Source organism: Heterocephalus glaber, unplaced genomic scaffold, assembly GCF_053883595.1.
Source record: "Heterocephalus glaber isolate CG9 unplaced genomic scaffold, H.glaber_assembly_v1.0 deba00001729, whole genome shotgun sequence".
NCBI classification, from domain to species: Eukaryota; Metazoa; Chordata; class Mammalia; order Rodentia; family Bathyergidae; genus Heterocephalus; species Heterocephalus glaber.
In genome coordinates this window covers 555,778-699,956 of record NW_028258440.1, presented here as the reverse complement: position 1 = coordinate 699,956, position 144,179 = coordinate 555,778, and the positions used below count along the sequence as shown (strand labels likewise).

Genomic DNA, 144,179 nt, shown 5'->3' with positions numbered 1-144,179 from the left:
TGTGGTACATAATTCTTTATATATATTGCTGAATTCTATTTTCTAATATTTAGTAGAGGATTTTTATGTCAGGTCTTGTGAGATATTGGTCTATAATTGGTCTACAGCTTTATTTTGTTTTCTTTTCTTATTGTTTTTATACTGATTTTGCCTATTTTTTGGTATCCGAATAATACTGGCTTCATAAAATAAGTTGGGAAACATTTTTTATACTTCAGTCTTCTGGGGAAAAGTTTATAAAATTGATGTCTTTAAATGTTTGGTAGAAGTCTGTCTGGGACTTGAAATTTATTTTATTAGAGTTTTAAAAATAACAAATTTGTGTTCTTTAATAGCTACAGAATTATTAACTTTACGTTTTTCACTCTGGATGAGATTTAGTATTTTGCAGATTTTGAGCAATTTGTCTATTTTTCTATATGGTTGAATTTCTGTGTATATTCATAGTAATTATCATTCTGTTAATATCTGCAGTATCTGTATGAATGGTTCCTCTTTCACTTTTTTTTTTCTTTTAGTACTGAGGATTGAACTCGGGACCTTTTGCTTGCAAGACAAGCATCAGAACCACTGAGCTAAATACTCAGCCCTCCTCTTTCACTTTTTCTTTTTTTTTTTTTGGTACTGGGGATCGAACGTGGGTCCTTGCGCTTGCTCAGCAGGCAGAGGCACCACTGAGCTAAATCCCCGGCCCTCCTTTTTCACTTTTGATATTAGTAATTTGTATCGTTTCTCTTTTCTTCAGCCTGTCAAAAGGTTTGTCAATTTTATTGGTCAAGCCAGAGAACTAGCTTTTTGAATCATTGATTTTTCTCTAAGGTTTATCTCTGTTCAATTTCATTGATTTCTGCTCTTATTTTTACTATTTCCTTCCTTCTGCATGTCTTGGGTTCATTTTTATTTTTTCTAGGTTCTTGAAGTAAAAGCATGGATTAAGAGTTCTCTTCTAAGTATTTATTGATATAAATTTCCTTCTCAGATCTGCCTTCAAGGCCTCTCACAAAGGTTAATATATTGCATTTTCATCATCATTCAGTTCATCACAGTTTTGATGTTCTCTAAGACTTCCTCTTTTGGCCATTAGATTATTTAGAAGTGTGCTATTTAATTGCCAAGTGCTTGGACATTTTCTCTTTGGGTCTCTGTTGGTGATTTCTCATATGAAACCATAGGTTAGAGAATGATATACAGGCACTCTTTGTTTAATGACCCATTCCGTCCCTGTGACTGGATCATTAAATGAATTGGTCGCTAAGTGAGGAGTTGTATATGGTATGTATATTACAATTTTCAGAACAAAGAAATGTCAAAGGAAGCTCCAAAGTGACCACTTTGTTTCTATTTGCATAACTCTTACATGCAGTACTGTAATGTAGAACAAAACATAAAACTACAGTACCATACTGTACAGTACATCAGCAAAAATTACATTATTGTTTAAACAATGTGTACTATATTAAAAAAGACAATGAGGCTGTATAAACAAGTTGTACAGAACTGTACAAAAAAAATAATCATGGGTCCTAAGTTGGAGCAGCAAGCTCTAAGTCCGAACGAAACAGTCATTAAACAGGTAGGTACCGAGCATTAGTTTCAGTAGGTTAGTGGTTTTACTAATTCTCTATGGCTGCTATCACAATAGATTTAATGGATTAAAATAATACAAATTTATCATCCTACATTCTGTCATTCAAAAGACTGAAATGAGTCTCATTAGGATAAAAAGAGCAAGGCTTAATTCCTCTCTGGAGGCTCTTCAGGAAAATCCATTACCTTCCTCTTTTGATCTTCCAGCAGCCACTCATGTCCCTTGGCACATGGTCCTCTCTTTCCATCTTTGAAGCCTGCTGTGGGTTGAGTTCTCATCATTCCACATCACTCTGATCTCTTCTGTTACCTCCCTTGTCCACAATTGAGGACCACTATGATTACAGCTTCGAGAATCAAGAATCACCTCCCTATTTTGAGGCCTAGTAAAAGCAACCTTAATTCCATTGGTTATCTTATTCCCCTTTGCCATTTAATATATTCACAGGTCTTGGAGATTGAAACATGAATATCTTTGGTAATGTATTATTCTGTTTACCATGGTGGTGATTTGAGGGGGTTCTTCTGTGTACATGCTGATTTTCTATCAAGTAGTTCTATCAATTACTGGAACTGAGATTGTTAAAGTCCCCAACTATAACTGTGGATTCGTCTATTTGTCCTTATAGTTCTGTCAGTTTTTGCTTTCTACATTCTGAAGCTCTATTCTTTGGTATAAAACTTTAAGATCACAGTGTCTTTTCAGTGTATTGAACTTTTTGTCATTATGCAATATCCTTCTTTATCCCTGGTGATATTTGCTCTGCAGTCTACTTTATCTGATTTTAATATATCCACTCTTGTTTTGTTTGATTAATGGTCGTATGATATATCTTTTCCTTTCAACTTCCCTGTAGTATATTTGAAGTGAGTTTTTGTAGAATGCATACACTTGATCCATGTTAATTTATTCACTCTGCCAATCTCTGTCTAATGTATTTGCATTTAATAAAATAGGCTTAAGTCTCTTATTTTGTTATGTATTTTATTTTGAATCATTCTTTTTATTGAGGAAAAATTCATACCATTTAAGATTAACCATTTTAAAGTTAATAATGGTGTAGCATTTGTACATTCACAGTATTGTACAAGCACACCTTAATGTAGTTCCAAAATATTTTCATCAACGAAGAACAAAACCTTTTATCTATTAACCAATCATTCTCCATACTCTCCTCTCACCTTAATCCCATTCTATCCCCTTGTAAACACTAATGTATTTTATGTCTTTATGAATTTGCCTATTGTAGGTATATCACCTAAATGAAATCCCAAAATGTGACCTTTTATGTTTGGATTCTTTCATTTAGCATAACTTTTTAAGGTTCATCCACATTCCACCCTGTGCCATCACCTTTTCAAATTTAAATTTTTAATTTTTTAAAGATTGCAAGAAACATTTATGTAAACTGATACATCTACAGACCAAATAATTCTGAAATTATATATTTCAGGTTTCACCAACTTTGTAAAAATGCTTTGAGGGCAACTACACCCACAGGTATTAACTACATTACTTCTTGACCCATTCTTTTTTCTTTTCTTTTCCAAATAACGTGTTTAGGATATTATTCAAGATAGAATGTATTTTCTTCATATTCTGCCCACTGCTGTATAGGCAAGATCTGCTATCTCACAATCAGTTCCAGTGCTCTCTTAATGTGAACCATCCTATCATCATAAACATTCACAGTGATTCCTATAGCTTCATTTACATCTTTCTCCTCATATATTGTATCACCTCATATTAACCTGGTGTATTGAACCCTGCAACATTATAACACCACTTTGAATACCATCCAGCCACTGGCCTAGTGCAGCAACAGCAAACTTGCTGACTATTTTGACCCAAGAGCCTATATTTTAATTTTTATTTGGCAAACATTTGTATATGTCTATGGAGTACAATGTGGGGTTTTGATACATGTATACATTATAGAATGTTTATATCAAGGTAATTAATATATATTGATATACATCACCTCATATATGTCATGTTTGTAGTGAAAACATGTAAAATCTATTCTTTTAGAAATTATTTCCTTTTTTACTCTTTTAATGGCTGTGTTATACACATTTTGTATCAAAGCAATCATATTTTACACAGCCTCTTAGAAACAGACATTTAGGTTATTTCCAGTCATTTGCTACTTATTATAAATGTTGTTATAAGGAATAGCCTTTTATGTAGCTCATTTCCTTTTATTTTAGGTATGAGAAAAATGAAACTGAAAGACATTAAGTTGTCCACATATTTTGGACAACCCTACACATTTGACACTTTCATGACAGGGCCGTAATTCATGTGTTGTGCTGCTGGCTGCCCTGAACTACCAGCGGTACATACATGACTGCCCCCTCAGGTGGCTTTTAATCAATCTTATTAGTAGAAAGACTGATAAAAGTGATTAGATCCGTTTGTGCCACCTGTGGCATAAGCTACCACTGGGACAGTCAGGCTTTACCATGGTGGTTCAAGCCGGCAAGAACGTGTTGATGTTTTCCAAATAAGATACACATTTTCTTTTTTCTTTTTTTGTGGGGGTTACCGGGGATCAAACTTGGGACCTTGCGCTTGCGAGGTAGGCGCCAGAACCACTGATCTAAATCCCCAGCCCAGATTCACATTTTCTATACTGATTTTCTATACTGACAGAATGACAGGATTTGATTATTTTTATGGCTAAATACTATTTCATCATGTGCATATCTCACATTTTCTTTATCCATTCATCTGTTGATAGATACTCAGTTGATTCTATTCTTTGGCTATTGTGAATAATACTGCAATAAATAGGGCAGTGCAGACATCTCTTCAACATATGGATTTCAGGTTTTTTTGATATATGCCCAGAAGTGGGACTACTGGATTATATGGTATTTCTGCTTTTAGTTTAATGAGAAATTTCCACACCATTCTCCATAAGGGCCATACTAATTTATATGCCCACACATCCTTGCCAATACTTAATCTTCCTACACAAGCTTGTCAGTAACATTCAGGTTTGTTTGGGTTTTTTTTCCCCGGTACTGGGGCTTAAACTCGGGACCTTGTGCTGCGAGGCAGGTGGCTCAACTACTGAGCTAAATCCCCGGCCCCATTCAGTTTTGATTACTATAGTTGTATAATTTATTTTTGAAGTCAGGTAATATGATACCTCTAACTGTTCTTCTTACCCAAGATTGCTTTGGCTATTTCCAAATAGTCTTTTGTGGTTCCATACAAATTTTAGAATTTTTTTCTATTTCTGTGAAAAAATGTCATTTGGATTTGGGTAGAGGTTGCATTGAATCAGTAGATCACGTTGGGTAAAACAGACTTTTTAACAAAATTAATTCTACTCCATAATCACAAGATATCTTTCCACTCATTTGTATTGTCTTCAATTTCTTTCATAAATATTTTATAACTTTCAGCATCCAGGTCTTTCAACTCCTTGGTAAAATTTATTCCTAAGTATTTTTGTAGCTATTGTAAATGAAATTTAAAATTTTTATTTTTCAAATATTTCCTTGTTAGTATATAGAAATGTTACCGGCTTTTGTAGGTTGCTTTTGTGTCTGGAATCTTTACTGACTGCATGAAATAGACCCAATAGTTCTATTTTGTGATGTATGTATGATTTTCTATATATAATACTATGTCATCTTCAAACAGGGAGAATTTGACATCTTCCTTTGTAATCTGCATTCTCTCTTTTCTTTTTCTGGCCTAATTGCTCTAGCTAGGACTTCAAGTAGTACAGGAAATACAGTGGTTGATGTGGAAATTGTGGTCATTTTCCTGATCTTAGAGGAGAAGCTTTCAACATTTTCCCATTCAACATGAAATTAGCTGTTGTCATGTCATAAATGGTGTTTATTGTGTTAAAAAGCATTAGTTCTATGCCTAATTTGTTGAGAATTTTTATCTTGAAAACATGCTGAGTTTTTTCAGATGCTTTTTCTGCCTCCGTTGAGATGATCATATAGTCTATGTCCTTCATTCTGGTAATGTGGTGTATAGCATTTCTTGATTTTCACATATCAAACTATTTTGTATCTGAGGGATAAATCCCATGTGATCATCGTATGTGATCCTGTAAAGTGCTGTTGAATTCATTAGTATTTTATTGGGGACTTTTGTATTAATGTTCATCAAAGATATTGGCCAATAATTTATATAGTTATATATAAATTATATGTATATATCTATAAATTGAATTACATATAAATTCTTATCTATAACACATATTATATGTAGAGAATCTTATTTTGTATCAGAATCAAGTTTTTTTTAACTTGGTGGGAAAATATCATATATTAAGTGTCAATCACCTATAATCATTATTCAAATTTTTACCTAGCACTTAAGTATAACTTCATTTTGCATATTGGAAAACATGAAGCTCAGAGAATTGTTGCTTGATAAAGCCACAGAGTAGTAGGTGTCAATTCCAGGTACATGGCAATCATCAAAGTTGTCTATTTCTAATGTCTCTGTTTATTCTTCCAAGCTCCTTTAACTACTTCCTGTTTTGTAGGACACATGTTTTCTCTAATCAGAGAAAAAAAGCAGCACAGTGAGAAAAAGAATTGTTCCTGGGGCTGACGCAGGGCAGCAGCCACTATGTCACCCGACTACAATCATTCACCATGGCCATCCATCATCTCCAACCCGGCTCTATGTTTTGCTTTCCCTTGGTATGAGGCAGCAGAGCTAAGAACTAACTGACCAACTGGATTGTGGATAAAGCCAATGCCCGGAGAGAGAATATAAGCTGAAAGAAACAGAAGACTGAGGGAGAAAGTATGGACATGACCAGCAGATTCAGGGATTCCAGTATTATCCTCCCACAGTGATTGGGTGAGAGACAACCATGGGAGACAGCTATGGAGAGGGTGCTGTGCTGGCACGACAGAAACCCTCTTAGGAATTTAAGCTCAGGCCAGGAAGAACATGGGCACTGTCCTCAGTGAGAAACCAAGCCTGGCAAGTTTTGATATTAAGTCCAGCAGTCTGTTTAACCACCCGTCCTGTGGCCTACACCCAATAGAGATCAGAAGGCTGATCGCTTTTTCCATCTACCAATGTGAGCAAGGACGAACTTTGGTTTGGAAGTTTATCAAACTCAGGGGTGAATGTACAAGGGGCCCTTTGGTACAGGGATGGCACCACACAACCCACAGGCCCTAAACCTTGGGAGAAAAAAATCATGACTTGCTGGATTCCAAGACTGCAGATCCTGGAAAGAAACCACTCATTAAAAAACTCAGAGGAATTTTTTTAGACTCAATCTTTTTGTGAAGGTTTAATTCTTTCTCTTTTTTCATCAGTAGTTTGGGGGTTTGGAGTTTTTTCTTCCCTTTTTTCTCTTTTATTCTTTCTTTTCTCTTTTTGACTCTTTTCTTCCTTCTTATTTTTATGTTTTTGTGTGTGTTTTGCTCACTGTTTTTCTTTTTTTGTTCATTCTTTTCTGTGGCATTTTTAATACTATGAATTTCCTTTCACTCCTCAATTACTCCCCGTATCTCATTTCTCTCTCCTCCTTATATTTCATTAGTAAAATCTCCAAAGTTTACTTTTTTATTTTTTGGTTCTCCACCCCCTTTACCTTTACTAGTGTAACTATAAAGATTTATATAGTTTTAGATAGCTAGTTGATTCTATGCTATTATTGTTAAATGGTATTCTATTGTTAGCAGAAGTAAAGTAGTTTGATTTAGTAGATATTTACTGTAGGTCAATATTTGGTTTGTCAATATCCAATTTGTCTTTGATGTCATTATTATTTCTGATTTTATTACTATAGCCAAGATGACAGAATTGTTGCTGCTAAACAAAATTATAGTGAAAAACCTCAATACTACACTGTCATAAATAGATGGATAAACTAGATAAAAAAAATAAAAAAAGAAGTATCAGAGTTGAATAAAACCTTCAAACAAATGTACTTAATAGATATCTACAGAGTGTTTCACTCAAGAACAATAGAATATACATACTTATCAGCAGCACATGGAACTTTCTCCAAAGTAGACCACACACGAGTAGCCAATAAAGCATTCTTAAGTAAATGCAAAAGAATTGAAACTATACCATGCATATTATGAGATCATAGCACAATGAAACTAAAAATGGCAAAAGAAACCACAGAAATTATGCAAATGAATAGAAATTAAACAATACTCACTTGAACAATAAAAGGGTTATAGAAGAAATCAAGGAAGAAATCAGGCAGTCCCTAGAATTAAGTGATAGTGCCAGTACAACATAACAGAACTTATGGGAGACAATGAAAGCAGTTCTATAAGGGATTTCATATTTGTGAATGCCCATATCAAAAATCATGAGCCCAAATAAATAACCTAATGATACCTTTCAAGGTCCTAGAAAAACAAGAACAATGCAAGTTCAAAGTAAATACAAGGAGACAAATTATAAAGATCAGAAAAGAAATCAATGGAATTACAATGAAAAAACAATACAAACAATAAATGAATTGAAGAGCTAATTATTTGAAAGAATAAACAAAAAGACAAATCTTTAGCCAATCTTACCCAAAAAGGGGGGTGGGGGTGGAGAAAAGACCAAGATAAAAAAAAAAACCAAACCTCAGAATAATCCAATAACAGGCAATGAAATTTAAGCAGTAATAAAAATCCTACTAACTAAGAAAACCCCAAGTCCAGATGGATTTATTTCAAGGAACAGCTAATACCATCACTCCTCATACTCTTTAATGAAATAGAAAGGGAACAAGTACTCCCAAAATCATTCCTGGAAGCTAGCATACCCTGATTCCTACACCAGACAAATATTCAACCAAAAAATACAACTATATACCAATCCCTTTAGTGAACATAGATGCAAAAAACCTGACAAGATACTAGCAAACAGAATGCAGTGAATCATCAAAAACATCTTACATCATGATCAAGTAAGCTTGATTCCAGGCATGCAAGGATGGTTCAACATACAGAAATCAATGAATATAATATGTCACATAAACAGAAATATGGACAAAAATCAAATGATCATCTAAATAGATGCAGAAAAAGCCTTTGACAAAATTAAACATTCAATCATAATAAAAACCCTGAAAAAAGCTGAGCGCGGTGGTGCACACCTATAATCCCACCACTCCGGAGGCTGAGCCAAGAGGTTTGCTGTGATTTCGAGGCCAGCCCAAGCTACAAAGTGAGTTCAAGGCCAGGATAAATTACACATCAAAGCCATGTCTCTCAAAAACAAAAAAAAAACAGCCTGGGATTTAGCTCAGTGGTTTCACCGCCTGCTGCCCAAGCGCAAGGACCCGAGTTCAATCCCCGGAACCAAAAAAAAAAAAAAAAGAGTAAAAAAAACAAAACAAAAAACCCCCTGAAAATAAAATAGATATAGAAGAACCTTATTTCAATCTGATGAAAGCCATTTATGACAATCCTACTACTAACACTATATTAAATGGGGAAAAAACTGATCAAGGATGTCCACTATCACCATTCATATTCAACATAATACTAAAATATTAGCCAAAGCCCTCAGGTAAGAAAAGAAATAAAAGGGATATGCATAGGGAAAGAAGAAGTCAAAATATCAATAACTGCAGATGACATGATCCTCTACCTAGAAGACCCAAAAACTCCACCAAAGGACTCCTAGAATTAATAACGAAATTTAGCAATGTAGTGGTTTACAAAGTCAACACACAAAAATGAAGTGTTCCTGTACACTAATAATAAAGTCAATGAGAAAAAAATTGGGGAAAAATACCATTCACGATAGCACCAAAAAATTAAATGCTTAAGATTTAACCTAACCAAGGAAGAAAATGACCTCTATAATGAGAACTACACTACTCTGGAAAAGGAAATTTTAAAAGACATTAGAAAATTGAAAGATATCTTCTGGCCCTGAACAGGCAGAACCAATATAGTCAAAATAGCCACGCTTTCAACACTGATAACACAGATTTCATGAAATCCCAATAAAAATACCAAAAGCATTCCTCATAGAACTAAAGAAAACAATCCTAAAACTCAAATGGAACCAGAAGAAACTCAGAATAGCAAAATCAATCCTGGGTAAAAAAAAAAAAAAAAAAAAGCAAAGTAGAAGGCATCACAGTACCTGACCTCAACTTATACTACAAGAGTACAGTGATAAAAACTGCATGGTAAAAAATAAAAAATTTAAAAAAACTGCATGGTAATAGCACAAAAACAGACACGTGGGTCAATGGAACAGAATAGAGGATGTAAAGACAACCCCAGGCACATTCAGCTAATTGATCTTTGACAAAAGGGAGAAAAACCTGCATTGGAGGAAAGATAGCCTCTTTAGTAAATGGTGCTGTAAAAAAGCGGCTATCTACATGCACAAGATTGAATCTAGACCCATATCTTTCATCATGTAATATTAAAGTAGAATCAAAATGGATCAGAAAACAGAAACACTTATTTGCTAGAAGATGAAATAGGTAAAACTCTTGAAGTCATAAGTATAGAAAAGGACTTTCTGAACAAAACCCCAGTTGCAGAAGAAATAATACCAAGAATCAACAAATAGGAGCAGGGCTGGGGATTTAGCTCAGTGGTTCCGCCGCCTGCCTCACAAGTGCAAGGACCCGATTTTGATCCCTGGTACCAACATAAATAGATAAATAAATAAATAAATAAATAAACAAATAGCATATTGAATGAAAAAGCTGCTACATAGCAAAGGAAATAATCAGCAGAGTGAAGAGAAAACCTACAAAATGGGAAAGAAATTTGCCAGCTATTCCTTAGAGGACTAATAGCTGGAATATATAAAGAACCCAAAAGTAGATAACCCCAAAATAAAATAACCAATAAAAAATGAGCAAGTGAAATGAATAGACCCTTCTCAGAAAAAGAAATAATGGCCAATGAATATGTGAAAAAAATGTTCATCATCTCTGGCCATTAGAGAAATGAAAATTAAAACCACACTAAGATTCTATCTTATTCCAGAAAGAATGGCCATCATCAAGAAATCAAATAATAACAAATGCTGGCAAGCCTGCAGGGGAAATCAGAATCCTCATTCATTCTTGGTATGAACGTAAACTGATACAACCACTATGGCAATCAGTATGGAGAGTCCTCACAAACTAAAACTAGAAACTCCATTTGACCCAGCTTCCTCCTCCTATGTATCTTCCTGAAAGACTTAAAGGTACAATGTTACAGTGATACATCCATATCTTTGCTTTTAGCAATACAATTCATAATAGCTAAATCTTGGAAGCAGCCTAATGTGCATTAACAGATGAATGGATAAAGAAAATGTGGTACTTATACACAGTGGAGTATTACTCTGCCTCAAAGAAGGAAAAGTTGAGGTATTTGTAGGAAAATGGATGCATGTTGAGACCATAATATGTGAAATAATCAGACACATAAGCTTAAATATTGCATGGTTTTTCTTATATGAGAAACCCAAAATACAATTAAAGAGCAACATAAAGGATAGAAAAGAAGTAGGGAGATGGATCTTTCTCATATGGGAAGATTAAGAGATGAAGTGGGGAGAGGGGAAGCGGAAGGGGATAAAGGAAGGATTAAGATGTGTTATGTACATGTACCAACTCTCCACAAGGAATAGAATCTTCATGCATTACAAACATATACTAATACAAAATACAAACTGAAGAAAGCCCATCAAATTGCATCACCACCTCTAAACACTACATATATATCCCTCTTTTTTTTTTTTTTTTTGGTACCGGAGATGGAACTCGGGTCCTTGCGCTTGCACAGCAGGCGGTGAAACCACTGAGCTAAATCCCCAGCCCTTATATCCCTCTTAATCGTCTTCCTCCAGATGGTCTAAATAAATTCTCTAAGTGTCTTTTGGTTTTCAGCATTTATTGCAAGTCTCAGATCATTTAGAGCTCCATCTTGTCACTATTCATAATTAGGCATGTCACCCTCTATGTATTTGCCATTGCTTATCTGTTGCTGCTGTCTTGCTTTCAATCACTCATTCACTCAGTCAGCAAATCCTGAGTACCATAAGGGTTAGGAACAGGTATGGTGGCATCCATTATGAACACAGTTCCTGTACTCAAGGAGTTTGTAGTCCCTGAGAAAGACAGTTTAGGAAGATGTTTATATTGCAGCTTGAAAGTGCAGTGAAAAAATCAAACGCTGAGTTCTGTGAAAGCTCAGAAGAGGAAAACCACGAAGGGTTCATGGTGGAACACGCAGAGGAAGAAAAAGCTGTGCCATGGAAATCTTCCTGGGAATGGCAGATGGGCTGAATGTTATTTATTTATTTATTTATTCATTCATTCATTCATTCATTTATTTTGGAACCAGGGATTGAACTCGGGACCTTGCGCTTGTGAGGCAGGCGCCGGAACCACTGAGCTAAATCCCTGGCCCATATGGGCTGAATTTTATTTTATTTTATTTTCGGTACCGGGGATTGAACTCAGGATCTTGTGCTTTCAAGGCAGGCACAGTGCTACTGAGCTAAATCCCCGGCCCATATGGGCTGAATTTTAAAGGATTCAGGACAGATAGGCCTGGAGAAAGGAGCAGGGAAAGGATGCACAGCAGAGGAACCGGCATTTTTAAGGCCAGGAAGGAAAAGAGCTGGATGGCTTCGGGGAACATGAATAATGTGCCATGGATGGGCTAAAGATGAAAGCAGATGAGTGCCCTTGTTAGAGGTGGAAAAAGTAACCTGGATTATAGTCATGTAGGACCTTGCCAACTATGTTAAGCTGATCATATGTTTGAAGGTAATAGCAAGTGTTTGGTTGCTTTTAAGCAGGAGACTAGCATGTTGAGATAAATGTTTTACTCTTTAATCAATGTGGAAGCAGACTAGAGAATAAGTTGGTTGAGAATGTGAAGAATTAAAGTGTGAACAGCTCTGAAGAGGGTGCTATGTGCTATGGGATGCTAAAAACAGAAAAGAAAAACTCTGAAAATATAAGCAGAGTTTTCTAGAATCTCCTGGTGCCAAGGAGTGATACCAGCATTAAGGACTCCTCTGTAGGAGGTAAATGTTGCCAGGCCTAGAGGGCTCTGCTTTGAAAACAAGGGAGAACCAAACCACCCCAAGGGTTACCCATTGAAACCCCACCTAAGCAGATCATTCTCTGGGTTAACATGGTTGTTCTGATTGATCACCCATTCTATCTGCCTAGCAGAGGAAAAAGGCCTCTATAATTTTTATGTAAATGACTAGTGTTTAATTAAAAATTATTGAGCTTTCCATAAGGAGAAAACAAGCTGTATAAACAGACCCACAGGCAACCACGGAATTTAAGTTGACAGACCTCCATTACTCATCTGTGCCAGGTTGGCCAGGGATCTTGGCAAGCCTGTCCACACAATCTACCTGGAAGAGCTGTGTCACACCCCGCAATGACACCACTTCCATGCCTCCTTCCATTGGCCTGACTCAATTTTCTCCACGGTTCCTTCACTCTCTGCTCTTTGTATTCATACGTGGATGCCTCTGATGTCTCCAAATAGCATGTTTTCCTAGAATTTTGTTTTTTAATGCCATTATTAGTCTACTTTCCCTTTCATTGAGTTACAACATGGTTTCACTTTGGTATATAAGAAGTGGTGGGGCTGCTTTTTAGATTCTCTTTGATTTCATCTAAAGCTGTCTGTTCTCAGGGCAGGGAAGAATTTTCGCATAGACCTAAAACAGAGTTGGAAGTCGCCTTCTCTCTTGCTTTCCCTTCCCTCTTCTCTGCATTTTAAGGTTGGGATAGGAAGGAAGAAATGGAAAGTAGGTTATCATTTTCTCTATTTGTGGAAGATTTCTCTCCTCTGTTTATGGGTCATGATCACACCACAGTGTATAGTAAGGATCCTCAAAATGAGATGTATATACCCAAGCAAGATGCAAATACTCCATTTAATGGTGTAAGAAAATATTAGAATTTCTACCCACAACATTATTTTAATGCAAAGAAAAATTTAAAAGCCAAGCATGGTGTTGCACACCTGTAATCCCAGTGCTCTGGAGGCTGAGGCAGGAGGATTGCTGTTAGTTTGAACCCAACCTGGGCTACATAGTGAGTTCAAGGCCATCCTGAGCTATATATGAGATGCTGTCTAAACAAACAAAAAAAGGGACAAATTTGAGTCGGCTTCACTAATCTTTAGTGTACAAATTGATAACAGAACAATCATTGTATCAGATGGTCACACACAGGGCATGAGGATTCTTATATCATTATGTATATCTAAAATGTAGCAATAAAATTAACCTGAAAAAAAAGAATTTGTTTCCAGCTAATCACTGGGTATCTTAGGCTTCTTTAGGTGGACCAGTTGTTCATCAATCAGGTCCTTAGGGCTGATAAATTCATAGCCATATGTAGAAGGTCCATCCCTTTTGTAAACTTTATCTTTTATTAGTACATATTTGTCATACATAGTGATCACATTCATCATAGAGAATTTGTACCTGTATATAACATATCTTAATTTTCTTTTCCCATTCCCCTCCCCTCCCTTCAACCCCTCTTACCCACCCCATTTACAAAAGCTTTGTTTCCTTTTTTTTTTTTTTTTTTTGCCGTACCGGGGATTGAAACTCAGGACCTTGCACTTACAAGTCAGGCACGGTGCCACTGAGCTAAATCCCTGGCCCTTTGTTTCCTTTTTTTCTTCCCTTCTCTTTTTTTTCCTTTTCCCTTTCCTCTCTCCTCCCTCTCCCTTGTTCCCTTCCCATTTGAACATGTTTTTCCTACTTCCCAATATCTATCCTCCATTTTGCTTCTTATTTATGCTTCTGGTTTCTCACACAAGAGAAACAATAAGATATTTAAACATATGTGTCTGATTTCCTTATCTTTCATAAAGGGGCCAAGCATCTTCACTGTCCATCATTATTAAAGACTACAAAGCACATTAGTTGTCATCATAAGTTAACTCTCTCTTTCTTGGAAAAAAATAGTTTTAAAGTACAAAACTAGGCTCAGAATGTAGCTCAGTGGTATGGCACTTGCCCAGCACACACAAGGCTTTGGATTCAATACCTAGTACTGAAAAAAAAATGGTACAGAACAAACTTGAAATTGTGAAATCAAAACTGAATTTCAATTAAATTTGAGTTTTAGTAAAGAAATTGAGAACATCTTGTTTAACTTGACTGCCATTTTATGGTGACATTTTATTGTGAGACCTAAAGTTGTCTGATTTTCAAATTTTACCTTCTCACTCTCTGCTGAATATGCAAATAAATGAGCAAAGTTTAGTTGGTATTTAGGCAAGATATCAACAATTGTGTTTGTGTTATATTTTCTGCAGTCTCATTATGATCTTCAGAGAAATCCAGATGATTTAAAACTTACTTTTCAATTCAAAGTACCTAGTGGGTAGGTGAAATAGCAATGTGACACATCACTTTTTTTCCCATTAAGATTATTGGTACATTTTAGGTATACAATACAGTTACATTCATCATTGGGATCTTGTACTTGACACATCACTTTGTATACTGTAGAAAGTATGTTTGTTGGTAAGAGCTGACAGAATCAGTTCTGCACTCTAAGAGGCCAACATATCTCAAACCAAAATTTCCTCCTTTGTTCATTCACAGGACATTGTAGTTGCAAATTCTGAATCATGAAATGTAACTTTATTTAGCTTCAAAGAGCAATTAAGGGGCTGATAAAATAATGCATATATATATTCGTGTGATATGCCTAGGATAAATTAGTGGCCACCATTTTCAGTTGAACGTTAGTAGTCTTTCTTTCTTTCTTTCTTTCTTTCTTTCTTTCTTTCTTTCTTTCTTTCTTTCTTTCTTTTCTCTCTCTCTCCCTCCCTCCCTCCCTCCCATCCTTCTTCCTTCCTTTTTTTTTCCATACCTGGGATCGAATTTGGGACCTTGCGCTTGCAAGGCAGGCACAGTGCCACTGAGCTAAATCCTCAACTCTCTTCCTTTCTTTTTTTGAAAGACCAAACAGTTTTGATTGATTTATAAGTATTTTTTAGGATCATGTTGGAATTGTGAAATTCAATTTCTACCTGTGATTTTACATTCCCCTTTCTGCAATGCCAAGCCCTTATTTTTTCCATTTATTGTCTAGTAGGCTGTATTTTGGTTGTGTACTTCCCTAAACCAGTTGCGTGCATCCTTCCATCTGTCATTAATATAACATGGTCATTGAACTTTCTCTTTTTTGTGATTTTTGGGTCAGTCTGGGTTTAGTATGGTAATCATTCTCTATTTCTTTATCTGAACACTTAGAATCCATGGTCATAATATTCATAATGTTAAAAAATTAAGTAGTGATAGCTCTAAACAAATCACAACAATTAATCTACAGGCAAAAACAAAGATTGTTGCAGCTCATCATTGCCAGACACTTAAGTTTACTCTCAAGTTGCATGGCTCAACATAATGCAACAATGGATGAGCCATTATTGTGCACAGCAAATTCTGGTTAACAATACAAGTGAGTGGTCAGGATTTAAAACAGTGACAATGGCTATGTATAATCTGTACTATATCCACTTGACCCTCTTGCTTTTAGCTTCTAGTTTGGGATACATGGTGTGGGATTGGTAACTTTCTTCTAAAACTTGAGGACCCATTGCTGAAAAATGAGACCTTTTGCATCCTGGGGAACAGGTTCCAGGGAAATAGGACTTTCAGCACTAACAGTGGGGTAGTATCAAGGAAATCAGGATGATTGGTCATCCTATTATGTCTTTGGTTGCTTTCCAGAGCACTAAAAGGCTTATTTTTGACAGTTTTGTTCAGCATAAAGCTGCTTTTGGAAATTTGTTAGTATTTCTAATTCATCATGCCAGAAGCAAATTATTTATAGTGTATCTCTCTGTCTCACTAAAATGAAAACCCCATAACAATAACAGGTCTTGGCCTGTTTTATTCACCACTGTATCCTCTATGCCTAACACACTAGTATGCATTCAATAAATATTTTTGATTAATAAGTAAATTAATGACACTTACAGGAATGTGGAGAATAGACTGGATGTGGAAAAACAGAATTGGGATAGGACAGTCAGTGAGTGGAGTGGTCCAAATGAGAGAGAGTAGAAATGCTGAAAATAATGAAAAGTGGAGATAATCAAGAGATAGTCAGGAAGCAAAATTGCCATGATTCATGATGGAGATTAGTGGTGGGAGTTGAATAGAGATTCATTTTGAGGAAGATTCCCTGGTCTTTAACATGGTGAGCTGGGTGGGTGGAGGTGTCATTCAGTAAGCACAGTGGGACAGTGCCAGGTTTATAGGGACTAGGTCATGAGTTCTCATTAAGACATATTGAGTTTGAGATACTTTTGAGATGGCTAAGCAATTTCAAATAAGCAGATAAAAAAGAGGCAATTTGATACACAAGATGTGATCTAAAAATTCAGTGTATGATTAAATAAAAAAAATTAGAGTAAAAGGCACATTGCCGTTAATGCTGCCAAATATTCTCACTTCAAAAATATTTCACCAGGGCCAGGAATGTAGTTCAGCGGTGCCACACCTGCCTGGCAAGCACAAGGTTCTGAGTTCAATTCCCGGTAACACCCCCCCAATTAACCTATCATTCTTTCCACTTCATGAAGCGGTTCTAGAAGTCTTCTTTCATGAGTGCCTTTAGTTACACTATTGTGCCTGCCTCCATGTCCTGAACTGATTGAAAACATTTACGTTTTATGATCTTTTTGACTTTGGAAAAGAACCAGAAGTCGTACAGTGTCTGATGAATAAGGTGAATGAGGACACACTGCCTTTTTGTTGGATGGCACTCACCATCACCATTCACTATGTTTTTATCACATCATGTAAAGACACAAAAGAGGACTTCCAGAACCACTCTTATGATCCTAGAATTCAGAGAGATGTGCACTAGAGAGATGTGGGCTGGAGAGATGAATGTGTCATCAGTTCCAGTAGGTGGTAAATAAAGTTATGGATATGGTTGATTACCAAGGATGAGGGGGGAGAAGGGCTTAAGATGATGCTGCAATTGTTATTCTGCATGCATTTAATCACTCACATTAATGAAATCTCTGATCATAAACTGGAGCCTAGCTGGGATTTTAAATTACAAATATTTTAAACACTTTGAAACCAGATAATTAGAAGAGATTCCAGGTTTCTCTGCAGTTTTCCTATAGGGTCCATTTTTAGAGATGAGGCATTTTAGAGACAGCAGATTTGGGTGCCATTGGTTATTTAGTATTGTTTTGATTTTGGTTAAAGTTGACTATGGAGGGTGGTGATTATGACTTTTTAGATATTTATCTAATCCACCCATGTACTCAGCACTGTGCTAGGGGCTGTGAAGAGTATGAGATCTAGATCATGACTTTTGAGGAATTTTCAAATTATTTAATGGAAGAATAGGCCGGGGATTTAGCTCAGTGGTTATGGCACCTGCCTTGCAAGCGCAAGGTCCCGAGTTCGATCCCCGGTACCAAAAAAAAAAAAGAAGTGTCTGTGGAAGAATTTTCAATTAAAATGGAAAGACACCTTAAAGATCACATAACCTGATTCTTTTGTGTTTTATAGGATATAAAAATATTTCCCAGAAACTTGAAGTTAATTTCCAAGTTAAAAAAGAATAACAGATACCTGATTAGAAGCCAGGTCTCCTGATGTCTAGTCTAGGCAAGTGCACTCTTTTTCACTAAATCATTCATTCATTTAACAAATACTTCTTGAGTACCTACTATGTGAAGATATTGTTCTAGGGGCTTGTGATCAATCATGTTGATTTTTAATTGAAATTCATCTCTGGTGATGCCCTGGGTATTCAGAAAGCAGAGCTGACTGACAGGTGTGGCTTACACCTGGATCATTCACTTTCGTTTTTTTAAATTCACTTTCTTTTTTTAAAATTCACTTTCAATTTATAATCATTTCTTCTTTTAGTGCCTGAGGGAAGAAAAAATAAATGACAAATTAACATATGAACCAATTAGAGAATAATATAATAACAACAACATAAAATGAAGTGCTAAACTGCATTTCATAAGCATAAGGGTAACAAGGAGGTATAGGATCTAAGGCCCAGAGTATAAGACAGCAATCTTAGGAAAACTTTCCAAAAGTAGTAACCATCACAGGTGCAAAACATCACAGGTGTTTGAGAAAGTTCAGCAAACCTTCATTGGGCACGCACTGTGTTAGGTGCTAGGGATATAAAAAAGAATAAGACATGGGCCCTTCTTCCAAAGGGTTCAATGTCTAGTAGGAAAGAGAGAATGAAGTACGTTTAATTTCAAGATAATATGTTGAACGATGAGATACAGGTGTGGCCAAGATGCTATGGAAACAAAGATGAAAGAAGCTTTACCCGATTAAAGGATAAAGGAAGGCTTTTGTGACACCCAGTGTTGATAAACCAAATCTTGAAAGTTGCAAGGTCTTAACTCATCCAAGAAAGTTGTAAAACAAAGTTTTAGGAAGCAAAAGGAGACAAAGAAACAAAGGCCTGTTGTCTTTCTATTCCACTTATCAAAAAACTGGAGACAATTAGCTACTCTTAAGTGGAATAAGATAAAAACTACTTCATATCACTGAGTATAAAGCTAGCTCTTGTAGCTATTATTTGTTGAACTTTATGGGCCAGGAAGTGTGTTAAGTGCTTTATGTGGATTATCTCACATGATCCTCATAAAAACCCTATCATCCTTGGGTTACAGGTGAAAAAATTAAGGCACTGAAAAGTTAACCTGAAACCAGGATTTGTGTACAGGTCATTTGGGTCTTTGTCTTTCAGTCTAGATTATATCTCATTGGGAATACTAACTTCCCACAAATCTTATCCATATGTAACTGCCTTAGCTTTTAGTTGTATAATACTTGACAGTAGTGTAGATCTATCTGATATGTTATTTAACCAACAGCCAAAATAGGGCCAAAACTCAAACCAAACCAATCCAAACCAAACCAAAAACCAAAGATGCTCAAGATGACTGGGAACCCAATGGCAAAACTAGGTATTAATGTGTGTCCTTGCCAAAGTATGTTTAGGAATCATATTACTCTGAATGAAGTCTCTTTGGCTTTTTAAATTACATATATATATATATATATATGTATAATATCTTAATGGCTGCAGGTCAGTGGTTCTCAATTTTTTTGTGTACTGTATATCACCATCTTACCTGGGGAGTCTGTTAAATATATAGTTGCTGGATCCCATTTTACATGTTTACTAAAATCTCTGGGGTAGGGCTTGGGCTAATATATTAACAGATGTGTGAGATGATTTGATTCCATTCCAGTCCCTCCTCTCTTTATTCTTCATTAAATTCTTGTTCACATTCTTTATAATTATTGAGTACTTACTATGGGCCAGACTGAGTTTTAGGGGCTGAGGATAGAGCAGTGAACATGACAATATAAAATCTCTGTGCTGGTGATGCTTCATTCTAGTCAGGAGACAGATAATAAACATATAAACAAATAAATAAGAAGCAGTACAACATTGTGATTAAGAGCTTGGGCCCTGCAGAAGAAAGAAATTTTGCAGACTTGAAACACTGTTCTTAACTATGTAACATTGGGCAAGTTACTTAATTGCTCAACAGTCTCTTGCTCTGTAAAATGGGACTAGCAACATTCCCTCACAACACCCCTCCGGGCTGTTGTAAGGCTCTAACAAGATAACAGAGAAAGTAGGATCTAACAAGATAACGTGCAGAAAATATTCAGCATCTGATATGATGTCTGCAGTCAGAGTTAACTCTTACAAGATTTCAGGCTCAATACTGTGAAGTTTAATTACAATCCCAATATCTATATCTATATATCTATATATATCTATATATCTCTATCTCTATCTATCTATATCTATATCTATATCTATATCTATATCTATATATTTGTACCAGGGATTGAACTCAGGACCTTGTGCTTGAGAGGCAGGCAGCAGCACCACTAAGCTAAATCCCCAGCCCCATGCCATCAATATATTAAGTTCAGTTTCTGTGTTTATTCAACATTCAATAAACAATGTTTTAGGGATTCCCATGAGTCTCAAGATCATCCCCCCTGCCACAGTTTCTTGTTACCTGGGCAGTGTCTGCACAGTACCGTGCACAGCCTCAAATTGTCAAACAAAGAACAGATACCAATAACAAGGTCCACCAGGACACCCAGCTCTTGAGTTAGATACCAGAGGGGCTCCCTAGGTTGGAGAGACTTACAAATGTTGTAACGCCTCACCAATACACTCAGTGGGCATTTAGAAATAAATAACTGAGTGAAATAAATTGGACATCCAAGCTTGAATACTATATGTTATCTTTCATTTGAGTGAGGCAAAATACAAAGAAAATGATATAGGATGGATAGAAAGGGAAGATATGTCATGTACAGGAACCTAATAACCACAATTAATGTAAACACTATATGCCATAACATGAGCTAAGATGAATAGTATCAACAAATATGAAAAAAGGGATAGGGGAACCTGTAGGGAAGAGGAGAGGGAAGAGAATTTTTAAAAAATGAAACAAGCTGTAAAATGTACATGTAACCACTCCCAACATGATTTTAAACTGCATGAATTGCAAACATATACTAATACAAGATAAATTTAAAAATTTAAAAAGAACAACAAGAACTAAGAACAGAATAGGAGCTAAATGCTAGGAGCCAGCACTAGTGAGGAGATCAACTAGGTGATATGAAAGTCAAGGGATACATTAAAAAAACTGTCTTTCATATTTGTTGGTGCAAAACCATTCATATCATTATTATCTGTCTTTATGCTCAATAGCATCCTTGCAAGTAATATTATTCTGATTTGACTGATGTGAAAGTTAAGGCTCAGCATACTAAAATGAACATGTTATTCTGTTATTTAGTGTTAGGCCAGTGATTCAGACTCAGGCCTTCTTTCTCTTAGGTTGCATTTCATACAAATAAATAGCATTTTTTTCCAAAAAAGAATTTAAAATGTTTAATCCACCCACTTTAACAATAAAGAATAAGTGGCTCCCAGCCCAGAGGAAGGGGCTTCCAGGCTGCCCTTCCACTGCTCCCAGCCTAGGGGAAGGGGATTCTGGGCCACCGTTCCACTGCTCCCAGCACAGAGGAGGTGAGCCCCACAGGAGCCAAAAGCAACCCCCACCCCCTGTTGAAATGAGAAGACACATAAACAAGTCTCAAAACCAGACTTCCAGATCACCTACAGCAACCCGAAAGGGAAACGAGATGGAACAATCTGATACTCAACAACCTGGACTCCCTGAACTGGCAACAAAAGAGGATCTGGAAAAAAATGAAATCAGAAATAATTTCTCAGATAACAGCAGAGATTGTGCCCATAGTGCAAGACATGATTAATAAATCTAGAGAGGACACAGATAAAAAAAATAGAGGAGCTGAGGAACATGATGGAATCCCAACATAGGAAACAAACAGAATCCATAAAACAGATACAAACAGATTTCCAGGAGATTAAAAACTCCATTGAAAATCTACACAGCAGAATGAGCCAATGTGAGGACAGAATTTCAGATACAGAAGATAAGATTGCAATTAGTGACCAGGAAAAGAAAAATTCCTTCCAAATTGTATGGGACCATGACAAATCAATCCAACAGCTGCTAGATGATGCAAAGAGAAATAACATAAGACTGATTGGAGTCAAAGAAGAAACAGGAGAGAGTGCAGATGACATAAAAAAAACTGTTCACAGAAGTAATGGCAGAAAACTTCCCAAGCAGGGGAAAAGAACTTGACATACAGATAAGTGAGGCATATAGGACTCCAAATAGCCTTGATCAAAAAAAAATCTACACATAGACATATAATTACTAAGATTCCAGAAACTCAACAGAAGAACAAAGTTCTACAAGCAGTTAGAGAAAAGAAACAAATCACATACAAAGGAAAGTGCATCAGAATCACAGCAGACTTCTCAACACAAACCATCAAGGCAAGAAGAGCTTGGAGACAAATTTCAAGCCCTAAAGGAAAGCAGCCTCCAACCCAGATTGATGTACCCTGCAAAACTATCTTTCAAAATGGATGGAGAAATAAAATACTTTCATGACAAAGAGTACCTTAAGAACTTCATGAATACCAAACCAGCACTCCAAAAAATTTTAGATAATATCCTAGGAACAGACAATGAGCATCACAACCCCAGGAAGCATAGCAGAATGAATCCATCGGGCGCAACAAGAAATTCAATGTAAAGGGGGAAAATCCAATTAAAAGAAAAAGTAATGACAATGATAAAGCAATATGTATCAGTTAAAAGCATCAATGTAAATGGTCTCAATTCACCAATCAAAAGAAATAGACTGGCAGAATGGGTCAAGAAGCAAAATCCAACAATATGCTGCATAGAAGATATAAACTTAATTCCAAAAGAAACTCATAGATTGAAAGTTAAAGGGTGGAAAACAATACTCCATGCAAGAGGGACCTGAAAAAAAGCAGGAGTAGCTATCCTCTTTGCAGATCAAGTGGATTTCAAACCAACACTGATTAAGAGAGACAAAGAAGGACACTCCATCCTTGTAAAGGGAATGATCCATGAGGAAGAGATGACAATCATAAATATCTATGCACCAAACACTAGTGCACCCATCTATATAAAACAAGTACTAATGGACATGAAAAGTCATATATGCACTAATAAAATAGTCGTGGGGGACCACAATACCCCTCTGTCACAAATAGATAGATCAACTAGACAAAAAATAAGTAATGAAATACTAGAAATCAATCAAACTCTTGAACAAATGAACTTAACAGATGTTTACAGAGTCTTCCACCCCACAAAATCAGAATACACATTCTTTTCAGCTGGACATGGGTCATTCTCCAAAATAGACCACATACTCGCTCATAGAACATGTTAAAGTAAGTGCAAAGGAATTAAAGTTATCCCTGTATATTATCACACAATAGTGTGATGAAATTGGAGATCAACAGCAAAAGAAACTGCAAACATTTCAAAAACACATGGAAATTGAACAACACACTCCTGAATAACCAATGGGTCACAGAGGAAATTAAAGAAGAAATCAGATAGTTCCTTCAATTAAATGACAATGACAATACAACCTATCGGAATCTATGGGACACAATGAAAGCAGTTTTATAAGGGAAATTCATAGCAGTGACTACGCATATTAGGAAAACAGAGAGAGCCCAATTAAACAACCTGATGCTGAACCTCAAGCTTCGAGAAAAAGAACAGCAGGACAAACCCAAAGCTCATACAAGGGAGGAAATTATAAAGATCAGGGCAGAAATCAATGCAATGGAGCCTAAGAGAACGATACAAAAAATTAATGAAGCCAAGAGTTGGTTCTTCAAAAGAATCAACAAAATTGACAAACCCTTAGCCAACCTTATCAGAAAAAGGAAAGAAAAAGCCCAAATCCATGCAATTAGGAATGAAAAGGGTGAAATTACAACAGACCCAGCAGAAATCCAGAGGACCATCAATACCTACTTCAAGAAACTATATGCCAATAAGATGGAAAACACAAAAGAAATGGACAGATTCCTAGATACGTATGAATTACCAAAGTTGAATGAAGAAGACCTAAAAATTCTGAACAACCCAATATCAACCAATGAAATTGAAAATGTAATTAAAAACTTATCAACTAAAAAAGCCCAGGTCCTTCACTGCTGAATTCTACAAGACATTTAGAGAGGAACTGCTGCCACTACTGTTTAAACTCTTCAATGAAATTGAAAGGGAAGCAATACTCCCAAATTCATTCCTGGAAGCAAGCATCACCTTAATCCCCAAAGCAGAGAAAGACCCAACAGAAAAAGAGAACTATAGGCCAATCTCACTAACGAACATAGATGCAAAAATCCTTAATAAGATACTGGCAAATAGAATGCAGAAGATCATCAAGAAGATCATACACCCTGACAAAGTGGGATTCATCCCATGGATGTAGGGATGATTTAACATATGCAAATCAATAAATGATATATCAATAGACACTATATCAATAGAGCCAAGGATAAAAAACACATGATCATCTCCATAGTTGCAGAAAAAGCATTTGACAAAATCCAACATGCATTTATGATAAAAACCCTACCAAAAATTGGAATAGATGGTCTTTACCTCAATCTGATAAAGCCATCTATGAAAAACCAACAGCCAATATCATATTAAATGGTCAGAAACTGAAATCCTTCACACTAAAATCAGGAACAAGACAAGGATGTCCACTATCACCACTCTTGTTCAATATAGTTTTGGAAACATTAGCCACGGCAATTGACAAGAGAAAGAAAGAAAAGGAATAAAGATAGGAAATGAAGAAGTCAAATTGTCATTATTTGCAGAGGACATGATTCTCTATATAGAAGACCCCAAGAACTCCACCAAAAGTCTTCTAGACTTAATATCCAAGTTCAGGAGAGTAGCTGGATACAAGGTCAACACCCAAAAATCAATAGCTTTCCTCTACACGAATGACAGACTCACTGAGAGAAATAGGGCAAACAATTCCTTTCACAATAGCATCCAAAAAACGGAAATACCTAGGAATCAACCTAACAAAAGAAATCAAAGACCTCTTCTCTGAAAACTATAGCACTCTGAAAAGAGAGATTGAAGAGGATATCAGAAAATGGAAAGACATCCCTTCCTCCTGGGTAGGAAGGATCAATATAGTGAAAATGGCCACACTTCCAAAACTGCTATATAAATTCAATGCAATCCCAATTGGAATCCCAGCAGCATACTTCATGGACCTTGAGAAACAATCAAAAAATTCATTTGGAACAAGAAGAGACCTAGAATAGCAAAGGCAATTCTAGGTAACAGAGACATGGCAGGAATATCACATTCCCAAATTGAAACTATGGTAAAAAGCTACTGTGATAAAAACAGCATGGTACTGGCAAAGAAACAGACCTGAGGACCAGTGGGACAGATTAGAAGACGCAGAAACAACTACAGGCACACCCAGCCACCTCATCTTTGACAAAGGAGCCAAACACCCTCACTGGAGGAAAGATAGCCTCTTTAATAAATGGTACTAGAAAAGTTGGGTTTGAACTTGCCAAAGATTAAAACTAAACCTATATCTCTCACCATGCACTAAACTAAAATCGAAATGGATTAAGGATCTAAATATTAAAATAGAAACGCTAAATCACCTGGAACAGAGTTTAGGTAGAACTCTTGAAGACATTGATGTAGGAAAAGATTTTATGAACAAAACCTCAGTTCCCCGTAAACTAGCACAATCAACAAGTGGATCTCTTCTTATAAAAAGCTTCAGAAACCACAAGCAGTGTGAAGAGACAACCTACAATGTGGGAAAAAATCTTCACCTGCTGTTTCTCAGACAAAGGTCTACTGTCTCAAATTTATAAAGAACTTAAAAAGATCAGACTCCCAAATTTAAAGACCCAATCTAAAAATGGAGTCTGAAATGAACAGACATTTCTCAGACAAAGAATGGGAAATAGCAAATAAACCTATGAGAAAGTGTTCAATATCACTGGTCATTCGAGAGATGCAAATGAAAACAATGCTGAGATTCCACCTCACTCCAGAAAGAATGGCTGCTATCATGAAATCAACCAATAACCAATGCTGGCGGGGCTGTGGGGAAAGAGGAACCTTGTTCCACTGCTGATGGGAGTGTAGACTGGTGCCACCACTGTGGAAATCAGCATGGAGATACCTCATAGTATTAGGAGTGGAAGTCCCACTTGACCCAGCTATTCCCCTGCTGTGTATCTTCCCCAAAGAATTAAAAGAATCATACCACATTGATATACGAGCACCCATGTATATAGCAGCACAATTTGTAATAGCTAAAACTTGGAAGCAGCCCAAATGCCCATCAACTGGAGACTGGATAAAGAAAATGTGGTTTTTTTATAAAATGGAGTACTACTCAGCCATAAAAAATGAGAAATTAGAGACATTCCTGGCTAAATGGATGCACATTGAGGCGATATTCTTAAGTGAAATAAATAGGACCCACATGTGTAAATACCAAATAGTTTCTCTGGTGTGAGAAACTGAAAGTGTAAATAAGGACTAAAAGTTATAATAGATAATGTGAAATAGGAAGAAAAGGGGCAAAGGGGAAGTGGGAGGGGTAGGGGAAAGGAAAGAAGGGAGTGGAATTAATATGAGAAAATGAAAAAATGGAAACAACGTCTTTGTAAATAGGGAGGGATGGAGGCGTTGAAGGGAGGGCAGGGGAAGGAGGAAAAATAAGAACCAAGAGAGATTATGTAAAGGTGCAAATTTCCAATGATGAATGTCATTATATTGTATAACTAAAATGTACCAATATAATAAAAATTTTTAAAAACCATAAAGAATAAGATACATAAAATGCATTTAATATACAAATGCAAGTAGGTTTGTTATATTTAAAATTTCTATTTTATTTGAAGTTCTATTGAAATTAAATCTAATGAAAAAGAAGTGACACTTGTTTTTTGCTCCTATCATGGTTGCAATTTTACATTTATTTATGTGATTACCTAATTCTTTCTTGCCAACTACATCAAAATGTACCACATCCACTCTTTACCTGACATATACTAGGTTATCAATATGTACTTGATGAATCAATGAGTGATGCACTGGTGTTGATTGTAACCAGAAAGTCATAAGCACGCAGATTAATGTAGCCTTTGATTTAGGCCGGAGTAGCAATGCTGGTGGTATCTTACACAAAGAGACTGAAGATGGAAAAAGGAGTTACGCCTCACTTGCTGGAAAGGATGAATTTGCTTGTACTAGACTTGGTGATTTAAGTCAAGGCCAGGTCTGATCCAAAAAAGAGAAGATGCCTACATAGCTTAGTAGTAGAGCTCCCACGGGTTAGATCCCAGTACCCTCCCACACACAAATATGCACACTACATAATAAATGTAAACAGAAGTTTATAATCACAATACTGTGATAAATTTCTATAGGTAAACACCTAATTCTAGAAAATTCAAATGCTAGAAAGTAAAGGAATTCACACTGTTTTGTGCTCTGTCACCAGAATAAAACTTCAAACATACTCACTACAGAACAGTTTATATCACCTCTTTCCCTTTAGTCCACTTTGATTTTATCTGTAATTGGTAGTTTTAGGGACATAGAGTCTTTTTCCTTCGTTTGATTTGTGGTAATACTCAAGCTACTGCCTTGCTGAAACATTCTTTACATATATCTAATATAAATTATTTAAAGGCAAATAAAGCATGTTTAAAAGCAGAAAAGCAAAACAAGTAGAGCAATGCATTAACTAAGTGGTTGTTTGCAAGGTACTGAAAGTCCAGAGATTTTGTCAATTCTCCAGAAGAGAATGTATGGCAGTTTCTTAACTGTAAATTTCTTTTCTCTGGACCTCAACAGATCTGTAGCAGAACAGCTGGGTAGTTTAAGCAGGCATGTTCTTGGACCCAGACCTTTAGCATCCCCAAGAGGTGATAACAAAAGATCTGAATTTTAATAAGCTCCCCAGGTAATTGTCACACAGAAGGTTTAAGAACTGCTGGTCCTGGAAGAGCAACAGATCAACAGAGGGCATAAGACTGTGTCTGGGGAAAAGTCAGCATTATATTATAAAAGTGAGAAGGGAAATGTACAAGAGACCAAAATAGCAACTGGAATCAGGGCACTGCTTTTATGAGCTGAGGAAAATCAAAATTTAAGACCAAGTAGATGGTCAAAAGTGTGAAATGTAACAGAAATATCATGAATAAAGATGGACAAAAGTCACTGAATATGGGACAAAGGTCGGGTGTGGCCTTTGAGCATATTTCTAGTAAAGTGATGACAGAATGCAGGTTTTTCTGGACCTTGACCTGTCCTTCAAGATCCAACTCAAAACAGTGCCTCCCAGCGCTGCAGTTCCTGACTCTGCTGGACAGGGTCCATGAATCAGAGTACATAATTGTATTACACCAATTCATCTATTGCACTGAAGTTCGTTTACCTGGTCTTCTTCATTTAGACTGAACTCAGGAGCTGTGTCTTTTTCTCTATTTTTGTGTCTTTTGTCAGCTTTATTGAGATGTAATTGGCAAATTAAAACTCTATGTATTTATGGTAAACAACTTGGTGTTTTCATAAGTAGCTGTGTCCTGTTCCCTTTCAAATCTCTAGTGTCTCGCTCACTACCTGGAACACAGAAGATATCTGTCAATGTCTGCCAAATGAATGACTGGAGGCAAAGGCCACAGTCCTGAAGTGGAAGTAGATGAATTTTATATGTTTGAAAGCAAATGAGATCAGAACAACTGATGCTGCTTGGAACAAGGAGTAAGGAGGGAAGCAGTTCTTACAAAGCATAGAAGAGATGTGATTAAAAGCACAGCTTTCTCTTCAGAAAGCAGGAAACACAGCCGGGCGTGGTGGTGCATGCCTGTAATCCCAGCACTCTGGGTGACTGAGGCAGGAGGATCACCGAAAATTCGAGGCCAGCATGGGCTACATAGTGAGTTCAGGGCCAGCCTGAACTACAAAGGGAGACCCTACCTCAACAAAAAAAAGAAAAGAAAAGGAAAAACAAAGCAGGAAACACAGTTCTCCTAGTCTTGAAGGAAGCCTAATAGGGTTGGTGTACAAGATAAAGTAGATAGATGGCCCTTTTCTAAATAAGCCGCAAAGTTAAGGCTTTTGGTGAGAATGAGGTACAAAAAGTAGGATCTGTAGCCTGAAGAAAAAAGAGTACAAGAGTATTGGTAGGAGTATACCAGTGAATCATTAAGAGAGTAATAGATTCCATGCTATATTCTCAGGCATTAACAGCAAGCATCTCACTCCTTTCTGTAGTCTTTGAAATAACAGACTGCATCTGTCAGTCATGCTAATTGGAACTGGATACCAGACATGGGGTCTGAAAATACCGAAGTCACTGATCTCTTCCTCTCCTGAACTCTCTCCACATTCCCTTTTCAGTGTTTAAGGCACTCACTGCAATGCATCTCCTATCATAGCTATTTGTCTTTTTCTTGCTAGACTCTATAAAGAGTTGAAGACAAGAGTTATATCTTATTCATTGTGCTGTACCTTAGCGTAGTACTTTGTACATAATAGTTAGATGTCTGTATTAGGCACATACCTCAAATATAGCATTTATCACATCATATTGTATTTGTTTGCTTGTCTGTCTCCCCTTTTAGACCATGAGTTCAAGGCAGGGACTGAGTCATATTGATCTATGTCTCCCTTTGGGACTTGGTAGTTTTGCAAATGTTTATTGAATCCAATTTTGTTGAATGTGTGGATGAAAGAATGACGAAAACAGAAAAATATGAGGATTTGGGGGTGACATAAAAAGACAACACACTGCACAGGCACTGCATTTTGTCACTTACATAACCATCTGTCTCAGCCTGACATCAGTAAGCCTGTAAAGCTGGCAGAAAATGACGCTGGGGTACCTGTTTCACATACACTATAATGTTCGAACTATACATTCTGGATCTTCTTATGCAAATCTCTAGCCACCTGTTTACAGCACAGAGCTTCGGTAAAAGGACTAAGAGTTCCTCAAAGCTACATGATGGATTTCTCTTCCCTTGTTGGGTACCTATTTGAATAGGATCAATGTTATACCACTATAGTAACTGTTTCCTTGTATATTATAATTTAAAGATGACATTGTAGTGAAAAATAATAGGTTGATGCAACATTGTAGAAACAGCATAGTATAAGTCCACCCCATTGCAAGAAAAAAGCTACTTGAAGGCAATCTTTAAATGTTCACCCGTTTGTTAGGGTTTTTTCCCCATCTTCTTTTTAAAAGATTGACGTACATTCTATTAGTCCAGTAGAAAATAACAAAAGCCAACCCTTACAGAGGGCATACTATGTGACGGGCATTATTCTATGTAAGTTACACACGTTAATCTCATTCTCAGAATCACCTTTTGAGATGGGTACCACTGTGATCTCCATTTTGGACGAGATGAATCTGAGGGACAGAGAGGTAATTTAATGTGATCAAGGTCACAGAGCTAGAAGTAGAGGAGGTGATTCAAACCCAAGCAGTCTGGCTTCTATACAGCTAAAAAGAAAGCGCTCGTTTCAGTGTTTAGTTTACCTGTGCGTGTTTTAAAGAAAATTCCTTATCTATTCTTAATATGATAATCCCAGCATTTGTAGAGAGCCTGTTTTATGTCAGGTGGGATAATACACGTTTTAGCTGCATTCACTCATTCTTCACAATAAACCCCGCAAAGTACTACTTTTATCCCCACTTTAAGGCAAAAAAAAAAAAAGACTTTAAGAATCAAAGGTTAAGATGATTCCCCCTCGGACTGAAATGCAGACAGGTTCACTCCACTGCAAGCTTCTGAGTCTTTCCCAGTAGTGAAAGGAGAGGAACGGAGGACCTCAAAGCCACAGGAATACAATGAAATAATGGATGTGAAAAGGCCTCGGTGAACAAGTGCAAGGAATAGGGCCTTCCCACTCGAATCACTGTCGAAAACTGGCTACCCAGGGTCCCTGCCCAACGGTTTCTCGTCCCAACCCTGCCCCTTCTGCTCCCAACCCACGGCGATATCTTTGAATCTCTTTCTCCATCTCCTTCGATCCTGGCCCCAAACACTTAGCGAAGCGGCAAAGCGGAGAACAGAAGGTACGCGCGCGCGAGCAGAAGGCGGGGCCTGCCGCCCTGATCCGTACAGGGGTGGCCTATACACATGCGCCGTGGCCCTGTGGCTTCAACTGCCCCGTCTCTGTGGCCAATCAGGGTCCGCGGCGCGCTAGGGACGTATCAACGCGGTGTGGGTCGTGTGCGTGCAAGGGGGGGCGACGTAAGGGTGCTTCGCGAGCCCGTCTCTCCTCGAATGAAAGGAAACAACCTCCGGCGACAGAGACCCGCTCTTAGGCGCTGCCGGAGAACCCAGACCGACTTCTTTCTCTTTCCCCTCATTGGCGCTTCTCTCTGCCCTCCGACTCTAGGTCCGGCTGGTGAGTACCCGCGGAACCCCGGGGCCCCCCATTCTCTACCCCGCGGGAGAAGACAAGGAGGATGGCGGTAGCCAGGCCGCCGCCCCTACCCGTTGTTGAGGGGGGACTCTTGGTGGTCTCTCTTTATTGTCAGGGACCCCAGAAGCGCCGCGCATTGTAGGCACTTGGCAGAGAGGCTGCTGAGAAAGTGCTTTGGAGGTGCAGAGAGAGAGAGGTTACGCTTAAGCCTATACTTCGGGGGGGGGGGCGCAACATTTGAGGAGGGAAAAACTGGGAAATTTTAGTCTTTGCTATTGCTTAGGACATATTTGGGAAAGAGGGAGGCTTCTAGTTTGGGAAGAGGAAGAGGAAGAATTTTTAGGACGGCAAGAAGGTTAGCCCTAGGGAATGAGGAAAAACTCTGGGGTGAGGGGATTAGGGGCGAAACTGATATAAAAGGTGAAGACTATTAGATATTAGAGGGCGATCTCTTTGGGGAGGCGGCATAAAGAAAGTGGTAGGATGAGTTTTTCCTGGATTCAGGGGGATCGGAAAAGGACAATTAGGAGATCCTTACTTTACGACGGAAAGGAACCTGCTGAAGTGTTTTAGAGAAAGATAGTTTTTCGAGTTTATCTAGCGCTTGATTAGAGGGCGATCTTGGCGTCTAGTGAGCGTCAGGAAATAAATAACGGAGAAGATCGGTGTGTTTTATTTACCATCCTTTATTATGTGGACGAACAGTGCGGTATTTTGGAATTTCCATTTGTTTCAGTATTCTGCGTGGAAGTTGAAAATCTTTTGTTTTTTGAAAAACCTTTTATTTGCATCTGCTTACAGCGTAATATCGGGTCTTACCCATACAGTTCAAATTCTTTCTCTTCCCCTTGGGTTTGAAACAACTGGAAAATTCCTTTAGTTTCCTTTTGAATAACCGCAAAAAGCAGTGCGAAGCATTTAACAATATCGTGCGGCCAAATTCAGGTGCCCTTCCGGTACATCTCTTACTCGTTTATTTCTCTCCACTGTAACTTTCCTGACAGAAATACCGTCTTTTGAGGATCGCGTTTATATATTTTTGATCTGTATATTTCAGCTTGCTTGCGCGTGGAATGTTTTAATGTTACGGAACTGCAGTTTTTGTTTTGTTTTGTTTGTTTTTCTATGAAAATGCTCTCAGATACCAGGCATTGAATGAGCTCTCGAGTTGGTTCTTGACTGCTCTCCTTGATGTTTCAGATTATTTCTACCTTGGTGCCTCACAGCATCTTGGAAAATTGGAAGCGCATTGATTGCTTCAGCCTAATCTGGCTTTTATATTTTTTCAGATATTTAAATTATGTTTTTCACGCTATTATTGTTGCCTCTTTTATTTCTGCTTAAGGAAAAGGCTCATTGTTGGGTGAAAGTATCAAACTTTGATCTCTGCCTGCCCAGAAAAACCTTTTAGACTAAAATTAAAATGCCATGTAGCCGTGGATCATTATGAACCCCTTAGTATTGATCCTCGGAATGCCCTCGTTCTACGTAACTAGAGACCACAAATGTGACAGCGTTAGATAAAAATCTGTATTTTTATGATAAAGACATTCTTGCTAGGAGTCATTGTTTCCATTATGTTCTCCACTTCATGTTTTATAAGGAGGCTGTGAAAAAATAGCAAGATACGCACAGTTGCATTATTTGAATTTTAGTGGAAAAATCCATTTAGTCATTGCACATTGGGGAAAGTTTTTAATTGGTTTGTTGCACTTTTTGTATGGCTCTGTTCACTTTACACATTAAATTAAGACTAAATATAGAAAAAATACGTTAGAATATTTTTGCATGTAAAAATAAAGTGTACCTTTTTTCTCTTTTAGATCTTGGAGTCTTTGATATCTAGAGAAGCAGGTTCTCAACTAAGATAAGAAATGTACCTTTTTATAATTTGAAAGAGGCAGAATTCAATATGAATAGAATTTGGGGGATACCATTTGACAATTAATTTTGAAAATAAAAAATGATTTTCCACTCTAGGAACTTTCTTTTAAGCCAGTTTTATAACCAATGCCAGGATTGTACAGAAATTACACATTAAAGATGTCTGTACAGATTAGATTTATAATGTGCCACCCTTTTAACTTGCCTGCATGACCGAGAGAAATGCTGAATACATTACAGTGTCTTCAGAGTGCCTCTTATTCATTGCATGGTAGTAAAGAAAAAAAACTAATTTAGAACTCAAACAGCAGATTTTGCTGCTATTTATGAATCTTGAAATTTTGCACAGTTAATTCTAAAAATTTGGGTAGCTATATTCTTGATAAAGCAACTGAACACATATTTGCCTGAGCAAAGGCAGACACACTTCCTCTTTTGTTTCTTTTGTTTCTCTGTTATGTCTTTTTTTCTTTAATCTTAAAAGTATTTACTGCCTGCTTTCAATCAGTTTCATGGTTTATAGCCAGTGCTTTGAATTCAGTATTGTAAAGTATCTGATGGCACTTGGAAGACTGAGATACAGTATTTTAAATTATAGATAACATTAAGAGTTTGTTAAACCCATCAAAGCAGAGACTATAAGGGCCTTACAAGATTTGTTAAAAAGAAAAGCCTAGATATAAATTAATTGGAAGATAATGTTTTCTTTGTGCCTTCATGTGAATTTTGATTACATATCTGAATTTTTATACTGCTTAGCAATGAATGTTTTATAGATACAGTGTTACCTTGCTGATACTGTATTTGTTGGTGAACAAATGCTTCTCAGAAAATTACAGTGTATTGTTTGTGAGTCAATTTTGTCAACAGTGTTATGAAAATGTACAAATATATGGAAAATGGAAAGAATTTAATAAATTAATTTTAAGACAAAAGTTTGAGATTTTATTGTGATGTGTATTGTGGCAACTTGAGTCTTGAACTGCTTAGTTCTGTTGACTTCATAAAACTTCACAAATCAAATAACCTATTTTAAATTTGTCCAGTTTTGTTCTGAAGAATCTATGTTGAGAATGATGATCTCAATTTGAAACCTGTATTAGAGCTTTGCTTCCCTTTTTCTGTTTGACTATACCATCTATAGTTACGATTTGATCAAATTTAAGGCTCATTCAGAAAAATTTTCCTTTCATTATACAGTATTACTAATTTACATATGGAAGTTGACTGTATTTAGATCATTCTCTGTTAATTAATAAGCAGATTTGGAGTACATTCAAGTCCTGTAATATAGTTTTATAAATATTGTGTCCTAAAGACTGCATTTTTAGATAGACTGTTATAAGCTTAATTTTCTCTTTACTTGAAAAAGGAATAGAATAGCAAAAATCCTTTAAATTTAATGTGCATGATTTTTTTAAACTTGGAAGTAATTTAGATTTAAAAAATAAGCATTCCAAAGTCATGATTAAGTGAATTTATTTACTTTTATTGTTTTATCAATATAAGAACTTTAAAAGATTGTGCAGTTATACTACTCTATTCCTTCTGACTATTTTGTAGTTTTCTTAGTAGTATTTGCTCTATTCTTAGGTATATAATTCTGTCTCTTTGAAGCAGCACCTAGCTATATTTGAAAATTGTTAATTTTTCCAGCAGATGATGATTTAATATTTGTGTTTTTTATTCACACAGAAATACTTTTACGTGTTTCACACATCCCCTAATTTGGGAACAGTTTGATTTTTCTCATTTTATTTAGTCCTTTCTCTTTCTCTCTCTTTTCCTCCCTCCCTCCCCCCATATATGTATAAAAAATGGAGGCAATTTGGGCTTTAATGTTAATTTATCTATAATAACCATTTTAAGTGCATATGTTAAAACCTAGGTCAAACATTAAACTACTTACATGAATATGTATAAACTAATTTTAAAATGAAATTAACTATTTTGTTGCCATTCTTATTCTCTGTAGCATTTCTTGAGACTTAAAGTGGCATTCTAAAGGCAATTTAAAAATCATGTCAAGCTCAGTTGAACAGAAAAAGGGGCCTACAAGACAGCGCAAATGTGGCTTTTGTAAGTCAAATAGAGACAAGGAATGTGGACAGTTACTAATATCAGAAAACCAGAAGGTGGCAGCACACCATAAGTGCATGGTAAGTATGCTGGCCACGGCCAAGAGACCTTGAAACCGTTTATGAGAGAGAATCTTAATAACACATGAATATTCCTGAATACTAAAAAAAAAACCACACTCAGTTAAATTTTTAAGAAATGGTTTGACACTAATGTATGACATTTTACTACAGAATTTCTTTTTAAATTTAACATCTTATTCATTGTTTTACTGTAATTTACATATGAACCTTAATTTTTTCAAATGTAATTTATAGCTCTTTTCATCTGCTTTGGTATCATCACATTCTGATAATGAGAGTCTTGGTGGATTTTCTATTGAAGATGTCCAAAAGGAAATTAAAAGAGGCACGAAGCTGGTAAGTTGGTATTTCTGCCTCGAGTATAAAAATTATTTTAAACTCATTAAGGAAATTGCTTATTTTAGAATGTATTGCGGTATTAACTGAGTATAATTTTAAATTGCAGACTTTTTTCTGAGCTAGCAAAATCCAAGGCTGGATTTAATTTATTTACCACTCAACGGAAGGAGTGAATCAGTATCTATATTACTCAAATATTTTTCTTTTCAAAAAAATTAAAATCTTCTTAAATACTATGTTTACCTAGGAAATGAACAGTTTGCTTGATTTGTATGTATTGTATGTTAAAGTGTTCATTCAAGTATATTTTTCATAATTCTGGTATGTTTTCCTCCTCAATCATAAAATTATTGTGGTTATTACAAATGAAGGTGATAGTACCCCTCAAAAGGAAAATGTTAGCACTTGCAGAATGAAGTATTTTAATGTGGTTCAGCTGTATGGCACAGTTTTCATGACTTTGACAACCTCTGGTGAATTTTTTAAAGACCTTCACTGAGTGGTAATAGTTCTTCATTTTTAGTTTTTTCTTTTTTTGCGACAGGGTCTCCATATGTAGTTCAGGCTGGCCTTGAACTCACTGTGTAGCCTAAGCTGGCCTCGAACTCACGGTGATCCTCCTGCCCCAGCCTCTCAAGTGCTGGGATTACAGGCCTGCGCTACCACGCCTGGCTGTCAACTTTTGGTGAATTTGAGTTTTTCTAAAGCTGTGCTAGAATAAAAGTCCTATAGTTGGCTTCACTACCTATAGCTAGGCTGCAAGATACTCTGTTATTCTGTTGGAAAAGTAGTGTCATTTCAATTGCTACTTATGACACATGGTTTACTTTGAATCATTTAATTAATGGAAAGACTTATTTTCATTTGCTTATTGCTCTTGTTTGAGCTTTTTATTGAAATTACATCCATAAATGTACATTCGGTAGCTTCACTATCGAGAATTTCATTATTTTAAAGTAGATTTGGCAGAACATTTATCTGTGTTCTTAGGCCCTGAATAACCTTTTATTTCACAAAAAAATTCTGAGGTGGTAATATTGGATGAAATGGTTGGATAATTAGGAGCAGTATATTTTGAAAAGTAGTCTTATTGGAAAAAAACAATATGAAGAAATGTAAGTTCAAAGATAACATTCAAAATTTGCTTTGAGATATGTAGCCTCAAATTCTAGTGTCAGCATTGGTACAAATGAAAATGCAGAGGTCAGACTATTTTTGTTGTAGTGAGACCTTAAGTCTGAAAGTGGTTATCTTCCCTACACATAAAATTGCATATAGTAATAGAAAGCTCCTTTTTTTAAAATGTGATTTTTATTTGATGGTTTTAGATTTCTTTGTTTGACTATGGCATTCCAATTTTTAAGAACCAGAGCACAATGGTTTGATTTCCTGGTCTTTAAAACAAATTCAGATAGGAGTGGGGATTTAGCTCAGTGGTTCCGCCTCCTGCCTCACAAGCGCAAGGTCCCGAGTTTGATCCCTGGTACTAAAAAAAACCAAACAAATTCAGATGTAAAGAAAGAGTACTATTCACTCATAAGTACATAGTGCTATAAGCCTTTTACCCCATTACTTATTCCTTGGCATTGTGAATATATCTTGAAAATGCTTCTTCATCCTGACTTGTTAGCATTTTTGTCACTTGATGTGGCTCCTATAGTCAGAACAGGAACAGTTTTGGTCCCTAATGTTGAAATATTAGCAAATGTAGCCTAGTGTTGCACGTTACATGAAGCATCAGCATACATCGGTCAGTATTACTAAATTCAATGGAGATTTAATTTATTTGGACCTGTTTGTAAAGAAAACATCTGAACTTTGTACCAATTTCACTATTATAAGTTATTTTGATTAATTTTAAAGTTAAAGTATAGGCTGTTAATACCCCCTCCCCCCGAGTTAGTGTGTAACTAAGCTTGTTCCTTCATCTGGTCTAGAAAGTGGAAGAATATTGGGGCTTAAGAGTAGAGGTACAGTAACAGACTTGAGTTTGAATCCCAGCCCTGTCACTTATTAGCTGGGTCACCCTCAGGAGGATATTTACTTCTCTAGCCATGTTTTTTCTTACCACAAAAAGGGAGTAATGACAGTACCTACCTCACAGAAGTATTGCCAGGATTAAAAGAGTATATATAGGCCTGTGCATAGTTCTGGGCATGTAGCTAGGAGTTGATAAATGGTAGCCATCACTGTTGTTATTGCTTATAAATAAAAATAAGGTCCTGTTGTTATCATTGTAGGCTAATGAAAAGCTTACTGAGCTGACAAATCAAGGACCTAATTTTCTTGGTGCTGAAGACTGAACCCAAGGACTGATGAATGCTAAGAATGTATTTTTTTTTTTTGCTAAGCATGTATTTTACTGCTGAGCTATACCTCCAGCTCCAGCCCCAGGGCCTATTTTTTTAATAATTGCCACAGACACATTATGTAACCTTAAACAAATCATTAATTTGTCTTTTCACCAACTGTAAACAGATAATGCTGTATCACTGCTTATTAAACAGTAATGTTGCACGACTAAAAAGGACTATAAAAAAGATTCACCTTAGAAAAAGTGTTTTGGAAGCAGTTTGACACTGTGGGCCTCTAGCATTAAGGAATACCCCCAGAAGGGGGCCATTTCTGAGCCTGGGCATATAATTTAGCTCCCTTTCCTCTCCTCAAAATGTCAGAATTTAAATGGCTTGTGTAGGGGATAGGAGGGCTACATTTATATGTTCCACTTTGAAATCATTAAAGACGCCTCTTCACCTTCAGTTTTGCTCTTTCCATTACATTGTTTTTTTTAAGCGCTACCAAGTAACCAAGATTTAAGTCTTCTTCATTTTTCTCTGTGTAGATTTGTCTAAGTAACAAAAGGCCATAAATCAAATAGGGAGAAAAATGAAGAGCTTTCTGTAACTAGACAATCTACATGTAAACTACATAATCAACTTCCATAATTGACTTTTGAAGGCATTTTGTCGTGCAAGCCTGTTTGCCCTGGGTCCTGTTCATCTACATTTCTAGGTGCACAGTAGGTCATGAATACCCATTGAAAATAATAGAAAAGAGGAACACTAGCTCATGAGTGCTTTCAAGACAAATTCCAGTCTGTACCTGTTGTTGGTTCCAAAGGTGGTCACTTACCTCAAAGAGAACGACATAGAGGAGAGGCTGGGGCTTGAACTGGAGGGGTACAGGCAGTCAGATAGGTCAGAGTCTTACACTCAGTAGGGCAGGAGGTACAGGCATGTAGTTCCTGTGTTCTTGTAGCCATGGGCAGTTATCCAAGTTTTCACACAGGGAGCAGAGGAGGGAAGAAACATCCTTCATGAATGTTTTCATCTCTTTTCTATCATCTTTAAATACGTAGCACCAAGATGAACCAGGGAAAATTTGCCAGAGTACTAAGGCTTGTCATTTGAGGCCCTGATTTTGTATTTTTGACAGATTGTGTGTGTGTGTGTACATACATAATTTTTCCAGAATGATTTCTAGTTCCTACTGAAGCATATGATGACACCATACCTGTACCATCTATTCTTACTCTTTAGCCATCAAACCAAGAATTACAAATATCCAAGTAAAATTATGAGTTTCCGTTGCATTTTAGAATTTGTCTGAGAAGACAGTTGAGCAGTATATTTGAAGAACGTACTCTTTTTGGGTGAAGCTAGTTGGTGAGGTCATCAAGAAGACATACATCAGGTAGCTACTCTTACTAATTGCTCCCTATGTCAGGTATATCAAAGATCGAAAAAACAGAGACAGTTAAGGAGGCGCTTTAGTTCACCTTTCTTACCCTTAGGCAGTATTACTGACAAATCATCCAAGATAATATTTTTGCCTGCCTTGTTCTTTTTTTTTTTTTTGGTACCGGGGATCAAACTCAGGACCCTGTGCTTGCGAGGCAGGCGGCAGCACCGCTGAGCTAAATCCCCAGCCCTGCCTTGTTCTTAAATATGTCAGGAAATTGTGATTCTACTTCTGTAATCTAAAACAGAACCAAAAATATATAATATTCCTCAGAATTGAGAAATTCATTCCTCTGTATAACTCAAGTATCTCTCAATTTAAAGCCATGTACTGTAGGTTTCATTTCTTCCATTAAACAACAGTATATGGGTTTTTTTTCTCTTTATTTTAAAAAATCCTTCATATACTTGATGATCATCTTTAGGTCACTCCTAAACTATCCATTTTGCAAACTACATTTTACTCACATGTCTTATGAAGTTTTCTGGACCAGTGATGGTGAACCTTTTAGAGCTTTCACTCGTAACAAACAGCCCCACTGTGGCACATGTGCCATAGGTTCACCACTACTGCATCTGGACATTTTTCCTGTTTTTCATAGAAGTAGCTAACATTTCTTGAAGACTTAATATATGTAAGGGACTAGGCTAAGTATTTTTAAAAAATCATCCTGTTTAATCTTCACAGTCCTACTGTGAGATGGGAAAGTATTGATTCACACATTATACATAGGGAAACTGAGGCTCAGAGAAGTTAAGTAACCTAACTGGTCATATAGCTAGTAAATGGCTGAGCTGGGATTTGAATCCAGTGCTAATTGACTCCAAAGCCAGAACTCCTAATCAGGTTATACTAGACTGTCTTTTAAGCTACCTAACCAAAAATCACATTTTTTAAATGCAATGATTAGAGCTTAGTACAGTAGTTTTCTAATAAAATGGAAATAGTGCTAAATTTAGGTCATACTCTGACTCCTGTTAATTAATATGTTGCATTAATAGCATTATTTTGTTTATTTTTAGGACAAAAACCCTATATTCATCCTGTATATGACTATTCTGGGTTTTTTTTTGGTGCTGGAGATCGAACTTAGGACCTTGCGTTTGCTAGGCAGCCGCAGCACCACTGAGCTACATCCCCGGCCCCATAACTGTTCTGTTTTTATCCTCAAGGTATTTCTATAGCCTCTGAAAATGAAAAGACTAATTCTACATAGTTTTGTTTACTCAGTACCAATGGAGTGTATAGCACTCCAGAGAAGTAAGATGTTTCAGAGTTTATGATCTAGACATTGGGCATGCCGTGATTCTGCATGTAAGAAGGCTCATAGTACACCTTTTTATTCTGCTTAGGAGGAATCTTACCTGTTTAAGAAATTAAGACTGCTTCCTAGAGATAGTACAGTTTTAAAAAATGACGTAAATGTGGGAAATAGGTGAGCCAAACCAGAACAGGTCATTGAGATCAGTAATAATAGATTAGAGTTGAGTAAGGTGAAGTGATTGCAGGGTCTTTAAACATCAGACAGGAATTTCAACTCAGATAGGAGGGGGTGGGGTGGGGGACAGAATTTTTCATGAGACAAGTGATGTACAGTAGGCACTGTGGAAAATGAAATACATAGATGTCCTGCGGGCATCTTAAACTCAACCTGTCTAAACCAGTATTCATAACCTCCACGCCCTGTAACCTGATCCTCCTTCTGAATCCTTTACCTTTAACTCTTCTTTCATCCACGTAAGTCATGTGGATTTGATTTCTGGGATGCCTGTACCTTCTTTTCTTAATCTTATATCCAATCTTTCTCTTCCCACCCTTCCAACAAACATACTGCTGGGAGTTACTTGATCTCTGCTTTTAGACATTAATATCACTCTTAACTCAAAGCCTTTTATGGTTCTTTACTACAAACAAAATAATACACAGATGCTTCAGCGTGCCATTGAGAAGTCCTCTCTTAATGTACCTTTTCCATCCTTACCGCAGTGTCTGCCCTCTTGGTTTCTCAAACATCCTCTGTGCTTGGCCCCACCCACCACTGTTTATGATTCTCTTTTTCTCTTAGCTCCCTCTCAAGAGTTCTGTTTTTGAGTTCAGAGTTCAGACTTGCCTCTCTTCTATAGAATGCACAACACAACATGCATTGCATTTGGTGGATGTGTACGAGCCTTTTTTCCATGCTGTGTTATCGCCTCTGGGAGAGTAACTGTGTTCTCTTTCCCTAGTGTAGGATTATGTGATTGCTGATAATGCATGGGAAGCACTTAGTGTGGTGCTTGATGTCTCTTTGTGCTAGTAGGTAGTGTTCTAATAAGTAAATAAGTAGGCACTCGTGTTTGGCTGAATTTCAAGAAGAAAAGAGCTTAAATTGGATAATAGTGTAAAACCTTTTTAATGAGGTAGGCGTAAATAGATCAGGGAAGTCATGGCGCAGAATAGAATACCTCTCTTCTGGTTAATCAGTGTTTTAGGGTTGCAGCTTTAACAGTTTCAGAAGGGAGAAATCTAATGAAAAAATCAGGTTGGTTATTGCTTCAGGATAGTGGAGAGCTGTGTATGCATCAAACATGAGAGTTTTCATGTTTTCTTTAACCTTCACTTCTCCCATATGATGTTATTTTTGTTGTTCCCTTAAGCATTGTATTTGTCAAGGTTTCCATATGTTAAGAGTTTAGAATTCATGTATCTGTCTATCAAATATTTGTGTGCCTACTCGTACCAAGCACAGTGCTAGATATTTTGGATATAAACATGAATACAGTTTAGCCTTAGAAATAAAGAATGCCACAAGAGAGATGGAAAAGAGGACCACAACTAATTCCACCTGAGAAGTTAGAAGGCTCCATAAAAGTGACATTTGGAATGTGTTCCACCGGGAAAGTGATGCTGTGGAGGTCAAAGGGGAAGAGTTTCAAGGAGAAGGAATTAGTCCGAATTTTTTTGTTGTTGTTTGAGACAGGGTCTCACTACGTAGTCCAGGCTGGCCTCGAACTTATAATCCTCCTGTTTCAGCCTCCCAAGTGCTGAGATTACAACTGTGTGCCACCACACCTAGCCCGAAATATGAATAAGTACTAAATGCCAGTGCTCTTTAAAGTGTAAAGTGATAGCTCATTTAGCTTTCAGTAAGGGCAAAATGGAGCACCCACAGCATATAGAATGCTGCCACCTGCTTTCTGCATAAAAAGGAGATGCCAGGTACTGATGCTGCTTTTACTAAATCCTTAGACTACCTAACTAGCTCTACCAAATCAGAAAGGAAACAGGAGGGGTTTGTTGCAGACAGATTCTTTTGAAAAAGGTTCCTAAGTGACTTTTGATTAACACCTTTGTTTATAGACCATTGCCATATAACATAGGTTGGCAAACTTTCTGTAAAGGACCAGGTGATAGATATTTTTTATTCTTTGTTCATGTGTAGCAATTTTCTTGAAACAGTGTCTTCAGAGTAGTTAACTACAGTAGTGGCTATGATAATTTGTATCTATACTCTTGGAGTCAGTTACTGATATGCATAATACATATATGACAGTCAAGCTGGATAAAACTAAGTTGTAAAGAGCTCATCCTTCCTGAGTTTCCAATGGGTGTAGCCATCAGATCCCAGCTTCTCCCCCAAAGCCTTCTCTTTCTGCCTATCCTGGAAGTTGCCAACATTATTTGGCTTTATTTTTCCCATAGCTACTGGGAAAGTAATACTTTTTCTTTTGTTCTTTAACCACTTAACGGTTTACCCTGAGCACCACTCAGGCAGCACATTTGTTAGTGTCATTTCAACCAGTCGATTCTTGAATAAATTTAATAAAATTGTCATTTTTATATTTCCTGTTACATTATCTTATAAAAATTAATGAAAAAATATGCAGTTTTTGGTCATCTTATAAATAATTGGACTGGTAAGTGGTTAAGACTTTTTGAAAACTGAATTTCAGACTTGGCCAAACTTTGGTTGACTGAGGAGCAGATATCCCCCAGTCTCTGGTTCCTACTGTGCTTAAGCTAAGCGTTAATCTGTTGCGTTCATATATCTCTCCTCATGTGTGACTTAGTTCCTCTCTTATCTGTGCATCAGCAACTTGAGACTATGTATCTCAACTTAACTTTTAGATTAGTATCAATACTGACAGTACTCTAGAGATGCTATGAAAATATCTGTAATAAAACAGGGCCTTGTTTTCCAGTCTCCCTAGTTTGGAGGTGGTATTAAATTACTGAGGTTTACTAGGTAGCAAAGAGAAATGAGGAGTAAAAGTAAAAAAAAAAAAAAAAAAACAATTATCAATGAAGTTTTTGCCTCTTTACAACAAGAACATGAATATGTTCATATGAGGAAGATAAGCTAATAATAAACACTTATACCTGTGCTGCAGGAAGGAAATTAGCTGTCAACAGAATAGTTGATAGGTGGATGAGACCTTTTGAGCAGGGGGGAAGATCTAACATGTTCCTGTCAGGTTAACTTTTTATTTTCTCATATTTGGGGTAGCCATGGTGCAGCTGACAGTCGTTTTGCTGAGGTACTAGTTGAGACTGAGCAAATATTTTATGCAGAGAGTGATTCTGGATACCATTACATGGGTACAACAACTTCCTGTGGTGGTGGTGGTGTTGCTGGGTGGGGGTCCTGTTTTGCCATTTTTCAAGAGAAATCTTTGTTTGATTTATCATAACATTTTGAAAACTGTACTAGTTAAACCTGTCTGGTTTCCCAGCTTCTTTAATTTTTCTTTTAGTCTCTTATGTAGTTCTTATGCTTGTTTCTAGCAGAGCTAATCTTTTTTCCCCCAGATGTAAACACCACTCACTTTGCATCCCTTCAACTGGATTGTTCTCCCCAAATTCACCTTTCCAATCCTAAATCAGATGGTTTATAAATGACATTTTTGGAAGTGCTCAAATATAATTATATAAAATTGACAATTAAAACCATAGATGAGAAAAATATGAGATAAGATATTAAATTCAATACCATAATCAACAGGTTTATAGAGCACTACTTTGTAAGGTACAGTGTTAGAGCCTTCAAAATAATTGGGTCTAGAATGAACTGGTGGATAAATTTTGTATATTTATAAAAATAATTAGTCACATAGGGAGTAAAATGATTAAGAGATAACAGTTGCTTCTTAATTTCTAGGTAAGCAAGTAAATTTTAGTTTTTGCTATCTTGTTAGTACCCTGCCAGAAACATGACTGCTTGTATATGAATGCTGTATAAAGTAGATGCTATGAATTCTAATTCAGAAAAATTTCTACCCTTAAAGAAGAATTTTACATTCTGAAATTATTTTTATCAGTATGTCTTCCTCTTTCTTCCTTTAATGAAAATGACAATAAAAATAAAGTCAGCTTTTATTCACTTTTTAAAACATTCTCTCTGCCCTACATTGCTGTAGTTAACTGGTTATTTACGAAATGGGTTTATTTTGCCAAAGCAGCTTAAACCAGTTAACTTTGGGGAGATCTTAATTTATAACCAGCCAAAAAAACCATTTTTATAATGAGCTTTCAATTCCCAAACCAAAAGATAGATATTGAGTCCATCTGCTAAAAATATTCCTAATGTTTTTTTTAAAAAAATTTGCATAACGAAGTACTTTTACCTGTTGTAGGAAAATCAGAAAATGGAGGAGCTGTTAAGAAAACCAGCCACCCAGAGATCGGCACTCAGCTATATTTACTTCTACCTATTTTCTTTCTTTCTAAAATCAGTATATGTTCATAATATGTAATATTACTTTCATTTGGGGGAATTGGTACGTGTATGTAGCATATCTTGATCATTGTAGTCTCTTTGCCCCTACACTTTCCACTCCCTGCCTCCACCTGTTTGCAAACAGTGTGTTACAAACAGAATTGGAATAATTCGCATATTTATGTATCATATCCTCAGTTTTCACTTAATATTATATATAGCCTTTCCCTGTACATTAAAATGTCTTTGAAGAGTAACTATAAAATATTCCTTCAGATGGATATACTATAATTTATTTAAACATTTTTCATTTGTTGTTTCCATAGGTTATTTTACATTTGTAGATATTCTAAATCTGCAGTTGATGTGCATGTATACAGATTGTTTGAGACTGATTATTTTAGACTAGATTTATACAAGTAAAATGAATGGATTGGAGGAGGTAAACTGTTACAAAAGCTCCCTGATAAATAAGACAAATTGCTTTCGAGGGTGTGGGCCAATTTCTGTCAGTATACAGGAATGCCCATCTCACTACATCTTTGACAGTAATTTTGACAGCATCTCTCTTCAGTTGCACTTGCTAACTCAATAGCAAGAATTCGGGCCGGGGACTTAGCTCAGTGGTTCCGGCACCTGCCTCACAAGCGCAAGGTCCCGAGTTCAATCCCCGGTAGAGAAAAAAAAAATAGCAATAATTCAACAGTTTTTTCAAAATGTATGTATCAAAACCCATTTTAGATGTAGTTTCAAGATAAAGTACTTGTAGTAGACTGCTTAATAAAATGAGATAAAGTTTTAAGTTTTAAAAATTAGGTTGCAAAATAGTATCCAGAATTATGTAGAAAAATACTTTCATGTAAGCATTGTAACACAGTCAGTTGTCTCCACTTATATGGAATATGAGTGATTTTTAAATTTTTGTGCTCATTTGTGTTTTCCAAAATTTTTGTTTTCTGATCAGAAATGTAATTTACTGAAATAACAAAACTTCATAATTAAGCTACAGAACAAATGTTCTACCTTTTTAACTTTATAAGTCATGGTATTTATTTATTTAAGAAAGTTGGGTATTTCTCAGGTATTAATAATGGGTACTGGGCTGGGCATGTAGCTTAGTGGTGGAGTGTTTGCCTAACAGCAAGAGGCCATGAGTTCCAGCCCCAGCACCACACACAGACACAAAAGAAGGTTACCAGCCCTCATGTTTTCTGGGAAGTATCTGTCTCTACCTGAGAGTGTCTTTTTATTTTTGACTTACATGAGTATTTACTTATTTATTTGTACTTCGGTTTGAATGCAAGGCATTTGCACTGAGATTCATCCCAAGCCCTTTTTTATTTCTCCCTAAGTCACGGAATTGTTCAGGCTAGACTTCTACTTTCAGTCTTTCTGCCTCAGCCTCCCAGAGTGCAGGGATTACATTCATGCACTACCATGCCTGGCCACAGGAGAATTTTTTAAATGAAAGCTTGAATGAGTTTGAGTGTTTGACTTGCTTAGAGAAATATAAGAAATTTTATCGGAATAGTTATTAGAATCTTGGTACACCAGAATTGCTTAGGGGCCACCTAATTCAAACATTAGGATGGTAAGTGTTCCTTATGTTCGAATTAGTAAAGAGAAATGAGAACAGTTTGGAACAGGGTATCTAACAACTAAGAAGCAAAGCATCTTTTAGAAGTACTGTGAATTTATTTTGGTATGGCATTTATAGCTTAAGAGATAGCCTCATTAAAAGTGTAAGAGGTATATATAGTACACTGTGATATGTAAAACAGAACTTGACACTCATCATGTGCTTTTTAAAAAGTTTTTTCACATACAGAGCATGAGCTAGTTAATCAGTATGGATTTTCCAATGAATTCAGAAGGTAAAATGTATTAAAATATGATGAAAGAACGTGTTCACCCGAATTCCTAACACAGAGATAACAATAATAATTTTAAAAAGGTTAGAAACAGCAAAAAAAAAAAAAAAGGTAAGTGGCATAGATTAAATTGAAGTATATGAACGTATTTCTACAATATAATCAATTTGACATTGGAAAATAGTCTTAGAGTTCATGGTATTTAAAAGCTAACTCTTTTGTCCTCTTTCCTTTCCTCACTTTATGTGGTAATTTTATTTTTCATTTATTTTATTTGTTTATTTGTTTTGTGTACTATGCATCAGAGCCAGAGCCATGTGCATACTAAGCCAGGGCCATTTATTCTACTAAGTGGCACTTTTAAGAAAATAATTTTTTTCTTATATAAGATCTTTTTCCTGCTTACTCATGTCCAAGATTTGAATTATAGAACAGGTGTACCTCTTTTACAACGTTATATATAGCTAACATCCCTGATTTTTCAGTGTTTCAATTTTTTCTTGACCACAGTGAAATAATAGACATTTATAACATTCCATTAATTTTGTCAGTTTATCATAGGAAAAATACCTCCAGAAAAAATTTATTCAAATTATTTCTAAGAGAGAAAACAAGAAAAGCACCATTATTAATTACAAAAGTTTTTACTAACAAGTTTGTTTTTCTTGGTGTAAATTGATATGCCTCTAGGCTAATGTCATGGTCTTAGCAAAATCACTAATAATACATTTTGTTGTTTTGCTGTAGATGTGTTCTTTGTGCCACTGTCCTGGAGCAACAATTGGTTGTGATGTGAAAACATGTCACAGGACATACCACTACCACTGTGCATTGCATGATAAAGCTCAAATACGAGAGAAACCTTCACAAGGAATTTACATGTAATTATTTAACTTCTCCTTAAGTTGTTTAAAGTCATAATTTGGGGGCTTTTGTAAAAATATTTCCCATTTCAAAGCATTTCATCATTGTCATAGAGTGTTTGTATAAGAAATTCAGTGCTTAGACAATGGTACAAAAAGTTTCATAAGATTTTTTTGAATCCAGTTTAGGGTGACATGTGCTACTCATTTTCTTAATTGGAAATAGGAATTTAATTTAGTTTTTGTACTTTACAATTTTTAATTTCTTTATTATTTTGTAGGGTTTATTGTCGAAAACACAAGAAAACTGCACATAATTCGGAAGGTATGTCATTTACCCACTTTTTAGTTTCAAGAAGGAATTTAAGTAAAATATGAGTAATTGTCCTATCTTAATTTCTCAAGATGATCTCAATATTAAATATTTGTAGAATTGAGAAAAATCATGTTAAACTAACATACAGAGTGAAAAAATCTGAATTTTTAAGAGAACTTTTACCCCACAGTTTAATAAAGTATATGTTGAAAATTTATTTTACTTTAAGAAGAAATAGTGACATTTCTGTAAAGGTGATAAAGGAGAATGTGATCTTGGGAATAACCATATTTTTTATGGTTTTTGTTCATCTCTTACAGTACCTAATTTATAAATTAAACTTTATTTATGTATGTATAGGAAAAAATAGTGTACTAGGCTTTGGTACTATGCATGGTTTCAGGCCTCCACTGGGAGTCTTAGGACGTATCTCCTACAGATAAGGGGCGATTACTGTACTTTACAAAAAATATAGACATGTATAAGTAATCAAAGTTTTAACAAAATTATTTTATAGTTTTTACTTAAATTCAGGTTAGTCATGTTTATATGAAGCATGACCAAAATAGACAGTGAAAGGCACATCGCAATTGCTCTCCCTCATTTTGAACACACTTATTTCATTGTTCTTGCACCTTTCTGAAGCTATTGTGGAAGTTCTGTTTCATGAGTGTCTTAGGAGGTGTGATCAAAAGTACGGTGAACGCTGCTGCTGCGTGTCATCCAGTGGAAAGGCAGCCTTATAAAAACACGGTGTGTCCTTATCTGCCCCATTCACCACATCTGTGACTTCTGGCTCTTCCCCAAAGTCAAAATGACCATTAAAGGTAGATAAAATTGATGTAAGACATCAAGGCAGCCACGACAGTGCAACTAAGTCACTCATGAAAGCCAGAGCTGCTTTAGAACGTGGCAAGAATGATGGGATAAGTGTGTTCAAAGTGTGTGTGTGGGGGGGGAATTACTTTGAGGGGGATTACTGACAATGTGTCTTTTGCTGTAATAAATTGTTTTTTCAATTTAAATACAATATTTTTAGATCATACCTTGTATATGTAGTTGGTCTTTAAAATGAGTAAGTTCTTAGATTGAATTCTGACTTCAGACTTTTTCAAACACATGATTTTGATACTTTTACTAGCAATATAAAATGGCTTGGATTTAATCTGAGGTTCTGTTCCTTCATTTAGATTAGAGATATTTAAAATTTTTGTTAGCTTGTAAGAACATGCTGCTTAGAACTTGTATGGATTGAGCACAGTTGTTTTAGAAAACAACTAACCTTTTTTTTCCCCATTAAGTGTATTGGTACATTTTAGGAATAAAATACAGTTACATTCATCATTGGGATCTTGTACCATTACATGAGTATCTTGGTTCTTATTTTTTCCCCCCTTCCCCTGCCCTCCCTTCACTCCCTCCACTCTTCCCTATTTGCAAAGATTTTGTTTCCATTTTTTTCTTTTACTCATATATTTTTCCCCTTCTTTCCTTTCCCCTACCTTTCCCACTTCCCCTGCTCCTTTAGACCTTTACTTCCTATTACACAATATCAATTATACATTTTTAAAATTAACAATATCAAGACCTAGGAGACATTACCACAGATTTTACAGAATTTAAAAGGATATAGAAAGCATATCAACTTTTTTTTATAAGGATTTTCCTGTATTATCGTTGTTAACATATTAAAATTGGTGGTCTTTATTGATCTCTTAGATCACGGCTTTAATAATACAAAATAGTATTGTTTTCACTTTTTTTTTTTTTTTTTTTTGCAATACTGGGGATGGAGTCCGGGGCCTTGTGCACGCCAGGCAAGTGTTCTGCCACTGAAACACTTCCTTAGCCCTGTTCATTTCTGGACTCCAGATTAATCCAAATATTTTAAAGTACAGGTTAAAATATAATTGTCGACTGGGGATGTAGCTCAGTGGTAGAGCACTTTCTTAGCATGTGCAAGCCTTGGGTTTGTTCCCTAACACTGCCAAAAGAAAAAACTTACATAGTCAGGTTTTATACCGTGTAATGAAATATCACAGTGTTATAAATATGTGCAATTATGGTGTACTAATCAAAATTATAAAAAGAAATATTTAAGGAGGTGGAAGTGCTAGTAACCCTGATTTGATCATTACATATGTATCAATTTATTATATTACCTCTTAGATATGTACAATTAAAAATACAGAAATTTGGGCCGGGCATTTAGCTCAGTGGTTTCGCCACCTGCTGCGCAATTGCAAGGTCCCGAGTTTGATTCCCGGTACCAAAAAAAAACCCCAGAAATTTAAAATTAAAAAATACAGTGTTCTGCAAAAACTAGCCTTAAGGTAAACAAACTAGATAAATAATAGGAACAAAATGCTTCATGTTTAACTACCGCATTGTTACTCTGATGTGAGAAACTGAAAGTGGAAATAAGGACTAAAATGTATAATCGATATTGGGAAATGGGAAGAAAATTGAACATTTTCTTCCCATTATTCTTCCCAAGGGAGGAGGGAGGGAGAAAGGAAGGAAAGGATAAGAAAAAAAGTGAAAATAAAAGGAAAAAATGGAAACAACGTGTTTGTTCATAGGGAGGGTGGGGGGGTTAATGGGATCAAATAATATAAAAAAATTTTAAAAGATCAAACAAAAAAATCCCACAAAAGAACAAATTGCTTTTGAGGTGATAAAGTATAACTCAAAAGCCTTTATAGATTTTTCCATTTTTTTCGTCACCTGATTCTAGAATTGAATTCAAAAATCTTTTGTGAAAGTTTGTAAGTTTTCCAACCTTTCATTACTTCAGATTTTAACTGTATTTATTCAGTATACTTTTAAGATTGTAGTGGCCATGTATGTTAACAGCTGAGGATTGAGACTTGTGATCTGATTAATACGAGGATATGGGCATACTGGGACTGGAGATGTTTAGGATTGGTGATCTTTAGGAGGGATGATCAATACATACTGATTAATGGAGCTGCCCCCCTCCCCATTTTATTCCTTAGAATTCTGAGGCTGATAGCACCATCTAGTGGTGGAGAAAGTTACTGCAGACTTTATGAAGGACAGAATTTTTTTGTGTGTGTGTGCTGGGGATCAAACTCCCGTCCTTAAGCTTGCGCAACAGGTGGCGAAACCACTGAGCTAAATCCCCGGCCCACACAGAATAATTCTGACCATGTTTTTTGCTCTGTGAAACTTACTAGTAAGAGAGATGTAGTTTCATGCTTTCCAGAACAAATTTTCCATTAATGTAACTAGCAGGGTTACTACAACTTCAAATCTGGTGATATATTTAAATTGAATTTTGGGTTCATTGTATAGTTCTGTAGAATATCAGAGCCTCATGTATCTTTGGTATATAAAACGTGTTTATACTCATAGAACTTGAAGCACAATTTTACATTTTAAAAGTATTATAGAGTTTATACTTATTATTGAATTTTGGCTTTTATCACATTCATCTAGCGTGAATTTTACATTGTGTGCTTTGTCAGAAGTAGAACTTTCAATAGTTCTGATGGGAAACATATGCTCTACTTTATGATTATGATTTATGGTGGAGGAGTTACAGGATTGGATTTCAGGGATTGTGTTTGAGAATTGTATTGCACTAGTCTCTAGAGCAAAGAGAAACTAGTACCTGTGGCAGTTTCTTGATCATTTGCCATCTGTGGCTCAATACTTCTGATACTTAATATATGGTAAATGTTGTATAATATAGTCTTCCATGTTAGCTGTATATAATTTGTATTATTTTGAAATAATCGAGAATTTAATTTTCTCATCTTAAGTAAAATATTGTGTTTTACTAGGTATTGATATATAGATGTATTGTACTAGATATATAAGACCGATGTCATCACTCTTGCTTCAGAAAAAAATGGACTGAGTTTGCAGAAGCAATTTTTTCTTTAATCTGTAATCCAAAGTATTTACTTGTTTAGATGAAGTTTTGATCTGTCACCAGATGGTTAGAATGCCAGTCCTAGAAAGTATATATATTTACCTCTTAGTGGTGATGGCTTTAGGAAGACTGCCTGAAAAATGACCTGAAATGTGCAAGAAAGCATTTCTGGTTTAAAATGTTTCCCCTGTCAATGGTGATAGCAAAACAAGGGCAAGTCCCACATATTGGTCAATTTATTTCACCCACAGTGTGCCAGGTTTCTTAATGACTAAGCACATAGGTATAAGTTAGATGAGTCTCTGCTCCTAAAAGCTTAAAGCCTAATTTGAGAGGTGTATGTTAAATAAATAATTGCACAGTTAATTGGTTATAATTGTATCAAATAACATGAGTGAGAAATAAAAGGCACCATGAACATGTGTGGTTGGATGGCTACAAAGAAGTTTCATTTAAGTTAAGACATAAAAGACTAAAAAGAGGGATGGAGGAGCATTCAATGCAGAGGGATCAAAAGTAAAGAATAGAGTGTACATAGTGAGGTTGGAAGAGGAATGCATGGGCCAGACTGATTGGTCAGGATTTGGATACTATTTTAAGGATGACAGAAGGTGATTGAGAGTTTTACACAGGAAGAATGGCCTATTGTAGAAGTCCTGGTGTATAGTAATAGAAGGCTTGGACTCTAGTTGTAACTGTGGGGATGAACAGAAATAGACAGATTTGGGAGAGATTTTAAAGATAAAATTGAAAGGACTTCAAGGGTGAATCTGACAGAAGGATGAGCGAGAGGAGACATTGGAGGTAAATCCAAGGATACTGACGTAAGTACATGGATAACCAGCGGTGTCCTTTATTTAGGTAACAGTTGAAGTATGCTTACGGGGCAAATTGTTGAGTTAAGCTTTGAGAAGTTAAGTTTGAAATACTTATGAGCTATCTAAGTGGGAATATCATGTAAATAGATGACATGGTTCTTGTTCTCAGAATAGAGACCTTGTCTAATGATGAAACATTGCTAAGTATGAGTATAGGTAATATTTCTGTGCATGTAGGAAATATACTCTTAAGAAGAGAGTCCAAAAGTGGGTAGGGCCTAGGATAATCCTTGAGGAACATTAACAATTAAAAGGTGCACATAGAAGGATGGGCCTGTGAAGATAGAGAAGGGAAATAGCTGGAGAGGTAGGAGGAAAGTGAGGTTAAGGTTAAGTCCTAGGATCCAAGGGAAGGAGGACAATAGTTCTGGAAGGAACCAAATGGTCCACTTGGTATGCTGTTAGAAGCATCTGTTCAATTCAATGGAGCCATTGATGACCTGAGAGGATACTTTGGGTGGATTGGTAGGAGTAGAAGTCATATTGATATGCACCTCAGAGAAAATGGGAGGTAAGGACTTGGAGACAAGGGACGTAGGCAAGTCTTCTAATATGTTTGCCTATAAAAGGGTATGGGAATAGTTTTGAAGGAAGTTGAATGATGGCTTTTTCTTAATTAATAGGCTTTGTGAGGGGTGCTAGGAATGAAGCCCAGGGCCTTGATGCATGCCAGGGAAATACTGTACCACTGCTGCATCTCCAGCACTTGACACTTTGTGGAGAAATAAGTTCATAGAAAAACTGAGCAGAAAGTACAGAATTCCCATATACCACCTGTCTGCCTCCACTGACACACAGAGCCTCCCTCCTAGTCAGCGTCCTATGCCAGAGTGGTACTTTTCTTACTGTTGATGAACCACATTGGCATATCATTATTTCTTAAAGTTCATAGTTTACATTAGGGTTCGCTCTTGGTGTGGTACATTCTTGGTGTGGTACAGTCTGTGTGTATACTGATATGTATCCACCATTGTAGTATCATGTCAAATTGTTTCACTGACCTAAAAATCCCCTGTATTCCACCTTCTCATCCCTTCCTTACTCCAAACCTTCAGCACTGATATTTTTACTATCTCCATAGCAGTGTCTTTTCCTGAATGTCATATAGTTGGAATCATACAGTAAGATTCCTCCTTTAGTGACTGAGTTGTGTTCCTGTGACTAAGTCATTAATTGACTTGGTCACTAAGTGAGGAATTGTATGTAGTATGTACATTACAATATTCAGAACAAAAAAATGGTCAAAGGGAATTCCAAGTTGATGACTTTGCTTTTATTTGCATAACTCTTACATGCAGTACTGTAATGTAGAACAAAATGAAACTACAGTAATATACTGTACAGTACAGTCAGATACAGTGCTGCATAAACAAGGTGTATTGTACAGAACAGATACTGACACTCTATAAACAAGATGGACAGAACTGTACCCAAGAAAGAGGCAGGTCATACGTCTGAGGGGTGGGTCATAAGTCCGAGCAGCATGCCTCAGTCATAAGTCTGAGTAATCGTTAAATACATAGGTTGTTAAATGAGTAATAGCTTTTTCAGATTGGCTTCCTTTTTTTTTTTTTTTTTTTTTTTGGTGGTACTGGGGATTGAACTCAGGACCTTGCCACTTGCAAGACAGGCGTGGCACCACTGAGCTAAATCCCCGGCCCCAGATTAGCTTCTTTTACTTAGTTGGCTCTTATTTTTGTTTGAGGACAGAATTTGTTAATACATGAATGCTTATGAAGAGATTGAAGGTACAGGAAATAGAATTCATCACATAAAGAAAAATAATTGGCTTGTGGTAGGAAGACATTTCCATTGTAATAGGAAGGAAGAAGAAGGTAGATGACCCCTGTCTGATCTGTTTGCAACTTTGAAGACTAAGAGAGGAAATACCGTGTAAAGTTTCCAGATTGAGTGCCCAGTTGAGGTTGGTATTCACGAATTTATATACTGGCAGTCAACAGACAGGTCATGTGACTTTTCCTCCAGTAAATCAGGGTCCTGGATAGAGCACAGAGAAAGTAGTAAGTTGGTTAATTTAGAATTGGGATGTTGTCAGGTGAGTTCAACAAAGAAGTAAAGGAATGAGGAAGCTTAGGATATTTACCAATGTAAGAGAAATATGAGCTAGATAGGGAGGAAGTGAAGGCAGAAGCCTAAGAAACAGGAAAGAATCAATGGAGTGGAGCCCCTGTTGAGGTTGAAGAACAATGAGACTGAAAAGAGTTGAGAAAGCAAGTGTGTGACATAGTGATTACCAAGGTAGAACCATTGTAGGTGATTATAAGGTGTCTGAGTGTGACTGGTGGAACTGAGTGGTTCATGGAGGAACTGAGTGGCTAGGTGTTGCTAAGATTGTCCATGGTGGACAGATGAAATCACCCAGGATGAAGGCAGGAGCTGAGATAAACAAAAGGGCCGTGAACTGTGTACCAAATAAAGCCTGCTACATGAGGTAAAATGAGAGTTAGTAATTGTTAACAAGGAGGAGAAGGAACCACTACTATTCAGGGCGTAGCGAATGGACCAGCAGAATTGGCATCATCTGGGAGCTTGTTAGAAATGCCTAATCTCAAATTTTACCTCAGCTCATTAAATAGTAACCTTCATTTTAACAAGACTCCAATGGTTTTGTATCCACTTTAAATTTTGAGAAGCAGTGGTTCAGCTAAGTGGTATAGACCTCAAAGATGCGCAGCTCTTTACAGGGGGATAGAAAACTAATGACTCAGAAACACTGCGTAGTAGAACTTTCCTTAATGATAGAAATGTTTTTTATTTGTACCATCCAGTATGGTAGCCACCAGCCACATCTAGTCATTGACTGCTGTACTACTTAAAATGGTGTCATGCCTTTCTATTCTTGAGAGGAAATTTCTACTTTAAAATAGTTAGGAATAGCCAGTATTAAGTCCTGCCTCTTGAGCTAGAGATGTACCTCAATGGTAGAGTGCTTGCCTAGCATGCATGAGACTCTGGGTTCAGCCCCTACCACTGCCAAAAGAAAATCCTATTTCTTCTGTATTTTTCCCTGTATGTTTCTACATATAGTATTTACTCTTTTTAAGACGGTGTTTTTTAAATGTCAAAAATTGGTAATATCAAATCACTCAATCTTATCACTGATACTCTTGTTTTATAGAAGTGCTGTAATAAGATAGCTTATCATCACTAAAATTTAAGTGCCTGCAAACAACCATGATTGAGTATGAAAATTGTTCATTTAAAATCATTTTCATTAAAAGGTTAAAGACTTTTGCACTTATTTATATTGAGCAAAAGAATATGTGATGAAATAAAAAAAAGAATTTAGAGTAGGTCCTGGGTCTGTAATCTTGATTTTATTCAGGTGTCTAGTAGATTCCCTAATGGACAGTTCTGAAGTTTAATATTAAATTTCAGTATAATCATGTAAGTCCATGTATATTTCAGAAAGTGGGTCACCATAGTTATACAAATGGGACCTTGGTTCACAAACTTGATTCTTTCCATGATTCTTGTCGCAAAGAGAATTGGACGAGAACCGAATCAAATTCAGTGGTTAGGTTCAATGTTAACCTTACTGGGAAATTTGATTTGGTTCTTGTCCAGTTCAGTTTGTGACCAGAGTCATGGAGAGAATTGGGTTTGTGAACCAAGACACCACTGTATTAGAAATATGCTGGGCCAGGGATTTAGCTCAATGGACCGCACCTGCTTCATAAGCACAAGGCCCTGAGTTTGATCCCCAGTACCACACACACAAAAAAAACCCCTAGAAATATGCTGTTATAATTTATATAGATTTGAAGTCTTTGTCTGTTGTAATGTTTACTTAGTGTTTTCTTTCCCTTGTTCTTTTTCTGTAGAATGTAAAGTCTCTATAGAATGGAAATTTAGAAGTGTGAGAGATTCTCATGTGATATTGAATTCTTTTAAAAGAAAACCTGTAATAGCATTGAATAGGTTTCTGAAATACTGGGAAGTAGTAGCAGCAGATCTGTTTTGAATCTTAGCTCTGCCACTTCCTAATCTCATGATCTTTTTTTTTTTTTCTTCTAATATCATGATCTTGGGCAAGATATTTGACATTTCTCAGAATTTCAGATACATATGTAAACGAGACTAAATAAAAAACAGGGCTTGGGCTGAGGCTTAGTGATAGGTTGCTTACCTAGTATGCCTGAGGCTCTGGGCTTGATCCCCAACACCACACACACACACACAAACTACATAGGATTGTAGTAAGGATTAAATAAAATAATGCATGTGAATCTTTTAACAACAAGGCACATAGTAAGTGTTCAGTAAATATTGTGTTCTATATCATCATTCCTTTAAAACTCTACCTACTTTTATCACCATTTATCTTTTCATGTACTCTTCCTTGGAAAATAATGGAATTTAAATTGTATTTCTCATTTAACTTGGAAAACCTTAGGAACATACTCATGTGATCTTTGCTCTGTGCAGAACTAACTCCATAATCTTTTGTTATGATTCACCAGATTTATTGACCACCCCTGTACAAATTACAGTATATACTCATTTGGATTTGGCACATTCTGCAAACTTTCACTATAGGAAATTTCAGACATACACACAAGTAGAGAGAACAGCATGATGAATCCCTGTGTACTCTTCACCTGGCTTCAGCAGTTTTCAGCTCATGGCCAATCTTGTTTCATTTTCCCCAATCTGGATTATTTTGTAGTAAATCCCAGACATCACATGACATTTCAGCATACTTAATTAAAAATAATATATTTTGGTTGTGTGCTTCATATGTGTAAATGCATATGTAGGTACACAATATTCATAAAATACATCATTTCTCTGATACCTTTCCTGAAAAAACCAGAAAGCTGACTCCATTAGCTACCTAGAACATGCATAGCAAATGCAGGTCGTGGTTGCACTAGAGAAAGCAGAGCAAGTGAGCTCCAGTTTGCCTTTTGCAACAGCCATAAAGATGCAAAGTGGAGGTGGTATGTTTGCCCCAACCTTGATGACTGTCTTTGTTCTTTTTTTTTTAATTCAACTTTCATTTATTTGGTAGCCACTAGGCTGCAAGCACTCCATTGTAATTTAGATACTCTCAGTTTTCACATGTGAATGTTTCTAGATTACTCTGAGGAAAAAAAAAAGGTTGAATCACAGTCAAGAATGCAAGCATGAAATCCAGCCTCCTCCACCTATTTGCTCCAGGAGCTTGGCCTGGTGAACTGTTCTTTCCAGTTCTCACTTTCATCTCTCATCTGGAGTTAGATTCCAGGTTCTTCTCATCTCAAACAAAGAATTGAATGAAACAAGCAAAAAGCAGTGGCAACGTTTATTTGAAAAAGTGAGAGTGAAGACTGAGAGAGAAACTGGCTCTGCAGAGCAAGCTTGGGCCAAATAGTAGAGGAAAAAGCAAGATAAAAGAACACCCTGGAGAAAGTAGGGCAGACTATCATGAGGAAAGCCACCATGGCCTCTTTTTTTCTAATTCTAACAAACATCTTTTGAGTGCCTGCTTGGTATTGGTGCCTTGGGAAGTTTAGAAAAGAATCTCCTTGTGAACAAAGAGCTTATAGTCTATAATTCAGTGATGATGGACCTTTTAGAGCTTTGAATGATATAAACAGCCTGCTGCAACACACATGCCATAGGTTCTCCACCACTGGTCTACATGTTAAATGATAAGAGTAGTGTTATGGCTTGTGTCTAGATGTCTCCCCAAAGCTTCATGCAGTCATAAGTGGGGCTTTTTCAGCGGGGGTTGCATCTCGAGTGTGTGACCCTGAGATTGATTCATGGTGCAATGCTAGCATCAAGGGCAGTAGGATCAAGGGTGTGAGTGCTATCCACCCTAAGTAGCCTGGATAAGATATAAGGGACAGAAAAAGCAGTGATTGTCTCTAACTTGCTTTGCTGCCTTCTGCCTGTCGTGAACTGTTTCTTCTCTGTGATGCTCCTCTGGCATGCCACTCTGCCTTGGAGCCAGCTGACTATGGACTGAAACCTCCCTCTACAGACTATGAGCCGAATAAACCTTTCTTTCTGTAACGTTGGGCATTGGGTATTTTGTCTCAGCAGGAGAAAAATAACTAAGACAAGTAGTAATTAACAAATAATAGAACTTTGTAGTTTACAAAACATTTTTCACCAGTACTTTCTTAAAGCAGCCTTGAAAGGAAGGTATTAGCGTTAGTCCCATTTATACAAGAGGAGACTTTGCCTTGTGAATGGTGAGGAAGTTAACTAAGTTAAGACCTACTAAATGTCAGACTTTGTGTCCAAGGGTCCTTTCTGCTTCACACTGTTAACTGATGTGAGAACTTCGGGGGAGGGCTGAAGTGGAGCACAAGTCAGGAATATGTAAGATGAAGAAAGCATTGGTTAAGAAAGAGAAGAGAATCAGTAGAGGGACAGATGGGGCTTTCTAACACTGGGAGAAGGAAAGTTAGTATCTCAGTAAGTTGATTGCTCTTCTGCCCTACAAGGGCCATAAAACCAGAGACAAACAAAAGAATTAACAGAGAGGGTTCTGGTCATTTTAAAACAACATAATTATCTGAGGGCTGTATTCATAGAAGGCATTGGGTGGCTCAAGGAGGAGGACAAGTCCACATTTTCTCACCTACCTTACCTGGATTTTTAGAAATTACAGCTGTATTATCATTGGTTTGAATAGGCATATAAAGATCACACAAAGATCAACAGTACAAAAGACTGCCTACTTGAAGAAGGCTTTCTTCTACCCTGGCCCTTGTATCTCAGTTTCTAAATTCTGTTGCTAAAAACAGGGCTGTCAGTTTCTTGTGTGACTTGCCAGAGCATTTCTGTGCATGACCATTTATACCTATCCTTTTCCTATTCTTCTAGGAGAATGTGGAAATGTGTAGTTCTGTGCCAGTGAATCAAAGCATACTTGTAGTTACTCACTGACATTTGTCCCACTCTCTGTCTTCATGTCCTTGACCAAATTTATTTAATTTTTCTGAATTTTATTGTCTGCTGTAAAATGAGGAGTTGGGAAGATGACTGATACATTTTTATTAGGCTGTTGTGAGGCTCAGATGACCCTCCTATCATGCATCCAAACTACATAGCACATGTAGCACAGTAAAAACTCAGAAGTTTCAATGTTAGCTCTGATTGTATTCCATATATACATGTATGAATGTATATTTGCAAATGAGAGCTGTTAAGATATTCTACAGGTAAGAATGATAAATGGAGAAAGACATTCATTACAACATAGCAAAAACAATAAAAATAATTTACCAATTATGATTGGGCTGTTTAAGCAGAATGGATTACTGCCAGCTCTTGAAGGAGTTCGTTTGTTTATGCTGACATGGAAGGGTGTTCGGCCGTATTAAATAGAAAAGGCAAGATGCAGAATAGTATGCTTAGAACTCCATCTGTTGTGTGTATCTTTAAAAAGCATTTGTACACTCAGCGAAAATAATAGCTGACATTAAGAGTGTCTTATGTGCCAAGCACTGTTCTAAGTTTTTATATGAACTCAGGTAATTTATTCACGACCTTCTGAGGTCGGTCTTCCATCCAAGGACACACAGTGTGTGACCGATCCAAGATTCAAACTAGGGCACTCAAATTTTTGAGACTGAAGAAGAAAGCAGTTAACAGTACCTCTCAAGGAGTGAAGGAGAGAGGAGGGGAAGCTGGCTGGGGAGCCAGCTGGAAGTGCAGAGCAGGTGGAAGTAGAAGGTAGGAGAATTTTTATTTCTTTTATGCAGGCACTTCTTTAAAATTAGAAAAGAAAGAATATATATTTTAAATGTTAAAACACTTTGCAATTTTGAATTGGTGAGGAAAATGCTGTAGGTTGTAATCATGAAAAATTTAAACAGAAGTGCTATGTCTAACTTTGTCTTCACATCCTCATGTGCATTTTCAATTTTTAAGATAAATTCCTGTAACTAAAATAAATGGGTCAAAGGGTACAGAATGTACCCTTTTTAAACAAAAAGTTTAACTTTTTTAACCTTTTGACCCTGATACATGTTGCCGTATTACTTTCTAAAAATACTGTGCTAGGTTATATTCTCATCAGTGATGAATGGACATCCAACCCCCCTCACCACACTGGATACTGTACATTCTTATAAAAGTAGCATAATACTCATTGTTTTAAAAAATTAGACTGGGTATATAGCTCAGAGGTAGAACACTTGGCTGGGATGCATGAGGCTCTGGGTTCCATCCAGCACTACAAAAAAATTAAATAGTACAAAAGTACTGTTCAAATCAGTTCAAAGAGCTCTTTCCTCACATCAAATCACATCTCTAGGAGTGTCTTAGTCACTTTCCTCAGCACTGAGACATAATACCTGACACCACCTAACAGCAAATCCATTATGAGCCCCCATAATCCAGTCACCTTCTGAAAGCCCCGCCTATGAGTGCATGATTCTCTTGGGGGACATCTAGATAGAAACCATCCCAAGGAATAATCAGAATAATAACTTGGTGTACACATATCTTTCCAGAGCCATTTTGACATACAGATTTACACATATATGCAGTCATACACTTTTTAATGTAGTCACATCATACCATATATACAGCAACTTGCTCTTTTCATTCTGTGATATATTACAGACCTTCCTTGACAGCATAGAGATGTACCTCATTTTGAAGTTATATTCCATAGAATATATAAAATTATGCTTTCAGGATTTATTAATAAAAATAGGCTATGTCTATTTTTCCATGGTTACAAATAATACTGCAATGATCTTCCCTGTGAAAATATATGTATGAAAAAAGAAAGAAAATACATGTATGTACTTAATACATATGACTATAGGTTAAAGTCCTAGAAATGAGGCTGCCAGGTCAAAGGTTCTGTGCTTTAAACATTATGAATAAGTACTGTTACATTGCTTCAGAAACCATTTACTCAGTTTATGCTACCACCAGCAGTGTCAGTCTTAAATGTTTAATATTTTCAGTCTTTAATTTTTGCCAATCCGATGATGTCATTTAATTTTCATTTCTTTCACCACTAGTAAGGTTGGGCTTTTGTTCATATTTTTGTCATTATTTATTTCTCTTATGAATTACCGATTTCTGTCCTTTTTGTATTTTTTCTCTTGGAGGTTTATCTTTGAAAAGTTGAATTATAGGCAGTCTCTGAGATTGCTAAGTTGTCTTTTTGTTGTTGCTGTTTGTGTTGCTGAGTATTCTCAGTTCAGTTTGTCTTTTAACTTAGCTTGTGGTGCCTTTTGCTGTGCAAAAGCTACTTATTGTTAGTTACAACTCTCTTTTCTTTTATGGCTACTTATGTGTCCCAACCCCAAAAGTATTAAAAAAAAAATGTCTGTTTTCTTCGATTACATTTATCATTTAATGTTTAGGTTTTTAAGTCCATCTCTAATTTTTCTCATAGAGTATGAGGAAAAAAATAGCCAGTAGTGCCATCTTGTCTTTTCCCCACTCATCTGAAATGCTGCCATTATCTTATTCTCAATTCGCAAATACTTTTTGGTCTGGTTTCAAACTTAACCCTTCTCATCCACTTGATCTGTTTTCAAGCTTATTGTTCTCATGCCAGTACTTTAACTGCTGTTGCTGTATAGTATACTTGATATTTTTTCAAAAAATATTTTTTTGTATCCTTGTTCATTTACTTTTCCAGAAAACTATAGAATCATCTTAAAGTTCCATTTTATATTAAATTAGATTAGCAAGAACTTGTTTTCTAATGTTGATCCTGTTTATGTAGAAGCATGGTCTGCCCTCCATTTAGAGAAGACTTCTTTTATATTTTTACTTCTAATACAATTTTGTGGAGTTTGTTGTAGTTTCTGTTAACTATTTAAAGTCTGTTGTTTTGATAGGTGTAAATAATATATCATTTAATTTGCACTTTGATTCTAGGGAAATTAAATTGCTTTCTGGTACTGAAGATTGAACCCAGGGCCTCTCAAATGCTAGGCAGGCACTCTACTACTGAGCTACATCCCCAGCTCTTAATTTTTTCAATTTTGAGACAGGGTCTTGCTAAGTTGCCTTGACTGATCTCAACATTTTGATCCTCCTGCCTCAGCCTCCCAAAGTAGGTGGGACAGGTGTGTGCTGCCATACCTGGCAGAAATCTAATATTTTAGAAATATGTTTATTAACTATATATATTTGGTGAATTTTCTCATCACCTCCTTGATCCATTTTCCACTGGGGTCTTAATTGTATATGAATTTATATAAGAATAATAATCTATCACAATATAGGAAATACTACTCTAATTTATTGTTTGCCCTTTGATTCACCATTATTCTTTTTACTTTCCAGAAATTTGAAAATCGCAGTTAAATCTTACTTTTGCTATTGCTGTTAAAGTCCCCCAAATTTTTGGGTTACTTGATTCCATATTTAGGAGAAATCTGTCATGTGGAAAACTAGTCTTGTGTGCTGCTAATAGAATCGGTTTTTATGTAATTTCTTTTAGATGTTTAATAATGTAGTGTTATGGTATTAGTAATTTTTTTTATTATAGATAATGAAATGTTACATGTGTAGTGGTACCTCAGTTCATGAACTTAATTTGTTCTACGATTTTGGAAAAGGTGGCCACATTTGTGTTTGTATGGGAAAGTTGGCCACGGTTGTGTTTGTCACCCAGTGCAGAGTTTGCAAACAAAATTGTGCTAAACACTTCTGTTTGTGAACCAAATTGTTTGCAAGCAAAACTGTTCGTGAACTGAGTTACCATTGTATATGCTCACAACTGAAATGTTTTATATAGATACAAATATATCTCAAAAATTTAAACATTTGGCTGTGATTTTTCATTTTAAGACTTTTTTTTTACTTTTTGGCAAGTGTATGTAATTCTAATAGCTTTAATGACATTCCATGTCTTAAACAATGTCACTTTGAATATTGAAAGTGTATAGTATGCTTTGATATGCAATTTGCTGTAGTGTTATGGTCAGGGAATATGTTTAGTTTTCTGTCTGAATAGGAATTGCTTCTCAGCCTTTTGGCTAAGATTAAGTGTAGTGTCTGTCTGAATAGGAAGAGTTATTCACATTAATTTATCTTGTTCCCTATAAATCATTGTCCAATAACTTACACCTCCTCCCCTTAAATCCCTCCAACCCCATCATAGTTATGTGATGTTCCATTCATATAACTGAACTGTTTTGCAAACAGTCTAATACTTCCAATTCCCCTGAGTTTTTACATATATTCAAGTATACTAATTGAATTGCCTTTTTCTTACCATAATCTAAGTGCTTTTATTTCTAAAAGAAAATCATTTCAAGTAATATCAGCACTCTGGGAGACTGAGGCAGGAGGCTTTTGTGTTTGAGTCCAGCGTGGACAGCTTAGTGACTTCATGAGACTCTGTCTCAAAATAATTTATTTTAAAAGGGCTGGGGCTGTAGCTCAGAATGAAGACCATGGGTTCAATACCCAGTACTGCCAATAAATAGACAGACAGACAGGCAGGCAGGCAGACATTAGCATTTGAGAGGAGTTGATGTGCTGTTTTGTTGAGAAATTAGTCTCTAGAATTACAATCAATAATATGATAAAGGAAAAACAAAGGAAGGCACTTAGATGGCTATCCCTAAAACTTTTATGATTTCACCCTAAGATTAGTAAGAATTCAGTTTTTATACCTTTTTGAAAACTTAAATACATTGTCTATGTACAGTAGACCCTTAATAAATATTTGTAGTTACTAATTGAATGAAATAGCTTCCAGTAGTGCTAGAAATTATTTTCAAATTGCTGGGCAATATAATTCTGAAGTTTACACATAAATTTTTTTCAATCCATTAAAGTATACACAACTAACTTGGAACATTTCTTTTCTGCCCCTTGTGTTAGAAACTCCTTTTATACTTAATATTTGTTTAACTACTTGATCAGTTCAACTACAGATGACATCCTTTTTGAATTTGTTCATTCAATTTTCATGATGATTAAAGAGCTGTCCAGATCAGTGCTTTTCTGCAGTGATGGAAGCAGTCCATATCTGTGCAGCTCAGTACTGTTGTACCTAGTCACATGTGGCTGATAAGCTCCTGAAATGTGGTCAGTGTGACTGAGAGACTGGTTTTCCTTTTATTATAAATTACTTTAAAATATTTGAAAGCAAGTCAGTGGGGTGGCACACACCTGTAATCTCAGCGCTCAGGAGTCTGAGACAGGACAATCTCAAGTTTGAGGCCAGTCTGTGCTACTTAGGGAGACCCTGTCTCTGAAAAATAAAAAATAAAGTAAAATTATACAATCAAGATCACAAAATTCACTTTTACAAAATTGCAAGTCAAAGGAAATAATTAAGGTTACTGTGATTGTAATACTATATTTTTATATTTTATTTTTGTTACATTTGTCTGAAACATTAGGTTGCAGTGTTGATTATAACACAGACCATTTTGCCTCATTTCTAGTGATTTAATTATAAGGAAAACCTGTGTCCTATGGACTGCTAAACTAATGCCCCTTTTAAGATTGGTCCATATAAAGCTTTTGTTCATTTTTAAGCAGCTGATTTAGAAGAAAGTTTTAATGAACGTGAACTGGAGCCCTCATCCCCAAAAAGTAAAAAGAAAAGTCGCAAAGGAAGACCGAGAAAAACTAATTTTAAAGGACTATCGGAAGATACCAGGTCCACATCCTCCCATGGAACAGATGAAATAGAAAGTAGTTCCTATGTAAGTAGGAAACTATTGGATGCTTAGTTTTTGTTACATCATGAATATTTCATTTAAACTGTGTTTATAGGTAGGGTTTATCATTTGAAATGTTAAATAAGCTTGAAATACTAATAGCATTTTTAAAGTGCTTTTTTTTTCCTTTTCCATTTGCAGAGAGATAGGTCTCCACACAGAAGCAGCCCCAGTGACACCAGGCCTAAATGTGGATTTTGTCATGTAGGGGAGGAAGAAAATGAAGCAAGAGGAAAACTGCATATATTTAATGCCAAGAAGGCAGCTGCACATTATAAGTGTATGGTAAGTATGGTTCTTCTTATGTGCTTTTAAGCCAAGAGTTTTTGAAAATTTAACTAGTAACCAAATAGTAATTTTCCCCTAGAAATAGTGTTTCACTTATGAATAGTAATATCCTATAAACTTCAGACTTTGAAAAAATAGCCTTTATATTTTAGTAGGATTTGAAGTAATGCTAATCATTGTTATCATATTCAATGTAATCCATCAGGCTGGCTGTGATTATTAATAATTATTTCACAGCTGTAAGAATTTCATCTCTATAAATATGTCATGAAAGGTATTTCAGGCCTCTGCTATAATAAATACCATTATTATTGTGCTTAGTGTACTGTGTTGCAATTATCTACTGTTGAACTAACCTTCCATAATAGACCCTTAAGCTGAGGATTTAGCTCAGTGGTTCTGGCACCTGCCTCGCAAACGCAAGGTCCCAAGTTCGATCCCCGGTACCAAAAAAAAAAAAAAAAAAGCAGCATAATAGACCCTTAAATTCCTTGAAGATAAGAATAAGATGAAGTTGTTTTTATCTTTGCATCCTTAAATCCATGCCTGACTTAGAGTACAAAAATTTTTTTGAGTTATATTGTATTAAATTATTCATCCCATTTATGAGTAGGTTTTTAAAAGTGTTTACATCAAAAGTTTTGACTAAGGTGCATGTAAGATTTACCTGGGAAGTTTCTTCCAAAATATTTGTGTCTAGGACCCCCACGGAGTACATTCCAGACATGTCTGTTGTGAAAAGAAACAAAAAACACAGGAGATCCTCGTCTACATCTCTGGTTGAAATTTGCTATTCAAACTATTTTTTGAAACTTTATGGAAATGTAAAACAGTTGACAACAGGGTGATATTATTGAAATCTTCATTATTTGAAGCAGAGTATTTAATCTTGGCTGTACACTGGCAATCTTGGGTTTTTCCCCCAGTGTTCTTATTTCGGGTTATATTTTAATCAGATATGAATATACTAAAATATTTGGTACCTATTATTGAAGAGTATGTTTTGCTCTGGAAATTAAAGCAGTATAACATGTTTGTTATGATCCTTTTTACTCTTTTTCTCATAAGGACTCTGAGCGGTAATATTTCTGCATTTTTCCTCTCTAGTTGTTTTCTTCTGGCACAGTCCAGCTCACGACAACATCAAGAGCAGAGTTTGGAGATTTTGATATTAAAACTGTACTTCAGGAGATTAAGCGAGGAAAAAGAATGGTCTGTGATTTTTATATTTGTGTTATGCCACATTACTCTTGATTCTCTACTTACAGCGTATCTCAAATACATCCAATCATCAGGGAATTAAGTATAAAGTAGTTCATATGTTAAAACAAGGTATATATTTGACTTACATGTAATATAATAAAGGATGCTCATCTTACTGAAACGTATTCCTCTTTCTATGCACCTTCATTTCTTAAGAAAATTATACAAAAAGGTTTATATTTCAAGGTATTTGCAAGTACTCAATAAAATAAGTGAAGATATGGATGTGACAAAGCTCATAAAGTTTAAAATGTTACATTGTATAAACTTACAGAAAAATTCCATAAGCCTAATGCAGCATTGAGAACCACCCAATATTGTTAATTCTTTTTGTTTTAATAAAAAGAAAAGTTTTTAGGGTCTTTTGTTTAAATTACATATAAACAGTTATGTCTCTTAAAATGTTAATTATAACTGTAAAGTTTCCTTTAATAAAATGTATTTTTAGTCTCATGTTTTTAAACATACCGAATTACTAATAAGCTTCAAAAAATACTGGTGTCTTCTATTAATTATTCCTTTATGAATGTAGAATGTCAGTGGAATGCAAAGTCTTTTCTTTGAGACAGCAGTCATCTCTAGAAATGAATGACTTTTAATTTTTCAATATTTTGTTCAGGAAATTTTGAAACATCAAATAAAGAAAGACTAGTAACACATCTACCCATCACCCCGATCCAGCAGTTACCAAGTAATTGCCTCACTTATTTCATCTATGCCTTTAATTCTTATTGTTTGAAGTATTTTATTTATTTATTTTTTTGGTATCGGGGATCGAACTCGGGTCCTTGCACTTGCAAGGCAGGCAGTGGAACCACTGAGCTAAATCCCTGGCCCTGAAGTATTTTAAAGCAGAGCCCATACTTCATACCTTTCACCTCTACATACTTCAGTATACATCTCCTAATTGGACATTTTTTTACCTAACAACAACATAACACACCTTATAAGTTAATAGTTACCAATTCATATTTGTATTTCCTCAACTGTCTCAAAACTGTAAGGTTGATTTATTTGAGTTGGATCCCAAAGGAAGACTATACATTTGGTTCTCATATAGTATATCCCTTATTTAATACAGCACAGGCCTTTCACCCTCTCTTGGTCGCATTTTTTATGCTACTGACTTGTTGAAGAAAATGAGTTAATTGTCCTGTAGAATGTCCTAGTATTGTTTCCTTTCTCATAATACTATTTAACTTGTCTCTCTATCCCCATATTTCCATTTAAAGTGAGAATTACATGTACAGGCTTACTTAGATTCAGTTTCAACTGTATTGTAGCATAGCAGATAGATAATAATGGCTGATCTTTGGATGCAGGTGGGATCTGACCCCTTGATTGTGAAGTTCTCCTTCAGTCTCATGTCATGTTTTCAGACATTTATCATCTTTGACTCCAGGAGAAATGACCCTTTCTTCTAAGAACTTCCTATTTTAAAGTGTGAACATTCTTTTCCATTTTGATCTAGTTCAGTATATCCATACTTTGATTACTCTTTTTAAAATGAAACTTTAAAAAACAACCTGTAGTACTGAAAAAGGGGGAAAATCATTTATTCTATGATGCAGAAATGTATCATACAACTAACATTCAATTAGGTGAGTAGGACAACAATTCAGCTCTTTTTTGTTGTTTTTGTTTTTTGAGACAGGGTCTCGATATGTAGTTCAGCCTGGCCTTGAACTCACTATGTAGCCCAGGCTGGCCTTGAACTCTCAGCAGTCCTCCTGCCTCAGGCTCCCAGGTGCTGGGATTACAGGTGTGCGCCACCATGCCCAGCCCAGCAGTTCAGCCAACCCTCTTGATCAGTTTATTGTTCATCTCTGCACTTCTAGCATTTCTCAGATGTGTGCTCCAAAGGAAATTAATCTATCAGGATACTCCCACAATGCTCCAAAAATAAAAGAGCATTTAGAATTCAGTAAATTTGAAAACTGTTTACTGTATACTTCTTCCTGGAGAAAAGGCTATCAGAAGTTGTACAATAAAGCAATCTGTCTATAACCTGATATTTTTCTAACAGATTGATTCTGAAATCCTTTTTTTCACTAGGTACCTTTTCATCTCAGATCATTCTTTAGGTGAGGCTGATGTAGGCCAAACTGGGAAGTCTCAAAAGATTTCACATCCTTTAGTCTCCCACTGTCCTTTGCCTCCTTGGTAATGACCTTTCTCTAAGGGGATTGCTTTTTTGTTTTCTCATTCTTTCCCCTAGTCAGAATAAGAGAGGATCTGATTTGGAGAAGAAAAGAAGTCAAACCACTGAAATATGCAGTATTATTCTTTTTGGTTTTGACATTATCAAGGAGTGTCTTCTCTCTACAGTACTTAGATGTCAGATCTCTCCTGGCTAGAATGTTTTTTCTAACACCCTGGCAGTTTATAAATGTTAAGTAATAGAAACATCGGGGGATGACTTCAGAAGGTTCACCAAAGTATGGTTTAAGTTACAGCGTTAACATTATTATTATTATTTGTTTTTTTGAGACAGGGTCTTGCTTTATAGTGCAGGCTAGCCTTGGACTCACTGTGTAGCCCAGGCTGCCCTCAAACTCTCAGTGATCCTCCTGCCTGAGCCTCCTGAGTGCTGAGATTATAAGCGTGTGCCACCATGCCCAGCTTATTTTGTTTTGAGATGGGGTTTTCTGGGCTCAAGTGATCCTCCTGCCTCAGCATTCTGAATAGGTGGGACTACGGATACACACAACTGTGGCTAGCTATAGCATTATTTTAATTATGTGCCGTGTAATGAGTTCTGTGTATTCCTTTTTAAAAATAGAAAGTGGCTGCTATTTGCTTTGTAAACTTAAATGTTTGGCTGAAATATGAATAAAATAGATAATATTACCTGGCTGGGCTTGTAATCCCAGCACTTGAGAGGCTGAGGCGGGAGAATCACTGTGAGTTTGAGGCCAACCTGGGCTACATAGTGAGTTCAAAGCCAGCCTGAACTACATAGGGAGACCCTGTCTCAAACAACAGCAACAATAAAAAAGATTGCCTAAACTCTGAAAAGTGGCTTATGATCATTATTTTTCTTTCTTTAAACAGAAATGTACACTTTGCAGTCAGCCTGGTGCTACTATTGGATGTGAAATAAAAGCCTGTGTGAAGACCTACCATTACCACTGTGGAGTACAAGACAAAGCTAAATACATTGAAAATATGTCACGGGGAATTTACAAGTAAGAAAACAATTGTCCATTTTCCTAAAATTGTCCATAAGTAACTCCCCTTAATAGATGACACTAGTTTACTTGATAGCTATTCTTAGGTGGTGTTTAGTCAAGTGTAGAGTACTGAGGCTATCATACAAGGTGTGAGAACTGTGATCAACATTTGCTTCTTCCTACATGGCCCTGGATTAGCATTTGTTCATCCAGTATTATGTTTACCTGTGCCAGGCATTGTGCTAGGGCCTGAGCGTACGGAACCGACAGACTGTGTCCTCATGAAGCATGCAGTCTTTCAGGAGAGACCATTAATTAAATGGTCAGGCAAGTAAATACATGATTACAAACTACATAAGCACTCTAAAGATGTTACAAAGCGCTGTGAGGCACTAAAAACAGGAAGAGCTAACCTAGTCTGTAGTGGAATGTTTAAGAATTTTCTGAAGGCAATAGTGCTAGAGCTGAAATAGGAAGGGCAGAGGTGAACTCAGAGGAGGTGTTCTAGGCAGAGAAGAGCACGCAGCATGCACAAGATCTTTAGGAAAGAAACAAAGGGGACATAAAGAGATGAGTTAGGAGACATTTGTGAAGGTAGAAACCAAGAGAGATCGTCCCAGAGGGATGGTGAAAGTGTAGGATTTGAAGATGCTGGAGGTATAGCTCAGTGGTAGATCACTTCTCTAGCATGTATAAGGCTCTGAGTTTGACCCCCAGCATCACAAAAAAGAGTGGCGTTTTAGGATTGCATGTCACTGACCTTTTCATGGTTCTTCCACTTACTGTGCTTCCTTGGGCTAGTGTTAAAATAAATATAATAGTTCCATTTGATTAATCAAGTGGAGTATAATATGGTAAGGCTCTCTTAATTTTAATTGGCCTTCAAAAGTGGTAAAGCATTTCCATATTCTCACATGCCTAGTATACAGTAAACCAGTAACTTCGGGGTCTAGTCTGTGTGAAAAGCAGTTTACCCAAACAGTCGTCAAATCATTTGGGTACCTGCATAAGGTACTAGTGCTGTTATAAAATTTACCAAATTATGTTTAATTTTAAAGGCACAAATATTTTTCAAGAGAGTTCTATCAAGTTTTTAAGGAACAGATAATTCCAATATAAAGTACCTGAAGAGGTCTAGCACGTAGAACGAGATGGAAATCTTGGCTTATTCTATAAAGCATGCATATTTGTGATACCAAACTTGACAAAGATAAAAGAACAAACTCTAGGCTAGTCTCACTTTTATAAATAAATGTACAAAAATCTAAATAAAATACTGGCAAATCAAATCCAGCTCTGTAATCCAAGAATTTAAAGATCTTCAAAATTAGGAAATATGTTAATGTTGTCTTTTGAAGTTAATAAAGAAAAAAAATTTCTACACTTTTTCTTTATTTAGAAACAGTCTCACTAAATTGCTCAGGCAAGACTTGAACTTGTGATCTTGCTTCAGCCTCTGGAGTATTTAGGATTACAGGCATGTGCCAGCATCATGCCTGGCAAGCTAGGAAACATAGTGGGTGTTTAAGAGAAAACAGAAATAGTTTATTTAATATTGAACTAAAGCAGCATTGGTTCTTAACCAAGAGTGAGCCCCAGAATCCCCTGGGGTAGTTGGCTCTGAAAATGTCCATGCTTAGGCCTCACCCATAGAGATTTAAATTCAGTAGGTCTCGGGCCGGGGATTTAGCTCAGTGGTTTCGCCGCCTGCTTTGTAAGTGCAAGGACTCGAGTTTGATCTCGGGTACCAAAAATAAATAAATAAATTAATTAATTAATTAATTCAGTAGGTCTGGGTTGAGCCACCAGTAATTCTCATGTTCATCTGTCACTAAGCCATTAGACTAAATACATTTTCATTCAGATGAAGAACACCCAGCTACTAACATGATTTCCAGTGTTCTTTTGGAAGGTTAAGCTGATGAAACAAGAAAAAAAAGGGCAGGCTGGGGGTGCAGCTCAGTGGCAGAGAACTTGTCTAACACTCAGGAGGCCCTGGGGTCCATTCCCATCAATAAAAAAAGAAAAGTATATAATAAATAAAATGATGAACATTGTTAGTGGTGTCATTACCAAGAAAATGCAAAGGAATCAACTCTGAACTTACTAAAATTAATGAGCACTGGGTTATGCAGTGGAATATGACTTTTAAAAATAACTGGTTGAGCCAGGGATTTAGCTCAGTGGTTCCGCGCCTGCCTCGCAAGCACAAGGACCCGAGTTCGATCTCTGGTACCAAAGTAAATAAATAAATAAATAACTGGTTGGGCCAGGGATTTAGCTCAGTGGTGCCGCTGCCTGCCTTGCAAGCGCAAGGTCCTGAGTTCGATCCCTGGTACAAAAAAAAAAGAAAAACTGGTTAGTAGCCAGGTGTGGTGGCGCATGCCTGTAGTCCCAACACTTGGGAGGCTGAGGCAGGAGGGTCACCATGAGTTCAAGGCCAGCCTGAGCTACAATAGTGAGTTCAAGGCCAGCCTGAACTACATAGGGAGACCCTGTCTCAAAAAACCCAAATAAATAAATAATGAAAATAAAGATAACTGGTTAGAATATGTAAAGGGAAAATGGTCACCCCCTCTCCCTGCCTGCATATGTACACATGCTCACACACACACACACACACACACACACACACACACACACAATGAACCTTTAACTTCTTTTAAAAAATGTATTTTACAAGACACAGAAGAATGGTGAAATATATTATGTTCCTTAATAGAATGATTCAGCACTAAAGGATGCCTATTCTCACCAAATTAATCTATAAATTTAATATAATTTTAATCAAATCCAAAATTTTTGACAATTTTATCTAGAAGAGCAAACATGGTGTAATTTTCTACTTGTAATGATTATGTGTTCCTTGTATATTGGGGAAAATAGCTTACACAAGATAGAGTTGTTCCTTACATAAAGGCACGCAGAGGAAAAGAGTCGAGATGTGGGACACAGTTTGTCAGTGTCATCAGGGACCCAGGTGACCCACCATCGCTCTACTCTTTCTTGGGATGCCCTTCCACATATGTGTGTGTGGCTGTGTCTGTAGGAAGAGCTCTAGAAACAAACTCAGTGTTATTACCAGCTGTCAGTTGTGTAAGGATGCAAGAGAAGAGGCAGTTTTCATACTCCCCATTAGACATTTCAGTGGTGTGTGGATATTTTCATAAACAGTGCATTATTAGCCATTATTTGAAAATAAGTCCATTTTAAACATGTACAGTCTGATTATGTGAAAAATTATTGCATTAAATTTTACCTTTATTTATTTATTTATTTTTACCTTTATTTAGATATTATAGTTATCTTTTTTTTCATTTTGGAAAATCTGGAAAATTAGAAAAGATTCAAAGGTTAGCCAGGCGGGGCCGAGGATGTAGCTCAGCAGCACTGCGTCTGCCTGGCAAGTGCAAGGTCCTGAGTTCAATCCCTGGTACTCAAAACAAAACGAAACAAACCAAACAAAGAAACTTCTATCCATGAACTTGTGATGAAAGAAAAAAATTAGCCTGGCATGCTGGTGCATGCCTGTAATCTCAGCACTTTCGAGGCTGAGGCAGGAAGATCAAGAGTTCAGGGGCAGCCTAGGCTGCATAGTGATACCCTGTCTCAAAACAAACCAACAAAAGTGTCAACTTTAATTCCACCACCTGAGATTCCAATTTTAAATCTTTTGGAATATTTCTTCTAGACATTTGTATAAATTTATAAAAATAGAAATTTAAAAAAGATTTTTTTTTGAGACAGGATCTTGCTGTGTAGCCCAGGCTGGCCTTGAACTTGTGATTCTCCTGCCTCAGCTTCCTGAATGGTGGGATTACAGGCATGCTCCACCATGCCTGGCAGGATTTTCTTATATATACTGTTGCATAATCTGTTTTTTCTTATTTTAGACCTTTGGGTTGATTTTACTTTTTTTTTTTGGTACCGGGGATCGAACTTGCGTCCTTGCGGTTTCGCAGCAGGCTGCGAAACCACTAAGCTAAATCCCCAGCCCTGATTTTACTTTTTAAGTGTTAAAAAAAATGTTTCAGTGACAATCTCTGAATACAAATATTTGTACTAGGATCTATGATGATTTGAATTGCTCTTTTTATTTTCTACATCAAAATGTCTTTTCTTAGACTGGGTGTGGTGGTGCACACCATAATCGCAGCACTCAGGAGTCTGAGGTAGGAGGATCATGAGTTTAAGGCCACCCTGGGGTACATAGTAAGTATGAGGCCAACTTGGGCAACATAGTGAGACTCTGTCTCTAAAATACAAAATAATAATAAAAATGTATTTCTTAAATCTGCTTGTAATGTGGCTTGCAGATAGAGACCATTGAATTCAAATGAGAGTCTACATGCAAATAATTTGGGGAGAAAGGAACCAACAAATAGGAGGAAATATAAGGAGGAACGTTTCTGAATGTCGTGGCTTCCCTGTCTTCTAAATATGACTTTCCAGGCTGGGGATTTAGCTCAGTGGTTCCACCGCCTGCCTCCCAAGCACAAGGTCCTGAGTTCGGTCCCTGGTACCAAAAAAAAAAAAGGAAGACGAGAGTATATAATAAATTTTATTTTTGTTTACCCTGATTTTTGTCTTTATTGAATTTTTGAATTATTTAATATAAATTTCTAAAATGTCATTCTCCAACCATAAAATGTGAGTTCTGTTACAGGGATCTTTGTTTGCTTAGTTGACCTTGGTGCCTAGACAAATGAAGGGCATATAAGGGACTATGGGAGATATTTCACAAATGAAAATTCCATAAAAAGATTAAAATTTGTTCTGACAATAAAAGACTTGTAAAAAAAATAAAAAATAAATTAAAAAAAACAAAAGACTTGTCCTTTTAGATGAAACTTTTTATTAAAAAGACTTCCAAATATATGCAAAAATAGAGTAGCATAACTTTCCCAATCATGGTTTACCTAGTTAGTTCCACAGTTGTTTCATATACCATGTTTTCACCCCGAAAGTATGTTAAAGCAAAATCTCTTGTCATTTTGTCCCTGTATGCTTCAATATGCATCTCTTAGAAATACAGATATTTCTTTTCCGGGTGTTGTGGCACGTGCCTGTAATCCTAGCACTCTGGGAGCCTGAGGCGGGAGGATCACAAGTTCAAGCCCACCCTGAGCAGCTTAGCAATGTAGCATGACTGTCTCAAAATAAAAAAAAATAATTCTTAAATGGCCCAGGCTTGTAGCTCAGTGAAAAGGCCCAGGGTTCAATCCCTAGTACCACCCCCCCAAAATAGGTATTTCTTACATAATCATTATCCCATTAATGACATGTTATAATGTGAATAGTTATTTCTTAACATCGTCTCATACCCAGTCCATTTCTACATTTCCTCAGTTGGCTTACAAATGCCTTTTTAGACTTGATATATTCAAATCTGAATATTCATGAGAACCCTCCGCTGTATTTGCCATTCCTTAAATCTGTCTTAAAATGGAACCATCCCCACCCCACTCCTATCTTTCTCCTCCTTGAAGCACCCCAATAAGTTGTTCTTTCTCACATTCTGGACTTGTCAGTTTGCTATTTCATGATGCCATTTAACTTGTATCTTTAAACTTCTTCCCATATTTTATATAAACTTTAAGTTGGTTCAAAGGCTTGATTTGATCCAGGCTGTATTTTGGAGAAGATGCTTCATAGGTAACACTGTATAGGAATCTCTTGATATTTAAAATCATGATTTTTTTTAAAGATAGTTCCCAGTGTGCAACATAATTCTCCATAGATCTTTGAAAGCTAATAAAAATGTTTCAAGTCTGTTAAATAATCAGCAAAACTAGATTGAAGTCAATTGTTATTGTTGAACCCCCAACCTCACTTTTGCCTTTTATTGTACTCAAATGTTACACTTACATGTACTCAAATGTTTACACAGTGTAAACACTGTGTATTTGTGACTTGTGAATTCCTGTATAGTCTTTTATCCAATATTGACCACAAGAGGCCAGACAGTGAACATTTTCTAAGGGTTGTTCCATCATCCTGTGTGTAATTAACCTAACATGAGTTCAAATCAGCCCACCTTTTTCTGATTATCCCAAATCACCTACATTACTATTTTTATTAAAATCTTAATGAATTTCAACAATACAGCATATATACTCAAATAGAAGGTTGTTGGAAAAGCATTTGTCAAAGAATCACTCTGGGAATCCCTTTCTAGTTTTAAAGGAGAAAGACTCCCTTTTCAGTGGCAAAATCTGGCTATCACCACCACCTTAACCAACTGATCAAGCATAGGCTCACTAATAATGGGCCAGTCTGAAATTACATGTAAGTTGAACCTAAAGCTAACCAAGCCCTTAGGCCTTATTCCCAGTTTGTACAAAATATGGGGGGAGAAACAAAACAGTACTAGAAAATCCACAATGTGGTACAATTGTAAGCTATCTGGACGGATCCCATCCAAAAAGTTAGTATCAAGAGACAAATAGAAGTTGGAGGGACCAGTCTACTATTCAGTTGTTCATTTATTCCTTTTTAGGGGGGAGGTACTGGGGATCGAACTCAGGACCTTGTGCTTGCCAGGCAGGCGCGGCACCACTGAGCTAAATCCCCGGCCCCGGGACCAGTCTAGATTGAGAGAGACAGAGCCGAATACAATTTGGGGCAATGTGGGTGCTTTGTGAAGGAATATATTCTAGAGAAGGCCAGAACACTAATGATGAAAGGGCATTTGAAGAAGTTGAGTAACCTTGTTTCGCAGAATGTGAACGGCAAGTAACAGTATATATAGAATATATTTCTTGAAATCTGATTGTAAATTATATATAAAGAGAATTTATAGAATTTTATTATTTTGCCTGTACTCCAAATGTTGGTATTTTAAGTTGGCCAAAAAACCTGGCTTTAATCTTGTTGGGCAAAATGAGGAGTTGTTTTTATGATAGCTGCCATCCTTAACTACAGATTTTATTCCGATGAACTTCCGTTATCTCAGTAACAGTATGCTTTCCTATCTTTTAGATAGAAGTGGACCTGTAATTAATTGTGGGTGTTTCCAAGTGTGAATGAGGAAACCCATATTTTATATGGGCACCAGTCTCATCTGCTAATGATAACATAGATGTATTCTCATCAACCGTATCTTTCATCATTGTAGACTATATTGTAAAAACCATAGTGGAAATGATGAGAGAGATGAAGAAGATGAGGAACGAGAGAGTAAAAGCCGAGGAAAAGTAGAAATTGATCAGCAACAAACTCAGCAGCAACTTAACGGAAACTAGGTATGAATGTTAATTATATAGGATCTGTTGTCAGGATATAATATCCACTGATAAATACATAACGAAGTAATGGTATGCAGTAAGATTTTTTTAATCCTAATGTGTTTAGTTAAGAGCATGTTACCGGAATGCTGAGGTTATATAGGCTTGTGTAGTTTTGTTGTTTTTTTTAAAAAAAAACTAGCCAGCTTTGTAACCGTAAAAACAAGCTATCTACTTTATCAATAAATGTAGTTACAATGTCGAATCAAGAAGATATTCTCACTCCTCAATAACATTATGTTGATTGTGTTCCCCTCAAGCATCATATTTTACATTTTCTTATCATCTTTTAAACAGGTTCATGGGACAGTTAGAAAACTGGGAATGAATAAGACATCCATAACTACTATTCTTTTTTCACTGTTTTCTAAAAGGGTTTGTAACTTTTTACTGCCCAACTCTTAGATCCTTCATTGAACTGCCTAAAAACATCTTGTTTATGAATCTTCTCTAGACGCTGAGTTTGACATATTGCTATTATGTAGCTGTAGTTTGCAGTTTCTGGGAAGCAATTGAAACACTATTAACCCCGTGTATAGTGTCAACAGTTAAAGCAGACATTGGAATGAAGTAAGCTATATTTCTGGACTGAACAAAGTTCTACTGTTTAGAGTATTTAAGTTTGTTTAGTGAATCATGCTCAAGGGAAACGTAAGCAAATTTTACTTTACAATGCAGACATACCGCTGGTGGCAACACATGGTAATTTGTGGATTTTTTTTCACACTCAAGTAATGGAGGCTAGAAATGAAGGGAACCTTTTTATCTTAGCTTTGAAAGCACATGCTAAAAGTCTCTTCCAAGAAGTGTGCTGAAGCTTTTCATTTGGTTCCCGTCAGAGTTGTTCTCACTGACCAGTGTGGACGTGGGCACTGGCGATCATGAGCTGTGAGCTCCAGTGCTTATGCCAAAATTCTCATGACAATACACTTCTTCTCTTTCCATGTTATATAAAGAGCTTCTGGCAAAATGATCGAATCCTTTCAAATTTAAACCAACATTTGGCAACTGCAAATTAAACCTCTTTCAGATTTAAGGGGTTACCACCTGCTAAGAAATTTAGACACCACATCTGAAACCTGTTCCTCTCAAGTGCCCTGTTGTGTGGAACACTTAACATATTGGCCCAAAGTATGTAAGGAGGTTTTGTGTGCTGTAGAAGTAAAAATCAGTCTTTGCATAAAACAGTATTTATTTTTAATTTTGTGACCACTATTTTAGAAACTTATTTAATATTTTTAATGTTTTCCATCATTGTTTGGTTATCTATTAAATAGGCTTTTGTGCCCTGCTTTTTTCCTGGTAGGGCTTGGTGTTGCTTTATTGATCATCAGAATAGCTTCTGAAAGCCTAAGAACCCAGCTATTTAGAAAGGATTTTCACACTGGCATTTCTAGCTAGTGATATTTTCTTCCACTCACTGTTGAAGCACATTTATGTATTTCTTTATGGCAAAACCAAAAAGCTTTAGTTGTGGTCTATCTAATATTACCATAGCACCTCAATACTAAGGGTAGGGATTCTGATTTCTGAACTGTTAGTTAGCCTACCACAATAAAGCAAAGTTGCAAATAAAAAAAAATCATGTTAACTTGACTGTATATTGAGAGATTCTGCAGCTGATAGAACAGCATTTTTAAATGTAACAGGTGGAAAATTACACTGTGCTTAGTGACTGAAGTTTTTAACTGCTAGTCCCTTTAAAAACACGTTTGTCAAGTGTGTATTCACACATATACTTAAATCAAGGGACTAAATGCTTGCTTTGTTTTAGCCATCTTTATTGTTATTTTTAGAAGGAAACTGGCTTTCGTAGTGGATTGCCCTCTGTGTTTTCTCTTGGCTTTTAATATGCCATCATCATGTGTATGTGATTAATTTTCAAAATTCATGACTTGAAGTGCAAGACAGATCTAAATGTTTGTTTACCAAGCTATGTGACTTTTCCCGAAGGATCTGTACTTTAATTCTTTACAACAGCTTAAAAAACATTATTTCTTAAATCTTTAAATCACTGTGTCTAGGTCATTTTTATATTGTGTGCCATAGAACTTACCCATGGAGAAAGAGAGCTCCTTCATTTTTGGACAACTACTGTAATGATTTTTTTAAGGAAAAATGAAAGGTGCCAGGGGTAATCATGGCCAGTCAATAATTACATAATGGACTTCAAATACTACAGCTGTCAGTTGACGGATTTGTTATGTAGTAAAATATATGATTTTGTATGGGTTTCTTCAGCTCTTTCCCTGCCACTAGCAACCAGAATAGCACTTTACCTTTTGGTTGGCTAGATAAGTGGCTGACTACATGTTTTTTTTCACTGTGGTGTGATTGGCTGAATAATCTTTCATTAATTGAAATATGAATTGAAGTCACATGAAAAATTACCTTTGGTTTTAAACCTACAATATTTTGATTGTCCATGTTTTCATCACATGCTGAGTAAAAGTGCCTTACAATGTAAAAATTGTACAGTACTTATGTTCCCAAGTAGCATCATCATCTTCTGGGTAGTAATTACATTGTGGTATTAATATTTAGAGAAATGGACCTCAGCAGTGTATTTACTGTGCATCTTTTAAGTCCTTAACTGTAGTTTTAATAAGCATGACATTATTTGATAAGTATATGACATTTACATCATTTCCAAAAAATACTGCCATGACTGTCTTTTATGCATATTTTAGCCTAAAATTTTGAAGTGTCTTTTCTTTCTTTCCTTTGTTTTTTCATTTTGTTTTGTTTTTTGTTGTTGTTATTGATATTAAACAGTGTAATCTTTGCAAGCATATATTGAAGATTATTCTGGAGCATTTATTGCCTTACCAGAAATGTTAGTAAGAAATGTTCTTTAGAATAGAAAGATAGACTTGAGTTTCTATACTTTAATAAGAGCTCTTTGTTCCTGGGGGGAGGGGGGGGGATTTTTACATTCATCTCAACTTATTAAAAACCCACAACTGAAATGAATTTTATTCCAAGGATCAGCAATTTTAGAATTTCAGATAGTACTTGCTCAGAAGTACAAGCTATTCAAGATATTAAGAGAATAACAAGATCTGTCGATCTACTAATGAATCAGAATCTATGTACTTGAACAAATGTATGAATTTCAAATATCTCAAAGCAAATGAAAAAGTGTTCTAGAGTGTTGTTGCTTTTTTAAAAAGCACTGAGGTTAGACCAAGGTATAGTTTGTTTTAACAGACATTTAGATTAATTATGAAGATAAGGAATGCATCATGGGTCAAAAATCAAACATTCCTCTCATGTTATGTATATTTTGTTCTTGTTATATTGGCTTTATTTTCAAAATTGTAGTTTGTAGTATTAGTTTCCTTTAATTGGTATCCTTGCATATACTATTCATTCAATAAATGAGTTATGACTTTGATATTTGTATGCCTTTTTTGTGGAAGTGTATAATGAAGTTTATTTGAATATAGCAATAGTATCATATTCCTTTTAGTCTGGCTTTATTTCAAGGTGAAATATCTAGTTTATTTAAGAATTTGTAGAAATCAAAAACAAATATGGGAAAAAAAGTTTGAATTCAGTTCAAAGTTTCACAATATTAAACTTTTTATTATGGCAATAAATGGCAGTCTTTTATTTACAATAGAATTGCATTACATCTTGGTTTTTTCAGTACATGGTTCAGATACCTACAGCTTAAATCATGTCTTTAGGAACCTAGTTAGAAAGTGATTTTGAAAATCAACACACCAAAACTCCTTGTGCAGTTTATCTGATAGATACCAGAATTGAAGGGTTAATACGTCAGAAAGAGATTCCATTTTATACACTTAACATTTACTCCCATTACCATGGACAGCTTGCTGCTAGTACAGTGTTCCTGTATTGCAGTTTATCATATCCAGGGCAAAAATCAAAATTCTAATTAGTGAGCTGGGCATGGTGATGCACGACTATAATCCCAACACTCTGGGAAGCTGAGGCGAGAGGACTGCAAGTTCAAGCTCAGCCCAGACTACTTAGTGACGAAGTGAGACCCTGTCTCAGAATAAAAATATAATTATAAGGGTTGAGGATAGGGCTCAGTGCAAAGGGCCTGAGGGCAAGCCCTGGTACCACATAAGAAGCTTTAATTAATGGAATACATTCATTTTATACACAATCCCTAATCCATATTCTTCCTCAGAGGGGAAGAGAATATCAAGCAACAGGTTCTGATCCATGTTGGAACATAGGGTGGTGTGCTTTTACCACAAATTCTACCGAGTAGTGCCTAGTACATGCGGGCATGTGTGTATTTAAAATACATTGCTGAGTTTCATTTGAATTGCCCCAATAAAACTATGGACATGGCAAATTAATGTGGTTTTCTTTAGCAAATCAGAACTGTGGCAGTTGAATGCTGGGCATGGTGGCACACGCCTGTAATCCCAGCACTTGGGAGGCTGCCGCAGGAGGATTGCTGCAAGTTCAAGGCCAGCCTGGGCTGTATAGTAAGCTTAAGGCCGGCCTAAATTACAGTGCAAGACCTTGTCTCAACAGAACCAGAAGAAAAAAAAAAAGAAAGACTATGACAGTTGGTTTATTGTTTTTCCAGCCACAGTCCCTAGCAATTACTAAGGTCATTACAAAGGATAAACCTGAAAAAATTTCCTGGAAAAATTCAGTGGCCAGAAAATGGCCAGTCCATCTTTTTAAAGAAAAAAATAAACCATTCTTCCATTTATGTTTTAGAGTCTTCAGTTGTGAAGGCAAAGTACTCTTTTTTATATCAACTAATGTTATATAACTTTGCCTTGTTCAGGTAATAAGGTAACTGGACAGTAAGGATATAAGGCCAACGTGTGTTCTTCTATTGTTTTTCTTTTTTTTTCAGCACTGGGGATTGAACCCAGGGAGTGCTCAGCTTCATCCCCAGCCTTTCTTTTTTCCTTAGGGTTGTGGTAAGTTGCCCAGGCTAGGCTTGAACTCATGATCCTCCTGCCTCCGCCTCCAGAATGGCTGGAGTTATAGGCATGTGCCACCATGCCTGGTTCACAAAAATATATTCTTGATTTTTATTCGGACGATAAAAACTAGAAAGTACCAGTTCCTGTGAAGTTGCTTATGGCATTTGAAAATTTTACTTTAGGAGACATGTTCTGTATATGGTTAGTGTACTAAAGTCAATCCCCCAGCCCTGGTTCCTTGTCAGAAGACACCAGATCCACAAAATTTTCAATTTATGACTTTGCCTATATCTCTGTGTTGGTATGTTTACTATGATTGGTGTAGGGGGATAGGGAAAAATAAAAGGCAGCTGAACAAAGAGGTATGATTCATAATATTCTAATAAAAAGACATACATGGAAACGAAGAATACTATTTGAGAGGGTAGCTTTTTCAGTGGTCCTGAGAGACTAGATATTTAAGAGAGTGTTAGGAGTGGTGAGACAAAAATAAACTATCCCATAATATGCACACTGGATTTAGATCTGTCTTTGAGTTTCTATAAAGTGATTTGTACAGAAGGTAATGTGTGTTTCTGAGTATTTTTGCAATCAGAACTGTTTATAGATTTCTTATTTATACAAGTAATGTATAGCCATGGAAAGGATTGAATTACTGGAACAATGTAGATGAACCTTGAAAACATTATACTAAGAAGACAGATACAAAAGGTCACGTATGATAGGATTCAATTTTTATGAAATTTCCAGGGACAAATGCAAAGAGATGGAAGGCAGATTACTGGTTGCCAGTAGCTACTGAGATGGGAAACTAAGGAGTGACTGTTAACAAGGTTAGAGTTTCTTTTTAGGGTGATAAAACATCTGGAATTAATGGTTGATAACTGCACAACTTTGTGACTATACTAAAAACCAAGAATTATACACGTAAAAGGATGTTTTGTTATGTGAATTGTAGAAAACTAATACAGTGTATGTGGTCATTGTAAAAAATTAAAATATACAAAGATATATGAAGCAAAAAATGAAAATACCCCCTTTCTTCATAAGCCTGTTCCCCAGAAGTATTGGATATGTATCCTGTTATATGCTGTCCTGTATATATATAACTTATATAGTTTTCTTTGTTAGGATAATGCTATTAATGTTAAAGTGCTATTAGGTGCTGTACTATGTTTCACTTGAACACATTGCAAGGTGTCAGTGCATCTAGATTTTTCACATGCTTTTTAGCAGCTCTGTAACATTGCATTGTATGGATGAGCTAGGATTGTTTTATCTAGTCTCACATACAGTATCCTCATGTTCTTATACAAGTAATTTCTTAGGCTAAATTTCCAAAAGTGGGACAAGTAAGTCAAAGGTATGTACAGTTAAAGTTTTGATAATTGCCATGCAAAAAAATGTGTACCAATTTAATGGTCCATCTATAGGGATTAAGCTTGCCTGCTTCTCCACTTCAGAACAGTGCTTTTTAGTGAAAAGAGGTGTGTGTGGTACCTTTTTTAATATAAATGCTATGGTGTTTTGATTTTGTTGTGATAGGTTATATCTCTAAACAACATATGGGTTATCTTTGGGAAAATAGGCAATATGTTTCATTTGTAAAATGATGCAATCAAAAAGTTTTGTTTCATGTGTATTAATTGTAATAATTGATCAATCATTTCCCTTTCTTTTTTGAAAAGAAACAGATTGTACATCACTGTCTACTGTTATCAGGTTGACCTACTTCTCCATGTCCAGGGTCATATGTGGCTCAATTCAGTACACATGAAGAGGTGGTGTACTGTTTTGCTGAACTCTTGGGACCATTATTCTATGACTGTGTCTAACAACTGGTCAATTCTGTGAAACAAGAAAAAGTCACTTGAATGTTTTTCTTTTAAACTACTTGTTTTGGCTTTTTATGAATAAAATCTAAGACTAACCAGGAAAATTGACTTTGCTTTTGGCTTATTTGTTGGAAAGTGACTTTTTTTTTTTCATTTAGTGATTTCAACCAACAGTTGCCTACGTGTCTGAAAAAAAATTATTACTAAAAATAACTTGGATACTCTCAAATTATGCCTGTCAGTCAGCATGGACGTTTCTAAATAAAGAATAAATTGTAGTTAAGGATGACTCATGGTATATGAAAATTAGATTTTTCTAATTCTCAAAAATATTTTGTGCTATTTAGCTTTTACAACCTTAATGAAACCATCTTATTGACAAAAAGCTTTAAGATAGAGATATAACATTACAAAAATAACTTATAATGTTTTACCAATAACCCAACCTTTGATCATGTTTCTGTCCACTCATTCTTTATGGGTTTGTTAAATAATGAAGTCTTTAAGGGGGCAACAAAATAGGGTGACTTCATTAGAGAGCTCTTTTTGTAACTTCGAACTGCAGCAATCATGGGGACTGCTGTCATTTTCATTTCAGAGGTTAACTCGACAATTTAACACAAAGGCTTATTTTCCACCATTCCTGATCCTTAAGGCCAATAGGCTTATGTTCTATATTTAGTATTACCAGGAAGCAATAAGTCCTCGGACCCTGGTCTCAGATGTTCTTGCTTACAGAGCAAACACAAAAAGAGTTTCTGAAACTTTACAGGTCAGAGAGCCAGAATTTTGGCATTGTCCTCAAATACAGCATTCTTTCTGGACATGCCTCAGAAGAATTGTTGTTCGACATGTCACTCTTTCCCATGTGCTCCAGTGGCTCAGGGCAGCTAGCCAGTGTGCTGTGAATAGAGGAATAGAGCATTAAAGAAAACATGTGTTGCTCAGGCAGAAGCCTTGACAGGTTTTATTTCTCCCTTGGGAAGAGGCAAGGAGGAAGAGGGAGGATCTAGGCAGTCTATACTGTGGCCCATGGAACACTTTGGAACTGGGTCACCTATCTCATGAAACTTGGAAATGCAGCCAACAGTTGGAAGGCCACTTCCTACAAAGATCAACACAAAACTTGAAACAGTCATGTAACTATTCATTTTTTTTCCTTTGATGCCCTCCTGCATTACCTTAATTCAACTCTATTACCTTAATTTTCACCCCTTCAAGACCATTCATTTTCTGACTCTAGTCCCTACCTAAGCATTCCTGGTTGTGTTAGTCTTCTGTCACTGTTACAATACCTAAAATGATAAATTTAGAAAAGGTTTATTTTAGCTCACAATTTGGACAGTTCCTGTCCAAAAGAAATTAGTGCATTGCTTCAGGGCTCTAATGAAGTAGCACATCATGGAAACTGGTCACCTTACCAGGCAGCAAAGAGGAAGAGACCAGGGTCCCATAATCCCCTTCAAGGGCTTGTCCCCAGTGCCCTAAGGACCTCCCAGTAGCTGCACTCCCAATAGCAGTACCCTGGGGATTGTGCTTTAACACGTGGACCTTTGAGGGACACTCATCCAAACCATTCCATTGACGTTCTGGTCTTTGCCATATTGTAGTATTCTCACCCTTCACCAAAATCCACTACTATAGCTGTCACCTGGCTGTTACTGAAATTCCATGCTAATTTCTACCCAATATTCTGGCTATTGAAGCATGAGTCCCAAACTAAATTGTCCTGACCTGAGTTTATGTTTGGTAGTGACATCATTCATTAATAGTATAGTAATTGGTTGCCTTCAGTCTCCGCATTGACTTGCTGCTAAGCTCCTCAGCATCTATCACTCTGTCTTTTGGAGCCATCCTCTCCTTATTGCTGTTAGGCTAATAGGGATTCTACTTTCTTTTTTTCACCTTTTGCCCAGATTCCTAACTTGCCAAAGTTTATCAGACTTTAGTTCCTTTGTTTGCTTTATTGGGCAGTTCTTGGCCTTGGTCTTCCTTCTTTACTCAGTCTGGATGTGATGGGAAATTACCCTTGGACACCACTGGCCTCGACTTCTCACTTCTCTCAGTTCTTTGCCACCCTGTCACATCACCACCATCGTCACTACCCCTGTCTTACTCCCATCCCATCCCCTGTTTACATCTGGGGAAGAAGACTTGCTAAAGAAAGTCATAACTATGCAAACTGATGCTACCAGTTAGTCTCAGCTTCTGTCAATCTTCAGTCCTTTACTTCCTTATCTTTCCCATTGTACTTAGAATCTGCTGCAAACATAAGCATGTAAACTCCAGAGTTTGGTAGTCTGGGTTCAAACTGCATGTAAGCTTGGTTGATTTATTGCTTGCCTCCACCTCTATTACCTATAAAATGCAGCTAAAGATAGTACTTCACTCCTAAACTTAGGAGGATTCGAGGAAGGGACACAGACTTGAGACTCCCCCCTCCCTCAATACTGTCCCTTGTACCTGTGTTCCCAGTTCCAGGTTTTACCTCATTCTCTCATCTATCTCATTTTCTTAAAGCCTAGTGTGCACTTGACATTTCCACTTCCATGTTTTTATTACTTGTTCCTCGGCCCACTGTGCCTCCTTCTGTCCAACCACGTGTATTTCTCAACTACCCTTAAAGTGTTCTGGTGAAATTCACCACGACTACCCTGGTATTGCCAAAACAAGTGAGCCTTTTCTTGTTCTTAAGTTACTTCTTGACTCTTTGTTGTCCTTGACAGTGCAAGAGCTGTCCTTTGATCTGCAAATCTGCTTTTGCCTGTGACCCAAGAGAAGGAGTAACACATTACATGATGGGACCAATATTGAAAAGTCCTTCTGTCACCTGGGGTTCTATATGGACTACTTACCTTACCTACTAGCAGAGATTTAATAGGAACGGACCTCACATCCGGTATTTCTTGCCAAAAGAAAGACCCTCAGATGTAAGGTGAACTGTGGGAACCTGGAAGGCAATGGAGTGAAAGAATTGAGAGAGAGAGAAAGTTGAAGCCATTATGTCCAGAAGTAATGGAGTTGATTGACCAACTTGCTTATGAAAAATACAAGGTAAAAGCTTGAAGTGCATGGGAAAGCAAAGTGTATTTATGTACATGTATACATGTTATTCTTATCTAATCAAAAGAAAGAGGGCTGGGGATTTGGCTCAGTGGTTCCAGTGCCTGCCTCACAAGCACAAGGTCCCGAGTTCGATCTCCAGTACCAAAAAAAAAGAAGGATAAAACACACACCTACTTATAGAACCTATGAGAATCACCAGATGAGCAGGGCTGAGATCAAAAGCTGGGGAATTGAACATTCCACCCACAAATCCAGTCGAGCAGCAGACAGGTGAAAACGGTACTGCCTTTCTGCTGGAACCCTTCTGCTGCATACTTACATGATGTCTTTCTCCAGCATGCAAGGTTCAGAGAGCCTGGCCCCTTTTACTGTGGTCAATTCTATTGTTGAAAAAATTGCAGCCGGGCATGGTAGCACATGTCTATAATCCTAGCACTCTGGAGGCTGAGGCAGGAGGGTCACTGCAAGTTACAGGCCAGCCTGGACCACATAGTGCCAAGACCAGTGCTACCTTGTCTCAAGAAACAAACAAAAGTCACCTCCTTGCAAGTTCTAGCTGTTGGTATTAATGGCAATGTGTCTCTTACTATAATTTTTTATTTAAACATTCACCATATTTTGTATCACACTTTCATATATTGCTATACATATTATTTTTACAAAAATAGGCTCTTCTACCTCCTAAGTTGTAATCTTTTATTCACTGAAAGATTAGATGTATCTTTCCAGGTCAGTGTCATTCTTATGGCTGCATAATTGTCCATTCTGTGGATGTCTCATAGTTCAGTTAGCCATTTCCTTATCATTGGACAGGTAAATAGTTGCCAGGTTTTGTTGTTGCTATTTTGCTGTTGCAAATAGTGCTGATATTTAATCACAGAGCAACAGCAGAGACCCCAAAATTGAAGGATAATCTACACAATGACGTGCCTGATCTCAGGAAAAAAGTCTTGAAAAACAAAGAAAGGCTGAGAAAACATTCCAGATTTAAACTGACTACAGAGACATGACACAAATGATTAAAATGGCAAGCAAAAGACAAAAAAAAAAAAAGATTTAGCGGGCCGGGGATATAGCTCAGTGGTTCCGGCGCCTGCCTTGCAAGCGCAAGGTCCCGAGTTTGATCCCTGGTACCAAAAAAAAAAAAAAAGCAAAAGAGGCATAACAACATAAAGCAAGACTCAAAGCCAGGCATGGTGGCATACTCCTGTAATCCTAGAACTCTGGGAGGCTGAGGCAAGACTGCAAGTTCAAGCCTAGGCTAAGAAACTTAACAACTTCGCAAGATCCTGTCTCAAAAAATAAGGCTAGGGATGTAGCTCAGTGTGAAGGTTCTGGGTTCAATTCCTAGTACCACAGAAAATAAAAGTAATGTTCAATTCTTCGTTGGATCCTGATTTAGGAAAAAAATTCTTTTTGCTATGAAGGATATTTTTAGGACTTTTTGCTAAATATAAATATAGATAATATTGTGTAAATGTTAACTTCCTGATTCTAGTCACTGGCCTGTAGTTGCGTAAGAGAATATCTTTGGGCCCACTATAGAGCTCCGTGCTCAGGGTGCTTACCTAGCATGCATGAGGCCCTTTGTCCTGTCCCCAGCACTGCAAAGGGGAAAAAAAAGAATATCCTTGTTCTTAGAAAACACCTACTAAAATTGTTTAGGAACAAAAGACTATTTTGTAGGGTCAGTAAACTCAAGGAACAAGAGTAAATCTGCAGGCTGCGGATTTAGCTCAGTGGTGCCACTGCCTGCCTCTCAAGCGCAAGGTCCTGATTTCGATCCCTGGTACCAAAAAAAATAAATAAATCTGCAGAGGCCATCAGGATATTTAACTCAAGAATCATATCTGGCTGGCCACAGTGGCACACTCTAATCTCAGCTACTAAAGAGGTTAAGGGGTGGTTGTTGTTTGGTTTGTTTATTCAGGGTGTTCTGTTTTGAAACAGGATCTCCCTATGTAGTCCAAGCTGACTTGGAACTCACTATCTGCCCAGGCTGGCCTTGAACCTATGGTGATCCTCCTGCCTCAGCCTCCTAGGTGCTGTAGTTACAGGCATATGGCACCTCTCCTGGCTGGAAGAGGTTAAAGTTGGAGGATTGTGAGTTTGAGGCCGGCGAGGATAACCTAGCAAGATCCTGTCTCAAAAAACAAAACTAAAGAGCCGAGAAGTAAGAGGACAAGCTGTTTGGGGGTCAGATGGGCTAGAGAGAACTTTCTCCATCCCAATCCTCAGGATGGCTCCCCACCTTTTCCACTGCGGTGTACCCAAAATAGAGGAAACTGATCTGGGCTGATTTCATCCTTCAGCTGTCACTGTTGTTTTGTTTTGTTTGTATCTCCTGTCCTCATCTGTCTTAGATCCCTCTTCCATTTTGTTGAAGTAACACTTCTTTTCTCTTTTCATTAATAGACAGGGGTCTTGCTGTGTTGCCCAGACTGGTCCCAAACTCCTGGACTCAAGTGATCCTCCTCCGTCCTCCCAAGTAGCTGGGGCTAGATGCACACCCCTGGGCTGACTCCACAGTTTTTTTCCTTACAGGATGCTTGTGTAATAAATGTCTAAAAATATTGCTGAGCTGACAATTATTGTACATAGTACTTCCTCCTCGAGTGACTGCTTCCTTAAAATAAATTCCTGGAAAAAAGTTCTTACAGCTGGGGATTTAGCTCAGTGGCGCTGCGCCTGCCTGGCAAGCGCAAGGTCCTGAGTTCGATCCCTGGTACCGCAAAAAAAAAAAAAGAAAAGAAAAGTTCTTAAGTCAAAGTGCATTTTTTTAAAAACCAGAAAATAAACACCAACTTTATTAATACAATAGCAACAGAAAGGGTTTCCAGTGTCTCAGAAGAAGAAAAATAACCTGAAACCCACACCACCTGGTGTTACAGGATTAAATGCTTGCATCACATTTACTGTTCTGATTGCTCCCTGCCACACCCCAAAGGGTTATCGAGGACAACTGCCATTACAGCGACATGCTGGGTTCTGGGTGGGGGGACAGCTTCACAGTAGGCACCCTGTCACATGAAAGGGACTTCTGCTAAGCAGCTCTTGGAGTAGAGAACACATCAATGTCGAGAACAGAGCCTTGCTTCTCAAGAGTTAAGAAAAACCATGAACTAACCTATCAGTTTTTCCTGGGTAGTCGGCCAGGGTGCTCTGTGAAGAATCCTCTTCCAAGCCCACCCCAAGCCCACACTGCAGGGAGGGGAGGGAAAGGGGGTGAGCCTGCAGCACGCTAGCGAGTGGGTACAGTGAGGCACTGGGCCCAGCTCTCTCTGCTGGTGGTTGTGGGTGTCTTTTCTGGCAGCTGCAGCAGCTTGATGGCGGAGGCAGAGGCCACCTCCCAATCACTTCTCGAATCCATGCTTTTTGCATTCATAGAAGAGGTCTGTCTTGGAGCTCCCCAAGTTGACAATCTTTGGGCACCCGTCTCTGTCCTCCTGGATGGTGCACTCCTTACAATAATAGGCATCAGAGACTCCCAGGCCTCCACAGATCACACAGCGCCCCTGGTAAGAGCCATAATTACACTCATCACATATTTGCACCAGGGTGCAGGGACGCACATAGGAGTCACAGATTACACATTTTTCACACAGTCTTCCAATGGCAACACCAGCCTGCTTGCGGCAAAAGATCAAATCTGGATGATGTTTAGCCATAACTCCTACCCAAGAGGGCTGCCGGTCACAGTGCATTTCTAAAAGCCCATTGATTCATACTACCAAATGCCTTGCAGAAAGTTATTACCGTGAACATGGTACCCAGTCTTAACAGTTGTGTGCCAACTTCCCATCCTGTTTCATATATACCCCTACCTATCCCCCACCCCATACCTAATTCTCCTTTTTTGCTTTTGATGCCACATTGTGGGTCATGAGATGAGGGAGCAAGCCTTTGGTGCAAGCAATCATCTAGGAGAGCTGTAAAAATGATCTGAGTGTAAGATGTTAAAGAAATAAAAAAGACCCGTTGATCTTACTCCCTACTCTCAATGCAGCACAGAACACTTCTGTGACTGGATGTGTGGCAAGAGCTTCTACAGCCGACACCAGCTGGATGTCCTGTAACTGCAGATAGCATCAGACAGAGTAAGGGCTTAGTCCCACAAGACTGCCCTGGCCCACTTGCAATGCCAATTGCAACTTCCAGGTTGTAACTTGCATTTTTGACAGACTAGCTATAAATGGGGGAGGGGCATCCCACAGCCCTCTCTTTGGTTTCAATGAATTTTCTAAGATTTCTCCAAAAACCAAAACTGGAAATTCCATTCAACCCAGCTATTCTCCTAGGTATCTTTCTGAAAGAATTAAAGATATCATATTACAGCGATCCATGCATACCCATGTTTATAGCAGCACAATCATAGCTAAATAGCTGGGGATTTAGCGCAGTGGTTCTGGCGCCTGCCTCAAAAGTGCAAGGTCCTGAGTTTGATCCCCGGTACCAAAAAAAAAAAAAAAAAAATTGGAAAAGAAAAAAAAAAGAATCATAGGTAAATATTGAAAGTGGCCTATATGTCCATCAACAAATGAATCGATAAAGAAAATGTGATATTTGTACACAATGGAGTACTACTCCATTTGAATCATTTGTAGGAAAATGGATGCACCTTGAGACCACAATGTTAAGTGAAATAAATCAGACAAGCTTAAATATTGCACGATTTCTCTTATATGAGAAACTCAAAGTATACATAAATAAAATAGCAAAATAAAAGATAGATAATAAGCAACAGGGAGATCTTTTGCAAAAGGGAAGGAGACTGAACAAGAGACGGAGGGAAGGGAAGAGAGGGAGAAGAAGGAAAGGGGATGAAAAAGAATTCAGATGTGTTATCTACATGTACCAACACCCTATGATGAATAAAATCAATGTGTACTGCAAACATGCACTAATAAAAATTTTAAAATTGCTAAGACAGCTCAAAAAATTCAGGAAACCATTTATGTTCACCAGTTTATTATAAAGGATATTACAAATGATGCAGATATACAGCCAGATGGAAGAGATGTGCAGGGCAAGGTATGGAGAGGGCACGGAGCTTTCATGCCGTCTCTGGATGCACTGCCTTCACAGCATCTCCATGTGTTCAGCAACCCAGGAGCTCATCAAATTTTACTGTTCAAGAATTTTTATAGAGCTTGACCTGTGTTGGTGTGGGGGGCTGCAAGTTCCAACTCTCAAATCACTTGGTCTTTCTGGTGACTGGCCCCATCCCAAGGTTATCTAGAGGCCCTGCCTAAAGTCATTGTGAACATAAACTCAGCTATGATCAAAAGGAGCTTTTTATAGGGCTGGGCATGTATCTCAGTGGTAAAGCATTCACCTAGCATGTGTCAGGCCCTAGATTTTTATCCCCAGCCCAGCTGCCACCACTTTCTGTTTTACTTTTCAGACTATTAACTTTAATGCAAGCAACAAGTACTTCTCCTTCTAGACATATACTTCCCAGTATGTAGCACTGTCATGACACATTATTTCTACTATTGCGTTTCTGACCCAAAATGGAAATTCAGCCAGGTGTGGTGGCACATGCCTATAATCCCAGCACTGGGGAGGCTGAGGCAGGAGGATCCCCATGAATTCGAGGCCAATGAGGGCTACATAGTGAGTTCAAGGCCAGCCTGGACTGCATGGTGAGACCCTGTCTCAAAAAACCAAAAAAAGAATGTGTGTGTGGGGGGGGGATTTTATAAATTTAGTCACTGGTAGCATCAGACAATCTCAAAATAGGAGGAGTTGTACCAAATAACTGGCCAGTGCCCTTCAAAAATGTCAAGTCATGACAGGCAAAGACTGAGATGAAGAACTCTTCCAGAACAATGGAGACTAAGGAGATTTGACAAAGAAACACTACATATGCTTCTGGATTGGCTCCTAGTCCAGAAATAGAGGACACAGATCCACGGGCCAGAAGAAGGGCTTCTCGCCTCTGTGCCCAGACAAAAGGGGGATTGAAGCAGTGTAGACAGGGATGGAAGGAATTGATGTGGTCCATGCTGAGTCCTTCAATCTCTTCATAAATTCATTTGTTGAACCTGTCTGTAGAATGCTGATACTGGAGGCTGAATGAGCAGCATTGTTCTGAACTTTACCGAGGGGAATAAGAGAGGAAGCCAACCTAGGACTCAATGGATTGTAGAGGATTTTGAGGGCTCAGTTAAGATTGAAGACCACGAATGTGTAGAAATACCACTCTCCATAGTTGTGGGATTTTCCCCAGCAGCACTACTGCAGCCCAATAGACAAAACAGGCTGTGGAGTTAATCCAGAGTGTAGCTTAGGCATCTTGGCAGAGCAGAACCAGGAAGGCTACAAAGGACTTCTAGGATGGTAGAAAGAGTCAGGTGATGGAACTGGGCAGTAAGGGAAGTCGGGAGCAGAGTAGTAGACCAGAGATCTGGAGGTTTTCTGAGTCCAAAGCACAATTAGGGTGGCCAGAAAGAAATGGAGAGGAAGCAAGTTGCAATCAGAAATTGGGGTCCTCCAGTTTAAAAGCTGCTGCCATGCATAGCACTGGAAAGCATCCTCCAGCTCAGCCTTATACCAGTGTCCGAGTACTACATCCCAGTTTGCCTGGGAAAGTCTCAGCTTCTATGTTTTTTCCCCAGCATTTTCTCCAACTTAGTAGCATCTGACCCAGATTTTTCATTTTCTAATAAAGTTTAAGTATTAATAGTTGCCTTGAAATAAGCTAGGATGGATGTAGTGGACTGCAAGTTTGAAATTCCAGTTTCTGCCTTGGTTTCATCTGCTAGCTTGTGAGATACATACACAGAGGACGAAGTTCACACTTTAACATGGGATTAAACAGAAATAACCAGTGATAACCCTTCTCCCTTCTAACCTTTCCCAAATACAATATAAAATACCTCCCTCTCAAGGACAGAAGCAGAATGTTCACTGATAACAGAACAAGGGCACTCAGAACTGCAAGGGTTGGGAACAAGCAACTCATTTCAGTACCAGCAGAGAGACAGAGTATTGTCCATTGTGTCCCTTGCTGAAGACCTGCTGTACCAGCCAACTGTACACATGCCAAAGCCTGCAAGATAAAGGAAGCTGCTAGGCCACCAGCAAGTAGGCCAGTGGATGCAGGAATTTCAATCTATACATGTATGTAAATATATTCAGGAAATAAATGTGGAGGAATCCTGCCATAGAACATATAGCTGGTAGTCTGAATGCCTTCATTTCAATGGTTATATCAGCCATTACATGGTGCAAATCCACAAGCCCTTATTTGGTAGTATTTTTTGAAATATTGCAGTCAGCTCTTTCCACATGAGTTCATAAAGTGCATAATTAATGAAAAATTAACCACCAAATTTGTTTCTCAAAATTGATGAACGTGTAATGTGCATGAAACATTTGTCAACATTTATCATCCATTCTCAGGGCATAGTGCTGATACTGACTACATGAAAACCGGAAAACATAAATCTTCTGAGTAAAGAGTAAACAGCATCTACTTCCAAGGTTTGTAGTTATTTTTAGATGACCATGCCCAAAGATGATGATTTAAGGAGATGCTGCTGCAAAGAGGATAATAACATATTGTTCTGTGAGTCATTTTTGTTTAGATCAAATGACTTTCTCAAAAATTCATTTGCTCATTTTCCATTTCAAACTTCCTTGCACATGACAAAAAAAAATGAAGCAATCCTTTTTTTTTTTTTGGTACTGGGGATCGAACTCTGGTCCTTGCGCTTGCGCAGCAGGTGGCAAAACCACTGAGCTAAATCCCTAGCCCAAAGCAATACTTTTAATGTGTAGTTCTATTAGCCGAACTTCACAAATAGTTAAGAGGTGCCCCCTTACAAATTGATACTCTTAGATGTACCAGTTAGAAAGTCAGTTCTATTAATCAAGGCTTGCCATAGAAGCTGAACCACCAGAATGTGTCATATATCTATATCTATCTATAGATAGATATAGATATATCGAGAGAGAGAGAGAGAGAGAGAGAGAGAGAGAGAGAGAGAGAGAGAGAGAGAGAGAGAGAGAGAGAGAGAGACAGAGAGAGAGAGAGAGAGAGGGAGAAACTGATTTTAAAATTTGGCTTACATAATTGTAGAAGCTGGGTGAGTCCAAAACTGGATGGAGTAGCCAGGCAGACTGGAGACTTAGGGAGGAGTGGAAGTTCCAGTCCAAAAACAGTCTGCTGGCAGAATTTCTTCTAAATCATGGAAGGTCAGTCTTTGTTCTATTAAGACTACCAGCTGATGACACCCAACCACATTCTGGAGGGTAATCTGCTTTACTCAAAGCCCACTGATTTAAATGTTAATCTCATCCAAAAACACACCTTCCCAGAAACATCTAGAATAATGTTTGACCCACTATCTAGGCATCACCAGTGGTCAGCCAAGCTGACACACAAAATTAATCATTACATCGGTTAGTTCCAATAATAGTTCGATTTTCTACTCAATTCACGGCATCAATGCTATAGAAATTTATTCTGGTGAAAGTAAAACCCCTGACATTGAGAAAGCTATTGTCAATTCAGTTTTAAAATTCAGCATGTAGGGTGTTTTTGCGGTGATATTTTTTTCATAAGAGTACAAATTCTGGAGGAGCACAGAAGCATGGTAAAAACATGATTCTTAATAAATCAAGAAACTTGTGAAGCAGAAACATAGTTGAATTGATTGTGGTGCAAAAATTATTCATAATTGTGTTCAAACAAATAGGTTACAAAATTGTTTCTGGGAAGGGAGAAATGGAGATCTTTTTTTCTTTTTTAGTTTTGCTGAGTGTCAAACCCAGTGCCTTGCACATGCTAGGCAAGTGCTCTACCACTAACTTACATCCCAAATCTCAGAGTAGATCATTTTTTAACAAAATGTGACAAAATATTATCTGTAGAATCATGAAAAAATTACTAATCATTTTCTTCATTTCATATTTTGTTTGAAAACAAATTTTTTAAAGTATGCATTTCGATTTTAAATGTAATGTCTGATTTTCAGTAAAACATTTCATTTATGACTCACATTTTCACTTAGCAAAAAAAAGCATTACATCTTGAAATTGCACTCTGTTGACTGCTTTCCAATTTAAGCACACACAAAAAAACTCCAAGTTGTCACATAGAATGACATGGCTGCAGTGATAATACTGGTTCTTTGTCAGTACAAATCATCTGGTTATAATCGCCTGGTTGCCAGTCACCTGATTATCACTGTTTATGTTGAATCTACTATTATAATACATGATTATCTAATTCTACAAGATTTAGAGGAAGGAAAGGCAAGCCGGAAGCAATCTGGAAGGATTCTGAATTGTTGAGTACCTAATTTATGAACAGATGTGGATTGCTGAATCTCCATGTGTCAGAGATTAAATATATAACCTGAAGTTTTCAGAATGAACTTCCAGATAGAATACATTGTTTATTAAGTGGATAAGTAATGAAAATATGCTAATATGAAGTTCAACGTCTATTCCAAGTAGGAATACATGCATGTATTTACCAAAACATATATTAAAAGTGTTCATTACAGCCCAAAGCTCCATGGAAGCTGCCCAAATGTCCATCAAGAGGAAAATGGGTAAGAAGTCTTAGAGGCTAGAGGGATAAATAGTGAAGAACTGATGAAGGCAAAACATATGAAGCACATGACATTGATATGATCATGTATCAAACCAAGTGTTTTAGAAAACATTTTGCATACATTCTTTTGTTTGATCCGCACCATGCCCTGTGATGACGGTACATCTTCACCTGTTACATGAGAAAACTGAAGCATAGAAAGTTCAAGGATCTTGCCTCAAATCACAGTGCTACTGGTAAACTCAGGATTTGAATTCAGATCTTTCTCCATTTAAAACCCGTATGTATCTTTTCCATTGTAGCCTGTTGCCGCTTCATAACAGAGAAGGCATAAAAACTAGGAAAGTATGGAGTTCACACATTCATACACACTGAAATTATAATAGCTAGTGTTTCTTGAGCACCTACTATGTGGCATGTACCATCGCAGGTGCTTTACATAAATCATTTTTTACAGTCCTCATACTAACCTTTCGCAGCGGGACTCATTCTCATTGCCCATACTGGCCCTGAACTGCTGGTCTCAAGTGATTCTCAGGCCCTTAGTCTCCCAAGCAGCTGGAACTACAGACATGCACCACAGCGCCTAGCTGGAAGAGACTGAAGTTCAGAGGAGTGCAACAACCTGACCAGTTTCTCCAATCTACAGCACGTCTCCCTCAGAATCCTTAGTAAGTGGGAAGCCACTGACCGAAAGGTGCTGGAGCTATACGGATGAGAACAGTGGGAATGGCGCCGCGAGAAACAACTGTTTGAAAGTAAGTAGCGGCAGATTTGTGGCCCAATCTCATATAGGAATTTGGGAAGGCAAAAATAAAGATCAGTAATAGCAACATTTCCCATTCATTTTATTTGCTCCTCTCGGATTTGTACCCTGATCCGGCTGCCTCTAGAGTTCTAGGTCTCAATTCTTACAACCAGGTAAGGATTTTGGAAAGTCCTGGGCCTCGAGTCGGGGAAAATAGAAGCCACAATGTAGTGCAAGGTCCTGAGAAGGGGATGCCTGGCTCCCGGAGCCTCATGGTGACTGGAACCTGAAGAACCAGCTCCTAGTTTAGGATCCCAGGAAAAATCCAGGTGAAGGTAGGTTTGGGAATCTGGACAGGAGGACAGGGTAAACAGGTATAGAGGCTGCAATGGGAAGCTTCCCCCTCTTCCGAAGGAAAATTCCCACAGCCACCTCTGGAGCTGGGAGGCGGCTGCAGTCAAGGAGAGCGCGCGGGCGCCGGCGTGGGCGGGGCGAGGGCGCCGGCGTGGGCGGGGCGGGGCGGGGCATGCTCACCAGAAGCGCGAGGCTGCGCGAGTGTTAGAGCCTCCGTCGGCTCTGGTAGCCTCCGCCGGCTTCCTTCTCCGCAGACTGCCACCAGCCCGCGCGCCAGCCGGCTCCGTTATGGCGGCTCGAAGCCCCAGCGTCGTGGTGAGCAGTTTGGCTCCGTGCCCAGTCCGGCCCGGCCCCGGCCTGCGCGGCAAGGCAGCGGCCCGGTCCTGAAGCGTGGGGTCCGCAGTGGTCACGGTGGCCCGGGGAACCCCGGAGGACGGGGGTGGTCACGGGTTCCCAAGTTTTGTCCTACGTCACGCGAGGGCGGCCTGGAGGACGCAATGGCGGGGTTCGGGATGGGTCTGTCCTCGGGACGGCTCAGGAGGAGAGGGCTGCGTGTGGGCAGAGACGGTGGAAATGGCGCTTAGGTTGACATGTGCCGCTCGCCAGCGTGCCGCGGGGCGGGGAGAAGCTGTGGGCTGCCTGGCGGCGACCGGGCGAGGCGAGGGCATGGGAGCTTCCTCGGAAGCCGCCTTTCCCTGGAAGTTCGGAAATGGCAGGGCGCCGTCGGGGTACCCCACGCGGGGCCCTCGGCCCCGAAAACGACCGCACGGGAGGGCACGCGGGGGACTGGGCTTTGCACTTAGTTCTGCAGATGCTATAATTCATATTTGTGGGAATGCGCATTGGCGCATTGGATGCCCACAACCACCTCGGTAGCAGTAACCATCCCTACCTTGCAGGCGAAGAAACTAATCAAAAGACAGGACATTTTCCCATCGCCCTCAAGTAGCAGGCCTTGAATTCAGATAATGCTTGAGCCTGAATTCTGTGCACTTTGATTGCTGCAGGGGATTTTTAAAAATGCGAATCAGGACCTTTCCCCGGACATTCTTGCCACAATCAACCCCTGATACTTTGCCTCCACCCTCCTTGATTTTGCTTTTCTTGAATTAGCCAAGCCATTGCCTCTCCCTCCCACCCTTCTACTCTTCCTTGCTAAAATAGCCAAAGTCTCCCTCATCCCCTTCCCCAGGCTAAATGCCCTAGTCTGCGTTATTATGGTGGTTGTCTTTGTTGACTTAGCAACTGTCTGGTTACCTGTGGATCGTCTCTTTCACTTTAACAAATGAATATTTTTTGCTGTGCTGGGAGCCCAAGACCTTATTCACTCTAAGCAAATGCTCTACCACTGAGGTAAAACCCCAGCCCCTAAACAAACTTTACAAGGGTAGGAGTTACCATTTGTAACGCCAGCACATGGCACAGTGCCTGGCTAGTGGGAAGTTTTCTTCTATTTTATTTAGTTAGTTTTCTGATACGAGGTGAGGTCCCATTGTTGTTGCCCAGAATGGTCTCAAACTCATGAGCACAAGCCACCCTCCCACCTCAGCTTTGTGAGTAATTGGGACTACAGGCTTGGGCCCTCAAGCCAGGCAGGAAGTTTTCAGTAATGGTTTGTTGAATGAGTAAGTAGTCACTTGATCCCTAAGAAAGAAAATATTCTGTTTCATATAAGGCATTGTGACTTAACGTAAAGTGCACAGTGTCCTTAATGAAGTCTGACACAGAATCCCACTTCCTTGGGCTGTTTAGCTGTGTGGCCTCTCTGGGCCCCTATTTTCTTATGTACATCTCAAGTAGTAGCTACTGGTGTTAGTGAAGGAATTGTAAGACAGTCTATGTGAATACACAGCCAACTCTTGCATGATCCCTGATTGGGAATAATAATAAGTCATTGTGTTTACATACATAGTCCTAATTAGTTTTCAAAACAACCTTTAACAGTGGTATGATCATTACCATTCTATAGAATAAGGAATCTGAAGCCTCAAAGAGATAAACAGACTTATTCTAAATCACAGAGCTATTGAGAGGAGAGGCTGGGCCATTGCCCAGTGATGCCTAACTGCCCAGGACTTGGGTTAATAGCAAGCATGTAGGGCAGGGAATAAATTTGAAAAAGGAAAAGTTCTAACTCAAATTTAGGCCTCTTCCCAGAGCCTATGCAATTAAGTGGTGCAGTAATATACAGTGGGCACTCAACAGAAGTAATGGCTGTTATTTTTATTCATTAGTTGAGGAAGTTAGGTAGATGCTTTTAGCTTTGGATTAATGATGCCTGCCCCAGTATACAGTGAATTAGATATTGCTAGAATTGGCTGTTAGTTTTGTTTTAATATCAAATTCATTGTTTTTTATTTTGCAAGTTCCAGGCCCCTTTTTAAAAATTTACTTCCCCTAAATTATCCATGTTAACAATAACACTTAATAGTGCTTACTGTGTGCTAGTTCCTTTTCTTTCCCTTTTTTTGAGATGGGGTCTCACTATGTAGTTCAGGCTGGCCTTGAACTCACTAGGCTTCCAACTTGCTGCATTCCTCCTGCCTCAGCCTCCAGTGCTGGGATTAAGGGTGTGCACCACCGTGCCCAGCTCTAGTTATTTTGGGCCCTTTTCTCTTTTTTGGGGACAGGGTCTCACTAAGTAGTTCAGGGTGTCCTTGAACTCACTAAGTAGCCCAGGCTGGCCTTGTGGCAATTCCTCTGCCTCTCAAGTACTGGGTGGGATTATAGGTGTGTGCCACCACTCCCAGCTCCTGAGCCTTTTACATATATTTACTGATTTGATCTTTATTTGTGTGGCTCAGAGGGATTAAGTAACTTGCCTAGGACCACTTAACAATGCTACTATTTGAAACTAAATTATCTGGGCCAGATTCTGCTCTTAACTTCTAAACTTTTTTTTTGAGGTGTTGGGGATCTAACTTAGGGCCTCTGAATGACAGTAGTAGATATTTATTAAATACTAGGTCTTAGGCAGTGTTTTGCAAAAATTATCTAATTAAATGTTCTAAGGTTATATAATAGATACCCTAGTAGGTAGACACACACTGACTAGTTTGACTAGAGGCACATATAGATACTAACTCTAAGTAATTTGCCCTAGATCAGTTTGATAAAATTGGCCTCCAGATCTGCCTGACTCAACCCATGCTGCTTGCTTGTCATTGTTTCAGAAAAATTCTTATGGATTTTTGTAATTTAAACATCAGATATGCTTTATGTGGATGTAGCTTCTAAACTCCAGGCTGGTAGTGGCAGAAATATAATACTGTATGTACTGAACTTAAATCTTAACTCTGCTAATGTTGTGTGTGCACACACACGCATGCACGTGTTCACACGCTCCCCTGCCTGTGTGCTTGCCTGATAGGGATCAAACCCAGAGCCTTGCATATGCTCTACCAGTGAGATATGCTTCAAGCCACCTGCTAGTGATTTTTAAAGAATTAGTAAAATGGTGTAATTATTTTTGCCCAATAGCATGTCATTGTTATGAATAGGGTTTAAACTGACAGTACTCTATAGATGCAGACAGAAAGACAGAAATTTTTTTAGACAAGGTCTTGCTATATAGCCCAGTCTGACCTTAAACTCACCAACTTTCTGCCTCAGCCTCTCAAGTGCTAAGATTACAGGTGTGCGTCACCACCGAAATTATTCTTTTGGACCACCAAGAAATGGAGAAGTTCAGTTTAGAGGTTTCTTTCTGTGAACTCAGTACTCTTGTTATTTATACTACAGATCCATCTTAATTATTTTTATCCATTATTTGTATCTGGATACTGCAGTAGGTGGAAAAAGGACCAACCAGATCAGCAGAGAAGTGTCTTTTATTTGTAAAGATGTTTTTGATTTAATCTTTTTTTTTTTGACAGACAAGGTCTGGCTATGTCACCCATGCAGGCACCTAACTCCTGGACTCAAGTGATTCTCCTGCCTCCATCTCTTGAGTAGCTGGGACTGCAGGAATGCAACCCCATGCTCTGTGGAATTTTTTTTTAGTTGTCTTTAGTTCATTGGGCAATAAATGGGCCATATCATTTTCTCCACTATAGTGAAGGTATCCCAGAAGTGTGCTTGTATTCTTCTACCTTTCTGTAATATTATGTGTATCCAGTAAGATTTATACACTATAAAGTGCCAGCCACTACCATTAATATTAACATGAGACTCAATTGTTATTTTGCTGCCAGTGGCCACCAAATTACTAACATTTAAAATAATGTGCTACTGATAATAATTCAAAGAAACACTTCAAATTACTGTGGAACTACCACTGTATTCATCATTGAGCTTCTGATGATTGATAGGTATAATTTTTCTTGTCCTAGTGAACGTGCCTATTTTTCCACTGTGCATATTAATAAAAGGAAAGATTATGGAGTTGAGTAAATTCATGTCCTTGTACATGTAATAGTTATGGGCTCACTTGCCAAAAGAGGGCAATAATTTATCCATAGGTTGAATAGTCAAGAATCTGATTTTAATTTTTTTTTTTTTAGCACTGGAGATCGAACCTAGGGGTGTTCTACCACTAACCTATATCCCCTAGCCCTTTTAATTTTTTAATTTTGAGACAGGATCTTGCTAACATGCCCAGGTGGAACTCAAACTTGTAGTCCTCCTTCACCCTCCCTAAGTGTTAGGATTACAGGACTGGCTCTGGTTTTAATACTTTTTTTTTCTTTCGGTACCGGGGATCAAATTCAGGACCTTGTGCTTGTGAGGCAGGCACAGTGCTACTGTGCTAAATCCCTGGCCCATCTGGTTTTAATTCTTAAAGTAGCTTTAATCCTTAAAAGGAATTTTGAACCCTTAGTTATATATGTAATTTATTTGTAAGACTGATATAAAATTGAAGATGAACATACTTAAACATAGTAGCTTAAATTATTTCCCCATTTAGGAATATCTTTCTCCATAAATTACAATTTTGGTTTTATGATATTTAGAGTCAGTACAGATTATCCCAAAGGGACAGCATATTATCTACTTTGATTTCTTTTTTGAGAATTTTAATGTGTATGAATTATAAAAGGTAAAATATGCTACCTAGTGATTTTTGGCCATTCTAGAATCTTGGAAATGTTATCATTCACTGGGAATAAAAACAAATGTATTTTATTTGTTATTAATACATCTTTTAATTCACCTAGTTCATTTTAAGAGTCACTTCCCCACTTCGGTTTTATCTTGTTTGGACCCATGAACATTATCGTTTTTTTGACCACAAAGAAACTTGAGCAATCCTAGTCATAGATAGTAAATTGTGTTGCAAGGATATATTAGCTTGGGTTAATTTCCTTGCTTACTATAATTTTAGGTAATGTATCTTTATAATTTAGAGTGCTGGGTTTGTTGGAAAATAAAATTATTTCAATAACATAATGGCAAAAAGTACTGATTTGATTCTACACAAAAGTTAGAAAAGTAGCCAAGCGTTGTGATGCACACATGTAATTCCAGCATTTGGGAGGCTGAGCAGGAAGATCACAAGTTTGAGGCCAGGCTAGGCTATGTATTAAAACTGTCTCGAAACTACCCACCCCAAGTAGAAAAGTAGAAAAGTATCTGTGTAAGATTTGATCAAACCCAGAGCTTTGCACATGCTAAGCACATGCTCTACCAATAAGCTATACCTCAAGCCACCTGCTAGTGATTTTTACAGAATTAGTAAAATGGTGCTTTTAAAAAATTTTTTGCCCAGTAGCGTGTCATTGTTATGAACAGGGTTTAAACTGATAGTAGTCTATAGTGCAGACCAAAATTACTCTTTTTTGTTTTGATTTGGTTTGTTTTAAGACAGGTTACTGGGTCTTATGGCTAGTGTCTAGATGTTCTCCTAAAGCCTCATGTGGTCATAGGTGGGGCTTTTTCAGAGGTGGCCGGATCTAGAGTGTGTGATGCTGGGATTGAGGGGGTATGATTATTAAATTAGTCCACTGATTGGGTTGGCGTAGTTCTGAGTGTGGATAATGGAAAGGCCCACCCTGGGTGTGAGAGCAACCTGGCCTAAGGGCGGGCATGTAGCCTGGATATAATATAAGGAACAGAAAGAGGGCTGCTGTTGTTGCTTGTTGCATTCTGCCTGCCATGAACTATTTTTCCTCTGCCATGCCACCCTGCCTTGGAGCCAGCTGATTATGGACTGAAACCTCAACAAACTGTCAGCCGAAATAAACCTTTCCTCTTTTAACTTCGGGTGTTAGGTATTTTATCTCACCAATGAAAAAAGTAACTAAGACACTGGGTAACCTTAGATTCTAGGTTTAACTTTAATGCCTGTGTAACTGCATTTGATAATTCACATTTTTGCAGGCTTGTCAAATTAGATTTTGGTACAGATTATAAATGTATTGTGGTAGAAGCAGAATCAGGAGTCAAGGGACGATATAATTGTGGCAGAAGCTATGAGTAATTGGGAGGAAGGAATGAGTCAGCTTCAGGGAAGTCATTTTGGTACTCTGGATCTTCTTGATTTTAAAGCGTTATGAAATAGTACACTTTCATTCCCGTCAGGTTATAGCAAATATTTTCTGATAAGCACAATGTGAATTTTATTGTATTATCTTATAAAACTAAACAAGGTCTTCTTTTCCCAAAATTTGAACTAAATTTCAGTTTATAAAATGTAAAAAGACAGTATTTCCTTGGTAAATATTCTTAGAATATTTCTGTACATAACACAAATGTCTCATTTCCATTTTTTGAGTAGTAAATATGTTCTCATATAAACACGAAGTAAATGTTTAGCAGGTATATTAGAACTTAATCTTAAAAGAGCTGGCATAATATTTTTCCCCCAAAATATATTTTCTCTTATAAAAGTAAAATGTTTTAAAACTATCAATATTGAATTCTGCTTGCTGCAGGGTACAAGAGGCTGACCTGATGTCTTAGTCACTTTTTTCACCCACAACTTGAAGGATGAGGTGTGTATTTTGGCTCACGTTTACAGTCCATCATCAGCGACCTCCAGGGCAGGGAGAGGGACATAGTGGAGAAGAAGCTGCTCATGCCACAGCAGCGAAGAACCAGAGAGTCAAGGAGGAGCTGGGGGTCCCAGGCCATTCCCACAGTGACCTACCACTTCCAACCAGGTCCCACCTTCTAACAGCAAGCTGTACGACCCCATCATCTAACCATCTTCTAAAAACCTCACCTCCTGTATGAGCACATGAAGTTCTTGGAGGACATGTAGATATAAACCATAACATCTCACCCCTGACTCCCAAAAGACTCATGCAAATCCCTTTATCTAAAATACATTTAGTCCATCTCTAAAATTTGCCAAAGTCCTAAGAGCATTGGCGAAAGTCCAAGTTCAAAGTCTCCTCTGAGACCTAAAGCAAACTCTTAGCTGTGAGCCCCTGTGAAAATAAAAATGAAAATTAAACATTCCCAGCATACAATGGCACAGGATAAACATTCCCACTGCAAAAGGAAGAAATAGGGGGATAGAAACCAGTGGATCTAGAGAAAGACTGAAACGCAGTAGGACAAACATTAAACTCTAGCTCCAGCACCCAGTCCAAGTTATAGTGAGATGTAAACTCCAAAGGGTTTGGGCAGCCCTGCACCTACAACACTGCATTAATGGCCCTTATGGCTTTCTCTTGGGATGGCTTTGCTCACTCCTTGCAGCTTTCCTCAGACTTTCCACATTCCTGGCTTCTCCAACTTCCTGGGGTCTCCACTGCACTCACAGCTTTACGCATTGCCCTCGGGGCCACACTACCTGGCCTCCCAGGCCTTCTTCCAAGATCTGGATAGATGTCTTCCTGATCCCACAACTGTCACATACTGCATGCCTGTAAAACCAGTACCATGTGGCTGGGGATTTAGCTCAGTGGTTCCACTGCCTGCCTCGCAAGCGCAAGGACCAAGGACCCGAGAGTTCCATCCCTGGTACCAAAAAAAGAAAAAAATCAGTACCATGTGGGTGATGCCAAGATCTGCATGCTCCAGCAGTAGCCAGGCCCTTTTAAGTCATGCCTGCAGGCGTCTCTGAGTGCCTGGATGGGTAAGCACTGTGAACCAAATCCTGGGGAACAAATTCCCTAGGCTGCCATTCTGGAGCATGGTGCCCTGGGGCTCTCTCTCAAAGCAAAATCTTATAATTTTGAGCCTTTGAAGGGTAGGGCCTTGCTAATTCTTGACATGCCCTTAAGCCATTTTAAAAATGATAATCTTTTCAGCATCCAAGCTCTCTTTTGCCCCATCTTTACAAGTGCTTTATTTCTGGCAAAAGTGCAGCGTTTTTAAGTGGGATTTTTGTTGTTGATTTTCAGTGTAAACCTGGCTAAGAGCGAGACCCCAACAGTATCCATGTCACAGCCCCAGCATTAGGCTGCCTTGAAATTTCTTCCTCCATCTTAATTAGCCCACTCCTCTTAATCTTACTCTCTTGCAAAGTCTCAGGACGAGAACAAAATGTAGAAAAAATTTCTGCCAGAGCATAACACATGTGACCTAGAGTCCAACTGCCAGTGGAGTTCTTCCCACCTGAAGCCTTCTGAGCCTGGCCTATGCAGTCTGCATTTCTATCTGCATCATAGTCTTCTGACCAGAATCTCCCTTCTTCACACTCAGCTTACTGCATTCAAGGGGTGCTTCTCCAGCCAGCATTTCCAAAATTTTCTGAACTCCTGCGAACTTGTTCCAAAGTCTTCTAAACAACTTGATTGGGTAGTGTCACACCAATGACCTCACTTCTCTGGTAAATCTGTCTTAGTCTACTTTCTCATTGCTGAGACACAAAACCCAACATCTACAACTTATAGGAGGAAAGGTTTATTTAGGCTCATATTCAGAGTCCATGGTCACATGGCTTCAAACAGGACAACATGGCGGGAGGGGCATAGAGGAAAAGCTGAGTATGTCATGGTGGTGGAGAAGTGGAGAGTCAAAAGGGCCTCGAAGGGAGATACCACCTTTCAGTGATCCACCTCTTCCGACCGGGCCCCACCTCCGAAGAGCAAGCAGAAGTCCCTCCTTTGATTGCATGAGGCTTTGTGGGGAAAATCTAGATGTAAACTGTAATACCCGACAATACAAAAAATTCCACCAAAATCCAAACGCAAAACAGAGTTTTAGGGACTGAACAAGAGACAATGTGAAATGCAAATTTTTCAGCAGTAGAAACCTCAAAATATAACTCAATTCTGTGAATAATACTATGTCTTACATATTTTTTTAAACTTATCGAAAGTCAAACCGTTTCTCCTTAAGCATCCAATACAGTGCTAATGTACTGAGCATTTAACATAGGGCCTCATAAGTGCTGCACCACTGAGCTATACTCCTAGCCCCCTGTAAAATTTATTTTTGAGATGGAGACTCCTTATGTTGCCCAGTTGTGCCAGCCTCTGGAATTGCTGGGATTACAGGTATGTGCCACCACACCTGGCTTCATTTTGCTTTTTTGGTAATTTTTTTCCTACTGTAAGATGAGAGGCTTTTTGGATTGGGGATAAAGTGCAGCAGTTGTTTGTTGTTATTTTGTATGATATTTTAACTTCTTAGAATGTATTCATTTTTAAAAATAAACTTTCAAGCATACTCAAAGGGAGATACAGTAATATCTATATATCTATTTATTTTTAAGATTTTCATTTAGATTTTTTTTTTCCGGTACCAGGGATTGAACTCAGGACCTTGCGCTTGCAAGGCAGGTGTAGAATATATATATATTATTATTATTATTTTTGGTACCGGGGATCAAACTCAGGTCCTTGCGCTTGCAAGGCAGGCAGCAGAACCACTGAGCTAAATCTGTGGCCCAGTATTCATTTTTTACTGAGATGGAGTCTTGCTGTGTTGTCCAGGCTGCCCTCCAACTTGCAGTCCTTCTGCCTCAGCCTGCTGATTAGGTGGGATTACAGGTGTGCTTCACCATACCCAGCTGAGAATGCTATAATGAATCTCCATATGCTCATCACTTAGGTTTAAAATATTATCAACATTTTGCCACAGTTTTCTTAGCACTTTAAAATTTTTCTTTTTCTCTTTCTGACTTAAAGGAACTTGCAAATCGTGTTATTTTACTTCTACAATCTTGATTATTCTTCTGTAAGATATATGATTTTCCTAGGTGGCTGTAATTTATTGTATCTCCAAAGTTAATAGTTCTTGATGTCTCATGCCTAAATTTCTCTGGTTGACTGAATCATGTAAGTCTCGTCAAATATTTATACCCCATAATACTCTAATTTGAAACAGCTATATTTCTTTTTCAGATTAGTGATGATGAACCAGGCTACGACCTAGATTTATTTTGTATTCCTAATCATTATGTTGAAGATTTGGAAAAGGTGTTTATCCCTCATGGATTAATTATGGACAGGTCAGTAAGATCTCCAATCGAAGTGTATAAAACATTTTTGTCATGTATTAATTTCAAGTGCCAGGAGGTGTTGAGTGGTTAATGTGAAACTAGGCCAACTTGTTAAATAATACATGCTTTCTATTTTTAAAAGTCCTCTTTACAAAAAAATAAAAGCAGAGGGAGGCCTTACTAATTACCCAGTATAAGGCAGGGTGTGGTGGAAATCTGTAGGGAATAGAACAAAATGAAATCATTGAGGGAGGTTGGAAGAATGAACTCTAATCAGAATCTTGGATTTCCCTGTCCTGAGCAGGGTAATGGGTTGAGTTTGAAATCCCATGAAGGCAAGGTCTGAGTTTGATTATTGTAAACACATTAGCTTGAACATTTCCCCTTGAATTACAGTGAAAAACTTTAGCATTTGAACACTTGCCTTGTGTGTTGGGCTATTGTGTTTTCTAAGTTGTAAAATTATACCAGTGTATTGCATTATAAACATCCCACCTATGGAGGCTATGCATAAGAAGAGGAAGCTGGAGGCATGGGAGCACATACCTGTAATCCTAGCACTTAGGAGACTGAAGCAGGAGAATCATAAGTTTGAGTCTTGCCTGAGCAGTTTAGTGAGATTTTGCCTCAAAATGAAAAATAGAGGGCTGGGAATATAACTTTAGCAGTAGAGCACCCCTGGGTTTTATCCCCAGTGCTGCAAAAAAATAAAATAAAATGAGAAAAGTTCTCTAAGCCTTCTATACATATTCCTTCCCAGATGCTGGCTGTGCACATATACTATATGTAAATGTGCATATATTGATATTTTAACACATGAGTATATACAATCATAGTACTGAAATTTATTTGAGGTGGTTTGTTTTGTTTGGGGATCGAACTCAGGATCTTGTGCTTGCGAGGCATTCTCGGTGCCACTGAGCTAACCCCCCCCGCCTGCCCCCCGCGGTGGTGGTTCGTTTTTTGAGACAGGGTCTTGCTCTGTAGTCAGGGTGGCCTCAAACTTGAGATCCTCCTGCCTCAGCCTCCAGAGTGCTGGGATTATAGACATGTGCCACCATACCTGGATTTTTTTTTTTTTTAGTATCATATATTTTAGTATCTCATTTATGGAAATTCCTAATTGATTTAACCAGCCCCCTATTGATGGTCACTTAAGACCTCTCCATTATTTTGCTGTCATAGACTGTACCGGGGGAACATCCTTTTACACAAATTTTAACCGGTCCTTGCTCAGCTTTACCTAAGTGGATAAATTCTAGGTCAAGTGTAAGGTATTTATTGAATATTTTGGTACTGCTAACTTATCCTTTCAAAAGTCTTATCAGTTGATATTCCCATGAGAATGCTGTTTTCCTTACAGTCTCTTCTAATGATGTATATTAAAGCATTTAATCAGAATTGGTGAGTCTAATAGCTGAAAATGGTATCTTGTTTTTATTTGCATTGTTAAATTTATGGTAGATGTTATAGTGTACCTGATTTTTGACAGTATTGAATTTTAATTTTGCGTCGTGAAAGTGGGATATCCTTTATGGGGACAAGGAATGTGTTTAATGGATGCTTAATGCTTAAGAGATAATTTGTTATCGAATTTAAATGTGTGGAACTATCTTTTAAATCTCTAATTTTATTTCTGTAGGACTGAAAGGCTTGCTCGAGACGTGATGAAGGAGATGGGAGGCCATCACATTGTAGCTCTCTGTGTTCTCAAGGGAGGCTATAAATTCTTTGCTGACCTGCTGGATTACATTAAAGCACTGAATAGAAATTGTGATAAATCCATTCCTATGACTGTAGATTTTATCAGACTCAAGAGCTACTGTGTAAGTATATTTGATAGACGATTTTAAAAATGTGGCTCTGGTTTGGCCTATATTTTCTTTGCAGCTCTGTAAGCTCTACTTACACATTCATTTCACTCAGTTATAGTGGGCTTTTTCTAACATATTCATTAGCACTTTATATTAAAGCGAATATTGTCTTTTTCAAACGATTCACCTAAGAGGGCTATGTACTTATTTAACAGGTTTTTTGTTGTTGTTTTGGCGAGGGTTTCGTGCTTTTGTTTATTTTTTTATTTTTTATTTTTTTGGTACCTGGGATCGAACTCGGGACCTTGCGCTTGCACGGCAGGCGCCGGAACCACTGAGCTAATTCCCTGGCCCTGTTTATTTTATTTTTTGAGCCTGGGATCTCATGGTGTTTTCCAGGCTAATGTCAAGTTACTTACTGGGCCCAAGCTGTCCTCCCACGTGAGTCTTCCAAGTGCTGGGAGTACAGGCACATGCCACCACGCCTGACTTTGTATTGGTATTTCTTGAAAACTTCTTGTAAGAATTGCTATTGAATCTTGGGGGGACACCTTTCTGACTAAGTGGTAACGGATGTTCTCTCTTGGTGGGAATCATAAGTCATTTGGAGGTAGATCTAGTTTCTAAGGTTAACAATTTCTTCCCAGAAAGCAGAAGCCACTTTTGACTCTCAGTCACTCTGCCTGTGTCACACAATCTGAAATACACTGGAATATTGACGCTGTGATAAAACAGAACCAGTGTAATCTTTTTGTGAATTTTATCATCCACAATTTCTTTGTGTGAATGTTTGATTTTTATTAGTTGTATTACTTTGTATTTCTTGTAACTTGCTATTTTCCAAAGTAGGCATTTCTTCTAGCATCTTCAAAAATTAGATCAAAAGTCCAGTGTTTGTTCTTTCATACATCAGTGTTGTCATACATCTTTGTAGAAACTCACTTTTGTTCATGTTTTTATTGAGAGTGAGAACACTTAGCAACATTTATCTTTCAACTTTCATTCTCTCCATGAATCATCTATTTGACCCAAGTCTTAGACCTATTTTTTTGACTAGGGCTTAATCCCAGGGCCCCATGCATGTTAGACAGGGGCTCTACCACTGACCTACATCTTCAGCCTGCTTTTTCCACTTTTAGAGTCTGATTACCATTGTCATTTTTTCCAGAGGACAGTTTTTCTTCAGTCCTCAGTGAGTGAGCTCTGTGCATGGGCTTCGGAGGAGGTCAGGAGGCAGTGCAGAAGGTCTGGACAGGAGTGTGGCTGTCAATCTTTTTGGGCCTCACTGTGAATGGCGCCCCCCACCCAGTGATGCAGCTTTGCATACAGCTTGGCAAACACATAGATATTGCTGACACTCCCTTGGAAAATGTCCTAGATGTCTGTGGCCTCTACTGTCTTTTATTTTTTTTTCTACTATCTTTTAAATGACAGACTTTTTTTTTTTTTTGGTACCGGGGATTGAACTCAGGTCCTTGTGTGACAGACTTCTTAAAGGCCTTGTCCTTAGGCACACATCAGGCACAGTTTGTGCAGTGAATAGGCTGCTGGCATGACCATTGTTTCTTTATTCTTTTTTGTTATCTTGGAAGCAGGAACATGAGAAAGCTTTTTCTACGTTTTGGTCAGTCCTATGGGTTATTGCGCAGCCGTTTAAATATCATCATAGACACTTTTTTGTCCCATTAAATAAACACTTTATGCCCACATATCATCACAGTAATTCCTACTTATAAGCTCCTTTTAACTTTTCAAAGCCTTGCTTGAATTAAAGACTTAAACATAAAAAAAAGACTTAAACATAAAACTTGGGTTCTTACTTAACAGAAGTTACTGATTTATTCATTGGTTGATAATTTGCACTAAGACTTAATTCTAGTCAGGGTAGCTGCAGGCATTAGAGCTGAACAGCCTTTAACATTGTCGCTTAGAGTCCCAGCAGGTACTTAGACAGCCCATGATAGGATTTATCTTTTTGGTCTTGTTTAGCAAGCCCCATGCAAAATATATCTTGTTTCCTTATGAATCCTATCTGAGCATATGTGCCTAATGTTCTTTCTTGTTTCTTTTTTTTTTTTTTGCAGTACTGGGGACTGAATCCAGGGCATGCTAGGCAAACGCTCTATCAATGAGATACATCCCTAGCCCATTTTGAAAATTTTGAGACAGTCTCACTAAGTTGCTCAGGCTGGCCTTGAACTTGGCATCCCTCCTGCCTACCTGGGATTAAAGATGTGTGGTGCTATCCTTGGCTCAGACTATTTTTTCTTTAGGAAGCAAAAACAAGCAAAAAATGGGCAAGAATTTAATATTTTTCATTTAAAACATTTTATAGTTGTAAAGGCATTTGGAGTGATGGAAACACTTTGACATTTTAAATCCTTTATTTACTTTTATTTTCTTCCCCATTAGTTTTATTATTTATTTATTTATTTTTGGTACTGGGGATTGAACTCGGGACCTTGTGTTTTGCAAGGCAGGCGGCGGAACCACTGAGCTAAATCCCCGACCCCTTCCCCATTAGTTTTAGATCTTAGAGGATTATTAAACCATGCTCCTCAGCTAATAAAAAGCATGAAATCTGAAACATAAGTAAAGCATATTTTTATGTAAATTTTTGCATAGGAAAAAGGAACTGTAATATGTTATGTAAAATTCTGTATAGATTTATTACTAAGCAGTAGAAATAAGAGAAATATCCAGATACTCTCTATTGATTTGAGATAACATTTCTAACCTATTTCATAATTCAACAGCTTATCATGGAAAGTATTCACATATGCATATTAAAAACCAGGCAGCTTAATTTATAAAAGCATAAAGTGGAAATTTTAAATTGTAGCATGACTATCATTGATGTCAGTATGATTTTTCTTTTTTTTTCTTTTTTGGTACTGGGGATCAAACTCGAGACCTTGTGCCTGCGAAGCAGGCAGCGGAACCACTGATCTAAATCCCTGGCCCTGTGTCAGTATGGTTTTTACATACTGATCTTGCCCGGTTTGAAACAGTGTATCAAACGCTGCCTAATCTGTACTGTACTAATCCTAAATAAATGCTCCATGTATTAAATATTCCCAGAATATATAAGGAAGCATTATAATGTCAATACACTCATCTGTTTTTTCTTCCAAATAAAAATTTTATTTTCCCAATTAATAAAATACAGATTTATTACTTGAAAAAATACAATTGCAGAAAATTATAAAGGAATTAAGTCTTCCCAGATTCTGCTACCACTTTTTATACCTACTATTTTAAAGCGTTTTTTCTCTGTACAAATACACACATATTATAGTTTGCATGCTCTTAATCAGAATATCTAGACAAGATTTTGTTTATCTAATGCCTAGGTGAGAAATAGCCTGAAGATGCCAAATACCATATGTCATTAAATTAAAGATACTACTAAGACTTACCACTATTTTTTGTATTGCTAAGAAAGAAAATATTTCTAGTTACAATTGTATGGCACCATCAGTTGTAATGTTGACTTCAGAGGCATTAAGATCTTAATGTTCATCTTAAAACATTGAAATATAATACTATGTATTATTATAAATATATTCATTGACCTTTTCTGTCCCTGAGGCTCTATGATATTCAGAAAAATGAAACACTTGATAAGTATGTGAACATATTTTCTCTGTTGTGAGTTTTACTGCAATTTTTAAGCAATATTTTTACTAAGGGCTGGGGAAGTAGCTTAGTAGAACCACACCTACCTGGCAAGTACAAGGTCCTGAGTTCGATCTGAAAAGAAAATAAGTGAAGTAATATTTTTGCTAAAAGAGTTGAATAAAAAAGTAATGAAACCTCAGGAAGAAAAGTTGTTAGATGAGTTAAAAAAAAATTTGGTGTTGCCAAAAAGAAGATCCAGGGGCCTCCTGCATAAGTACATAATCTACCACTGAGCTATACCCCTAGCCCCAAAACTGGAGTTCTGTTTGCTTCCTACAGGTGTTCAGATTCCTAGAACTGGACAAGCAGGAACAAACAGTTCTTTCTCATTAGCCTTGATTTTTCACCTAGACTATGAGAGGTAGGTATTAAGGTTATGTATTTGTAAGCCAAAAGAGCTTCTCTGGAAATTGCAGGTAGTTGACACCCAGTTAAGGATAGCTTGGACTCTATGGCTGGGAGGAATGAGAAGAGACAGTAGAGGGGTGGATAGAGCAACTGTGGTGGGCCAGTCTCTCCCCTCGGGTCAGTCCTGTTGTCCCACACTTCACTGTAATTTAAGAGACCCCTCAGTAAAGGAATATAGTGGGAGGCTTGTCTACACGGGAGGGGAGGCAGGGAGTTCAGTGCAGTTCCTGTGGGCAACCAGGTAGGGTAATTTATTCATGCATTCCATTTCTGTGATTTGGTCACATAACTATAATTCAGCAAGTAGACTGTACTGTTACTCTTAAATGAATCTTCTTTATTAGCCTCCATTTAAAAGGCTCTTTCCATGAAAAAAGTCTCAAGAAATACAAGCTAAAAACCTTGGGGCCAGTGAGAGTGGAGGTTTGCATGGTAGTAGAGAACCAGTGTCTTGTGTGCTTAGAGTTCTCTTGTCTCTTACCCATATCATCACAGCCTTTGGATCACAAGTATTTTTCTGTGATTCCACTCAGTAGTTACTTTTGTCCTTTTGTCTCTCAAAAAAAGCAATTGAAGTTGGACTGTAATACCACATTTCTACAGAAGATGGCACTATTTATCAAGGTTTATAATGGAAATCAGCATGATTGACTAAGGCTTCAGGTTTTATTTATTTTTTTGGTCATTAATCAATTCTGTATTGAAATGCTGGACTTTAGTTAGACTATTTCTCTAAGATGAGAATAACATGCAAGGCATTTTGATACCATAGATACATTAGTTTACAACATGGAATATTTGCTGGGGTGGAGAAGTTGTTTTTGATGTAGGGGATGGAACCAGGGCTTCACACATGTGAAGCAAGTACTGTACCAGTTATACCACTGAGCTGCCCCTGCAGCCCAACATGGGTTGTTTAAATGCCAAATAAAACGGTTTCATAGCCAGCACAGTGTTCCATGACTTGGTGTTTTTAATTACCATTGTTTGATGTCAGTGTATGTTAGATTAGTAGAGTCTTTTTAATAGCTTTATAGTATTATTGTGTAGGTTAATTTCATTAATTTATGTAGTTTCCTGTTAATAGACATGCTGGTTGTTTTCAGTGAATTAGTGAACATCCTTGAATGTACTTTTGCATACTTGTGCGTGTTTTTTGTAGCATCATAACCTCTAAGTAGGATTGCTGGACCAAAATAGAATGCGTGTTTACAGTTTTTCGTAGATATCACTATATCCTTTTCAAAAGAGGTTGTGCCAGTTTATGCGCTCACCCACAAGAGTGCCTGTTTCCCCTCAACATAGCATCCATCAGACTTAATTTTGCAAGTCTGGATGGATGGAAAGTAGAATCATGTTTTAGCATTTGTTTCCTCAGATAATATCATTTTATAAGTTAATGTCTTTGTTCTATAATTGTCTATTTGTGTTTGTTCTCCATTTTCCTATGGGTTCTTATTTGGGAGTCCAGTGTGTATTAGGAATATTTGTTACAGTTCTTTTTAGTTTGGGTTTATATCATGCCTGGGTTTTTACCCTTTCTAAGAATGTGAAAAAAAAGTCTATTTTCTTCAAGTCTGCTTATGACTTTATTTTTTATATTTAGATTTTAATCCATCTGGAATTTATTTTGTGCATGCTGTGAGGTAGGGACCATACTTTATTTTTCCCAAATGGATAAGTAGTTGACCGAACACCATTTATTGAATAATTCATCTTTTTCTAACTGACTCTAAATATCATCTTTATCATGTACTAAATCCTCATATGTTTCTGGTCTGTTTCTGGGCTCTCCTTTGTCAGTTACTGTGCTGACACCACTCCATGGTAATTGCTGCAACTTTATGGTGTGGTTTGCTGTCTGGTAGGGTAAGACCGAGCTCTTCAGTTTACCCACTTTTTTACCCCATTTTCTGTCTTGAATCCAGCACATCCAAATTATGGTTATTACTACCAACTACAGAAGATGTTGAGCATTCCCCTTTGAAACTCCTGTAAGGATTTCTACTAGATTCTGTAATAGTAGCAATGAGAGCCTCAGATGTATGCCCTGAAGGACTATGGATCAGAGGTGGTTTTCTAGGACCAGGTTTGCCCTGTTGAACATTACCTGGTTCTGGGGTACCCCCCCTTTTTTTCTAGTTCTGAGGATCGAACCCAGGACCTCGCACATACTATGCAAACATTCTACACTTTAGCTATATCCCCAGCCCTGAGGCTAGACTTTTGATGAGACATACCCTTGGGATCAGATCTGATATTGACCAGCCCCTATAACTTGCTTGACTACAGAATGGTACAGGGCCAGAACCAGATGCCTGTCATGCTAATAACTTCCTGTGTGGTTCAGAAGTGACTGTGACTGATGATAGGTGGTTGCTGTGATACTGTGCACTCAAAAATGGGTGTACCCTATTTTTAGGGCTCTTAAAACCATCAAATTGGCAACGGCCGATTAAAACTTTTAATTTTTACTAATCTCTACTTGAAAGTTACCTGGTCATTCATTTCTGGAAACATAATTCATATCATTTAGAATGTCATAATGCTGTGGACATTAGTTAGCTAACTTCTTAAACCTTGTAGTTCCCATTTGATAATTTGAGGTATGTGTACATAAGTGGGTAGATATATATATACAGTGTTGTTTTTTTTTCTCTCAAACTAGAATGATCAGTCAACAGGGGACATAAAGGTCATTGGAGGAGATGATCTCTCAACTTTAACTGGAAAGGTATGTATCTTGAAGGGGAAGAAAAGAACACTTTACAGCAAGAGTCAGTAACACTGTGGTTTCAGTCAATCACTAAGGCAGCTTACATAGCATCATTAAACAAAAAGGTTATTTAACCCGTGAAAACATTGTAGGTTAATTATCTTTCCCTAGGTCATATAGCCAAAAGACAGCAGAATCTGTTAAACTTAAAAGGCTAGATAGCCTGGTATCTAGCACTGTTCTCTATATCTGTCAGAATCTAATTTGGGATCCTTCAAAAAATACAAATTGAGGGAAGATGGCTTTCTCTTTAAGCATACACATAGTTTCTTAAAAGATAGAGACATGGTGTAGCGTAGTGGCTGAAAGTGTGAGTTCTAGAACCTGACAGCTTTGCTTCAAAGGTTTGCTCCGCATTTCCTAATCCTCTGATGTTGCATGGGTTATTTAACCTCTGTGTTCCAGAAGCAAGCAGTATAGGGCTGACCGTGGCAGCCACCTCAGAGTTAAGAGATGTAGGTGACACAATACATGTAGAACTCTTAAAACAGTTTATGGTAAATAAACATACATGAGATAAATAAATTAAAAACATACTATTTTAGGAAATCTCAAGTTTTCTTTATACATGAAAATTCTCATAACTTTTTGTTATGTTGTGCTTCCAATGTTTGTCTCAAGATTTTTTTTTTCCCGTACTGGGAATTGAACTGCCCTACTGCTTTTCCTTCCTTTTCAGCATGTTTTGTCCATATTTCGAAGCAATTTGAAGCCCTTACTCATAGAATCAGTTTTCAGTGGAGGAAGAGGCCTAACCATCAAGGCCTTCTGTGATTTAGTTTGACCTTGCCTTTTCCAGCTAATAGCTCTGTCCCGCTCTGTTGCTCTGTGACCTTATAAACAAGTCTCTGTTTCTAAAATACCTAGTTTGATGCTAGTCACATTTGAGAACATTTATTATGGAAAAACCAAGAAATATAAATGAGTGAATTTAATTCTTGCTAGTGAGATTATGTGGTTAATTAAAACTTCATTTTATCTTTTGAAGGGAAATTTATCTTATGTGCAGAAACATGTATATGAATATTTTCTCCTTTCTCCATTTAATGCTTGAGAATATGGGTTTTGGATTCTGAATGCACCTTTGTTCAAATCTCTTGTCTTCTATTTGCCTGTATTTATGACTTTAGGAAAGTCATTTGCCTTCTGAGCCTTATTATTTTTGTTAAGTAGGGATGTAACTACCTGGCATAAATTAAACTCTCAATAATGGTAACAATTGTCACTTTTTTTCCCCTAGTAATAAGGATTGAACCCAGGGTCTTCACACTGAGCTACATAAAAATGCTTATTTTGAGACAAAGCCTCACTAAGTTGTTAAATTGCCCAGGCTGGGGTCCAATTTTTGACACCAGGCTGGACTTTATTGATTTATTGACAGGGTATCGCTTTGTAGTTCAGGCTGGCCTTGAACTCATAATGGAGCCCAGGGTGTCTTCAAACTCAGGACGATCCTCCTGCTTCAGCCTAAAGTCTATAATCTCATTCAAGATTGTGTAGCTCTCTCTGTTCCCATTGTGCAGATCATTACAACAGTCAACCACAGGTACTTGTGGGAATATGGATCCTTCAGATGGGCTAGCTGGGGTAGAGGAAATTTTGAGAAAGAACCACATAGTACATAGTAAAGCAATTATTGGTCCATTGATTGATTATATTCAGTTATGCAAAAGATTTATATTGTATCTTTTGAAGTGGAAGATTAGTTGTGAATGAGGAAAGGTGAAAAACTAGCTCCTTAACTACTTAGCAGTCTGATTATTTAAATATGGGATGGCCAAAAATTCCGTATTTTTTGTTAATTTTTATAAGATAATATAATAGGAAATATAAAAATGACAATTTTAAGGGCTGGGGATTTATTTATTATTTTTGTATTAAATTCTTTTATTGGTACATTGTAGGTATACAACACAATTACATTTCTCATTGGGAATTGTACCTTTATATAATGCATTTTGGTTCTTATTTTTTCCCCATTCCTAGCCCCCCCTTCACGCCCTCCACCCTTCCCTATTTACAAAGACTTTATTTCCATTTTTTCCATTTCTCAGCATTTTTTCCTTTCCCTTCTTTCCTTTCCCCTGTGCCTCCCACTACCCCTACCCCTTTGGACCTTTTCTTCCTATTTTACATGATCGATTATTCATTCTAATCATTGGTACATTTTAGGTATACAATATAATGACATTCATCATTGGAAATTTGCACCTTTACATAGTCTCTCTTGGTTCTTGTTTTTCACCCTTGCCCAGCCCTCCCTTCAACCCCTCCATTCCTCCCTATTTACAAAGATTTTGTTCCTATTTTTCCATTTTCTCATATTAATCCCATTCCCTTCTATCCTTTCCCCTACCCCTCCCACTTCCTTCACCTTTGCCCCTTTTCATCCTATTTCACATTACCTATTATACATTTTAGTCCTTATTTACACTTTCAGTTTCTCATACCAGAGAAACTATTCAGTATTTATACATGTGTGTCCTATTTATTTCACTTAAGAGTATTGCCTCAATGTGCATCCACTTAGCTAGGAATGTCTCTAATTTCTCATTTTTTATGGCTGAGTAGTACTCCATTTTATTTAAAAAACCACATTTTCTTTATCCAGTCTCCAGTTGATGGGCATTTGGGCTGTTTCCAAGTTTTAGCTATCACAAACTGCTGCTATGAACATGGGAACACATATATCACTGTGGTATGATTCTTTTAATTATTTGGTGAAGATCCCCAGCAGTGGAATAGCGGGGTCAAATGGGATTTCCAGTCCTAGTTTGAGGTATCTCCATACTGATTTCCACAGTGCTTGCACCAGTCTGCACTCCCACCAGCAGTGGAGCAGGGTTCCTCTTTCCCCACAGCCCGGCGAACATTTGTTATTGGTTGATTTCATGATAGCAGCCATTCTTTCTGGAGTGAAGTGGAATCTCAGCGTTGTTTTCATTTGCATCTCTCGAATGACCAGTGACGTTGAACATTTTTTCATGTATTTATTTGCTATTTCTACTTCTTTGTCTGAGAAATGTCTGTTCATTTCAGATAGGGCTGGGGATTTAACTCAGTGGTTCCAGTGCCTGCCTCGCAAGAGCAAGGTCCCGAGTTCCATCCCAAGTACCAAAAAAAAAATGACAGTTTTACAAATTTATTCAATAATTTTTCTCTGTGTGGTATATTTGCAAACATTCAATACATGATGTAATATTAAAATCTGGACAGCAGTTATCTAATCTCTTTCTGATTTCTTTTTGCATTATTGTCTTTCTTTGAACCACACATTTTACACTGTTGTGTTGGCCTTTCCTTTTTTCTGTGGGTGACATAATTTCAATAAAATGTCTGCCCACTAAACGTGATGGTGAAGACATCGATGGTGTACTTGCTGGTTGGTGTTTCGCTATCTCGCATTTTTCCATTATTTGGTCTATTAGACCTAATCTAAATTGTAAATGACTTTTTGAACACATTTATTTTGAATAAATAACAGACAAATTCCATATTGTTTGGTCCAGAAGGTACATAAATATTTTAGAGTAATATTTTTTCCTCATTTTTTTGATTACAGGATAGCTTGTTAGATGTTGGTCAGCTCTGTCAGCACCACTCAGAGAATTATTATAATCATTGATGACCACTATTGGAATTTTTTTAGTTTCATTTCTTCTTTCAATTCCTATCATTTCTGTATTATGAATAGTTGACAATAAGGATGTCTTTTCTGTCTTTCCATTTTGTAACACAGGCTTTTCCTCTCTGATATGCTAACATTTCTCCCTTTTTCAATTTTTACTTTTGCAGATCTTTTGGTACTTCCTTCCTATTCACTCTCAGAATCCCAAACACGTCCATTTTGTATTGTACAGGAATATCACTGAGTTTTGGAGAAGTATAAAAATATGTCTAATGTACTTAACAATCAAAGATTTTATAGATAGATGTAGCACAAAATTATAGGTAATTTTTCACAAATAAACATTAGTAAAAGCAAGTAACTAGAATTTATTGTTAGATTTCATTAGAAACAAACATCACAGGTGACTACATTGTTCTAAATAAAAAAGTGTATAAAAATAGTCAATATAAAATGAACAGATGTATGAGTGTATCTTGTGCAAATAAGAATCGACTGGAAATCAGTATGGAGATACCTCAGCGAACTAGGACTGGAAGTCCCATTTGACCCGACTATTCCACTGCTGGGGATCTTCCCCAAAGAATTAAAACAATCATACCACAGTGATATATGTGTGCCCATGTTCATAGCAGCACAGTTTGTGATAGCTAAAACTTGGAAACAGCCCAAATGCCCACCAACTGGAGACTGGATAAAGAAAATGTGGTTTTTTAAATAAAGTGGAGTACTACTCAGCCATAAAAAATGAGAAATTAGAGACATTTATAGCTAAATGGATACACATTGAGGCCATACTCTTAAGTGAAATAAATAGGACACACATGTATAAATACCGAATAGTTTCTCTGGTGTGAGAAACTGAAAGTGTAAATAAGGACTAAAAGGTATAATAGATAATGTGAAATAGGAAGAAAAGGGGCAAAGGGAAGGAAGTGGGAGGGGTAGGGGAAAGGAAAGAAGGGAATGGAATTAATATGAGAAAATGGAAAAATAGGAACAAAATCTTTGTAAATAGGGAGGAATGGAGGGGTTGAAGGGAGGGCTGGGCAAGGGTGAAAAATAAGAACCAAGAGAGATTATGTAAAGGTGCAAATTTCCAATGACGAATGTCATTATATTGTATACCTAAAATGTACCAATGATTAGAATGAATAATCGATAATGCAAACTAGGAAGAAAAGGTCCAAAGGGGTAGGGGTAGTGGGAGGGGCAGGGGAAAGGAAAGAAGGGAAAGGAAAAATGCTGAGAAATGGAAAAAATGGAAATAAAGTCTTTGTAAATAGGGAAGGGTGGAGGGCGTGAAGGGAGGGCTAGGAATGGGGAAAAAATAAGAACCAAGATGCATCATGTAAAGGTATAAGTTCCCAATGAGAAATGTAAATGTGTTGTATACCTAAAATGTACCAATAAAAGAATTTAAGAAAAAAAAAAGAATCGACTGGTTGAAATGACACCCACCAGAGCGACGCTTGGGACAGTCAGTACATAAACAAATGCACTGCCTGAGTGATGCTCAGGGTAAGCATCTCCTGCTGTATTAATATATTTGTTATTTCATTTAATCCTCGTGGCTGCCCTGTGAAGGAAGCGTCTTAGTTATTTTTCATGTTGGAACAAATACCCAACACCCACAAGTTAAAGGAGGAAAGGTTTATTTTGGCTCACAGTATGTGGAGTTTTCAGTCCATAGTTGCCTGGCTCCAAGGCAGGGCAGGATGGCAAAGGAGAAATAGTCCATGGCAAGGCAGGCAGAAAGCAGCAAGCAATGAGCCTCCCTTTCCTTTTATCCCATTCCAGACTACAAGCATGTTGATTGCTGCCACCCACAACTAGAATGGGCCTTCTCATTATCTATACCCAGAACTGTGCTAAACCAATCAGTGGACTAATCTAGTTATTACACCTTTAATCCAGTACCATACATCCATGATCTAACCACTCTGAGAAGCCCCACCTGGGGCACATGAGGCTTTGGGGGACATTTAAGAAACAAACCATAACAGGAGGTATTCCCTTTCTGTAGAGAAGGATGTTGAAATTCAAAGTCATATTATTTAGGTGGCAGAGCCACAGTTTGAACTAAGAAGTACCTAACTCCACTGTCTATATCCCTTGCACTATACTGGGATTCATTTGAACAGTTACATGACTTTTTTATTATATTAATGTATTTACAACTTAATTAGAATTTACTGAGGTCTCATAAAAATTGAGATTTCTTATTTGCTGTGCCTTTGGATAGCTCCAATTTTTCTTTTATTTTCTCTTATCCTGAGCTTCACTTTAAATATTAAGTAGCTTTTTCTTGCCTAGAATAGGTGGCCAATAAGCTACAGTTGTCTCTAGAAACTACTTCACTGAGGATGCATGAGAGTGAGAAAAGTAGTGAAAATTGCTTGCCAAAAGCTATGGGCTTGCCTTAACTATATTCTCTACTCAGACCTGCCCAGGCTTGTGAGAGACTTTACCTCCAATGCTTTCAGACATGGGAATGTTGAAGCTTTTACCTTGGTTATAAGTTTACTTTTAATACCTGGAGCATGATTCTCCAAACTTTTATTTGCATGCCAAATCAATAAAAAAATTTGAGCAATTACTCTTAGTGTGTGTATTTGTAAATTATATGTGAATTATGGTAGTGACATATGTTATAAAATACACAGATATATAGATGATATAGAAGTTAAAAATGTTTTAATCTTTCTTGCAACCCAGTGAATGTTGTATTTCTACTTTGGTAACCACTAGCTTCGAAGGATATATAGAACATTAAAAGTCTGATGCTATATTTTTGTGACAGTATATAAATGAGAACTGTGAATAAGCAATATAGTATGGATCTTCTTGTAGCCGTGATTATAACCAGTGTGTGAAACACTGTCTCATTCCTCTCACTAATAGAACGTATAGAACTCATGTCTACTTTAGTGGGCAATTCTTAGATGCTATATTCTCTTCAAGAGTCTTCCAGCTATAAAATTCTAAGATGTAGAAAGTGGGGTAAGGATTTGTAGTGGGAGGGAGTATTGATATCATTCTTTAGTATACTCCAAAAATATGGACACATCTGTATTAGTTTTAGCCTAATGGGAAAATGAGTTTTGAATTGGATTCTGTACGGTAAGTTAAATGCATGATTTTGGAGTTACCATACAAAGTGTAGTTCTTAGAATGTTAGTGTCAGAAGGCATATAAGAGACCAACTAGTTTGAGATCCTCATTTTACATATGGAGAACTAGGGCTCAGAGAAATTTAATGATTTACCCAAGACCTTGTATTTAAGTAATAAAAGCTTTTATAAAACTGAACACATGGATCAAATTTTATTTATGAAACTTTCAGTATTAAAGATTTCCAGATCCCAACAGATGGCCCACTTGTTTCAAGTGAGATTTGATGTAGTACAGTATTTAAAAAGAATATGGATTGCCTTGGATTTCATTACGATGCAGTTTCACTTGTAATTGGAAACACTTTGATTCACCATACTAATTTTCATTCCTCTTTTTCTTCTAGAATGTCTTGATTGTTGAGGTAAGTTCTGCATTTACTTTTTAAAATAGTGTTTTAGGTTTTCTAATTTAGTGTGTTTCATCCTAAAGGTAAGCCAGAGAGAGAAATTCTTCATCAGTTTAATGGTAGGCTGCATAGTAATTCTTTTGCTGATAATGGAAAAATTTTGGTGTATTTCCTACTTCCTTTTGGTTAGAATTTTATTTAAATGATATATATAATTTTATGTCTTGCTTAAGTTTTCTCTTCTGCCACATTTGGTACATATAAAAGTATATAATTTATGAATCATTTTCCATTTGCTATTATGTCCTAAAATATTCTTATGTAATAGTAACCAACTTTTTCTAGTGCTCACTTTGCCATGCACTATTCTGAGTGCTAAAGAGATAAGCACAGAGAGGTTAAGCAGTTTCCCAATGTTTTCAAGGTTCATCCATGGTGTGGACTCATGTCCTTTTAATCACTGAATAATATCACATGGATATATTGCACTTTATCCATTCACCAATTGAAAGGTATTTAGGTTGTTTTCACAACCTTGCTCCTTATTTCTTGTACCTCACATGTTCTTCCATTAACTGATTGACTGTACTGGAGGTTGAATCCATGGCCTTCTCACTGAGCTACAAGTTATGGAGGCTGGGCTTGAGCTTGTGATCCTCTTTCTTCAGCCTTCCAGATCCCAGAGTGCTTGGATTACCAGTGTGTGCCACCAAGGCTGGCATAAAAATTTGTTATTCCCTTCGTTCTTATGTCATGTTTGAATCCTTAACCAGCTCAAAAATCTTCTCCACAAAGCCTTCTTCTATACCACTTCCCTCCTCATTTCCCTTGGATCCTTTTCTTCTTAATACTAATTATGAAATATTTTGAATTAAGGAAAAGGGTATAAAATGTTAACATTTGGCTATATTTGCTTCAAATAATTTTTTTTGAAAATTAGACATAATAGAGTTACAGTTCCATTCTTTCACTTCCCCTTCATTCCCAAAGGTATGACAACTATCCTTAAAAGTTGATACATAGCATTTCCATACATGATTTTTATACTTCCCAAGTACAGGTTAGCTGGATCCTCTGCCCAGGATCTTATCAGGCTGAATCAAGATATGGCTTACCAATGGTCATACTCTTTCAAGTTCCTTGCAGTTGTGGGACAGAGGACCATTTTCTCCTGCTGCCCGCTAGGGGGTGCTCTAAGCTGCTAAAGGCCACCTTGTCATGTGACATTTGACTTCTTCAAAACTAGTGGGAAAATCTCCAACCTACCAGTTATTTTATGTAACATAACCTAATCACTGCAGTGACTATCCCATCATTTGCACAGATCCCAGTCATAGCCAAAAGGGTAGAGATTCCATGGTTGTGTACATCAGGGGCCATCAAAATTCTGGCTGCCACACCCCAGAAATCTGCATTATTCACAGTTCTCTAGTCCTGATGTTTCTCATACTTCACACTGCTTTATGCCATTTAAAAAAAATACTTTCAGGGGCCGGGGATTTAGCTCAGTGGTTTTGCCGCTTGCTGCGAAAGCGCAAGGACCCGAGTTCGATCCCTGGTACCAAAAAAACCCCAAAACTTTCAGAAGTTATGTAAAATAATCTTTCACACCTCAGTGGACCATATATGAGTGGTTCTATTTCTAGATTCTCTGTTTTATTCCAGTGATCTATATGTCTTTCCTTACACCAACACTGCCTTGATTACTGTAGCTTTACAGGAAGTCTTAAAATTAGGTACTAAATGTCTTCCAACACTTATTCTTTTCTTTTTCTTTTTACTTTTCTAGGTCCTTTGTACTCCTACATAACTTTTAAATTTCAGTATCCAATTCTTCATTTATAGCAAGTATACATACACGGGAATTTTTATATATACCTTGTGTTTTCTAATCGTGCTAAATTCAAATACAAGTTCTAGGGGCTCCTAGAGATTTCTTAGTATTTTCTCTGTAGATGATCATTTCATCTACATATAAAGATTTTGCTTCTACCTTGCCAATCCTATTCTAATTGTGTCATTTTATTGGCAGACTACTTTGGTTTAGGCCTATGTTTCAAAGTTTAATGGACAGATGAAGAGTAAGCATATCTGCCCTTGTTCCCCACCTTAAGGAGAAAGCATTGTATCTTCTTCATTCATATAAGGCATTTTTGCTGGAAGTATGGAGTACATGTCTTGGATCTGTTGAGAAGGTTCTGTTCTACTTCTAGTCTCCTGATAGCTATTACCATGAACAGCTGTAGAATTTAGTCCAATACTTTTTCTCCAACTAGTGACAGGATCATATGGCTTTTTCCTTTCCTCTGTTAAAATGATGACTTCTGGGGGTGGATCTTCCAATGCTGAACCAACACTGTCATCCCTATAAGAAAACCACTTTCTACATCCTGCCAGATCTGACTTCTAATAGTTTGTTTTGTTAAACAAATTTCTATCTATGTTCATACTTTTTTCTTCTATTATCTTTATCCAGTTTTAGGATTAGCACAATGTTGAGTTCCTCAAATGAAGGGAGAAGTGTTCCTTTTTTCTGCTTTAAATGTTTGATATAATTTATCAGTTAAAATGTTTATGAGCCTGCTGTTGTCATATAGGTAGGTTTTCAAGCTAGGAATATACTTTCTTTAATAGGTGTTATTCAAATTTTATATTTCCGCCAGAGTTAGTTTTATTAATTTGTCTTCCAAGATACTTCTTAGAAGTTTTCAAATTTATTTCAAAAAAGATTTTTGTAATGTACTTGCTATATCCTTTTAAATTCTGTAAAATCTGTGGTAATGTCTCCTTGATCTTGATATTGTAATTTTAAAAATGTATAATTGATATTGTGTAATAGTAGGAAAAGGTCTAAAGGATCAGGGGAAGTGGGAGTGGTAGGGGAAAGAAAAGGGAAAAGAAAAAATATGAGAAAAAGAAAAAAATAGAAACAAAGTCTTTGCAAATAGGGAAGGAGGTGGAGGGGGTTAAGGGAGGGCAGGGGAAGGGGAAAAAAATGAGAACCAAGATGCTCATGTAATGGTACAAGATCCCAATGATGAATGTAACTATTTTATACCTAAAATGTACCAATAAATTTAATGGGGAAAAAATACTTTCAGGGAAAACGCATTAGGGTTATCGCTTAAGGGTTTGTTTTAAACAAAATCTGAATTTGAGTGGGTACCTAAGATTCACTTTAATGCAAAATCATTTTATATAGTAAAATGTTGTTAATTGGGATACTTTTGTTTTGATTTTTTTGGTACTGGGCATTGACTCTGGTCCTTGCTTATGCAGCAGGCAGCGAAACCACTGAGCTAAATCCCCAGCCCCTAATTGGGATACTTTTAAAGATAGTATAAAACAGTGCTTCTCAGAGTGGTTTAGTAACTACCTATATCTGAGAACTGGGAAGAGAAGAATCTCTGCCTTGAATTTATAAAGTAACTTTGATACACAAGGACAGCATTATAACTTTTTATTGAAACTCACATATGTATAAAATACTTCCATATGCATTTTTGATTTGCTGTCATTGACTTTTTGATGCCTACAAAATCCAGTACTGCAACCTGCATTCCCAGTGCTTGCCGAGGGCCAGATAATTTACAGATTCTAAAATACCCCAGTGAGGCCTGGTGTGGTGGCCTATGCCCGTAATCCCAGCACTAGGGAGGCTGAGGCAGGAGGATTGCAATGAGTTCAAGGCCAGGCTGGACTCTATAGCAAGACCCTGTCTCAAGTAAAATAAAATATCTCAGTGTATGAATTTTGGTGAAAATTACTGCACTGAAAAAAGTTGCATTATACTGTAGAGAAATACCAGAACATTGAGGCTCTGGTATTTTGTATTTGAATAACAACTCTGAATTTATATCTATGATGGTTTTATTTACCATTTAAATGCCTTGTCTTTTTTTGAAGGATATAATTGACACTGGTAAAACAATGCAAACTTTGCTTTCCTTGGTCAAGCAGTATAATCCAAAGATGGTCAAGGTCGCAAGGTATGTATGACATTTTGAAATGGAATATTTTTTCATTTAGAAAATTAAGTGATTGATTCTTTGGAAAGATAAATACTCTCAGCTGTCTTTTTATCTTCAAAAATAATGTCATCTCAAATAAGACTCAGAAAATACCCTCAGGAAATAACTTTGTTGTGTGTGAACAAAGCCATTCATTATAGTCAACTCTTTGCCTAATACATTTGTCCCTTAGTATAAATAGGGGAATGGATCCAGGACCCTGGAATACCAAAATCTATAGATTCTCAGGTCCCTTATATTAAATGGCACAGTATTTGCACAGAACCTATGCAGATCCTCTTTTATACTTTAAATAATCTCTAGATTACTTATAATGCCTAATACAATATAAATACTATATGTAAGTAGATATGCTGTATTATTTAGGGAATAATGAAAAGGGGAAAATCTTTGCATGTTCATTTAGTACATGTCTGTACAGACACAATTTTTTTCTGAATATTTCAATCCACTCTTAGTTCAGTTTGTAGATGTGGTGCCCTTGGATACAAAAAATCAACTATTATTTACATTCGGTTTTTCAGCATCCTAATTATATCCCCTTGTCCCGAGTAGCATGGTAGAAGATTTGGGACCTTCTTGCAAAATTAAGACTTTGCAAAGGGAGTAAGGAAGTGGTACAGAGGGGCAGGCCCTGAAGATCTGAAGCTCCTGGAATTGAGTGATGTATACTGCATCTTGTTTTGTGCCCACATTAAAATTTTTACAGAGCCCACTTCCTTTTTCTAAGCCAGGCTTACCTCTTGGCCGCAATTGTGCTGTTTGGCTTTTGCTTTCTCAGTTCTTCTGAGTCTGTGCCTAATTAGAGTTTCACACTACAACTCTGGGGTAGCATTATTACTCCTTGAGAAGCATTATTACGGAGGCGTAGAGAATGGCCTAGTGACAACAGCACCAGTAAGCTATAGAGAAGAGATTTGAATCCAGGGAGCCTGGCTCAGTTAATACTTTTTATTACCTTACATTTTTGTTAGAAGTAACATCCCTGGCTTTTTGTTAGTTGGTTGATTGTTGGAGGGGTTGTTTTTGTTATTGTTGTTTTGGTTTTTACTTTTACAACTTTGTTTCATTTTTTATTTCTAAGTCTTTCACCAACACGTAATTTTTGTGTAGGGGTCAGGTTTTCTGACTTTCCTTTTGTCCCTGAATGATTAACTGATTTTTATAATCCATTCTGAAGGATCATGGTATCTGTTGAATGTTTTTCAAATCAGGATCAGCCTACTAATGGGTCATATGTCAGCAGTGTGTCCTTCCAGGCTTTTCTCACAGGTGGTACAGGTGCATGTGAGGGAGATTTCATGTTGCTAGAGATCTGATATACTCAGAGAATGCTCAGGTCATTGCTTAGTAATGTAATTGGCCTCTGTCAGTGTTTTTTGACCTTTTTCCGTAATCTCCCCCACCATCAAATTTTGATCACAGGTATTATCTATCTGTTTAAGTCTTGCATGTGTATTTGTGCTTTATTTATAAAAGGACTAAGTATAAAGCTTGTTTTTATTCAAGGTTAAGGATGTCTAAACCCTTTTCTATTTTTTATTATTAGAATTAAGTGTTAATACACAGTAATATACAAAGTAATGGGTTTCACTGGTGCATTTCTACATGTGCCTGTTCCATGCTTTGATAATGTCTACTCTCCCTTCTTCTTCCCTCTCTCATCTTTCCCTCTCTAACTTTTTAACTTAAAAATTAAAAAGCTGCTCAGAATTATAAAATTAAAGCTTGTAGGACTCAACATCTTTTGAAACTACTGCTAAAGTGTCTTAAAGTTTAGAGCAATTTGTGCTCCAAACAGCAATGTATGAGATCTTTGCTCCATAATTTTCCAATGTGATAGGTAAATTTAGTATTTCATTGCTTATGTGATTTGTATTAGTCCTAATAAATTCCTCTTGCTTACTGAGGCCATGTTCCATTATGTGTAGAAGTTGGGTCTTAAGAATCTGAATTTTTTTCTTTTTCACATAGGGTCTCACTATGCAGTTCAGGCTGGCCTTGAACTCATTATGTAACCCCAAGCTGTCTTAGAACTCACAGCAATCCTATTGCCTTGGCCTTCCAAGTGGTGGGATTTACAGGTGTGTGCCACCATTCCCGGCAAGAATCTGAATTTTTAATAAATCTCTCAGATTCTTGTTATTAACACTGAAGTTGTGAAATTCTCCTTCAGGGAGTCCTTAAGGCTCAGCCTTAATGAATATTTTTACTTTGTCTTTTTAGACCAAATGCTTCCTCACCTTAATCTATTGGTAGCTTTCAATGTACTCCCTTCAAGCAGTGATTACAATGAGCTCTTCATTTTACATTTGAATTTAGAACATCTAATACTGATGCTTCCTCAATAAAACTTACTTGTTTTTTGTTAAAAAAACATTTAAAAGGAATGTAGGATGGCATGGTCACTCTAGAAAATAGTTTGGCAGTTTCTTTAAAAACTTAACATGAGAGGGCGGAGAAGCTGAGCCGGTCCCAGCACCTGGAAGGAATCTCCCCGCCGCCATCCCAAAAACTTAACATGAAACTTTCCTAAGAGCCCAAAACTTGTAATACTGAACATTTGTCTCAGAGAAGTGAAAACTCATGTTCACACAAATAAGAATATTCACAGCTGGTTCATTTGTGGTAGCCCAAAACCAAAAGCAACCAAACTGTCCTTCATTAGGTAAGTGGTTAAATGAAACCGTGGTACACCCATACCATCATACTCAAAGATAAAAAGGACCTATTGATAGACGCAGCAAGCTAGATAAGCCTCAAGGAATTGTGCCGATAATAGACAGTAACCAAAGGTTGTATGCTGTATGATTCCACCTCCACAGCCTTCTTAAAATGACACAATTATAGAAATTGAGAACAGATTAGTGGTTGCCAGGGACTAGGGGTTACAAGAGAGCCTTTTGTGATGCAAAGTATGTCCATTGTGGTAATAGTTACATACATCCACACATGTGATAAAATTTCCTAACAAATAAGATGGGTACGTGTAAAAGTAGTGAAATATGGACAAGGTCAGTTAGTTTACCAATGTCCGTGTCCTTGTGAAGAAACCTTGTCTCTTAGGAAGAAACCGAATGAAGGACACGAAGGACCTCCTTTGTATGTGTGTGGCTTCTTTTGCAATTTCCTGTGAAAATAACAATTTTGAAAAGCTTCTGACATTTAACTTTTTTGCTTCAATCACAATTTTTATTTTTTAAATTAAAAAGCTTCTGCATAGCAAAGGAAACAACCAGTAGAGTGAAGAAACAACCTACAGAGTGGGAGAAAGTTTTTATCAGCTATTCCTGAGAGGACTAATATGTAGAATATATAAAGAACTGAAAAAAAATCAGACCTCCCAATATAACAGACCCAATCAGTGCCCGGCATGGTGGCACACACCTGTGATCCCAGCATTTGGGAGTCAGAATTGAGGCCAGCCTGATTCTCCATGTGGAGAGTCCTCAAAAAGCTAAAATTAAAAATTTTATTTAACCCAGCCATTTTGCTTATTTAACATATTTGCTGAGTTGTTTCTGTGATAATTTGTTTATGTAAATTATATCAAATCAATATGCAAATTACCCATTTCCATAAATAACTAATAATGATAGTGGTGTAAACAATTGAAAAAACAAACTTATTTTTCCAAGAGCCAAACAATTGAAAATTGAATTACTTAAACATTTTAGCTGCTGGTGTAGATCGGTAGTGTGTGCTTAGTAAGAACAAGACCCCGGGCTCCATCCCTAGAATTCCCCTCTCCTCAAAAAAAAGTTGCTTCCTTTACCACATTATTTTTTAGCCTAAACATCTTATTTGTAAGCCATGTATCAAATGTCTTGGTGAAAGGCGATACTCATCTCTCCCATATCCTCTACAGTTTAGGGATTGTATTTCCAGGGGTTCTGGGCCAAGTGCCCTTTATCTTTTTATCTTTGCTCATTGGCACTTCCCACCCATTTGCCCTCCCACGTAGCTGCCCTTAGCCTTACACACAGGTTGTGAGGGTGCAGCTCACAGAACTGTTCATCAGGTTCTAGGTGGAGACCAGAGGTTTGTTCATACTGTGAACTCACTGCTGCCCCTTCCCAGTGACCAGCATGATTTAGCTCTCCATTTCCTGTCTTCTGGGTGTGTTAAATGGACCATGGTGTGCAAAATGCAGATGAAATACTACTTAGGAACGTGGATGTGTTCTTTGGTAATGCCCTGTAGTCTTTCCATATGTCACATCTCACACTTTGTAATTAACAGCTTGCTGGTGAAAAGGACCCCTCGAAGTGTTGGATATAGGCCAGACTGTAAGTGGATTACTTTTTGTCAATCATTTAACCATCTTTCACCTAAAAATGTCTTATGTGAAATGGCTTAAGAGTTACTCTAGAGAATATTTTTAGAGAAGGGACATTTTCAAGTATTAGATTTGAAAGTAATGTTTTCTGTATCTAAATGATCAATTATGATTCTTTTCAGTTGTTGGGTTTGAAATTCCAGACAAGTTTGTTGTTGGCTATGCCCTTGACTATAATGAATACTTCCGGGATTTGAATGTAAGTAATGCTTCTTTTTCTCACTCTCATTTTTCAAAACCTACATAAAAATTTAGGAAAGAGAAGAACTGTTTTTTCTTCCAGCACCTCATAATTTGAACAGACTGATGGTTCCCATTCGTCGCATAAAGCTGTAGTCAAGTACAGATGTCCTTAGAGCTGGAACTTGGCCAAGCTAGGGGGACACTTCTTGCTGGCTGAAATAGTTGAACAGCTTTAGTGTATAGTACCTGTGTCCTATTATTATTTCAGATGATAAATGTGGTCCTAAGGAAGAACTAAATGATCAAGTTTAAGTCTTTTAATTCACTCTCCTTCAAATACCTGCCTCCTACTCTGGAGGCAGAAGTCCTTTGAGTGTGCTTATAAACATGGTTGAGGGAGATTTAGGAAGACTCACCAAGAGCACTAGCTAAAGCAGGGTTTTTACTCCATCTTTCTTTCCCGCTTATCCTGGCCCCTATTTTGACATGCCTAAATTCCCTACTTTGTTTTTCAAAGTTACATATTGAGACAAAAAATCAAACTAATGGGACAAATGACTGCTTTTTTCCAAGACACTAGCTTAAATCACTACCTTTGCTTATTTAGTGAGAGCCCTGGCAGCACAATACTATTCCTATAAGATACACAAAATTCTGTTTTTACCTTTCATTTCACAATACATTGTTCTAATGTGAATTTCTGGATTTGTATTTTACAGCATGTTTGTGTCATTAGTGAAACTGGAAAAGCCAAATACAAAGCCTAAGATGAGAGTTCAAGTTGTCAGGAAACATTGGGAGTCCTATTGCTATCGCCAGCAGAATTATCAGATGTTCTAGTTTTGTGACCATCTGCTTAGCAAAGCTTTTTGCATGAACCTTCTAAGAATTTTTATCTATTTTGTATTTTAGAAATGTCAGTTGCTGCATTCCTGAACTTTTTATTTGCACTGTGACCCTATGGACTATCAGTTCCCTTTGGGTGGATTGCTTAACTTGTGAATAGAAAAAAGTCTCATAAATTATACCACTATTAAGTGAGAATATTGAAATTGTATCTGTGAGAAATGTTTAAAGAGAAAAATATTAGTTTTTTAATTGGTATTTTAATTTTTGTATATTCAGGAAAGAACAGAGGTGATGAATATTGTTCATTATATCGCCATATGCTTAGAAAAGTAAGAAGTCAGTTTTTTCATTGATGTCAGTGACAACATCTAAGAGGTTTTCAGTTGAAAAAAAATGTGTTTAGGTAGTGTTGACTCTTTTTCCCACTAGTTCAAGATTATTTCCCATTATTCTTTGTCAACAGTTTCTTTTAAATGCAAATAAATACATTTTAAAAAGTACCACTTTTTGAATTCTTCAGTGTGAAAGTCCTTAAAATGAGAACTCACCTCTTTAAAAGAAGTTACGTGTCTATCATTTCTCCACAAATTAACTTGTAGTTTTCTGTGGGTTGACTTTTCCTTGTTTTAGGTATTAGTAGCTAAATTGTGATCTTTACCACACATAGCAAATAATAACTATCTGAGGTGCAGTGGGTTGATGGAGCTAGCAGAGTTCCTACCTACTTCTGAGATGTTAAATTTCAGGCACATGGTACATTTTACTGTGCTGAAAGAACCTGACTTTCTCTTAGAGATCTGTTAGGTTTAGATCGCAATCTCAACTATATCTCAACAGATTGTTTACAGACATGTCCTGTTACCTTCTTTGTGTAGATAATGCTTTATTGGCCAAAGGACGACAGCCCCTTTTGTTTTCTGGCTGCAGTAGAAAATTTTAAATCAAAACTCTTAATTGCTTCTGTGTTCCAGGTGAAGTACGAAGTAAAAGCCTTGTGAGCTATCTAGCTATATGTATTTCTTTCCAGGTTTGCTATAATTCCCCGCATCAAAGTAGGGAGTTTAAAATAATGCTAAATGATCATTTGCTATAATCCTTGAACTTCCTACTTTACAAAACATTTTGCTTCTGTTGTCTCATTTTATCTTCATAACCCTGCAGGTTTGAGGTTGATGTTAGCCACATGAGTGCAATATCTGGAATAACTCCTGAGTCCCCTCTTCCCTCCAAAATATCACCTCTCTGAGGTCCACCTGTTTACCTATTAATACTACATCCTGCTCCCACTGCTGTCTCCTCCTTTTTTCAGTTGTACTGTCACTTTCTGTTGGATTGAACCATATGAAATTACTACTATCTTTGTAGGTTTTTTAAAAAGAAAACACTGCTGGCAGTTTTGAGTGGTGTAGCCTAATAACATTCTGTATCATTTATGTTGTGTTTATTCCTCACTGTTTATCTACAGCCCACCTCCACCCCTCGTAGAATGTAAGCTCCATAAAGCAGGGCGCAGTGTCACACACCTGTAATCCTAGCTACTCAGAAGGCTGAGATGCGACAATTGCAAGTTCGAGGCCAGCCTGGCCTACATAGCGAGACTGTCTCAAAATTTAAAGGTGACTGAGGATGTAGCTCAGTGTTTCTTGAGTTCAGTTCCTAGCGCTGCAGCAGAAGAAAGAGTTCGGGAGGAAGAGGAAAGGAAGAAAGGATGGTGGAGGAGAGAGGAAAGGAAAGAAGAAATGTCAGCTCTATAGAAGAAGAAAACAGTCTTATTCACTGATATATACTCAGTGTCTAGAGAATAGTAGGAGCTCACCAGGTTGTTAATAAGGATGAGCTAAGAGTTCTGGCCTGGCTCTCAGTTACACTGTCCTGCTTACTAAATATGTGACAACAAGTTACCTAGTTTTGGAAACTGGTTAGTGGGTGTAATGCTGTCTACTTCACAGGCTCATTGGGAGGATTAATGAGCTGTGACAATGCAGGTGAATCCAGACAGTGGCATAGCACTTAGCACATGCACATCCTCATTAGGTGCTGCCATTAAAGAAATATTCCGAGAAGTTAGATGGATGGCTAGTAAATGGCAGAGCCAAGGTTTAAACCAAGATCTTACTACAGTATCATGAAGAAGCTGAACTGTCTTCTGATACAAACTTTTTTTTTGGTGTTACTGGAGATTGAACCCAGAGCCTTCATACGGGGCTACATCCCCAGATCTTTTAAAAAATTTTTTTGGTAGTACTGGGGATTGAACTCAGGACCTTGCACTGCAAGGCAGGCGTGGTACCATTGAGCTAAATCCCCAACCCACTTTTTAATTTTTGAGACAGGCTCTTGCTAAGTCACTCAGCCTTAGCTTGAATTTGTAATCGTCCTACATCAGCCTCCCCAGGATGCTGGGATTACAGGAGTGTACTCTTGGTTTAAAACTCCATTAGTCTGTAGTAAAGTATAATGCTTTAGTTGGTCACCTAACCCAACCCAATCTGAAATCCAGCTAACTGCCAGTAAGAAAAGGCCTCCGCCAAACTGTCGTGAATTGCATACATGAAATGGAGTGAAAACTCTTTATTTAGAAGAATACTCCTTAGACCTGTACTTAACCTGATTTGGGGCCTAAGATTCTAATCATTTGATTTGATTTTAAGGCAGCATCTTGCTGTGCAGCCCAGCTGGCCTTGAACTCAAGATCCTCCTGCCTTAGCCTTCCAAGTGCTGGGATCACAGGCATGTGCTACCACACCTAGCCATAATTGTATTTCTTTAATCAGCTTTCAACAGATCAGATATAGTTGGTTTATAAAACAGGGGATGGGTGATGATGAGAGGAGCAACAGTAATTTTCAGGGTATGTAATAAGCTAAGGTAGAGAAAAAATGAAATTAGAAAAGTACCTGTATCTTCTTGGGCCACTTCATGTAGGAGCAAATGGTCACGAATGTCACTCCTCGGTAATTCTCCAGGGCTTCACTTTCATTAGAACCCTGCATAATAAAGGATGCCTGTAAAGGTAGGTAAGTAAAATTTCATTTAAATTCATTTTGGGAGACAGGGAAACAGTCCATTTTAGGAATATCACCATCCAAGAAACTATCCATACTTAGTTACCTGGAATTTCCATGAGTGTTGAACCTCTTGTGCATTCCTGGACGGCAGATGCTTAGAATCATATCTAATACCCAGTAGGTCCTCATTTTAATTCTGTGTCTTAACGGATTGTGGATAACCCGGCCTGCTGCTCTGCCCTTGGTTTGGAAAGTTCATCAGTTGTTTTCCTCAACATTTGAGATTCTAGAAACAGCATCTTCTGTGTCCCAGGTACTGGGGAAGACAGCCAATTTTCCTGAAGATTCATTCTAATTGGAGAAAGGAACATTCCAGATCATCTCAAACAGTGATGGGCTGTGAAGAAATTAAAACAATGTGCAGGGGCCTTAGAGTGTCCTCCCCTTCCTTAGGCAGGGTTTGGGGGTCAGGAAAGTCTAACAGGAGTGGAGCAGAAGTCAGCTGCAGACAGGGAAAGCTAGGGGAGGGAGTTGCATGCAATAGAAGTAGCAGGTAAAAGGAGGTCCAATTGTGATAAGCCATCTGAAGTACCTCAGCGAGAGGAGTGGTAGTGCCCGTGACCAGAGAGGAGGGCCAGACAGAGCCTCACGTGGATAACTTTGAAGGTGTAGCAAGGACTGAGTTCTGCATTCCACAGTGAGAAGGGTTTTAAGCAGGGTGTGATTTCATTTACCTTTTTAAAGACACAAGAACCTCATTAGAGCCCTTCTGAAAACAGGTTCAGGGGTTTCAAGTATAATACTGACAATGACGATAGTAACCACTATTTAATACCTTTCATATATGTCAGATACTATGCTAAGTGCTTTATCACATTTTTATTCGCAGAAGAGACCGACTCAGATGTTGAATGGCTAAATTAGTGGAGAGAAGGGATTTAGTGAGGCAAGGCTGCCATGGACATGGACATGGACAAATTGGCCATGATTTCTTGCCTGGATTACTGTAGTAGCCTCTCTCCTGATCTCCCCAGCCTCTATTCTTGTCCATCTTCCCCCAGCACATTCCATTCTCTGTCTCTTTGTCTGTGTCTCTTGTCTATCACTCTCTCTCGTATACACGTAGTCTGGACACAACAGCCAAAGTGACCCTTATTAAACTGGGTGAGGGGGCACATACCTGTGGTCCTGGCTACTTGGGAGGTTAAAGGGGGAGGATCATGTGATCCCAGGATTTCTAGACCAGTCTGGGCAACATGAGACCCGGTCTCACTTTAGTTAGACCCAGTCACTCTTCTACTGGTATCCCTCCTGTGGCTCCCCATTTTGCATTGAAAACCAAAGTCCTTTCCTGTTGGGAGCAATTCTGTATCATTTTGGGGAAAAATCATTTGATTGGGCCTAGTTCTCCTGCCTACAGGCCAGCTATGGCATTTTGAGACATAATTCCATTTTGGCCTCCAGTCACAGCTAGGACCTCAATGGTCCGGGTGATGCTGTGATTCTCCAGGACAAGATTACACCAGCTGAAGACATCCAGGGAGGAACAAAATGTTCATCTGCATAGTTCCTCATTGATCTAGGAATTCTGCCGCGCCCCCCCAGTCATCTGTTACATTTGTTTCTCCTGATGTACTGAATAAAGTTGCGGCAAGCTGGGGGTGGGGGGCTTTTGTCTTGGGGGGACTTTTGTCTTTGCCACCCAGAGCAGCACTGATCAGGCCCAAAACTCAGCTTTTTCTCAGTCTCATTTTTTCTACCTTTCCTGTATAATATGTTTGTTTGTTTTTCGGTACCGGGGATTGAACTCAGAACCTTGTGCTTGCAAGGCGGGCGCCAGAACCACTGAGCTAAACCCCTAGTCCTCCTGTATAATATGTTAATTCACCTTGTGCTGCCGTGGCTTGCAGGAGACTAGGACTTACTGCAGAGGTTCTAGTAACATCCACTCTCCCTGTTTCCTACATTTGGTGCCACTTTCCATTGCCAAGAAGCTACCCCCCCACCATGTCCCTGCCCCACAGCGGGCCAAGCAGGCCCAGGAAGCCCTCCACTGCCCCCACATGCACCTCGGCCAGAGTACTGGGGCTGCCCCACCCCCCACCCCCCAACAGGCCTCCCTGTACTTTCCCCATCTTGTTCAGTTTCCACCCTGAACTTGTTGGGGTCATCTTTAGTTTTATTTTGTTTTTACTATTGTTGGGGCTTGGGGGTGGAGGATCTTTTAAAATACATAAATCTGATCATGTTATTCACTTGGCACCTAAGGAAACACAAACTGTTCTGTGGCCTACAAACCCATGTGTAAATTAGCCCCTACTCACTTCTGTAACATCCCCAATTTATCCTCCTGTTCTCACCTCCACAGCTACCCTTTTAGTTCCTCCAGCCTGCCAATCTCCTCCTTGCCTTAGGGCCTCTGTAATTGGTGCTCCTCCTCTCTCCTCCCCCTGCCCCATCAATGTGGCTGGCTCACCTTGGGGAGCCCTGCTCTGACCTTTCTAACAGCCTCAAAGTCACTCTCCATTAATTACCTCTTATTTTCCTTATGGTCCTTCATTCTGCCAAGCAGCCAAGTGTTCTTTAAGTAGCAACACCTAACAGCTGCTAGACTGGACCTGCCATTCTGCCATAGATTTGGCTGAAAAAGAAACAAGGCCACATGGACACAGATAGTTATTACTTACTTAGTTACTCTCTTGTTGCTGAGACAAAATGCACTCAGTAGTTAAAGAGGAAAGGTTTATTTAGCTCACAGTTTGTAGAGGATTCAGTCCATAGTCGGCTGGCTCCAAGGCAGTGTGGCATGGCAGAGGGGCATCTCAGAGGAGAAACAGTCCATGGTATGGCAGGCAGGAGCCGGGTGGTCTTCCTTTCCCTTTTTATTCCATCCAAGCTACAGGCCTATTGATTGGTGCCATTCACACCCAGGATGGGTCTTCCCTCCTCAGTAAATCCATCATTCATACCTAGAGCTATACTGAATCAATCAGGGGACTTATCCAGTATCATACACCCATGATCCAATCACTCCCAAAAGCCCCACCTATGAGCGCTTGAGGTTTGGGGGAGACACCTAGACACAAGCGATGTCACTCACCCTCACCAAGGCAAGCATGCTGTCATCCCTGAATCCTCAGTCACATGGGGTGACATGAGCCGTGTGTTGCTCTGTGAAGGACTGGCTGGTCAGCTCCAGACTCTAGCTGAGTGATGTCCTGGCCTACAGCCATCCCTAAGTGGGGCAGCAAGGTCAAAATTTCCATGCCTTAGAGCAAGCAGGAAAGCCGATGTGAAACTGCCCCACAAGATAGGGAGGTGGGTGACGAATGACCTTGGGTCAGCACCTCACAAAACAGCTCACGTTACCATGTTCAGGGGAGGACCACAGGGTATTCCTCCAGCACAGGTCAAGCTGCAGTTGCCTGTCTGCGAGGTCTATGTGGAGATGCTCATGGCAACCCTCTCGTATACTTTAAATCATCTCTAGATGACTTATAACACCCAGAACAACATGAAGGGCATGCAAATAGTTGTTACACTATATTGTTTAGTGAATAACAGAAAAAAGTCTGCACGTGTTCAACAAAGATGTAATTTTTTTCAAAAAATTTTAATCTGAGGTAAATCTGAAGTTGCTAGTCACATGGATATGGAAGTCAGACTGTATTTTTCCGGTTGATCAAAAACCATTGTTATTAAAATAGCTAACATTTGTTGAATTATGTAATGAAATTGTACTAAGCCCTCTTGAATTCTTATATGGATGCTTATGTTGCTTTTTTGAATTACTCCAACTTTACAGATAAAGAAATATGTGTCCAGGGATGTTGCATAATTTTTCCAGATCACAGATCTAGCAACTGGCAGAAGAAGGATTTGAACTGAGAGAATTTTACTCCAGAATCTGCTCTCTTAGTCCATTGCCACTTAATCTGTACTGTATAGCTTTTGTGTAGAAACTAACACACTGATAAGATAGAAGAAAGCTTTAAGCTCATTGACCGTAATAATTCCAAGTGACTGGTACATTAAACAGCTTCTTGAGGTCGCAGCTGATCTTAAAGCATGTAAACTGACTTTTCCGGCTCTAGACAGCATTTTCAAAGCCTGTTGCAGAGTTTCTCCAGAGTGCTCTTCAGATTTTTTTAAAGCTGGCTTATTTTATGATCCTGTGTAAAGCGTCAGACAAAATAACTTCCCAGCATGGAGGATTGTGTGTGCTCTTTGCCATTTTTAAATGTGAATTTTATAGACACTTTGAACCACTTGAAAGAGTAATGATTTTTAGTGATTTTTCATTATTATTTGTAACTTCAAGCACTACTGATAAACTGTCAAATTAAGCTTCAAGTTTTCTCTTTATACAATATGGTGTATTTCATAATGGACCTCCTTGTTATGATTCACGACAGAAGTGACTTTCAAACTTGGTAGCTTTTCAGTAGAACATTTTTTCCTAACATGTTTTCTTTTCCTTTAATGATGACAATACTTGGGAGCTCTGAAATCAAAGATTCAGTTACATGCCACGTGTTTCCCTCTGCCTGGAAGTTCTTGCCCAGCATCTTCTCATTGCCTCCGTGTCCTCTTGCCACTCCCTCATCCTTTTTTGAGCAATTCCTCATTTTCTGGCATCAAAAGACATTACAGGCTTATCTTGTATTTTCCCCACACTGGCCCAGAATCAGCCATTTCTCCAAGGAACTCTACTTCTCTCTTTTTTTTCCATTAAGTGTATTGGTACATTTTAGCTACAATACAGACACATTCATCATTGGGATCTTGTACCTTTACATGATGTATCTTCATTCTTATTTTTCCCCCCTTCCCCTTCCCTCCCTTCACCCCTCCACCCTTCCCTATTTACAAAGACTTCGTTTCCATGTTTTTCCTTTTCTCATATTTTTTCTTTTCCCCCTTTTCTCCCACTTACCCTACTCCTTTAGACCTTTTCTTCCTATTTCACAATATCAATTATACATTTTGATTCTTACTTACACTTTTAGTTTTTCACACCAGAGAAACTATTTGGTATTTACACATGTGTGTCCTATTTATTTAACTTAAGAGTATGGCCTCAGTGTGCATCCACTTAGCTATAAATGTTTCTAGTTTCTCATTCTTTATGGCTGAGTAGTACTTCATTTTGTATATATAAAAAAACCCACATCTTTATCCAGTTTCCAGTGGATGGGCACTTGGGCTGCTCCCAAGCTTTAGCTATTACAAACTGTGCCGCTATGAACATGGGTGCACATATATCACTGTGGTATGATTCTTTTAATTCTTTTGGGAAGATCCCCAGCAGGGGAATAGCTGGGTCAAATGGGACCTGTAGTCCTAGTTCTTTGAGGTATCTCCATACTGACTTCCACAGTGGTTGCACCAGTCTGCACTCCCACCAACAATGGAGAAGGGTTCCTTTCTCCCCACAACCCCGCCAGCATTTGTTATTGGTTGATTTCTTGATAGCAGGCATTTTTTCTGGAGTGAGGTGGAATCTCAAGGTTGTTTTCATCTGCATCTCTCGAATGACCAGTGATGTTGAACATTTTGTCATATATTTGTTTGCTGCTTTTACTTCTTCGTCTGAGAAATGTCTGTTCGTTTCAGATGTCCATTTTTGAATTGGAACCCTAGTTCTGTTAGTGGCGAATAGTACTAGGAATCAGGATCTGGAGGTGGATATGCCCATTGCTCTTGGAGTGGAGTTGCTTCTAGGCCCTCCCAGGGGACAGAGCTAGGAAATAAAGGCATGCACACTGACCCATGAAGACACATCTATTTCTATTTCTGTGCCTATCTGCATGCATATTAAAAAACATGAAATCATACTGACATTTCTATTCTTCTACACCACAGGTTTCATTCTAGCCTTCCTTTTTTTTCTTATTTTTAACTTCTTTCTTCAACAGTGGGAAACATCACTCTTGCTATGTATACTTTGTTCAACACTAAGGTCACAGTTACGTGTACCTGTAACCCATTTACCAGGCAGAGTTCATTAGCTGTATGCAGATCTTTTTGTTTTAAGCCTCATAGTATCTAATCCAAACACTGCTTTCCAAAATCATTTACTTCCTTCCTCATTCTTTACAATATGGCCATGTTATTTATAGTGCAGTTTGCTTTGTCAGTGTTTGTACTCCAGTTAAAGCCTTCATTCACCACACCCTAGTTTTAATTCACTCTAACAGTGAAACGTGAGTCAGAGCTCTATAGAAAGGTCTACCCTGTGGTGTTTTGTTTCCTGATCATTCTTCCTAGCCAGTTCCCACTACCCCTGCTTTCCACTCACCCACCCATCCTGCGAGCATTATGTTCCTTGCTTGTAATGGCAATTCCTCTCTTTTCTCACGTGCTTACTATGTGTAGGCACTTTGTCCATGTTGCTTCAAGCAGTGTTCACAGCAAGTCCTTTAAGGTTACAGATGAGAACACTGAGCCCCAGAGAGCATATGGAACTGGTTCAGGGTGGCATACCTGGTACACAACCATTACTCAAATGGGGATCTTTCTGATGCCTAGTCAGGTGTGTAAACCACCATGCTGTTCATCTCCTGGGCCTTCTTGTGTTTCAAGCTCTGCTCTAATTGCCATGGGCAGGAGATTAGCACAAACTATCCCTGACCTCCAGGGTTTAAGGACAAGTATACAGGTGAGTCTAAGGTAAGGCTACTATTCAGAGCTAGAAAAGGAAGTCATGCCTAACACTGTGGGAATTTAAAGAGGAAACTGTTGAAACACGGAGGTAAAGACTAGAGCATTTGGGAGGCACCACTTAAAATGGGACTTGGGAAAGGTTTGGTCAGGTGTATATAGAGGAAGGAAGGCTAGGTGAAAGGCCTCAGCCAGAAGGCGTGTTTAGCCAAAGGGATATGTTTTTAAAACAAAGTCACAAGGCAGCGTGGGAAATGATGAGTAGCAGAGAAGATGGAAGGGGAGTGGTAAGAGAGAAAGCCAGACAGGCAGGTTGGGATTATATTAAGAGTCTTTGTACCAGTTAGGATGTTTTCAGCTTCCCAGTCAGATTGCCCAGCTCAGACTGGCTTCAACACTAGGAGTTGGCTCTATAAGTCAGCGGTCAGAAGCAACTCAGGCACAATCAGTTTGATGCACTGCCCCAGTGTGATGCCAGGACACTGTGCTTTCCATCCCACAACCCTGTTACCCAGAGCGCCTGCTTCATTTAAGGGCTGGTCCCGGGCTGGGGTGCAGCTCAGTGGTAGAGTGCTTGCCTAGCATGTGTGAGGCCC

The 144,179-nt window shown here is 37.7% G+C and overlaps 2 protein-coding genes and 3 pseudogenes across 9 annotated transcripts; 3 read left to right on the top strand and 2 right to left on the bottom strand.

Annotated features, from left to right (window-relative positions):
- Positions 1 to 3,095: 3,095 nt before the first annotated feature.
- On the bottom strand, positions 3,096 to 4,055 carry LOC101705723 (cytochrome b-c1 complex subunit 7 pseudogene; annotated as a pseudogene).
- Positions 4,056 to 31,307: 27,252 nt separating this feature from the next.
- On the top strand, positions 31,308 to 90,247 carry Phf6 (PHD finger protein 6). 7 transcript variants are annotated; one of them, XR_015446823.1, is made up of 12 exons: positions 31,308 to 31,490; positions 35,368 to 35,551; positions 35,789 to 35,890; positions 47,948 to 48,081; positions 48,345 to 48,388; positions 65,651 to 65,820; positions 65,977 to 66,120; positions 67,231 to 67,335; positions 70,441 to 70,574; positions 77,677 to 77,803; positions 87,335 to 87,662; positions 90,090 to 90,247. XR_015446823.1 is itself a non-coding variant. In XM_021240557.2 (11 exons), the coding sequence occupies exons 2-10, from the start codon at positions 35,414 to 35,416 to the stop codon at positions 77,801 to 77,803; spliced, it is 1,098 nt and encodes a 365-aa protein (XP_021096216.1). In that variant the 5' UTR covers positions 31,308 to 31,490; positions 35,368 to 35,413; the 3' UTR covers positions 90,090 to 90,247. The 7 variants fall into 7 exon arrangements, 6 of the variants coding, with proteins under 6 accessions (XP_021096216.1, XP_087055957.1, XP_021096215.1 ...); XM_021240557.2 differs by lacking the exon at positions 87,335 to 87,662; XM_087199831.1 differs by lacking the exons at positions 87,335 to 87,662; positions 90,090 to 90,247 and adding an exon at positions 82,701 to 84,716 and having other exon boundaries at positions 65,654 to 65,820.
- On the top strand, positions 64,115 to 64,209 carry LOC147821568 (U2 spliceosomal RNA; annotated as a pseudogene).
- A 38-nt stretch (positions 90,248 to 90,285) lies between the features above and the next one.
- LOC101713763 (PHD finger-like domain-containing protein 5A pseudogene) lies at positions 90,286 to 92,174 on the bottom strand (annotated as a pseudogene).
- A 6,345-nt stretch (positions 92,175 to 98,519) lies between these two features.
- Positions 98,520 to 134,412, top strand: Hprt1 (hypoxanthine phosphoribosyltransferase 1). Of its 2 annotated transcripts, XM_021240527.2 has the most exons (10): positions 98,533 to 98,659; positions 105,217 to 105,276; positions 108,583 to 108,689; positions 110,323 to 110,506; positions 117,252 to 117,317; positions 124,508 to 124,525; positions 128,417 to 128,499; positions 132,784 to 132,830; positions 133,003 to 133,079; positions 133,783 to 134,412. In XM_021240527.2, the coding sequence occupies exons 3-10, from the start codon at positions 108,682 to 108,684 to the stop codon at positions 133,828 to 133,830; spliced, it is 531 nt and encodes a 176-aa protein (XP_021096186.1). In that variant the 5' UTR covers positions 98,533 to 98,659; positions 105,217 to 105,276; positions 108,583 to 108,681; the 3' UTR covers positions 133,831 to 134,412. The 2 variants fall into 2 exon arrangements, with proteins under 2 accessions (NP_001297217.1, XP_021096186.1); NM_001310288.1 differs by lacking the exon at positions 105,217 to 105,276 and having other exon boundaries at positions 98,520 to 98,659.
- Positions 134,413 to 144,179: the final 9,767 nt, after the last annotated feature.

What these genes read in the sequence shown, in the direction of transcription:
- Phf6 (XM_021240557.2), top strand. Translation starts at nt 35,414, where the DNA reads ATGTCAAGCTCAGTTGAACAGAAAAAGGGGCCTACAAGACAGCGCAAA. An exon ending in AACTGCACATAATTCGGAAG is followed by an intron (nt 48,389 to 65,650) that starts GTATGTCATTTA and finishes TTCATTTTTAAG; the next exon opens with CAGCTGATTTAGAAGAAAGT. An exon ending in ATGTCACGGGGAATTTACAA is followed by an intron (nt 70,575 to 77,676) that starts GTAAGAAAACAA and finishes TCATCATTGTAG; the next exon opens with ACTATATTGTAAAAACCATA.
- Hprt1 (NM_001310288.1), top strand. Translation starts at nt 98,633, where the DNA reads ATGGCGGCTCGAAGCCCCAGCGTCGTG. An exon ending in CATGGATTAATTATGGACAG is followed by an intron (nt 108,690 to 110,322) that starts GTCAGTAAGATC and finishes TTATTTCTGTAG; the next exon opens with GACTGAAAGGCTTGCTCGAG. An exon ending in AATACTTCCGGGATTTGAAT is followed by an intron (nt 133,080 to 133,782) that starts GTAAGTAATGCT and finishes TGTATTTTACAG; the next exon opens with CATGTTTGTGTCATTAGTGA.